The sequence below is a fragment of the Schistocerca gregaria genome, chromosome 3 (assembly GCF_023897955.1).
Source record: "Schistocerca gregaria isolate iqSchGreg1 chromosome 3, iqSchGreg1.2, whole genome shotgun sequence".
NCBI classification, from domain to species: Eukaryota; Metazoa; Arthropoda; class Insecta; order Orthoptera; family Acrididae; genus Schistocerca; species Schistocerca gregaria.
The window spans coordinates 831580270-831724448 of record NC_064922.1 but is presented as its reverse complement, the minus strand read 5'-3'; positions in this window follow the sequence as shown (position 1 = coordinate 831724448).

Genomic DNA, 144179 nt, shown 5'->3' with positions numbered 1-144179 from the left:
GACTATGGGAGGATACAAGATAACTTAGACAAAATTTCAAGTTGGTGTGATGAATGAAAACCAGCTCTAAATGTAGAAAAATGTAAGTTAATGCGGATGAATAGGGAAAACAAACTAGTAGTGTTGCAGCATTAATAGTGTCCAGCTTGACATAATCAGGTCCTTTAAATGTTTGGATGCAATGTAGCAAAGCGATAAAAAACGCAAGGAAAGGGTGAGCGTTGTAGCCGACTTCGGTTTATCGGGACAATTTTGGGAACATGTGGTTTGTCTGTAACGGAGACAAAATAATTACACGACACTAATCCGACATGTTCTTGAGTACTGCTCGAGTGTTTGAGATCTGTACCACATGGGATTAAAGGAAGACATCGAAGCTATTTAGAGGCAAGCCAGCGCATAATGACGGCCAGAGTGTGGAAGAAGATCCTGTCGGCGCAGCTGCTCATCTCAGTTGTCAGTTGAATTGTCTAATGAAAATATTGTAGTTGATTAGAAATGGATGCATTGTATTTATTTTGATAATATGTAATGGTATTATGATTCAGTATGCCTACTGATGTCTTTCTGTCAAGATCTGAGATGAACGTTTATGTAATTATTAACAATGTAATAAACTTGGCAAGAAATAAAACATTTTGTGTCCTAGTTACCATTCAAGAAGATTTCAGTGACTGATTATTTTGCAAGAGCTAGCTGAAAGCCATTTTACCAATGCCAGCTCATCTGCGGTTCAGAGAATTAAAAGTAATTTCATCTCTACGATTTTCACAAATACGACAGTTCACGCAAAGATTATTTACAGTATTGTCCATTCCAAAGACAGGTTTTATCATTGGCAATTCTTTGGCTGAGTTTATAATTTTTGCAAGAGCAGTTGAAAGTATTTTTGCTCACAATGGAGTCTCTACACTTTCGGATCTTCTAAATGTTTATCAGAAAATTTAATTGAGTGACTCGAAAATTTAGTTGTGATTTACACCCTGGTAAGCAGATATACGAACATGGTCAGGAAAAACTAAAAGTCGATTTTAGCCAATTGCAAGGCTAAAGAAGTGGAAGTTGAACTTTTGCTATAATTTGACTTCGGAACGAGGGCTGTAACGCCGAATGATACAAACTAAGATGTCCTCTTACTCCTTATTACAAATAGGAGGCTAAGCTACATATGTTACAGGTGTAGTCAAATTAATACCTGTGATACTAAGTATATTTTATTAAGAAATGAGGTACTAATGGTTGCAGAAACGTTTTTATATTTGGGCAGCAATGTTACTAACGATGGTCGAACTGAGTTGACAGAAGTCAAGGGATAGCGGTATGCACACATACAGATGGCGGTAGTATCGCATGCACAGGCAGCATAGGTCAACGCTGCTACCGGGAACTACAAGCGGTTTGTTGAGTCCACGTCACGTCGAGATGCCGCATTACACGGACAAAAGGAGGTCCGACACTATATTAAGAGGCATCCCATTACTTATATAATCTCAGTGTATACAAAAAACATTAATCAATGAAAATATGCCTACAACTTACTCGTCTTCTTACATCATACGCCAACTAACATTTATTATCGCTATTACGAAGTGATGATTGGGAATGAATATTATGTTTCACTCAGCTAGAAATTTTACATAAGCTGCAGAAAGACAGTCTTCAGACCAAAGACCACAAAAATGATGTTGACACCTAAATGGCATAGTTTTGGAATAGCTTCGAGAAGCGATGAAAATTGTTTTCGCTCGTTTTCATTTGTCATTTTACGTGAAGGATCGAAAAAGATCTTTTATTTTAAATAGCAATAGTTTGGCGTGAATTCTGTCATGATGAAAAACGAAACTATACTTTGCAATGTTATTGCTGATTTCTCCGGTCATTTGTCGCCGGTAAATTGCCGAATACCGTTCAGCTCTAATTATCCTTTTGATAATCTAAAGGCGTGATGTCCAGTGCAACGGAAGAGACAGTCGATCATCATCTTGAGAATGCTCCGAGAATGAAGTACTTCTGTCGGTTTCGGTTTGCCTTGGAACAGCTAAGTAGTTAAACTGGTGGGTAGTTTCCCACCTGTTTGTGTATATCCGTGTTTCGTTTCCTACTACAGTCTTGTCCGTGGATTCTGCAATTCCGCGACACAAAATTGTAGCGGTTTTCTCGTGCAAATTAAATCAACCCACTTTTGAGCTTCGGTGAAACTGTCGAGGATCCATATCCATGCAATGTCGAATGCCCTGCAGTCTTCGATGTCCCTGCAGACGGCTCAGTCTACGAGACGATGAAAGCCGACTCCTGGAAACGTCTTTCATAATTTTACTACTGCATGAGCTGCGAGCCACTGGCAATGTCAGAGACTTTATACTCAACGTTTTCGGTCTCTGGGGGATCTATATCTCTTGTTCCGAAGCGAAACATCTGCGTTCTGTACTTCGACAGTAGAAATCTGCCAGTCAATCATGTTGTGTAACGTTTGAGATTCCTGTTCACTAGGGCCATTATCGACGCATAGCAACATTTCTTCGTAGTTCGCTGCTTCTGACGCTAGACGTTGATGCTTGGCGAAGCCATTTTTCTTGTCGTGGTCGCGCGACTACTCCAGCTATCTTCTCCTGTTTGTGCTATATTCAGGCGTAAAGTCTAATCACACTAGCATTTATAAGCTGCCGTATTCGCGATTGATAGTGAGAGCAATGTGGACGAGCGGTTCTAGGGGCTTCAGTCCGGAACCGCGCTGCAACTGCGGTCGCAGGTTCGGATCCTGCTTCGTGCATGGATGTGTGTGATGCGCTGAGGTCAATTATATTTAAGTAGTTCTAAGTCTAGGGGATTGATTACCTCAGATGTTAAGTCCCATAGTGCTTGGAGCCATTTGAACCTTTTTTTGTGCTAGTGAGAGCGTTTTTTTTTTGCCAGTTGTGCACTGGTGTAGCTATGTTAAATAATTTTTAACTTTTGCAACTGTGTTTTCATTGCAGGAAGTCACGATGTACCTTTCGATTGAGGCTATGTCTACAGTCCAAGGATCAGTATTGGATTTTCGTCAAGTCACCAATCAATGTGGTAGGTCATGTTTCACGATACTTTCCCATTCAGTTTGTATTTTCACGGGGATTCGAGAATAGGTTTTCCTTTTCTGTTAGTTTTTAGAATATTTGGCGTTTTCATGTGGTGTGATAAGTATCACATGCATCCCTTGTTTGTGAACTTTAATGCTTACTTCTTAAATGATAACGTGAATTGTTTCCAATCCACCCTTTATTACTTTTCCTGTCGTAAACATTTGCAAACATACAGACATTTATGCTTAGTTTATAATTGCTTATTTATCCATTCCCACATTCGTAGTTAGCACGAGCATAGCTCACTTGAAACAATTTGAATTCCACAGAATTAATATAGTGATAAACCGCTTTCGGCAGATAGACCGTTTTCCTTTTTTGCGTACATCTTTCAGTTAATATAAGGGTACACCAGTATGGCACGCGTTTTATCCATAGGAGTATCCTCACCTAACCCATACTTTACATTAGAAAGGCTAAATAATTCTTTGTTATGTAAGAGTGCTTACACCTTAATATTTCAGGTCCTCTTAATTCGTGGGTCAAAATTTTGTAAAATAAGAGGATATTTTCAGTGCGTTTGTACCGGAGTTATATTAGTTAATCACTCAATATTCAGGTAAGCAGATAGTAGGCCGACGTTCAAAGGAATGATGACTATTATGAAATTCTGCAAAGATGAAAGTGAAAGTTATCAAAAACTGAACTAAACGGTTCGGAGTAATGTTGTTGAGGTAAGTCTTTACTAAAATCATAAAAATTGACCCAACGAAACCTCCAAGCGAGTTTTCCCGGATCACACAACACTGTGTCCTTAAATGCTGACTGTAAGCAAAGCACCAGACCACTTCTGGGTTGCAATAGTTATTAAAAATTACAAATGGCATATTTGGATGCAACTCTTGAAATGAAGTGAAAAGTCGACCTTTCGTAATAACACATTTTTGCTTCGCCCTCGAATAAGGATATCTGAATGTAAGAGTATTGCTTCGATCGCTTAATGTCCTACGATCACTGTCCTACAAGACAGGAATGTTTTCATCAGGTTAAATAGTATAAAAATTAAATAAAAGACTAGAATAATAGCACTAAGTGTCAGTGCTAGACACGAAAAGGACAAAGTTAGCTATGATACTTGCGCCAAATTTTCGGAAAAAGGAATGAATATTTTCGTTCATCCAGTCGCCAACGACATTAGAAACAGAACGTAAGATCTGTGGCAAAAGGATGGTGAATGGAGCCAGTCGTTCCATTTCAAAGGAACAGTCCCGGCAATCGCTTAAAGCGATTTAGGGAGCTCTCAGGAAACATAAATGTGGATGGCCAGACGGGGATCAGAATTGCAGTCCTCCCAAATGGGACTCCATTTTGATGACCACTGCGTTCCATTTCCTCTGATTTCGAGACTTGAAAATCAGACAGGAAAGAAGCAGGTAATTTAAGCTTTCAAGTCGTGTTGGCCTACAGTTCTTTCTCTTCACATCACATTCTGTACTGGAAACAAACAAATTGGCTGAGCAAAATTATGTATTTCCACTCATTAATGTCTTACTGCACAATTTTTTCTGGTAAATCATTAAATACGCAGAATTTATTTACAGAGTGATCCATTGACAGTGACTGGGCCAAATATATCACTAAAGAAGCGTCAAACGAAAAAGCTAAAAAGAACGATACTCGTCTAGCTTGAAGGACGAAACCAGATGGCGCTATTGTTGGCCCGCTACATGGCCTTGCCATAGGCCAAACGGATATCAACTGTGTTTCTTTTTAAATAGGAACCCCCATTTTTAACTACATATTCGTGTAGTACGTAAGGAAATATGAATTTTTTAGTTGAACCACTTTTTTCGCTTTGTGATTCATGGCGTAGTAATAGCCACAAACGTTTAAGTACGTAGTATCACGTAACATTCCGCCAGTGCGGACGGTATTTGCTTCGTGATACGTTACCCGTGTTTAAATGGACCGTTTACCAATTGCGGAAAAGTTTGATATCGTGTTGATGTATGGCTATTGTGATCAAAATGCCCAACGGGTGTGTGCTAAGTATGCTGCTCGGTATCCAGGACGACATCATCCAAGTGTCTCGACCGTTCACCGGATAGTTACGTTATTTAAGGAAACAGGAAGTGTTCAGCCACATATGAAACGTCAACCACGACTTGCAACAACTGATGATGTCCAAGTAGGTGTTTTAGCTGCTGTCGCGGCTAATCCTCACACCAGTAGCAGAAAAATTGCGCGAGAATCAGGAAACTCAAAAACGTCGGTGTTTAGAATGTTAAATCAACACTGATTGCACCCGTATCATATTTCTATGCACCAAGAATTGCATGGCGACGACTTTGAACGTCGTGTACAGTCCTGCCACTGGGCACAAGAGAAATTACGGGACGAGGACAGATTTTTTGCACGCGATCTATTTAGCGACGAAGCGTCATTCACCAACAGCGGTAACGTAAACCGGCATAATATGCACCATTGGGCAACGGAATATCCACGATCGCTGCGACAAGTGGAACGTCACGGACCTTGGCGGGTTAATGTATCGTACAGCATAATGGAAGGAAGGAAAATTGGCCCCCATTTTATCGATGGCAATCTAATAACTGCAATATATGCTGATTTCCTACGTAAAGTTCTACTGGTGTTACTACAAGATGTTTCACTGCATGACAGAATGGCGATGTACTTCCAACATGATGGATGTCCGGCAGATAGCTGGCGTTCAGTTGAAGCAGTATTGAATAGCATATTTCAGGACAGGTGGATTGGTCGTCGAAACACCATACCATGACCCGCACGTTCACCGGATCTGCCGTCCCCGGATTTATTTCTGTGGGGAAAGTTGAAGGATATTTGCTATCTTGATCCTCCGACAACGCCTGGCAACATGCGTCTGCGCATTGTCAATGCATGTGCGAACATAACGGATGGCGAACTCCTCGCTGTTGAGAGGAATATCGTTACACGTATTGGCAGATGCACTGAGGTTGACGGACATCGTTTTGACCATTTATTACATTAATGTGGTATTTACCAGTAATCAAGCTGTAACAGCATACGTTCTCAGAAATGATAAGTTCACAAAGGTACATGTATCACATTGGAACAACCGAAATAAAATGTTCAAACGTACCTACGTTCTATATTTTAATTTAAAAACCTACCTGTTACCAACTGTTCGTCTAAAATTGTGAGCCATATGTTTGTGACTATAACAGCGACATCCATCACAAAGCAAAAAATGTGGTCCAACTAAAACATTCATATTTCTTTACGTACTACACGAATATGTAATAAAAATCGGGGTTCCTATTTAAAAAAGAAACACACAGTTGACATCCGTTTGACCTATGGCAGAACCATTTTCTGGCCAACGGTAGCGCCATCTGGTTTCCCCCTTCAAGCTAGACAAGTTTCGTTCTTTGTAGGTTTTTCGTTTGACAATTCTTTCGTGAGACATTTAGCCCGGTCATGATCAATGACCACCCTGTATAGCGTGGAAGTTGGCAGTGAGAATATAAACGGCCGGAGCTAGAAAAAAATTATGCTCAACTCTTATCATCACACCCGGAAGGTCGTAAGTGCAGTATGAGGTAGTACGAGGTAGTCAGTCGTACCTTTTTAATCAATGAAGGTTCCCTCGAACGTTCAGAGCCCACAGTGTATTTTCCTGCGGGAAGCATTGTCTTGTGCAGTGTAGCGGCTACTAAAACAAAACCGAGCGGGGCGGGGCAGTGATTAGCGCACTGGACTCGCATTCGGGAGGACGACGGTTGAATCCCGCGTCTGACCATTCTGATTTAGGTTTTCCGTGATTTCTCTAAGTCGCTCCAGGCAAATGCCGGTATGGGACCTTTGAAAAAGAACGACCGACTTCCTTCCCCGTCCTTCCCTAATCCGATGAGACCTACGACCTCACTGTCTGGCCTCCTCCCCCACAACAACAACAACCGAAAACGAAGAGTTTGCAGATTAATTTCTTATCCAGCATGTGGAACATGATGATGCAGGATCCGCAACTGCAGTAAATACTTGGAATCAAATAACAGCACCAGTTGTATTTTTATTTTCGGATGACAGGACTAGTCTGCTTCCAGAGGCGTATGTAGGAGAGGGGCGGTGTGACCTGCGTAGCTGCCGTTTTGCATACCTGTGCTTCCTCATTTCGATAAGTTTGTCGGTCAATAAAATCCGTGTTCAGTAAGCTAATTTTGGGTTGGTAGCTCTTCGTGGCTTCGTCCCATCACCACACCGCTAAGTTAACAAATAAATATTATTTGGAAATGAATTATGTTTGCTCAAAGTAGAATCCCTTACCCAAACAGATCTATGCATGAACTATTTGTGTGTATGTGTTTCAAAAGGTAACTATGTACGAAACAAAATTACTTGTATTACTCTTCCATCGTTCAAATAGTTCAAATGTCTATGAGCACTATGGGACTTAACATCTGAGGTCATCAGCCCCTAGAACTTAGAACTCCTTAAACCTAACTAACCTAAGGACATCACACACATCCATGCCCTATGCAGGATTCGAACCTATGACCGTAGCGGCCGCGCGATTCCAAACTGAAGTGCCTAGTACCTCTCGGCCACACGGGCCGGCCCTTCCATCGTAGGGCGGTTGTATACGCTGTGCGACCTCAGATCAGGAAGACAAAATCTCTTCCGACATCTTGAGCAAATCTAAGAATAAAATTTCTGCACGTACGTGATTTCTGTCCCAGAATGACAATCGTTCCTAATATGAATTAAATATCGCGTCACACACTCTGCATCCTCCTTTCGATGTATCAATTGGTAAGTTTATGTTATTCCAGCATGTAGGCCGCTTTAAAAACAGATCAGTTGTTGTGATTTATAAAACAAAAGTTAGAGTCAAGAAACTGCCACTGGATGACTGTCACAGCTTCCTTTTAACTAATTCTACGTTTAGATAAGACGATGGCAGTAACCAAATCTTCGTAACAAATTGATTTATTTGTAAGAGATCTAGGGGGTTTCTTCGTAAAAATGCACAACCATCGCAAATTCATTTAGGGAAAATGTTTCCGTTATTATTCAGAAGTTGGCACCGAAATACGAAGGCATTAATTTCGGGCTCCTTATGCGGACTCAATAACGGGAATAGTCATACATGGGAAACGTTTTGGTGGACAGCTGAAAGCAGTGGAAGACAGTTCAATTTCCGGGACAAAGCGGGAGCGCTTGCCCTGAGGTGAAACAGGATGGGTTCCAAGAGGAAGTCGCCGCTTGCGCTGGCGTTTCTCTCACGACTGGGGAAATGGCACGCTTGTCCTCAATCTCAGAAACTAGGTGTTGAGTGTATCTGCTCAAGAAAAGTGCCGCTCTTTTACTAGCACTCCACTTGTGTCTTTACTGCCCTTGCAGCTGAACTACAAACATTCTCAGCATTTGTTCCTTTCAAACAATTTTGCCTTGCAGTGCGTTGACTCCATATCTGCATAGTGACCTGTTGAGTTCATGCCAAAGCGCTACTCCCGGCTGATGGAATCTTCAGAAGGTCTCTTTGTTTGCCACGTGTCAGTTTTTTACTACAGTGGACGGGTCCTGTAGCATCTTTCCAGAAATTCATAAGATCTAGAAGAGGTAAAAGAGGAAACGTAATTTGATGAAACGATGTAAATTTTGACATCGCTTGAACTTGGGCATTGAAATGAATTCAATAGAGACAAGCGAAAATTTGTGTCGGAGGGGACTTAACCCACATTTCCCATTTTATGCGAACGGTCGCCTTAAGGGCAGAGAATACCTTAAAAATGACAAATGTCGGTGGTTATGATGGTCTGAAGTACGCTGTGTGTGAATATAGAAGTATTTTGGCCCTGATCCTTATCTAAAAGTTCTAAATGTCAGGTTAAATTGGGTTCATACACGGACACTCGTTGCTTTGTGACTTCTCTTCTTTACGTTCATAAACCTAGGCATACTTTTTCCGTTCCTTTGAGATTTCAATTATTAGCTACTCTGTTGTCTTACATTCAGTTGTTTCCTATAGCAATAAAGCAACACTTATGTTTCTTGTTTCTGAGCACAGAAATGCCGAGATAGACCTCCAAAAGTCGTCAAGAAAAATATCTGAAGGACCTAGAAGAAATAAATGAATACAATGGAAACAGTATTCGGTTGCTATACGGCATGCATGCTATTGGAAAGAGGTTAACGACAGGGAAGGCTGATGTACCATTATGAACTTAACAAGTTCTCTACAGAAATTCATAAATACAGGGTGTTTCAAAAAGAAAAGAAGTATTACGAAGTATTAATTTGTCCAAACTATCGATCGCTGAGCTTCGGCTCGGCTATTGGGGAAACGAATACATAGTCTAGTTTCTATTAATAGCCGCTAGATATCAGTTGCCTTTTGTTTTGCTTGGTAACCGTCATATGTCTAAAATGGCTACTCCGCAGCAGAAATCATTTTGTGTTCTCGAGTTTACGAAGTGCAGTTCCGTGATTACGGTGCAAAGACGTTTCAGGTTGGGGCACCAAATTGATCCTCCAAATGGGTGGAACAAACGCAGATGGTATCGACAGTTTCTGGATACAGGATGTGTATGTAAAGGAAAGATTCCTAACCGCCCTTGTGTTCCTAAAGAAAAGGTTGCACGAATTCAAACAGCTTTCCAACGTAGTCCTGCAAAATCAACTCGTCGTGCCAGTGTGAGTTACAACTGCCTACAACAACAATTTGGCGTGTTTCGAGACGTCGTTGGTTATGAAGCTTTAGAAGTTACGGCTGTTAAAAGCTTGACGAAAGCAAAAGTGTGGTATTCTGTAACGAGATTCTTGATGATATTGACAATGATAACACTTCCGCACAACGCATCGTGTTCAGTGATAAAGTGACTTTGCGTGTTAGTGCTCAGGTAAACAAAAACAATGTTCGAATTTGGGGCCTACAGAACCCACATGCAAGCTATTGAACATGTACGACATTCGCCCAAAGTCAATGTGTTTTGAGCGATATCCCGAACATCTGTTTTCGGCCCATCTTCTTTGATGTAAACACTCACCAGTATTTCGCTATTTTACAAAACTTCTTGTTTACGAGGCTCCACGAAGACAACATTTTTCTATAAGACCGGGCACCCGCTCACTGGAGTTGCCAAGTGCGTGAGCATCTGAATGAAACTCTACGGAACCGTTGGATTGGTCGTCAAGGAGCTTGTGACTTGGCATGTCTCCACGGTCACCGGATTTGACACGCTATGACTTCTTCCTGTGGGACTTCGTTGTTTTTGTTGTGGTCTTCAGTCCTGAGACTGGTTTGATGCAGCTCTCCATGCTACTCTATCCTGTGCAAGCTTCTTCATCTCCCAGTACCTACTGCAACCTACATCCTTCTGAATCTGCTTAGTGTACTCATCTCTCGGTCTCCCTCGACGATTTTTACCCTCCACACTGCCCTCTAATGCTAAATTTGTGATCCCTTGATGCCTCAAAACATGTCCTACCAACCGATCCCTTCTTCTAGTCAAGTTGTGCCACAAACTTCTCTTCTCCCCAATCCTATTCAATACCTCCTCATTAGTTACGTGATCTATCCACCGTATCTTCAGTATTCTTCTGTAGCACCACATTTCGAAAGCTTCTATTCTCTTCTTGTCCAAACTAGTTATCGTCCATGTTTCACTTCCATACATGGCTACATTCCAAACAAATATTTTCAGAAATGACTTCCTGACACTTAAATCTATATTCGATGTTAACAAATTTCTCTTCTTCAGAAACGCTTTCCTTGCCATTGCCAGTCTACATTTCATATCCTCTCTACTTCGACCATCATCAGTTATTTTACTTCCTAAATAGCAAAACTCCTTTACTACTTTAAGTGTCTCATTTCCTAATCTAATTCCCTCAGCATCACCCGATTTAATTGGACTACATTCCATTATCCTCGTTTTGCTTTTGTTGATGTTCATCTTATATCCTCCTTTCAAGACACTGTCCATTCCGTTCAACTGCTCTTCCAAGTCCTTTGCCGTCTCTGACAGAATTACAATGTCATCGGCTAACCTCAAAGTTTTTACTTCGTCTCCATGAATTTTAATACCTACTCCAAATTTTTCTTTCGTTTCCTTTACTGCTTGCTCAATATACAGATTGAATAACATCGGGGAGAGGCTACAACCCTGTCTCACTTCTTTCCCAACCACTGCTTCCCTTTCATGCCCCTCGACTCTTATGACTGCCATCTGGTTTCTGTACAAATTGTAAATAGCCTTTCGCTCCCTGTATTTTACCCCTGCCACCTTTAGAATTTGAAAAACAGTATTCCAGTCAACATTGTCAAAAGCTTTCTCTAAGTCTACAAATGCTAGAAACGTAGGTTTGCCTTTTCTTAATCTTTCTTCTAAGATAAGTCGTAAGGTCAGTATTGCCTCAGGTGTTCCAACATTTCTACGGAATCCAAACTGATCCTCCCCGAGGTCCGCATCTACCAGTTTTTCCATTCGTCTGCAAAGAATTCGCGTTAGTATTTTGCAGCTGTGACTTATTAAACTGATAGTTCGGTAATTTTCACATCTGTCAGCACCTGCTTTCTTTGGGATTGGAATTATTATATTCTTCTTGAAGTCTGAGGGTATTTGGCCTGTCTCATACATCTTGCTCACCAGCTGGTAGAGTTTTGTCATGACTGGCTCATCCAAGGCCGTCAGTAGTTCTAATGGAATGTTGTCTACTCCGGGGGCCTTGTTCCGACTCAGGTCTTTCAGTGCTCTGTCAAACTCTTCACGCAATATCGTATCACCCATTTCGTCTTCATCTACATCCTCTTCCATTTCCATAATATTGTCCTCAAGTACATCACCCTTGTATAAACTTTCTATATACTCCTTCCACCTTTCTGCCTTCCCTTCTTTGCTTAGAACTGGGTTGCCATCTGAGCTCTTGATATTCATACACGTGGTTCTCTTCTCTCCAAAGGTCTCTTTAATTTTCCTGTAGGCAGTATCTATCTTACCCCTAGTGAGATAAGCCCCTACATCCTTACATTTATCTCTAGCCATCCCTGTTTAGCCATTTTGCACTTCCTCTCGATCTCATTTTTCAGACGTTTATATTCCTTTTTGCCTGCTTCATTTACTGCATTTTTATATTTTCTCCTTTCATCAATTAAATTCAATATTTCTTCTGTTACCCAAGGATTTCTAGCAGCCCTCGTCTTTTTACGTACTTTATCCTCTGCTGCCTTCACTACTTCATCCCTCAGAGCTACCCATTCTTCTTCTACTGTATTTATTTCCCCTATTCCTGTCAATTGTTCCCTTATGCTCTCCCTGAAACTCTGTACAACCTCTGGTTCTTTCAGTTTATCCAGGTCCCATCTCCTTAATTTCCCACATTTTTGCAGTTTCTTCAGTTTTAATCTACAGGTCATAACCAATAGATTGTGGTCAGAGTCCACATCTGCCCCTGGAAATGTCTTACAACTTAAAACCTGGTTCCTAAATCTCTGTCTTACCATTATATAATCTATCTGATACCTTTTAGTATCTCCAGGGTTCTTCCACGTATACAACCTTCTTTCATGATTCTTAAACCAAGTGTTACCTATGACTAATTTGTGCTCTGTACAAAATTCTACTAGGCGGCTTCCTCTTTCATTTCTTAGCCCCAATCCATATTCACCTACTATGTTTCCTTCTCTCCCTTTTCCTACACTCGAATTCCAGTCACCCATTACTATTAAATTTTCGTCTCCCTTCACTATCTGAATAATTTCTTTTATTTCATCATACATTTCTTCAATTTCTTCGTCATCTGCAGAGCTAGTTGGCATATAAACTTGTACTACTGTAGTAGGTGTGGGCTTCGTATCTATCTTGGCCACAATAATGCGTTCACTATGCTGTTTGTAGTAGCTTACCCGCATTCCTATTTTCCTATTCATTATTAAACCTACTCCTGCATTACCCCTATTTGATTTTGTGTTTATAACCCTGTAATCACCTGACCAGAAGTCTTGTTCCTCCTGCCACCGAACTTCACTAATTCCCACTATATCTAACTTTAACCTATCCATTTCCCTTTTTAAATTTTCTAACCTACCTGCCCGATTAAGGGATCTGACATTCCACGCTCCGATCCGTAGAACGCCAGTTTTCTTTCTCCTGACAACGACATCCTCCTGAGTAGTCCCCACCCGGAGATCCGAATGGGGGACTATTTTACCTCCGGAATATTTTACCCAAGAGGATGCCATCATCATTTAATCATACAGTAAAGCTGCATGTCCTCGGGAAAAATTACGGCTGTAGTTTCCCCTTGCTTTCAGCCGTTCGCAGTACCAGCACAGCAACGCCGTTTTGGTTAATGTTGCAAGGCCAGATCAGTCAATCATCCAGACTGTTGCCCCTGCAACTACTGAAAAGGCTGCTGCCCCTCTTCAGGAACCACACGTTTGTCTGGCCTCTCAACAGATACCCCTCCGTTGTGGTTGCACCTACGGTACGGCCATCTGTATCGCTGAGGCACGCAAGCCTCCCCACCAACGGCAAGGTCCATGGTTCATGGGGGGGGGGGGACTTCGTTAAGGACAACGTTTATGTACCACCACTCTCACAGAACCTGAAAGAGTTGAAGAACCGCCTCCGCACTGCCATAACATCAGTGACGAACGACATTCTTGCCCGAGTATGGGAGGAATTTGAGTATCGCTGTGATATTGTTCGTGTCACCGATGGAGGACATATTGAACATCTGTAGTCTGAACTTGAGAGGTTCGTAAATACGTGTGTAAAGTTTTCGAAATACATATAGTCTTTTTGAAACACCCTCTATAATTCCTTGTGGCAAGGTGCTTCAGACCAGTGCCTGAATAATTTATGACAGACGCAGTGAAAGAAGCTCTGAATTTAAATGACGATTGCATATAAGGAATGGATTTAAGACTGAGGAAGTACAACGAAACTTTAATCTCAGTTCCCAGTAACTTCTGTTTTTACTAGCCTAATGTATCTTTTCTCTGAAACCATTTATCACAGAGCAATAAAATCCTAACAGTCAATTTCCTTAGCACACCAGCATGAAGCGACATTTTTTAGCTTTCTAGCTATATTGTGAAGGAACCAATAACGTTTTTTTGTCTTAAAATTTATTCGCTAGACGGATAATTATTAAAAACATTTCCTAAATTACTTTTTCATACATTAGTCTTAAAAAATGTCAGATTGATAGCTAATAGTGCAAATGTATGTGACAAAAACTTCAGAGTTCTACTGTTAATACATCCTGGTATAAGGTACATGACATACGGCCAATTTAACGGAAGGAAATTGAAGGTCTCACTTTCAAAAGAACCATACCGGTCTTCAGCGATTCGGGGAAATGACGGGAAACTTAAATTTGTATCGATGGACGACGATCGGAGCAACCGACCTCTCCACTTCAAGTCCACTGTCTTTCCGCTTCCACACCTCTATGTAGCTCTTCATATTACTTTAGCCAGCGATTCACAACCGTATTACGTCGTATTAGCTGTAGGATGGATAGTAATGCGTATGATAAGACAAGAGATTGTATAAGACATTTCCTAGGGCAGATGTGGACTCTGACGACTCTTTAATGGTTATCAACAGTAGATTTAAACTGAAGAAATTGCAGAGAGGTAGGAAATTAAGTAGATGGAACATGGTTAAGGTAAAACAACCAGAGTTTCTTGAGGGTTTTAGAGGGGCCGTTAGGCAGCAATTGACCGAAACAGGGAAATGGAAAACAACAGAACACCAATGGGTTCCTTTAAGAAACGAAAAAGTAAATGGCAGCATAGGACTAAACAGGAAAAAAACACAAAGGCTACTATAAATCCTTGAATATCATAGGATTGATGAAAGGAGAAACTACAGAAATGCAGCAAATAAAGCAGGCGAAGGGGAATACAAACTTCTATATAACGATTAATGAAAGTGACAGGAAAGCAAAATGACCAAGCAGAATTGGCTAGGGCCAATGAAAGGCAATGCAAACATATATAATTAGAGGAAATCATAGATTCCTCCTGTACGAAAATTAAAGAGATCTTTGGAGAAAAGAGAATGAGCTCTATGTGTATCAATATCTCAGGGGAAGAATTGGCGTTAAATAAAGAAGTGATAGGTGAAAGATGGAAGGAATATATACAGGTCTATCCAAGGTAATAAAATTGAAGATATTATTGTAGACTGGGAAGAGGAAATAGACGAAGAAAACATGGAAGACTTGATACTGCAGGAAGAATTTGGAGGAGCACTAACAAGTCTAAGTCGAAACGTAGCTCTTGGACTAGAAGACTGCAGACAGACTTGGGAGAGCCAGCGATGACAAAACTGTACCACCCAGTGAGCAAGATGTATGAGAAAGGTGAAATACCCACAGAAGCGTTCAGGTGTGTGTGGATTCATAAGGGACCAAACTTCTGAGGTCATCGGTCCCTAGACTTACACGCTACTTAAACTAACTTACGCTGAGGACAACACACACACCCATACCCGAGGGAGGACTCGAACCTCCGGCAGGAGGGGAAATACCCTCAAAATTAAAAAAAATGTAAAAGCAGGTGTTGAAAAGAGTGAATATTACCAAATAAAGTTTTAATAAGGCATCATTCCAAAATACTACCACAAATTATTTGCAGAAGAATGAAAATCTGGTAAAAGTTGATCTCAGATGAGATCAGTTTGGATTCCGCATATATCTGGCAATATGCCAGGCAGACTGACTCTACGACTTAATGTTCCAAGATATGTTAATGAATGGCAAACCTACGTTTGTAGCTATTGTAGGTTTGGAGAAAGTTTTTGATAATGTCTATCTGAATACAGTCTTTGAAACTGTGAAAGTAACAGGGGTAAAATACAGGATGCGAAAGATTGTATAGAACCTGTAGAGAAACCAGAAGGCAGCTATAGGAGTCGATGGGCAAGAAAGGAAGGCAATGGTTGAAAAGGAAATGGAATATGGTTCTAGCCTATCCCAAATTTTATTCAATATGAAAATTGAGCAAGCGGTAAATGAAACCAAACAAAAATTTGGAGGAAGAATTAAATTTCAGGGAGGAGAAGAAAAAACTTTGAGGTCTGCCGATGACATTGTAAGTGTGTCAGACACAGCAACGGGCCTAGAAGAGCAAGTGAATGGAATGGACATCGTCTTTACAGAAGGATATAAGATGAACATTAACAAATCAGAAGAAAGGCAATGGAATGTAGTCGAATTAAATCAGATGATGCTGAGAGAATTTGGTTAGGAGACAAGGCTGCAAAAATAGCAGCTGAGTTTTGCTATTTGGGCAGCAAAAAGCTCCTGATGGTCAAAGTAAGGATGATATAAAATGTAGAGTGGCAACGGCAAGTAAAACGTTTCTTAAGAAGAGAAATGTGGTACCGTCGAATGTCCATATTTGTGTTAGGGAGTCTTTCCGCGAAGTATTTGTCTGGAGTGTAGCCTTGTATGGAAGTGAAACATAGACGATAAATACCGTTAACAGATGATGAGAATAGCTTTTGAAATGCAGATTAGATTAGATTAGATTGGACTAGATTAGATTAATACTCATTCCATGGATCATGAATACGATATTTCGTAATGATGTGGAACGAGTCAAATTTTCCAATACATGACATAATGAAGTTAATTTAACAACATAATTAAGTTAATATAACAACTTATTTATATCTAAAAATTATTCTATGGAGTAGAAGGAGTTGTCATTCACAAGTTCTTTTAATTTATTCTTAAATACTTGGTGGTTATCTGTCAGACTTTTGATACTATTTGGTAGGTAACCAAAGACTTTTGTCGCAGTATAATTCACCCCTTTCTGTGCCAAAGTTAGATTTAATCTTGAATAGTGAAGATCATCCTTCCTCCTACTGTTGTAGTTATGCACACTGCTATTACTTTTGAATTGTGTTTAATCGTTAATAACAAATTTCATGAGAGAGTATATATATTGAGAAGCTACTGTGAATATCCCTAGATACCTAAATAAATGTCTGCAGGATGATCTTGGGTGGACTCCAGCTATTATTCTGATTACACGCTTTTGTGCAATAAATACTTTATTCCTCAGTGATGAATTACCCCAAAATATGATGCCATATGCAAGCAATGAGTGAAAATAGGCGTAGTAAGCTAATTTACTAAGATGTTTATCACCAAAATTTGCAATGACCCTTATTGCATAAGTAGCTGATCTCAAACATTTCAGCAGATCATCAATGTGTTTCTTCCAATTTAATCTCTCATCAATGGACACACCTAAAAAATTTTAATATTCTGCCTTAGCTATATGCTTCTGATTAAGGTCTATATTTATTAATGGCGTATGTACTGTGTCTTATCAAAATTCAGTGAGAGTCTGTTTACAAGGAACCACTTAGTAATTTTCTGAAAGACATTATTGACAAATTCATAAGTTAATTCTTGTTTGTCAGGTGTGATTACTATACTTGTATCATTAGCAAAGAGAACTAATTTTGCCTCTTCATGAATATAGAATGGCAAGTCATTAATATATATTTAGAACAACAAATGACTCATGATCAACCCTTGTGGAACCCCATTCTTGATAGTTCCCTGGTTTGAGGAATGTGCTGATCTTTGCATATTATGAGAACTGCTTATTTCAACTTTCTGCACTCTTCCAGTTAGGTACGAATTAAACCATTTTTGCACTGTCCTAGTCATGCCACAATAAGTGAGGGTGTCTAGCAGAATATCATGATTTGCACATTCAAAAGCCTTTGAGAGGTCACAGAAAATCCCAATGTGTGGTGTTCGGTTATTCAGATCATTCAAAATTTGATTGGTGAAAATATATATGGCATTTTCTGTTGAAAAACCTTTCTGGAAACCAAACTGACATTTTGTTAGTTCTTCATTTTTACAGATATGTGAAACTACTCTTGAATACATTACTTTCTCAAACATTTTGGATAAAGCTGTTAGCAGGGAAATTGGGCAGTAATCGTTGACATCAGATATATCGCCTTTTTTATGCAAAGGTAAAACAATAGGATATTTCAGTCTATCAGGGAAAATGCCCTGTTCCAGAGAGCTATTACACAGGTGGCTGAGAATCTTACTTATCTGTTGAGAACAAGCTTTTAGTATTTTGCTGGAAATACCATCAATTCCATGTGAGTTTTTGCTTTTAAGCAAGTTTATTATTTGACTAATTTCAGAGGTAGATGTGGGTGAGATTTCAATTGTATCAGATTGCATAAGTATGATCTCTTCCATTAATAGCCTAGCATCTACTAATGAACACCTGGTTCCTATTATATCCAAAGTATTTAGAAAATGATTATTAAAAATATTTTCAATTTCTGACTTTTTGTTCGTAAAGTTTTCATTCTTTTTTTGGTAATACTGTCTTCCTGTGCTCTTGGTTGACCTGTTTCTCTTTTAATAATATTCAAAATTGTTTTAATTTTATTATCAGATTTATTATCAGATTTCAGACATGATACACATACTTCTGGATTTTTTAATAACGTTTCTTAATTTTAGCACAGTAGTTTTTATAATGTTTGATAGTTTCTGGGTCACTACTCTTTCTTGCTGTCAGATACATTTCCCTTTTCTGGTTACAAGATATTTTTATACCCTTAGTAAGCCATGGTTTGTTACATGGTTTCTTACGAGTATATTTAACTATTTTCTTGGGGAATCAGTTTTCAAATGCATTTACAAAAGTGTCAAGAAATAAATTATATTTTAAATTGGCATCAGGTTCATGGTAAACCTCATCCCAGTCTAACTGCTGTAGGCTTTCCCTGAAATTTGCAATTGTTAAATCGTTGACTGAATGTACTACTTTGGAGGACTGTTTAGTACTGCTGAATGGAGCTATGTCATATATTGTAACTAGCTGTGCACCATGATCAGAAAGACCATTCTCAACAGGCTGAGCATTTATCTGGTCTATAAAGAAGTTATCTATCAGTGAGCTGCTATCCTTTACCAGCCGAGTAGGAAAATCAATAATGGGTGTCAAACTGAAAGAACCGAGTAATACTTCAAGGTCATTTTTCCTATTACCCTCTTTCAGAGAATCTACATTGAACTCCCCATAAATAATAATTTGCTTCCCCCTGTCTGAGGGTAGCACAACCAGAAGTCCAAATTTTTCAGAAATAGATGAACATTTCTCGATGGGGACCTATATACAGTTACAATTATAAATGTGCCTTTATTAAATTTAAGCTCATAGGCACATGCTTCCTTATGTTTCTCTACACAAAACTTTTTTGTTTCTATACTTTTTGCCCAATGATAACTTGTGACATATATGGCAACTCCTCCTTTCTCCATATTTTCTCTAATTACATGTACAGAGAGCTTATATCCACCTACATTTACCATATCCATATCAGTAACAATGTAATGCTCAGGCAGGCATAGTATATCTATTTCATCCTCAGCTTCTAAATCTTCTAAACAAACCAGAAGCTCGTCTATTTTATTCTTTAAACTCCCAATATTTTGATGAAAAATACTTACATTATTTTTAATTATACTTTTATGAGAACCTTCCTTTATTCTAACATTTGCAGTACTCTCCTGTCTGAGTTTCTCATTGTGCTTAGGCCTAGTTTCCATACCACTGGTCACATGGTGTTCAGAGAGGCAGATTATGTCAACTTGGTTGGGTGACTTTAATTCATCGATGTAATTACCTAGGACTGACACACAACTTGGTGGAGATAAAATTTCTGGTGATAGGTGAAACTTTGTAATTGACAGTTGTGATTGGTGATCCAATGTGCTAGAATTGTGCTGTTTAATTTCTTTCCTAAACTGAAGATTTGTTTCAATTCTGAACTCTCGTAGAACTTGACATCTTTCTGTCTTACCTATCCTAAGAAAGGTGCTGCTCCAACACCTGTAACCACTGGTATTTTACCAGTTATGATAGTGCCTCTCCCCCCCCCCTCTTAAATTTCCTGCTATTACCCCAGCCAGTTTACCCTTCCCTTTCCTGTTGAGATGTAGGCCGTGTCTGGTATAGTCCCACCTACTGAGAGAATCAACAGGAACAACACCAATATGAGGCCCCGCACCCGATCCAAGCAGCTGTACCAACTCCAAATTAACTCTCGCAACAGAAGAGTTCAAATGAGGCCGACCATGGCGTCTCAGGACAGATACAAATTCAACATTGGTGTGTCTCGATGCCGACGCAATCTTTACCAGATCACACTCTATACTGTACCCAGGATCTCTGTCGACACTGTTCCCTGGCCCTCCTACAATAACCACGGTGTCTTCCCTGGTAAATCCTTTACAGAGAAAACGTAAATCATCTGTCACCTGATCCAGACTAGAACTGGGTTGGAAAACATTTGTGACCTGGTATTCTGGTCCTAATTCCTCCTGCAGAAGTTGGCCTACACCCTGGCATGAGAACTGCTTAACAACAAAACTTCCTTCTTTTTCGATAACTTTCCTATATTCTTTTTCAATTTCCTATTGAAAGTTTGTTGTGTCCTGTCTACACCTACCTCTGCTTGAGGCTCATCAGTTTCTAACTGAAGCAACAGGACAAACTTATTTTTGACATTCACAACAGAAGATTGATGAAGATCAGACTGTTGGATCACGTAATAAATGGTGAACAGAATTGGCGAGCAATGACATTTGCGGCATAACTTGACTAAAAGAAGGGATCGGTTGATAGGACACTTTCTGAGATACCGAAGGATCACCAATTTCATACTGGAGAGAAGTGTGTGTGCGTGTGGAGAGAGTTAAAAATTGTAGAGGGAGACTAAAGACGATTACAGTAAGCAGCTTTAGAAGGATGTAGCACGAAGTAATTATTCTGAGACGAAGAGGCTTGCACAGGATAGAATAGCGTGTAGGACTGCATCAAACCAATATTTGGACTGAAGGCAACAACAAAAACAACAACAACAACAACATTAATGCAAATACACATGATAGTCTATTTGCTTTCAAATTTATCTGTTTGTAAAGATTCACGAACCTGTCTCTTGCTTCGACTCCAGAGTTTGATAGCATTATATTTCTCCACCGACACCTTTGAAGTATATAATCTCACTTTCGTGTTCATAGAATCATTTCACTTCCATTGCAGGCTATTCCTTTCTATTATTATTATGTTTATTTGGTTCTTATTTTCATCTCTGATGACTTCATTAATTTCGTATCTATTCTGTTTATTATCAAGAAAAATGTCATTTTAAGCAGCCTGTCCATATCAGTCATTTCTTTTTCGTCATTCTAGCTTGCTTTCATAGAGAACGAGTATGCCATTAGCAGACATTTGTTCCTCCCTAATTTCTATTCCCGCTCCGAAATTTTTCTTCGCACGCTATATTGACCCTACAGACGTTTAACATCAGTACACTGGGCTGCAAAAATGTCTTATGAAGTTCTGACGTGATCTCATCATTTCACTTCCGTTATTCGTATCTCCAAAATAATTAGCATTGTCCTTATTTGATATTACTATTTTCGATTTATGTAATATATTTCACTTCGTGACATGTAAATATATTCAGAAATGGTATCTCATGGTTGATGGGGACCTAATACTGAATTGTCACCAGAAATGGCGTTAGAAAGATGAGTAAATAAGTGTCTCTGTGGAAAAGAAGCCCATACCACTCGCCGAACGAAAAGTTATTACGTACACCGTGTGTAAGATGGCCCCGTCCGTGATTAGTTTACCGAATAACAGGTTCAAATCTTTCTCCTCTAGGATTCAGAGGATGCAACGATTCCACACATGAATGGTGAAAGGGTCCAACACAAGCCAGAGCATAGATTCGCATAGTTGCGGCAACTAAAGGCAATTTCTGTGGTTTTCGTACTGATTATAACATGGATATTTCGATAATTCTTACTGAGTAGTCGAATGAAGATACAGCAGTCACTCAGGACTTGAATAAATTCGAAGTTCCGGAAGCCAAGGCGAAATGACTGAATGAAAATAAGAAGAAATCTAAAAAGAAATGGTCTTCGGAAGACTGACTCAGCATACATAAGAGACCAAATAAGCTCCTGTAAAATTAAGGTGATCGACATTGAGAGTGCAATGAGTATTCCACTTAAGCATTTAAGCATAGAACAGAGAGCGGATGGGTGGAAAGAGTACACTGGAGGCACCTACTTGGGGAAGGACTTACTCGATGAGGTGATTGAGGTAGATATTGTGGTCGATGTCGGAGGAATAGGGGATCCAGTATTAAAATCACAGTTTTATAGAACTCTGAAAGGCGATCAAAAGGCAGCTTGGATAGGCAACATTCCTTCGGAGTTTGGTTGGTTTGTTTGTTGATTTCGCGGAGGGGTCGAATAAGCGAGGTCATCGCTCCCATCGGTTTAAGGAAAGATGGGGGAGGACGTCGACCTTCGGAGTTTCTAAAATCATCGGGGGAAGTGGCAACCACGTGACCATTCAGGTTGGTGTGTAGAATATGTCAGTCTGCAGACATACACTATGTGATTTTTTTTTTCACTTTCCCGCCCTTATTTCACGACCCACCACCTAACTGCATGCGGTGAGTCTTTATTGACCACTTAGCCGCTGCGACCGGTGTACGGGCCCTGATGTGGCGAGTAACCTCCACACCAGTTCTCGCATCCGGTCGCACCGATGCCCGTTTCCTGCCACGTGGAGGTGAGTCTTGGTTGATCTTATTTTGTTTGTTTCTTTTATTATTTTGTCTTCATTTTTCTTTTGTTTACCTTTGTTTTCTATATTTGGAAGCTTATCCAAAAATCCTATTACAAAAATTTAACAAGGTGTTTTGAAAATTAGAAAAGAAATGCAAATAAATAGTTGTGAATGAAGAAGAGGAAAGAAGATAGGAAAGGAAGAAGTTTGAACTCTCTCCACCGTGGGGTACTGAGGATGAAAGCCTCGGAATTCATCGTCAAGCCGTTGATCCTCAAGCTCCATATCTTTTAAATTTAACCCTTAAACCAGAACTACTTCTAAACTAATTACACCATTTGCAGAATTAAAGTTCCGTGTTTGCCTATGGCAACTGCAACAGTGCGCCGACACTACTTGCGTCTATGTTCAGATTTGGATCTAATCTAGTATAATCCGTTATTATGGCAATAATTGTGTTAGATCTAGGACGCTAATTCTAGGTTAAGGATGTTTCTGTCGGTTTTTTTTGTTCTCTCTTAGTCCTCATCTCCCATACTATGGTGTCTGTTCAGGTGCTGCATATAGGTTTTCCGTCTGTACGGCCTCCCACGTCTACATTATTTATTGCATCCATCTGACATTTTATTCTGTTAGTACATTTAGTTCGTTCCATAGTTCTGGTGTTCTGATGGCGTTGTATATGTTAATTCAGCTGTATCCCAATTGTGTTCCTGTGTTGTCTGTATTTCCTGCAAAATAGGATTGTTTGTTCGGGGATTCCCATACTTACGCTTGTACATCTGGATGTGTCTTTTAGATTCACGCGGTTCAAGTGAGTGGGATAATGTCCGTGCCCAGTCAAGAAATGCACCATGCAGTCGGCAAGTTTCTTTCTTAACATTGCCGTTGTACCCGGAACAAATGTATGTCTCTCCATCCCTTATCATTTGTTCCCCATTCTTCCTGCCATGTGTCAATTTTCCATTTTCTGAGGTCCCGCTTGTTATTCAGCGGTGAACCATTTATTGTATTAACGTGATCTAATCTACCCATCTTTAAACTGTACAGAGCGGCCCGATACCTAATTGTAATATCTATCGGGAAGATTCAAAGCACAACACACAGTGCTTCGACTGATGTCGTGCCAAAAGTCGCAATAGGACGCTTCCTTGTCCTCACCTAACCGCTGTTCTGTTTGTGACGAATTTGAGCCTGTGCGCCGCTGTACTGGCCGCAAAGCATAGTACTGATTCGAAGAGTGCGCTGTGGTAGGTTCGTGTAACCGACAGAGGGAGTCTGTATTGTCCTGCATTTATCCTTGCCAGTTTGTGTAGTATTTTTTCTGCCTTGCCTGTTACGATTCTAATGTGTTCGTGGATGTTCAGTTTTTCAGATATGTGTGCACCCAAGTAGCGGATGATTTTAGATCTTTCTTTGCTGTTGTCCCCAATTTTTACTGATGGGTTACGTCTCAGTTGGCCTTTCAAGAGTGTGTATGTTGTTTTGCTACCCGCTATCTGGTTCTTATTTGTGTCGCACCACTGTGTTATTGTTTGCAGTGTACCACTTGGCTTCTCCTCTAGCCGGGCTCTTGTATTTGTTGTAATGACCACAAGTAGGTCATCTGCATATACGACAGCTCCATCTGTCCTATCGTTTCTATTCAGCAGCTGTAGGAGGGGTTCAATTGTTATGTCCCAGAAGATGGGCCCACAGATCGAACACTGCGGTCAACCCTTGGTAATTTTCCCTATCACCTTCCGGTTGTCCGCACGCCATTCCACTGTTCTATTACTGCAGTGGTCTTGTGGACTACTGTATAGGGCTGAGCGTATTTTCATCTGGCGTAACCTCAGAAACAGTGCTGGCCACCACAGGTTATAGAATTCCCCTGCGATATCAATCATAATTGCCAAGGAGTATGTGTTGTCTGTATTTTGTTTCCCGGGTTCGATTCCCGGCGGGGTCAGGGATTTTCTCGGCCTCGTGATGACTGGGTGTTGTGTGATGTCCTTAGGTTAGTTAGGTTTAAATAGTTCTAAGTTCTAGGGGACTGATGACCATAGATGTTAAGTCCCATAGCGCTCAGAGTCATTTGAACCTTTTTTTCTAGAGCTCTGGTAAATGTGTTATCAATGCTTTTGCCTTTTCTGAATCCAAATTGATGTGGACTGACTCCAAGTAGAGCTCCGTGGGCCTGCAAGCTGTCACACAGTAGTATTTCTTGGATTTTTGCCATGGTGTTTATTAGACATATGGGTCTATATGATTTGGTATCTGAAGGATCTCTGTCAGCTGACTTACGTATGATAACTGCATTTGAGCTTTTCCAGATTGTCGGCACTCGGCCTAGTCATAAGGCGTCGTTTAGTAATTCTGTTAAGTGTGGTATAATCTGTGTTGCTAGCCTCTTAAGCACTTCTGGATGGATCCTAACCTGTCCTGGTGCTTTCTTGTTTTTTAATTCTCTCATCGCTACCGCAACATCCTCGTGCGCAAATGGACGGGTGACAATATTTGTATTGTAAGCTGCGTGTAATTCATTCCTTAGTGCAGTCTGTTCCGGTGCGTCTGTGTCGATGACATCCTCCACGAGGAGTTCGCTCAGCAGATGTTGCACTGTGCTTCTCCACCCCGCTGTCATCGTACTGCCATCGTGCCGTAGCGTGCCTTGCACCAATGGGGTCATGGTTATATCTGTCAGTATCTTGTATTGTTCCCCCCATCTGTTTTGTTGTGTGTGCGTGGCCGCTTAGCTTTCCCAGTGTTATTTTCTGGTTTGTAACACGGTCTTTTTGAAAAGGAATTTGGCTTCCCTGTAAGCAGCCGGTCTTATTAGTTTATCTCCTTGTATCCAGGTTCTCTGATACTGTTTTCGTTTTCTGGCCATTTCACGTTTAAGTCTGGTTAGCTCGTCTGACTAACCTTTGTGTTTCCCGTTGTGTGCTATTTGTCATCTTTGGTACTGCTGTTTCTTGAGCTTTTTGTATTATTTCAGTTAATCTGTGTGCCCTGTAATCCAGGCTTCCCTATATGTTCTGTAAGTTTTCGTCTTGTACAATGTGTTCTAGTCTATTCCAGTTTGACCATTTAAAACTGAAATGTGTTGTGTAAGGTGTAGTTATTGTTTGATGTGAGTTTAATTTCTATCACGCTGTGATCACTCGTGGTCAGAGAGTATTATATAATATATCTTTTTACTCTTCCTAGTACTCTGTCGTTGATTAAAGTAATGTCAAATTTGCTACTGGGTCCGTCATGCTCCCTGTGAGTGAGTGTAGGTACATCATCATTTATAATATGTAGTTGTGTCTCCTGTATGGCATCATTGACTATCCTACCCTTCTCGTCTGTTTTTTCAGACTGAGATAGTGTGGATTTGGCGTTAATGTCTGCACATATAATTAGGTTCTTATGTCTAGAGTACTGCGCTATGTCTTTTATCATTTTTAGATATGGTTCTATATTATCGCTATATTGTGTGTACAGTGACGCGATTACCCATGTACCTCTACCCTCACTTAATTCTGCCGTGGCCAGGTGGCTATTGAACATCTGCGAGATCTTTACAGTGTTTAGTGTTCTGTCAAGAATCATTAATGCAGCCTTGTAATTCTGACTGTCAGATATTGCGACAGCATCCCTATGTGATCAAAAGTATCCGGAAACCTGGCTGAAAATTACTTACAATTTCGTGGCGCCCTCCATCTGTAACGCTGGAATCCAATACGGTGTTGGGCCACCCTTACCCTTGATGACAGGTTCCCCTCACGTAGGCATGCGTTCAATCAGGTACTGGCAGGTAATTCTTCACGGAGTGCTACACTGAGGAGAGGTATCGATGTCGGTCGGTGAGGCCTGGCACGAAGTCGGCGTTCCAAAACATCCCAAAGGTGTTATACAGGATTCAGGTCAGAACACTGTGCATCCTTGTCCATTACAGGGATGTTACTGTCGTGTAACCACTCCGCCACAGGGTGTGCATTATGAACAGGTGCTTGATCATCTTGAAAGATGCAGTCTCCATCCCCGAATTGCTCTTAAACAGTGAGAAGCAAGAAGGTGTTTAAACATCAGTGTAGGCCTGTGCTGTGATAGTGCCACGCTAAACAACATGGGATTCAAGCCCCCTCCATGAAAAACACGACTACACCATAACACCACGGTCTCCGAATTTTACTTTCAGCACTATACACGCTGACAAACGACGTTCACCGGGCATTCACCACACCCACACCCTGCCATCTAATCGCCACATTGTGTACCGTGATTCGTCAATCCATACACCGTTTTTACACTGTTCAATCGTCTAATGTTTTCGCTGCTTACATCAAGCGAGGCGTCGTTTAGCATTTACAGGCGTGACGTGTGGCCTATGAGCAGCCGCTCGACCATGAAATCCGTTTTCTCACCTCTCACCTAACTGTCATAGTACTTGCAGTGGATCCTGATGCAGTTTGGAATTCCTGTGTGATGGTCAGGATAGATGTTTGTCTATTACACATTACGACCCTCTTCAACTGTCGGCAGTCTCCGTCAGTCAACAGACGAGGTCGGCCTGTGCGCTTTTGTGTTGTACGTGTCCCTTCACGTTTCCACTTCACTATCACAATAGAAACAGTGAACCTAGGATGTTTAGGCGCGTGGAAATATCGTGTACAGACGTATGACACAAATGACACCCAAACACCTAACCACGTTCAAAGTCCGTGACTTCCGTGGAGCGAGCCATTCTGTTCTCTCGCGATGTATAATGACTACTAAGATTGCTGATATGGAGCACCTGGCAGTATGGGGCAGTGCAACGTATCTTATATGGAATACGTATGATTTGTGTGGTGTCTGGATTATTTAGATGACATAGTGTACCAACAGACTGTAGGCCAAAATAGCATCGACAGAGTGACTAAGGTAACTGTAAGAACCTACGCGAACTACGGTCTGTTAGACGGCGACCAATTTGGATTTCGGACAGCTAAGGACACCATTTATGACGTTATGATTGATAATAGCAGCAAGATTTAAGAAAAATTAAGACACGTTCATAGCATCTGTCAACCTGGAAAAAGCTTTCGACCATGTAAATTGGTGGATGATGTTCGAAATTCTGTGAAGAAAGCGCGTGAGCTATGGGGAAAGAAAGATAGTATGCAATGTCACTAATTATTGCCATCTACAGTAACTCCGAAAGTATGGTAGTAGCTGAAAAGTTTGTGGGACAAATAATACATGGGACATCAGGCCACAATATGAGGTTCGTTTTTTGTTTCTAGGTGGGGTCGCGTCAGAGATATGGTTAACTTTATTTTTTTAAATGGAAAGCTCTAGATCGGTAGTTATTTTCTGGCAGCTGCTATCGAGACGAATCCAATGATGTGTAACAGTAAGGTCTTTGAAGGTCAACCAAGGTCAAAAACGTGGCATGAACGTCCATTTACAGAAGGTGTTCGAAGCGACCATTGGCATAAATGCAGTGCTGCTATCTTCTTATCTTGGATTGAATGGTATTCCATAACTCTTCGGCGCTTATCGAAGCACATGCTCTGATAATTCTCTCTAGCATTTCGTGCAAATAGTAAATATTCGCCGAATACAGCGTATCCATATAACGTGACATTGACACGTAAACAACATTCGACGTTTTCGCAATACAACACTAATAGGAAAGGCAAGATTAGTATCGTCGAATCAAACGAATGTGAATGATGTATTCCTTCGAAGAAGAAGTCGATATGCTTTTCATTTACGGAGAATTCCAACGAAATTCAGGGAGAGCTAGAGACTTATATGCTGAAAGATGTCCTCAATGTACTCACCCTACACATCGTGTATTTAAATACATATGTATATGATAAATTGATAACAATTGGATCCATACAGCATCGGAAACAAATTTGTCAAAGGAAAGTTACTAACGAGAAAACGGAAATTGGTACTCTTGCCACTCTGATTCGAGATCCTTGTGTTAGTTCGCTTCAAATCGCAAGGGAATCGCCTCGCAGAGTGGCAGCTCGGTTTGAGGCGCCATGACATGGATTGCGCGGACCCTTCCGCCGGAGGTTCGCGTCCTCCCTCGGGCGTGGGTGTGTGTGTGTTGTTCTTAGCATAAGTTAGTTTAAGTAGTGTGAAAGTCTATGGACAGATGACCTCAACAGTTTGGTCCCTTAGGAATTCAGACACATTTGAACATTTGAGAAAGGGTATCTGGCATGAGCCACAGTAGTGCTGTTCGTGTTCTGCATCGTCATAAACATCATACTTACCATGTCAGTCTCCACAAAGAATTAATTGGTACGGATTGTGTGCGTCGCACTGAATTCTGCCGATGGGCTCAACTTCAGATTAAGAGTGATGGCACACTTATTTACTTGATTTTTCACTGACGAGGCTACATTCACGTACCATAGAAAAGTTGATTTGCATAACATGCATTATTGTGCAACTGAAAATCCGTGTTGGCTGAGGTAAGTTGCACACTAAAAATCGTGGTCGGTGAATCTATGCTGTGGGATTCTGAAGGACTGAATTACAGGTTCCTATTTCATCGAAGGAAATCTTAATCGTATTAAGTACACCACATTCCTGCAAGAAATATTAGGTCTGTTATTGGAAGAAATACCTTTACGAACAAGGAACAGAATGAAGTATCAACGCTATGGGTGTCCGGCACATGTTTCGCTGATGGCTAGAAATTCCCTAATCGTTGGATTGGAGGTGGAGGAGATGTGTTGTGGCTGGCTCTTTCACCAGAATTGACGGGTGTGGATTTTTTCTTGTAGGGATTCGTAAAAATCATTGCTTATATTGAAACCTTCCCGTCCCCTCTATATCTCTTTTGTTACGCAACCTTCCCTTCTACAATAACCTATGAAACCTCCCTTAGGATTTCTATCTCTTACTTAATAATAACAAATGAAATCTTCCCTTCGAAATTGATTCTGTTTCTCAATCTTCGCATACAATTTAAATGCTGCTTATTAAAATTGATTTTATGATTATTTCGACGAAACATATAATGTGTCGTCGTCGTGGCCCTCAGTCATTACCTGCAATAACCCCAAAATGTTCCTTAACTTTTTTACTGTTACTGGATGCCATCTGACAGCTACATCGACTGCGACATGAATATACTTACTCTGTTTTACTATACTCTATTAGCTGCTAGTGGGCTCTCATAATAAGTGGCTGTATTTATTACCAAAGTTGACGTTATTCTTTAATAGCAAAGCTGACGCTATTCATTACTTAATTTGACTGAAGTTACGAAATTCATAGTTAATCTTTTTCTTGACAACAATAAAATTTTTTCAAAGTTTTACTTTGATGGCCTTTGAGATGGATTATAATCAGTAACGCAATATTGTCGGCAAAAATTAAGCCTTTCAGACCCGAAATGTTCCTGGAGGAAGAAAAATTTTTCTTTCGGTGGTAGTGGTCTTAGGTGATTTTTGAATGATTTTAGGAGCAAGATTTATACAAAAATATGTACCCGTTTCCAAAACGTACTTTGTTCACTTGGCTTCACTTTAAGGACTAAAATAACTAATTACGAAATACTATGTATTGCAATAAATAGTAAAAGGCTCATTCAGTAGTTTCCATGTAAAATAACAACAGCAATATTCAATTATACACTGGAATATAGCGAATCATGTATTCTGGTGGTCACGAGTTGCTGCGCACTGCTACATTGACATGCTGATATTTATATAGTGATGCCCAACGGTTGGCAGCAGTTGCGCGTGATGAAAAGGTTGAACATTTACAAGTGTGCAGCTCAGGTTCCCTTAGGGAAGAAATACCTTTGTTGCAGCTAACAGACTGTAAAAGTTAATGTACACAATTGTAGCCAGTGGGTCTGAAAGGGTTAATTATATTCTGAATGAAATGACTTTACAAACGTTGAAATGGGACTTACTTTTTACAAGAATCTTACAACTAGCATTCTACATCTACATCTACATCCATACTCCGCAAGCCACCTGACGGTGTGTGGCAGAGGGTACCCTGAGTACCTCTATCGGTTGCGCAAACATACCTTCATTAGTCTTGAGTTTCTCAAAAAAATAATTCAATAATATTAGTTCCTCTTATGATAATAGTTATCTTATGTCTCTGTACATCCGTTTATAATCTTTTGTAAATCATAGCTGGTGGCTGGCAGGCACACCGCTCCTCTCAACCTCTCTCTTCAGACCTGCTACCGACTCGCTTCACTTATCGCTTACTACTGACTTCCTACGAACGCTTAAGTGCGGTCTATCCCACCAACAATGCTTTCTGGTGCAGGCAATCCCTGATATCTTTACAAAATGTATCAATGAGCGTCTTTCCCGCTCTTTTTTAAAAATGTACCCATACGCGGTCTCTTCCGCCCTTTTTAAAATTATATCAATGTGCGGTCTTTCCTGCCTACAGTACTTTGGTGCAGACATTCCGTGCTACAACAATTGTTTCAAACATGACAAATATTAATTATTTCTACTTAATCCTATTAATAAAATATAAACATCTTTCATAACTTGAGGTTTGACAATAGACAATAGAAATATACACGTCTTCCAACTACACCTGATGATGTGCGAGAAAGAACTGTCAGAGCATGTGCTTCGATAAGTGCTGATGTGATACGGAATACCACTCAATCCATGATAAGAAGATTGCAGCACTGCATTGAAACCAATGGAAATCACTTCGAACAGCTTCTGTAAATGGACGTTCCTGCTACCTTTGTGACATTCGTGAACATTGAAAGACATTACTCTTACACAGCATTGGGTTGATCTAGATAGCAGCTACCAGAAAATAAGTACCAAAGTATAGCATCCCATTTAAAAAACTAGAAACAAAGTTGACCTTGATGTCTCTGAAGTGACCTCACCTAGCAACAAAAAACCAACGTCATATTATGGCCACAATTGTCCAATGCAACTTTTGTCCGACAAACTTTTCAGCTCCTATCACACTTTCGGAGTTATTCTTGGTGGTAATAGTTAGCGACTAACCCTGTAGAACGTGCAGTGCAAAAAAACGGGGAGGAAAAAACCTAAAACGAAGTACTCGGAGTCTCCCCTACTGTTCGAGCTATACATAGAAGAACCAGTCGTGGAAGTAAAAGAAAGGTTCAAGAGTGGGATTAAAATTCAGGGTGAAAGGATATCAATTATCATATTTGCTGATTAAATTTCTATCCTCATTGAAAGGGAAGAAGAGTTACATGGCCTGTAGAATTTAATTAGCAAGCTAATGAGTAAAAAATATTGAGTGAGAAACCGAAGACAGACAAAAGTAATGAAGAATAGCAGAAATATGAATAGGGATGACCATCAAAACTGGGGAAGAAAATGTAGATCAAGTTAAGAAATTATTTTGGTATCTGGGTAGAATAATACCACATGCCAGACGAAGCAAGAAGGATATAAATTGCAGATCAGAGCATGAAAAGATCGAATTCTTAGATATATAAATACACTCCTGGAAATTGAAATAAGAACACCGTGAATTCATTGTCCCAGGAAGGGGAAACTTTATTGACACATTCCTGGGGTCAGATACATCACATGATCACACTGACAGAACCACAGGCACATAGACACAGGCAACAGAGCATGCACAATGTCGGCACTAGTACAGTGTATATCCACCTTTCGCAGCAATGCAGGCTGCTATTCTCCCATGGAGACGATCGTAGAGATGCTGGATGTAGTCCTGTGGAACGGCTTGCCATGCCATTTCCGCCTGGCGCCTCAGTTGGACCAGCGTTCGTGCTGGACGTGCAGACCGCGTGAGACGACGCTTCATCCAGTCCCAAACATGCTCAGTGGGGGACAGATCCGGAGATCTTGCTGGCCAGGGTAGTTGACTTACACCTTCTAGAGCACGTTGGGTGGCACGGGATACATACGGACGTGCATTGTGCTGTTGGAACAGCAAGTTCCCTTGCCGGTCTAGGAATGGTAGAACGATGGGTTCGATGACGGTTTGGATGTACCGTGCACTATTCAGTGTCCCCTCGACGATCACCAGAGGTGTACGGCCAGTGTAGGAGATCGCTCACAACACCATGATGCCGGGTGTTGGTCCTGTGTGCCTCGGTCGTTTGCAGTCCTGATTGTGGCACGGCGCGAAACACGCATACGACCATCATTGGCACCAACGCAGAAGCGACTCTCATCGCTGAAGACGACACGCCTCCATTCGTCCCTCCATTCACGCCTGTCGCGACACCACTGGAGGCGGGCTGCACGATGTTGGGGCGTGAGGGGAAGACGGCCTAACGGTGTGCGGGACCGTAGCCCAGCTTCATGGAGACGGTTGCGAATGGTCACCTCACGCCCCACGTGTTGAGCAATTCGGCGGTACGTCCACCCGGCCTCCCGCATGCCTACTATACGCCCTCGCTCAAAGTCCGTCAACTGCACATACGGTTCACGTCCACGCTGTCGCGGCATGCTACCAGTGTTAAAGACTGCGATGGAGCTCCGTATGCCACGGCAAAGTGGCTGACACTGACGGCGGCGGTGCACAAATGCTGCGCAGCTAGCGCCATTCGACGGCCAACACCGCGGTTCCTGGTGTGTCCGCTGTGCCGTGCGTGTGATCATTGCTTGTACAGCCCTCTCACAGTGTCCGGAGCAAGTATGATGGGTCTGACACACCGGTGTCAATGTGTTCTTTTTTCCATTTCCAGGAGTGTAGAATATGGCGCTGTAGTTGGCAACGCCTACATAAGACAACAAGTGTCTGGCACAGTTGTTAGGTCGGTTACTGCTGCTACAATGGCAAGTTACCAAGATCTATGTGAATTTAAACGGGGTGTAATAGTCGGCGCACGAGCGATGGTACACCGCCTCTTCGAGGTAGTGATGAAGTGAGGATTTCCCAGTACGAACATTTCACGAATGTACCGTGAATATCAGGATCTCCGACATTTCTGCGCTCTGAGAAAGATCCTGCAAGAATCGGACCAACAACGACTAAAGAGAATCGTTCGACGTGACAGAAGTGCAGCCCTTTCGCAAATTGCTGCAGATTTCAGTTCAAATGGTTCAAATGGCTCTGAGCACTATGAGACTTAACTTCTGAGGTCATCAGTCCCCTAGAACTTAGAAATACTTAAACCTAACTAACCTAAGGACATCACACACACCCATGCCCGACGCAGGAATCGAATCTGCGACCGTAGTGCAGATTTCAGTGCTGGGCCATAAACAAGTGTCAGCGTGCGAACCATTCGACGAAAAATCACCGATATGGGCTTTCAAAGACCCTTGATGACTGCACGACGCAAAGCTTTAGCTTCCCCTAAGCCAGTCAACACCGAAATTGGACTGTTGATGACTGGAAACATGTTATCTTGTCGGACGTGTCTCGTTTCAAATTGTATGGAGCGGATGGGTTTGGAGACAACCCCATGAATCCATGGACCCTGCATGTCAGCCGGGGACCGTTCAAGCTGGTGGAGGCTCTATAACACCGTAGGGCGTGTGCAGTTGGAATGATATGGGATCCCTGATACTTCTAGATACGACTCTGACACGTGACACGTACGTAAGCGTCCTGTCCGGTCATCTGCGTCCATTCATGTCTATTGTGCATTCCGACAGACTTGGGAAATTCCAGCGGGACAATGCAACACCCCACATGTTCAGAATTGCTAAGGAGTGGCTTCAGTAAGACTCTTCTGAGTTTAAACATTTCTGATAGCCACCAGACTCCGCCGACATGAACATCATCGACCATATCTGGGATGCCTTGCAACGTGTTGTTCAGAAGAGATCTCCACCTCCTCGTAATCTCACGGATTCATGGACAGTCCTGCAGGATTCACGATGTCATTTCCCTCCAGCACTACTTGAGACATTAGTGAAGTCAATACCACGTCGTGATGCGGTACTTCTGTGTGCTCGCGGGGGCCCTACATGATATTTGGCAGCTGTACCAGTTTATCTGGTTCTTCGGTGTTTAGTGTTTATATATATATATATATATATATATATATATATATATATATATATATATATATATATATATATATATATATTGATGATTCATTACGTATTATATCTAAAATAGTAATACTGAGGGTGGCAAAAAGAAAAAGAGATACAGTAAACCCTTGAAAGGATGAAAGTAAAGAATAAAGTACTGTGCAGTGGCAGAATGGAATTTATTTCCAGCTCCGGTACCTTTTTACTGGAAAGAAGCTATCTTCTGACAGAAATAACGATAGTTCATGTGGACGCTACAAAAAATAAATAGTTAACATATTTTTGTATGTTGGTCGAAATTAGAATTTCGTCGATATGTGTACGGTTGTCTGTTTCTGTTTGCCGATTATTTGAGGAAATGAAGCCAAATTTTACTATGCCAGTGCATTCATTCCCATCGTGAAATTTAGATTTTATTATAATGAAAAGAGAACACATGCATTTTAAACACGAAGACATTAGAGTGAGAACATAATCAATACCGAAAAGACTTTGTGCAAGATCAGTGAAATTATAAATGCGAATTTTAATTATTTTGGTGGTATTAATGTAACTGTTGGTGAAACTAAATGTGTCAGCACATTGAATTTACAACCTTCAGTTTGCTGTGTATCAGATTTTTTTGTGTATATCATAGTCGATCAACAAAAAACAGTCAATTAAAATGAAAATCAAGAAAATGGTTCTAATGGCTCTGAGCACTATGGGACCTATCATCTGTGGTAATCAGTCCCCTAGAACTTAGAACTACTTAAACCTAAGGACATCACACACATCCATGCTCGAGGCATGATTCGAACCTGCGACCGTAGCGGTCACGCGGTTCTAGACTCAAGCACCTAGAACCGCACGGCCACACCGGCCGGCGAAAATCAACATACAGTAGTTTCATCACGTAATCTTTCCAACGTAGTACCCTCATAGCGGCATATTTAAATGTTGTAATACGATAAAATGACCATCCTCATACAATTTACTCGTGCTGCATAGCAGATATTCTAATAGCATATCAGATGTTCTAATAGCATCACAAGTTAGAGACCGCAGACCCTTCTAATGTGACATTAACGACATTGAATTCAAGATGGACGTAGGAACTGGTTTATACGATAGCTGAATTTTTTTTGCTTCTCATTCTTCTTGAACCATGTGCGTTTGTTTTGTAATAAAATTAAGGAACTGAACACATAATACAGATTTTGCAGTCAATAATTAACTGCCACTGAGTTCATTTTAGTCCATTTATAGAAGAAAAATTTGGAAGTTCACAGTAAACGACAAATAATTTGAAAAATTACCCACATTGCCTCTTGAGAATATGGTGGTAACATGGTTCTTGAGATTAATAATGTTGTGCGAGGGCGATACTCTTAAAGCCTGTTGGTATGTTAAAAACGTGGTTGCTGTCGACCTCCTTATCACTCAAAAGTAGTTCACGCAGAGAGGAGTCCATCTCCCACTGGATCACTCACGCGTACAGACCGAATATTATACTTCTGTCTTTATTCCTCATCAACTTATCAACATTAATGTGTACCAGGTACACCTGTCGATTTCGTTCTGTAATCATGGGGTATAAACGTTCTTTTTTGCTTAACTGAAAAACCTGCACCTACATCTTCCCCAGCCGGAACAAAAGCGGGGCAGCAGAGGAGGAAATTATTTAGTGCAGCTTTTACGACGACCAGTGCGAGCGCTCTGCTGTGAAATTTTAAAATACACTCACATCCGTTCCCAGGTTTGTTCTTCTAACGCTTTTTCCGCCACCAAAGAGAGCACACTGGTTGCATACTTTTTCCCTTCGACTGTTCCTTTATTGCTTAAGTAATACTCATGCGTTTATCTCCTACTGCACAGCGCAATGCAGCAAAGATGTTGCGAGTACCTACCTGCGTTTTGGGACTTGGTAAACGACGTAATTCTCTGTTGTAATATATCTTCCAGGGCACACTAAATATATGAACAAACTAGTCATTACCAAAATGACTTTACGAAATACAGAATTTCTGGTAAACGCTTGATAATTAAAATGAGGCGAGCAAAAAGTATTTGAACAACGTTTCTTCATTATGGGACCTGTGGCACATATTATGTCACAATAGGACATTTTGCAGAGGCCTGGAAGAGAGTACGCTGCTTGATATTTTATTTTAGTATGCAATCTTATTTCGGCCTTTTGCGTTCATCGTCTATGAGTAAACAACTAGCTGTCAGACATGAATTTCTTCAATTGTCAGACAATAAAAAAACGTATTGCAATATATGCGGAACAGCAAATTATAGAAAATCTTTAAAATTTTGCTGACAAGTATTACATCAAACAACTACAGACAGCAGCAATCGTTTACTCAAAGTTTAGGTATATCCATCTACACTGTCAGGACATGCACCGATGAACGTCATACAGACGAAATAAGCTTACGTTCTAAAATAAGGTATCAAACAGCATACTGTTATCTTATCCTCTGCATATTTGACCGGAAATAATGATGACGACACAAAAAACACGTACTTCAGGACAGTTGTACTGTCGGAATGTGTATTTTGTCATCTTATTACATCTCTGTCCCAGTGCTACCACATGAAGTCGAAATTAAATGACCAATTATGACGTAATGTATTTCTGGTCACCAAAAATGCAGTATATTACTGATTACAACATTCCTTGTATCAAACAAAACAAAATAATATTGCACATTGGCAATTACTTCTTGCAAGTGAAGACGTAGCCCAGATAAAAAAAGGAATAGGACACAAATACAACGGTCTCCGTTGCAAATAACCATTCAAAACATCACATTAAATAACGTCAGGGAAACACAAAAAACATACACTACTGGCCATTAAAATTGCTACACCACGAAGATGACGTGTTACAGACGCGAAATTTAACCAACAGAAAGAAGATGCTGTGATATGCAAATGATTAGATTTTCTGAGCATTCACACAAGGTTGGCGACTAGGGCGACACCTATAACGTGCTGACATGAGGAAAGTTTCCAACCTATTTCTCATACACAAACAGCAGTTGACCGGCGTTGCCTGGTGAAACGCTGTTGTGGCGGCTCGTGTAAGGAGGAGAAATGTGTACCATCACCTTTCCGACTTAGATAAAGATCGGATTGTAGACTATCGCCTTTGCGGTTTATCATATCGCCACATTGCTGATCGCGTTGGTCGAGATCCAATGACTGTTCGCAGAATATGGAATCGGTGGGTTCAGGAGGGTAATATGGAACGCCGTGATGGATCCCAATGGCCTCGTATCACTAGCAGTCGAAATGACAGGCATCTTATCCGCATGGCTGTAGCGGATCGTGCAGGTACGTCTCGATCCCTGAGTCAACAGATGGGGACGTTTGAAAGACAACAACCATCTGCACGAAAGGTTCGACGACGTTTGCAGCAGCATGGACTATCAGGTCGGAGACCATGGCTGCGGTTACCCTTGACGCTGCATCACAGACAGGAGGGCCTGCGATTGTGTACTCAACGACGAACCTGGGTGCACGAATGGAAAAACGTCCTCTTTCGGATGAATCCATGTTCTGTTTACAGCATCATGATGGTCGCATGCACGTTTGGCGACATTGCGGTGAACACACATTGGAAGCGTGTATTCGTGATCGCCATACTGGCGTATCACCAGGCATGATTGTATTGATTATACATCTCGGTCACCTCTTGTTCGCATTGGTGGCACTTTGAACAGTGGACGTTACATTTCAGATGTGTCACGACCCGTGGCTCTACCCTTTATTCGATCCCTGCGAAACCCTACATTCAGCAAGATAATGTACTATCGCATGTTGCAGGTCCTGTACGAGCCTTTCTGGACACAGAAAATGTTCGACTGCTGCCGTGACGAGCACATTCTCCAGATCTCTCACCAATTGAAAACGGCTGGTCAATGGTGGCCGAGCAACTGGCTCGACATAATACGCCAGTCAGTACTCTTGATGAACTGTGGTATGGTGTTGAAGCTGCATGGGCAGCTGTACCTGTACACGCCATCCAAGCTCTGTTTGATTCAATGCCCAGGCGTATCAAGGCCGTTATTACGGCCAGAGATAGTTGTTCTGGGTACTGATTTCTCAGGATCTATGCACCTGAATTGCGTGAAAATGTAATCACATGTCAGTTCTAGCATATTATATTTTTACAATGAATACAAATTTATCATCTGCATTTCATCTTGGTGTAGCAATTTTAATGGCCAGTAGTGTAAATATAATATGGGGCCAGGAATATGCAACCTGGCCCTCTCTAATGCATGAACGACTGGTCACATGTCACTGACTCAAAAGGTGACAGTATCAAATTAGAACAGTTTCTAACGTAATGTTTTTGATTAATAACGTAATCAGTCACCCTAAGGAAGCAACTGAATCGCCCGACATACAAGAAAGCTATCGTTCCTATTGTATCCGCCAGGTAGTCGTTTCCTCCGCATATCAGGCAGGCTGCACGGGCAGCCGCCTCGCGAGGAGGACGTGCATAAATGGCCTTCATACACATCGAGATACATTATTTTACTTGCATGGCGCTACCTGTCTACCACCGAGTTACACGTCACATCCACAGAATATGGTGACGCGAACCTTGACAGCTGGCAGCGTGCCCTGTGCGCTGGCGGTGGGGTAGTACTTTTACTACGCCATGTCACGTGCCATCACAACGCCATGCGGATATCCATCCGCGCCCGGCTATTTAGACCACAGCCGGACAGTGCAAGGCGAGTTACGCCCTATGCCTTAGATTGGCAGTACCAATAGTACCGTCCGGCCACATCAGCTGTTCACTTCCAGCGCTATCAGTTGGCAGTACCAACAGTTTCAGCTCAGTGCTACACGTACGTAGAGTCGCTCAAGTTCGTCCTGGTTTGAGTCAGCAGCGTTTCAGCTGTCACAACCCGGCTGCACGACAATGTAACGTCCCAGGTCTTCACGCTGCCGCTCCTAACGACTCCAGTGTTCGTCGTGTAGGGACATCACGGACAACGTCAACAGAGACACATCGGTGTCGTATATACTTGTCTGAATCTTTACCGAAGGACATTATAGCTGAGTTTTGGTTTTGTTAGTAGACAGTTAGTCTCTCAAAGTGTCTTTGACCACTCCTCAGCATGTGGATACGTCGCTTACATTCCATCGAATCATGTCTAATCTGCAGAACAGTAACGCAAATACTCTATGTTAGGTGCTTTGTAGGTAGGCCAGCGGTTCGAGTCCTCCCTCGGGCATGGGTGTGTGTGTGTGTGTGTGTGTGTGTGTGTGTGTGTGTGTGTGTGTGTGTGTGTGTGTGTTTGTCCTTAGGGTAGATAGGTTAAGTAGTGTGTAGGCTTAGGGACTGACGACCTTAGCAGTTAAGTGCCATTAGATTTCACACACATTTGAACATTGTTTGAAGTAGGCCAGGACTGTGACAAATTTTGGGCATTGGTGACTACCTGCAAAAGCCCTTCTCGGATTTCGTCTTTCGGGTGACGTCTACTTGTTCATCAAGTCAGATAACTGATAACAAACAATTATTGAACCCAAAGTTATGTAATTTAAGATGTTTAGCCAATGAAAGTTTACAATCCAAAAGAATCTTTTAGTTTCATTACACAGTTGTCTAACGAAGGCAAGGTTGAGCGTAAAAGACATACCAAGGCGTAACGACTACGGTTAAATCAATATCTACATCTACATGAATACTCTGCAATTTACAGTTAAGTGGCTGGCGCTGGGTTCATCGAACCACATTCAAGCTACTTCTCTATCGTCTCACTCTCTGACAGCGCGTGGGAAAGCTAAAACTTAAATCTTTCAGTGCAAACTGTGATTGCTCTTATTTTATTATGGTGATCATTTATCCCTGTACAGGTGGGCACCAACAAAATATTTTCACACTCATAGGAGAAAGTTGGTGACTTAAATTTCTTGAGAAGTTCCTACCACAGTGAAAAGCCTCTGTTTTAATGACTGCCTCCCCATTTCGTGTATCAAATCCATTGCACTCTCTCCCTTATTTCACTATAATACAAAACGTGCTGTCCTTCTTTGAGATTTTTCGATGTCCTCCGCCAATCGTATCTGGTGTGCATCCTACACTACAGAACAATATTCCAGAAAAGGGCAGATAAGCATAGAGTAAGAAATCTGTTTAACAGACCTGTTACATTTTCTATGTGTAAGCCTTGATTTGCTTTCCCGACAACATTATTTACGTTATCGTTCCAATTTAAGTTATTCGTATTTGTAATCCCCGAGTATTTAGTTGAGTTTACAGTCTTTATATTTGTGTGATTGATCGTGTAACTGAAACTGAGCGTAGCCTTTTTAGTGTTCAAGTGGATTACTTCACACTTTTCGTGATACAGAGTCAGTTGCCACTTTTTTCACCATACACATGTCTTATCTACATCATTTTGAAATTCTTTTTGATCATCTGATGACTTTACATTACGGTAAATTGCAGAATCATCTCAGATTGTTTCCTAAATCTTTTATATAGATCAGAAACAGTGGAGGGGCTATAACAGTTTCTTGGGGAACGCCAGTTATTACTTCTGTGTTATTCGATGGTTTCCGTCAGTTATTACGAGCTGTGACGCTTCTGACAGGAAATCACGAATCCAGTCACACAACCGGGACGATACTCAATTTAATTGGACATCGCTTCTGAGGAAATCTAACAATATGGAATCAATTTGACACCCCCTGTAGGAGTAACATTTACGAAGTGAGCTACGGATACAAACTGAAGTACATCAAGGTACGAAAAGGCAGTAGCTTACAGGAAAACATTAAACACGGGAGGCAAAGTATGTTGACATAAGTCATGATCCGAGAGTATGAACGCTTGCTCCGTAAACTTCCCTACTGCCTGGTTACGTCTGCGGTCACAAAGCAACTCGTAACAGTAGCAACAATCGTGAACGGGATATAGAAGGAAACAAGGAACTTTAGGGCTTAACGTCTCGTCGAATCGCGGTCGTTAGAGACGGAGCACACGTCTTGAATGTATCAAGGATGGGCAACGAAATAAGCAGTGCCCTTTTACAGGAACCATCCCGGCAATTCGCTGCAGCGATTTGAGTAAATTACGGAAAACCTGAACATGGATGGCCGGGCGGGGATTTAAGCCGTGTCCACCCGAATGCTAGTCCATTGTGCAGACCACTGCACCACCTCAGTTGCTTTGGTCGCAGAAATGTCCCCCTAAAATTTTACTCGCACCTACATTTTCGTTAGTAATGTTACGCCTCACACGTATTAAACACTAAAATGCTATATCGAACATTAACGTAGTGTAACAGATATTTCGTAAACGTAAACCATGTTATTGTGTGATTGCTGACCAATGTAATACAAACTTTTGTGAAATTTTTTGAATGTTATATACTGCTAGGGCAAGAACATTCCTTATGGAATCGATGAAAGGTCATGCATATTGGTTCCGTAAGGATGGAAGGCAGAGCGATGGAATTTGTCTTTCATGCTGGTTCGACTTAACACCGAATTTAGGAAAAAGAGGATATTAACGACACAAGAGGTAGAAGTTACTGAAAACTGTGCATAAAAATGGTATATGAACTGTGCGATTTCAAGTGATACAAGTTCATTGAGAATTTTCAAAAGTGTTCTGAGTGTTTGTATGAGATTGAAATGGAGGGAGAAACTTGCTTCGTAGCAGCATATTTTTAGTGAATTACTAAACTATTTAGTAAGCGATACCTTTCCAAGGGAATAACAGACACATAGAAGAGAAAAATCTCAACATCCAGAAATAGTCTTGTGACATAAACGAAAGCTGGTACGCATGTCTCTACATCTGAATAACGGTGTCTATTCAAATTTCTCATCGGTAGATGTAAATCAAATTTGCATTAAATATACGCTGCAACGGTCATGAGCATTAGTTATCAACAATGTCTGTGAGCACTATGGGACTCAACAGCTGTGGTCATTAGTCCCCTAGAACTTAGAACTACTTAAACCTAACTAACCTAAGGACATCACACACATCCATGCCCGAGGCAGGATTCGAACCTGCGACCATAGCAGTAGCACGGTTCCGGACTGCGCGCCTAGAACCGCGAGACCACCGCGGCCGGCATTAGTTATCTTCGAGATGCACGTGTTGAGGTGATGTTAGTAAAGAACGCCATCAAGGCGAAAAACATGTTATTATCAACACCTCATTGCGTTGAAACGAGCTGATGTAATAGTTCTGCGAGAAGCTGGATGGTCCTTCTGCAGTACTGCAGAAAGACTTGGCAAGAATGAAGTCACTGTTCATGGTAGGTGTCATCGGTGGTCACGAGAATGTACGATCGCAGGAAGGGCAGGCTTCAGACCGGACATGGCACCATCGAGAGGGAAGACCACCGTGTTCAGCTTATGGTTATGGGGCATCGCACTGCATCTGCAGCAACGACTCGAATAGCTGCCGGCACGACAGTGACACAACAAAGTGTTTGAAATCGAGTACTTCAAAAATAGGTCCGTGCCAGACGGTCTGTAGCGTACATTTCATTGACCTCAAACCATTGCCATTTGGGTATTCAGTAGTATCAAGCGAGAGCTAATTGGAAGGTAGGGAGCAGATCTGTTGCGATTTTTTATCAAAGCTGGTCCTGCCTCGTTGTCAGTGATGACCATATGTCGGTTAGGAGGCCAGTTGAGAGCCTGCAACCAATCTGTCTGCGTGCTAGATGCATTGGACCTACACCTGGAGTAATCGCCTTCGGAGCGATTTCATATGAGAGCATGAGCGTTTTCCGGTTATCCCATGCTCCTCACTGCAAATTTGTCCGTCAGTCTGGTGATTCGACCTACTGAGCTGCTATTCGTGAACAAATGAACAGCAATCCAGGGAATGTTTTCCAACAGGATAACACTCGCCCACATGCCGCTGTTGTAACTCAACATACTCCGCAGTGCGTTGATATATTCCCTTGACCTGCTCGATCATCAGATCTGTCTCCAATCGAGCACATATGGGACACCATCTACTGGAATCTTCAGCGTCGTCCTCAAATAACATTGACTATTCACCAGCTAAGTGGAACAGGCGTGAAAGTCCGTCCCACAAACTGAAAGCCGGCACCTATACGACACAATGCACCCACGTTTGCATGTTTGAATTCAATATTCTGGCAGTTAGACCAGTTATTAATGTACCATAATTTTACATTTGCAATGGTTAATGCTGTGATCTTGTAATGGTAATTTTTAAATATGTTGCCTAGCCCAATATATTACCGAAACTTCACTACACTACATTAATTTTTTTTGTGCTGTGACTTTTGTTCCGTTACTATAAAACTAATTTGTGTCTTTTCTATTTCATGAACTATTGCCTGCTTGTATTTGTATTCTGAGCATTGGCACCAAATATGTCTGGAAAATAGACTACTATGAGTAAATTGAAAGTCTCACTCCTACTCAGTAACACTACGGACACTGTTCCGAATTTATTTTTACTTTCCAAAAAAGGTGTTGATTCATCTAATTTGTCGCCTGAGAAGACAAACAAACTAGCCATCGATTCACTAAAAGCCAAGAAAGCGACTCTGCAAATATATGCGAGCTAGAGAGAGTTACAAACATTAATTGCACGAACCTTGTCAACGAGAAGTAAAGAAGCACTTCTATCCGAAAACCTTTGAGTCAAAACACTGCGAAAAGGTAACATTCGGCTGAACGAAGTAAAAGATTATCAGTCCATACCGGAGTGGATAAAATTTTATTAATATTGAAGACGAAGATGGAATCGTAAAACATTAATAAGCACCCTTAAAAAATATGATGGAGCGTTTGTTTTGTATTGAACTGTTGCTGTTATTTTCTTCTCTGCATAGTCACTGTCCAGATTTATAAATTTTTCCCACCATTTTTTGACTTCCCGAATGCCATATGTGTACAAGTCTGCAGATTTTGTCTTAAACCACTCTTCCACTTCATTAATGACGTCACCTGTGTTGTCAAATAGGCGAGCACGTAACGGCTTCTTCATTTCTGGGAGCAAGAAAAACAATTCGGTACAAGAGCGGGGGAATAAGGTTGCTGCTGCAAGATCTCAAATCCCCATTCCCTCATTTTGTCAATTGTCTACTTGATATGAATGAGCCGATGCAGTGTCTGGAGAGCATACCACAGCGTTTCTTAGTCAGAGATACGAGTAAGTGGTCCAGAAGATTGCTGTAGAATCTGACAGCGATGGTTAGTTTGGTGAGATAATTTGTGAGGATCACGCTACGACAGTCTGTTTTTTTTACCAGGGACAAATGACCATTTTGGGAATTAAATTTCCACCTCACAATATTATCATAAAATGGACAATTATTTCCATAAATAGCCGACATCTCATCACTGCCTTCCTGAATTTTTTCATTGTTACACTGTAGTCATTTCTGCACTCCCCGTAAAACATGAAAGTAATGGGCACAATAAACTAAAATTTTCAGCATCATGCATCGAGGGAACAGTGGTAAAGCAGACAAAATTTCATCTATGTAGCAAAATATTTTCTGGCTGATAATTAGAACTCTACGACACAGCCTCGTGCATTGTATTAACAGACTGAGAAGCAAGAAAAGGGATCATTCCCGCTGATTCTCATGGCATATGTATTCTTTCGGCGTTACCACATCGACACTGACAAGCAGTTCAGGTAACAAGCACATACATTAAATTTGCATTATTGCGTTGACAGTTGATAATATTGTACCAGAAATAAATTGAAATATTTCCAGTGCCACGGTCTCGACCAAGATATTGGTGAAGTTTCCTTTGGTTACCAGTAAAATGCTGGAACTAAAGGTCTCCTCCCTAGCAGGGTCCGTTGATATTCCGTCTGATACATCTCCAGCCCGCTGGAAAATTCGTCTGTAATAAACAGAGACTCATTAATAGGCTGGATCGCAACGGCCCACTCTGTTCCTTGGAGTACAGGATAGCAGGAGAAAAAAAGAGAAACATAAACGCTGTATTATGATTTTTTCCAAATATTATTTATATACAGACGCAATAATATTTCTATGTTCATGAAAACTAGCTGGACCGAAAAGTTAATCGAATATTGAACGGTTACGAACTGATACCCTGTAAAGACTACAATTGAAAGGGTTATTCATTTCCAGACAACTTTACAGTGACGATACAACAGTTATACCAATTATAAGTTGTTATCATATGTACACTCTTATTTATCTAAGTTGGCCCTCAACTGTTCTAAATGGTTTTTGAAACCCTTCATGCTGGAACTGGGACCGAACTGACGTCCTAAATGGTCACAGACTCGTTCTGTGGAGGACAGATCTTGGAATCTTGCTAGCCACGGGAGTACCTCAACACAACGTACACAAAAAAATGGTTGAAATGGCTCTGAGCACTATGGAACTTAACATCTGAACTCATCAGTCCCCTAGAACTTAGAAGTACTTAAACCTAACTAACCTAAGGACATCACACACATCCATGCCCAAGGCGGGATTCGAACCTGCGACCGTAGCAGTCCCGCGGTTCCTCACTACAGCGCCTAGAACCGCATGGCCACCGTGGCCGGCCACAACGTACACAGTTCACAGATATCTTGCTACGTACGGGTGAACATTATCCTTTTCAAAAATAGCATCACCATACTGTAGTATGACAGGTGACACATGAGCAAGCAGGTACCGTACTGTAGTACCTTCAGAGTCCACTTAGTCACTATCACTTGTGATGTGACGTCATACCCAGTGGCTCCTCAGACCATGCGGCCAGGATTGACCGCTCTGTGCCTCTCCAAAGCACTGGGAAAATGGGACATCTCCACAGATCGCATCCACATTCGTCGACGATACTCATCCCAGGTATCAGAGAAAAGCGGTTCGTTGTTGAACACAACACGACCCCATTCATCACCATTCCATGCTTCCTATCATGCCACCTGTCCCCCCCCCCCCCCCCCCCCAAATGCAGGCGTCTGTGTTGTGGTGTTAAATGCAGCTATAATATGGGACGGTAAATACAAGGACAGGCTGCAGCCTGTCACCAGTCAATGGTGAAAATCGGAAACAAAGTTGCAGGAAGATTATTTCTTATTCTTGGATGGTACACGCAGATGTGAAAGAGTCAGGATGAGTTTGGTGAACAACGTAGTGGTCCTCCCTTTTGATACTCAGACGTGGTCGATTACAACCTTGACGGTAAGTATACATACCCTTGCTTTCCCTACAAATCTGAATTATGCCTTATTAGACCAGCTGTCCAAAGGGAGACCCACAATGAAGCAACTTTCAAGCGTATCCAGGTGCTGATAACGCAGTCTCATACGGGTACGCGTCATCTCCGCGTACTTCACAGTGATCACACAACATCCGTCTCTTTTCGCACCCGTTTGTACCCTACCTGGCCTCGTAGCAACACTAAACACGAACAAAACGTATGCACTCAAGTAGCCGTTTTATCTGTCACAGGGAATTGCCACTCCAATCATTTGCATATCCGCTGATAGTGTGTACGTGCACGACGTTACACTGACAATTGAGCGTGTCTTCTGTATGCTTCACTTTTCTTTTCAAGACTTCTGTGCTTGCTGATATCCACCATCTTAACAGTAGGTCCATATTGTTAAGCCATAAGGAAAATGTTTATTAAATCTTCAGAGTACATTTCATATACGGCTCCATAATTCAAAGAGTCCTGACTACTATACAATTTAGGCGTAAACAGTATTTAAATCGAAGCTTCTTTTATTTCTATTTATGGGTATTGGTCTAACCAATTACAAACATCATCTGACCGAAAGTAAATAAATAACTAGGCAGTGAAGCTCCAACGTGTTACCAGAGTTTTAGTTCCAGACCACTAATATAAGTTATTGTGTTTATTGTATTCCATTTGTGCAATATTCTCATCGTCGATGGGACATTCAAACCGAATTTTACTTTTCTAGGTCCTGAATCGAATAGGGGAAGAAAGGGGTTTATGACACAACACGACTGTAAGAAGACGTAGGTTCGTAGGACAGATATTGAAGCAACAATGGTCAGTTAATTTCGTAATTGAGCGAAGTTGCTATAGGTTGCTATAGGTACAAAGAGATGATAAGACATGCACGGAATAGACTATTCTGAAGAATTATACCTAACCGCTGTTTTGACTGAAGACTGCAAGAATAACTTTGCAAAGTAACTGGATAAACGGCTCCTATTATACAGAAAGGAAACAGTTTTTACAGAAAAAAGGAATAGGAGATAAGTAATGCTATTAAACATGATATGTTTTGTGCTATAAGTCTTTTTGTAAGGCGGCCTTGACTAGAATATATACATTCATCGTAGGATTTATCGGCCGCTGTTGCTGCGGGAAACGCACGACCTAGTTTGTTGAATTGACTTGTGATATCACAGGTGTCAGTTGTGCACAATCGGTTTCATGTCCATAAATTTAACACACAAAAACTCCTCAAACACTTTTCAGTAAGTAGACAAGTTATCGAAAGTATATATAAATAAAAAAACATTGTTAGATAAATCCTATAGGGTTAATGATGTTGATAAAGTCAGGTAGTTATAGTACAAACCAAATAAATGTTTACTAACAATTTTCACACGTATGTGAATGGTGGCTTCGCATGAATTGGGGCTCTATTAATGTATGTGTCGTGTGATTAGTGCATCGACTGCAGAAACACGCACAAACAAACTGCATTGAACAACACACTAATCCACGAAAACTAAAATGGAACACACAAAGTTTGACCTTGCTGTTTCCATTGATCAATAATGACATAAGGTTTGTTATCCTGAATAACCATTACAAAAACGCGTAACAAGGCTATCACACATGAATATTAGTGTCAACTGTAATAAATCATTACAGATAACTGCTCCCTTGAATACCACAATTCAACTTAAAGCTTAAAGAGTCACACAAATTTAATCACCGATATCACAGTCAAGTAATGTAAGTTCTGTGAAAATCTGAAGGCGAATCCTGTGCTAAAAAAATTTATTCGAAGTACACCGAATTGTTAATGTATTAAACAGATGCACATGTTTCGCCGCACAGGACTAGACGAGCGGTCTAGGGCGCCGAGTCATGGACTGTGCGACTGGTCCCGGCGCAGGTTCGAGTCCTCCCTCGGGCATGGGTGTGTGTTTGTCCTTTGGATAATTTAGGTTACGTAGTGTGTAAGCTTAGGGACTGATGACCTTAGTAGTTAAGTCCCATTAGATTTTACACACATTTGAACACTTTTTTTGCACTTGCTTCGCCGCACCGCTTCCTCAAAAAAGCGCTATCACCAAAACCAACCAAAGATGAAAGACACCGACAAAAGCCAACCGACAAAAGATACCCTTCAAAGATCACCCTTAATTACTTCCGTGATGTTAAACACTACAGAGTCAAAGTTAGACGTTTATATAATGACCACAATTGAAATTTGAATCTGTTTACACACATTTACATGATACCAGAAACCAGAGAAATTTATTGTAGGCATGTTCCACACTTTCATTAAAACATCGACATATTATTAAACACGCTATTAACAAAGTTCATGTAGCATGCCTACATCTGAATCTCTAAAGCGACAAATCGTAATATTAAATTGTACCTATCGAATAACAAACTGTGAATACTAACCTACTAGAAATATTAGGTAAAGAACTTAAGAACTCATAATACCTTCATATTATGTGTAACTGTGGAGGATATGTACTATTGACATTCTTGTCGATAGATATTTAATAAACCCTTTTGTAATTCCTCATACACACACATGATTTGAAATGTAGCTTGTTGTGCTGTTTAGTGCTCAAAAAATGTTCAAATGTGTGTGAAATCTTATGGGACTTAACTGCTAAGGTCATCAGTCCCTAAGCGTAAACACTACTTAATCTAAATTATCCTGAGGACAAACACACACACCCATGCCCGAGGGAGACTCGAACCTTCGCCGGGACCAGCCGTACAGTCCATGACTGCAGCGGCCTAGACCGCTCGACTAATCCCGCGCGGCATGTTTACTGTGTTATCAACTTTCTTATGGTGCATCATATGATCAGATTGCTCTAGTGGTTTACCTGTCATATTTTATAATTTGTCTCAATTAAAAACAATACTAACTTACATCATAATAATCCATTAGTCATGCATGAAGAGTCAATACGCTCTTGTCATCACCACGATTTTCCAAGTATACTTTTATCTGTAACGTAATTCATATAATATAATATTCATCTTTCATTTAGTCCATCTGAGCTGTGTTGTCCCCATCCCTTCACCCATGCACTGTCGCTACATCCTTGAGAAAATCAGCATCAAACACCTAAGCCTTCAGCTTAACCTACATTCTTCTCAAGACCAGGGCGGTCGATCCTTGTATTGTCAAAATTCCTTACCACTGTCTCTCACCCTGGATCCAGCTTCTCGTTATGTTAAAATTACTACATAAACGAATGGAAAAAAATATTAAGAAGATACTGCTTACTATTAAGAAGAGTAATCAGGCTAACACAACTAATACATTTTACATGACTTTTACGTATACACAGAAATTTGTCACTGTGCACTAAAATATTAAGAAATCTGATATGTTAGGGGTGAAGTACACAAAGGACTAACTTCCAATATTCATAGGTCAACTGGAAATAATAAGAGTGATTAATACGAGAAAGAAATTTGCGGTTTCAAAACCAGTGTTCATGTAGTAATACACTGTAGAAACCATGAATTACGTAAATGTAAAGGCCCTGCAGAAATGTAAATGAAAAAATGCTGCTCATAGTCTCTCTAATCTGACAGAAAAAGCTCTGTGAAAACCCTTTTGCAAACGGAAAAGAGAGAGGGACGTTGAGGATTGGTGAGGAATGTGCCAGGGCAACTGGGAGTAGTCACTTTGGCGATGGAGGTGCAATGGATGGAAAGGCTTCTGACGTAGACAAAGATTTGAATGTGCTACATAAATAATACAAAGCTTGCTACAGGCAGACAAAGAAGACAGTAATCATATAAGACAACAAGATGATAACGATACCAGATAAAATCTGATGACCATAAAAAGATAGCGGCTTCGGAACAGTCAATTCAAGTTGTAGTATCAGCCGGACATTACGCAGGAGGAAATTACTTTCTGGGTGCTACATATGAGACACAGTCATCAAATCATTTTAAAATCTTGTTCATCAATTGATAGCGTACGTAATTCTCTTGGTAACAATCGGGGATTCAAAAATTTATTCTGTCAGTTGAATGAAAAGTGGAAACTCCATTCCTTGTCTTTAATCTTTTCTACTTAGAATTTATATAGCGTCTCGTATTCTAGTATGTGAACATACTCTTCTATCCCGTTGTCCAGTGACTAACAGGCAAGAAGCTAACTTCTGAGAGCGTGGTTCCCGTTTAAAGGAACATTCATCACGAGCAATTCACTGAAACCACGTGGGAAACGAAGTCTTGTATAGCTCAAACAATTCGATGAGTATATAGTAAATATTTTGTAAACCTAATTACAACCGATACCTCTTCCCATTTTTTCTTCTAGGAGTACGTATCTCTTATATAAATATCTCGATGTCCACGAGCACTTATCCTCAACAAAATAAATAAATAAATGTCTCACTTTCGAATTAAAAATTACAGTGTTCTATTTATAAATCGTGATCCTAATATTCATGTTCTTGGAGATAACTAATGGTTGAAAATTCGAGACCTGCACCGCGCCACGGATGCAAGCTGTTGGGGGCAGTGGTGTTGTGCCTGGGCTTCCATTGGAAATGTAGCAATAATCGAAGTCAGCATGACAGCTGCGAAGTACGTGAACATTACTGCGGACCACGTGCATCACTTCAGGTTTCGTGCCTTTCCTGTTAGCAATGGTATATTCCAGCACGATAACTGTCCCTGCCACAAGCCAAAATCGAACTACATTCGTTTAGTGAAGATTATAGTGTACTCACGTTGATTTCTTGGCCACAGATTAACCAAATGTGAAACCGATGGAACATATTTAGAAGTTATAGAGCGTCTGCTCCGTTCCAATCAATCACTGGCCTGTAGTTTATGGCCACCCCGTCGTCTGCGCATACACAGCAGGTTGGGAAAACATATGGGAACACCAAAAACAAAACACTTACCATGCCTTATAAAGTGAAGGAAACATGTCTGCATTCAAAGCGACTGCAGTCCTGCGTGGTTTTCAGGGTAATCTTATACCATTCTTCCTGAAATATAATGGCAAGTGATGACAGAACAGAAAGCGATCGCGCACCATTATCTCCTAATATCACCGACAAGCCTCAATTATTTGATATCTGACGATTGTGGTGGCCGGGGGAGATGCGATACTTTATGCTTTCTTCACTTAACCAATCCTGGACGATTTCGTGCTGTGTGAACAGGGGGCCATGTCGTCTTAGAATACAGTATCACTACTGAGGAACGAACGTTGTTCAATGGCATGGAGCTCATCAACACAAATTGTCACATAATCCTTGGCAGAGTAATAATCACGGGGCCCTGAAGTATCACGACCTGGCTGTCCAAATCATTACTGAACCGCCACCATATTATACTCCTGGTACTTAAAGTCGGCCGGGAGTTGGAAACAAGATTCGTCTGACCAACTGACATTCACACATTGCTTCAAAGTCCTCGTTTCACGGCTAGAACACAACTTTTGCCACTTTCGTTCATTTTCATCCCTGATGAGCGGCTTTAGAATTGCAGCTCGCTCTACATTTCAATGCTTATACAGCTCTTTTCGTGTTGCTTTGCTGCTGACAGGGTTCGCGAGTGTGACATGCAGCTTTGTGGTGATTTTTGAAGCGGCCGTCATCTTTTCTTTCGTCATAATCATCTTCAATGACGGCCCATAACGATCATCTGACACACACTTTCGTCCGCTTTGTCTCTTAGAGAATTATGTCATTCCATTTCCTCTGTATGCGGGCTGTATCTTCGATATAGTGTTTCCTGAGAAACTAAACACTCCTCTTATCTCGGTAAAGGAAGCACCCACCATACAAGATCAATAATTTGCCATGTTGAAATTCACTTAGCTTCGACATAATCCACTCAATACTAAACAGAACACTGTTCTTACCAAGACCTACATGTGGATGCTGTACACGTGGGCCGGCCGGAGTAGCCGTGCGGTTCTAGGCACTACAGTCTGGAGCCGAGAGACCGCTACGATCACAAGTTTGAATCCTGCCTGGGGCATGGATGTGTGTAATGTTAGGTTAGTTAGGTTTAATTAGTTCTAAGTTCTAGGCGACTGATGACTTCACAAGTTAAGTCGCATAGTGCTCAGAGCCATTTTTGTACACGTGGCAAAAAGAACAGCGCAAGCTGCAGTCTTGGTTAGAAACTGTATTTATGTTCAAACACGCAATTCTCGCGGTTGCTTCATATTTTTGTCCACATATGGTGTCACATACCTCAGGACACCTACCAAGGACTTCGTTCCAAAGGCGGAACAACACGGTTTTAAGCAAGTGGTCATTAAGTTCCTGTCCATCAACGATTGCGCAACAAGCAGCGCTGGATGCACAGCATAGTATGTGAGTGATGTACGTGCAGTCGCTACCTCCCAGTACTCCCTACTATATAAGGAAGGAAGCTTAAGTTTCACGTCTCGTAGGCGATGAGGTTCAAATAATGAGCACGATCTCCGATTGGAAAAGTAAATCGGTGGTATCCATTTCAGAGGCACCATCCTTGCATTTGATTTAAGTGATTCTGGGAAATAACGAAAAACCCAAATTCTGATGGCCGGATAGGCATCTGAATAGCCGTATTCCCGAATACAAGTCAACTGTCGCAACCTGTACGCCAAGTCACTTAGTTCTAAGACAGGTGCTTCCGTGTTGGGTGGAAGAGAGGATTTATCTTATGTTTTCCATGGTGCTCGCGATTCTGACACAGCGTGGGTTGTGTAAAAGTAGATCCTAAGACACTTAATGTCTTCTTCTGCATTTATGTTCTTCTTCTCCAACCTGTTCTCTACGGGGCCAATTTTATATGCATTTCTAATTGTTGTTGAGGAACTGTCGTGAAGGTTCTGCTGCTCTACTGGAAGGCTCTTCTTATCGATGTGCCTGTGGCTCTGCTGCCATATTGGTGTACAAAATGCTGCGGTTTTCCGCACTGGGGAGAACCGCTGGCGTTTATGTACACGTCTGTAGTACACGGGTAAGCCTAACTCCAGAGACAAAAATTCGGAGGTTGTTCAGACACAGTATTGGTATATTGATGCAAGGGACTCAAGGTTTCCGGAGGCACGTTGCAGAGTACTTAAGTTTAGTTTCATTCGTTACCACGATTCTTCTTACTCTCTGGAACCTGTATTACAGTGAAAGTATTTGCACAACGGTATATATGTCGAAGTCGTGTACTGCGCTTCTACTTTGTCCCGATCATTCACAGTACCGATTTCTTGCTTTTTGTCAGCAGCAATGCACACTTCACCCTTCGCCTAAATCTTGTATTCGCTGCTGCTCGATTGTGTCTCAGGCTTTTGTTCTACCAGCACTGCCAGTTGCACGTCAACAGTGGTAAATAACACTATGGATCGAGAAGACCTTCCTATTTTTACTGTAGGCAAAAAATATTGTGCAGTTATTTTTTAGTAAACTGTACATCTAGACGTTTAAAAAAGTGTGACTTTGAGCCTAGACATTGTAATTGTCGATGACTAGATAGAACACTGAAGCGCCAAAGGAATTGGCATAGGTACGCATATTCATATACAGAGATGTACAAACAGGCAGAATATGGCGCTGCTGTAAGCATCGCCTGTACAATACAATTGTCCGGCGCAGCTGTTAGATCGGTTGCTGCTGCAACAATAGCAGGTAAAGAAGATTTATGTGCGTTTGAACATGGTGTTGTAGCCAGCGCACGAGCGATGGGACACAGCATCTCCGAGGTAACATTGAAGAGCGGATTTTCCGGTACTACCATTTCACGATTACACTGTGAGTATCAAGAATTCAGTAAAACATCAAATTTCCGACATCACTGCGGACGACAAATGATCCTGGAAGAACGGGACCAACGACGACTGAAGAGAATTGTTCAACGTGACAGAAGTGCAGTCCTTCCACAAATTGCTGCAGATTTCAAGGTTAGGTGGTCAACAAGTGACAGCATGCGTACCATTGAACGAAACATACTGATACGTGCTTTCGGAGCCAAAGGCCACTTATCGTACCCTTGATGACTACACGAAACAAAGTTTACTCCTCGCCTGGGCGCGTCATCACCGACATCGGACTGTTGATGACTGGAAACATGTTGCCCCTTCAAAGGAGTCTCGTTTCAAATTGTTTAGAGCGGTTGGACATCTACGGGTATGGTGAAAACCTCATGAATCCATGTTGCATGTCAGCAGGGGACTGTTCAAACTGATGGAGGCTCAGTAATGTTGTTGGGGGGGCTGTGCAGCTGGAATGATATGTGACGACTCTGACAGGTGACACGTACGTAATCAACCTGTCTGATCACCTGCATCCATTCATGTTCATAGTGCATTCCGACGGACTTAGCAAATTCCAGCAGCACAATGCGACACCCGACACGTCCAGTACATAGTGGCTCTAGGACCACGCTTTTGCGTTTAAACACTTCCGCTGACCACCAAACTCCCCAGACATGAACATTATTGAGCATACTGAGATGCCTTGCAACGTGCTGTTCTGTAGCTATCTCCACCCCTCGGATTCATGGACAGCACTCCAGGATTCATGATGTCAGTTCCCTCTAGCTCTACTTCAGACATTAGTCGAGTCCATGCCACGTAGTGCTACGGCGCTTCTGCGTGCTGCCAGCAGCCCTACATGATATTAGGCAGGTGTACCAGTTTCTTTGGCTGTTCAGTATACATCTGTCATTTATACGACGTTCGCCTAAAAGGATCGGCAATTTTTCAGACACTAAAGAGTCACAGGTGCGCGTTTGTTCAAGACGTCCTCCCCTCCCCTCTCCCCCCCCCCCCTACCCCACGACAGCGGTAGGACACCACTAGAGGACCTTTGTGCAAGGGACTTGTATCCTCCGCTGTGTTACGTGTGCGGAACTGGATTGGCAGGCATTCCTCGTCGTCTAGGCTATATAGTGAGGCGCAGGCCAACACGTGGGGCCATTCATGCACCGGCTTTTAACAGCCCATCAGTCAGAGCCTGGTCGGAAGCAGCATGTACTACGACTTTCCAGTGATATCTGGAGACATACCTGTCGGTCAACTACGCCGAACAGAGACCCTCTGTCGTTATGGATTATCGGTGGTGCAGTCTTTCCGTCCCACTGCGCTTATTGTGTTCCAGACGTATGGCCGTCAATGCCTGGGAAGTTGTATTATTTTTAATTCAGAAGAGTTTGTTCTTTGTTATTAGATCTCCCATCTGTGGTCACAATACACCCTTGTTTTTGTTTACCTCTGTCTTGTTATTGGTTATGAAGCTTCAGCCAATGGGAAGTATAGCAGCACCTACGCTGAAGGCCCAATAAATAAAGTGTTGATGCAGTGTCGGCCGATATGGATCTCAATTATGGAGGTATTGATTGTAATAAAGAGCAGCGCTGCACGACGACGCTACATTGAGCTGTTGCCATATTGATGCCAACCACTTCCCTGTGTACGTGATTCGTCTCAGGGTTGTTGCGTCACTCTGGGTTTTGTGCCGCTCGTTTCGGTTACTGCATATTACAGACTTTTTAATCGTTTTGAATGTATTTCTGATGAAGCACAGATCATAAGCCTAATGAACCATAGCCACAATACTATTCAGCAATTACACATCGGCACCATGTGTCCCTTATGCCAAAGTACTCAGAATATAGCACTTAACAACCTTTTAAATTTTGTCTATGGTATTCGGGTTCACGTTGTTTATGTTTTTCTCCGTAGTCGCCAAAAACAGTCATACAATCTGCATTCTTCACTGTAGAACGTACGGTAGAATCCTTGACCTTGCATATACGTAGTAAACTCGGTGTCCTCGTGAATCCTGCTACAGAAATGCTACCTCGTTTCTTTCTCGACTGCGCTAAACTCTTTGAGGTGTCATCCCTGTACCTACAGAACGAATATCGTTTCAAGCAAGCACTTCTGAAGACTATTTCCCGTTCAAAAAGAAAAAGACTACGATTCCCAAAGCCACAGTAGATCAGAATGCGATGCCGTCGATGGTCCATGAAACCTGTCACAGTATTAAAGAAATCAGTGGTAACTGGTAAGTGCGTGGCGAAACAGTGCTTCAGGAGATGTGGATTAACGCAGCATAAGACATCACTCTCATTCAACTGCGAAATACGGACCATATCACAACTCATGAGGACAGCGATTCATGCGAGTTGTTGTTTCTTCATCTCCCACAGACACTGGACTTCGTCTGAAGCTATTTATCTGTAAGACAATGCAGTTATTAGGCTTACAGACCAGGAAAATTTTGTCAAAGTATAGCTCTCTACGCCGAACAAGGGCCTGATCTAATAAACAAAGATATTGCAATAAGTTTCCTAACATTTGAGGATGACTTTGCCATAATTTCTGAAAGTCTGACAGATGCAGCAGTGAAAGCCAATCACCTCAGATCGATGGCCAACATGACAGGTTTAAGAATCTGTGTAGAGAACACAAACTGTACGACATTTATAAAAAAAATTCTCAAATATTTAACTACATATATTAGGCAAATAGGAAAGGTAAAAAAACTGAGATATTTGGGAGTCTTTTGATGTCGACTAAAGAGCAACTTGCTAAGGAAAGATTTGTACCTCTAGACGCAGCCACAATGAAACATAGTCGCTGTCAGAAAAAAAGACGAATGAGAGATGGTGGGCGTGAACACGCCCAGAAGAGCTTCCATATGCCACTACCGTACCAACCAGTTTATTCAAAAAAACGTATAGAAAAATCTGTTCTAGAGGGAAGGATCCACAAGATGGAACGAGCGTATGGTATAAATGAGAATATCTACAGAAGAACTACTTATCCAAACAGCTTAAAGCACTGTAACGCACTTTTTTTAAACCAGGAAGACGGTATGTCCGCAAACAACTAGTGACAAATTATAAGCTTGCTGTCCGCCACCGGTAGCTGAAAAAAAAGTGGTCAGCGCGACGGACTGTCAATCCTAAGGGCCAGGGTTCGATTTCCGGCTGGGTCGGAGATTTTCTCCGCTCAGGGACTGGGTGTTTTGTAGTCCTAATCATCATCATTTCATCCCCATCGACGCGCAAGTCCCCGAAGTGGCGTCAACTAGAAAGAAATCCAACAGGCGAGCGGTCTACCCGACGGGAGGCCCTCACCACACGCTAGTATTATAAGCTTGATAAATTGGAAAATACTACGACGAATTCTTTACAGACGAATGGAAAAACTTTTAAAAGCTGACTTAGAGTAAGATAAGTTTGGATCCCAGAGAAATGTATGAAAACGCAGGGCAATAGTAGCCCTATGACATATCACAGAAGATAGTTTGAAGAAAGGCAAACCAACGTTTACAGCATGTGCAGGTTTGGAGGAAGCTTTTGACGATGTCGACTGGAATACTCTGTTTCAAATTTTGAATATGGCAGAGGTGAAATACAGGGAGCGAAAAACTACTGACAATTTTTTCGGAAGCCAGACGGCAGTTATAAAAGTCAAGAGACAGGAAAGGGAATCAGTGGTTGAAAAGAGAGTGAGAGAGGGTTGGAGACTATTCCCGATGTTATTCAATCTGTATATTGAGAAAGCATTAAATGAAATAAAAGAAAAAATTTGAATAGAAATTAAAGTCCAGGGAGAAGAAATAAAAGCTTTGAGGTTTGCCGATGGCATTGCAGTCCTGTCAGAGGCAGCAAAAGACTTGGAAGAGCAATTGAACAGAATGAACAGTACCTTGAAACCAAGATATAAGATGAACATCAACAAAAGCAAACTGAGGATACAGGAATGTAGCCGAATTAAATCAGGTGATGCTGAAGGAATTAGTTCAGGAAAAGAAATACTTAAAGTAGTAGATGAATTGTGCTATTTGGGCAACAAAATAACTGCTAATGGTGCAAGTAGACAGGATATAAATGTATACTGGCTATGGCAAGAAAAGTGTTTCTGAAGAAAAGAAATTTGTTAACATCGACTGTAGATTAAGTGTCAGAAGGTCTTTTCTGAAAGTCTTTGTATGGAGTGTAGCCATGTATGGAAGTGAAACATCGAAGATAAAGGGTTTAGACAAGAAGAGAATAGAAGCTTTTGAAATGTTGTGTTATAGAAAAATGCTGAAGATTAGATGGGTAGATCACCTAATTAATGAGGAGTTACTAAACAGAATTTTGGAGAAGACGAATTTGTGGCACATTTCACTAGAGGAAGGGATCGGTTGGTAGGACACATTCTGAGGCACCAAGGGATCACCAATTTGGTACTGAAGGGAGGCGTGTGGGGTAAAAATCGTAAAGGGAGACAAAGAGATGAATACAGTAAGCAGATTCAGAAGGATGTAGATTGCAGTAGTTACCTGGAGATGAAGAGGTTTGCAGAAGATAGAGTAGCATGGGGAGCTGCATCAAACCAGTCTTTGGAATGAAGACCACAACAACAACAAATTGTAAATAATAGGCAGACAAATTTTGCAGCAGTTGAAAGTTCAGTAGTAACGAAGTAATTTATCAGAAAACAGAAGTACTTCAGATACAATTAGCAAGTAAGGCTGCTATTTTTTGGGCATGTTTATAGCACGAATGACAACAGACTCATTAAGTATATCTTTAGATGTCTTAGGGAAAAGTAATTAACAACCACATGGATTAAAAATGTTAGGGAAAATTAAGAAAGGAATAATATAAGAGAGAAATAATGAAAAAGAAATTTTTGACGAGAAGTTTTAACACTGGAAGGGTATGAAGGTATGTGAAGACAGTGAAAATAATAAATACTGCAACAATGAAGCAACACTGAAAGAAACGTAAAGGTCAACAAAGGACTGCGGACTAAAACTGGAACATGGTCCTTGGAAATCATTAACGTAAGAACAAGTAAAAGGAAGATCTTGGGAAATACCTTTTTACACTTCAACGAGAGACTTTGTCCAAAGGTACTCAAGTGTTTCCATCGAAAATTGGTGTTTGAGGTAAACTGTGTACACATATTTTCCTTTATCTTCTTCTACGTCAGTGATACCAGTCTGCTCTTGACTCTTGACAACGTGTTCACAACGGAATTATTAATTCGTAGCTACAATGATTACACTACTTTGCTTCCAAATAAACAGCGGTGCGAATGCTACCAGACTTCAACGTTTCCGCGCTGCCGCTATGTGGATGAGTCGACCAGCGCTTCGTACTACGGGCGCATACAAAATACAATCGACAGGACGCTGAAAAATAAAAGACGCTCCGATGTCCGAGTGGCTCGGCCCGCGCACAGCGCAGTGGGAACACGCGGCCGTCTCTGCAGTGACAACTACAACCGCAACAAGTACAAACAACGGCCTCGGACCGGACGGAGCGGCGACAACAACAACAACAACGGCAGCAACAAAATCCATCATCTCCGGCTGATGGGGCCGGATACAATGCGCGCCGACAATGGGCCGCCGTCTCCTGGACGGCCATTGTTGCCGGGGACAATGCGGGGCCAAAGAGTACCTGTCCGCTGCGAGCTGCCCGCTGCCCGCCGTGTCCCCCCGGACCGTCCGCGGCCGGATAAATGGAGCCAGCCCCGCCGCCAGCGTCTCAATTTGTGGGCAGGAGGACATGGAACTGTGATGCCATCCGTGTCCGCCCCTGACCGTCTGAGAGGCGCTCTCAGATTGTCATTTCTTTGTTTGTCGAGAACTCTGGACAGGCCTGCGAGGCGAGGCCTCCACACGCGCCGTCCGCCATCATCCCGAGTACTTCCTGCGAAGTTCACACCGCTCAAAGGAACGAGGCTGGTTCGAGAACATTTTTCCACACAAGCGACACATCATTAGCTGCCATCCGCCACCGTCCCCCTCGTTCACAAATTAGTTTCGTATCCTTCGGCTCCCAGCAATACATTTCAACATCGTAAAGTGGAAACAGGTTGCTTTTGTTTTAAAATGAGTGGCCTTAACCCATTCCTTTGTGACAGATGCAAATTTCTTAACTATGTTAACAAACTCTTCCACTGCTTCTTGGCAGAACAACATAACTGTAAATGACAAGCTATAAAATCCACGATATATGTATTTCTTTATTATGATTGGAATATGAATGTGTGGATAATATTCATTCAATTATGTAATTATTTCTTAAAATGACGATAATTACGTAAAACAGAGACACTATTTGTCTCACATTCTTTGTTAATCTATGTCATTCTTTTCTTTTCTTTTGTACCCTTTTGTCGTTTTCTTCTGATGTACATCGCCGACGCAAGACGCGAATCGATTTGAGGTCTGTTAAATGAAAAACATTTAAATTAAAATTATTGTACTTTTATGTTCATTTGCTGGCAAAAACAAATAGAGCCAAATGCATTAAAACTATTTATGATTAATTATTGAAAATTCACTTCCTGTTTTGTATTAATTGTTTTATCATAGCTGCAAAAAGCTCAGCCATCGTTAGTTGCGATTATATAGCAACTTCTTCCTTACTTCTCGTTGAAAATAGCATGGGTTTGTGTTAAACTAATCTTCAAAACAATTTAATAATTTTTCTTATTGGTGACATCAATTTAAATGATTTATTGGGAAAAGGAAAATCATAATTAAAAAAGAAATCCTCTATCTTTTGTTGGCCGCCATCTTAACTCCTTTCACAGAGGCAAATTTAAATTACTTGAAACTGCAAACTTTCGATATTCCGATGTTTAAGAAATAAATAGGCACCGGTGCTACTGAACTCCATTCATAAAAGAAAAAATTAATCGAATCAGACTGCATTATCTAAGAACAGTGTTGATAGTATTTATTGTTAAACAAGATTTAATTGCTGATGTATGAGGCCAAAATTAAACTACAGACAAATCACACAGAAAAATATTTTTTGGTAGCATACATCAATGTTGTGTGCGGATGGTATTTTGTGGTTCCTTTTCATGATCAATTTGCTAATAATACATCGAAGACAAAAAAGTTATAAAAGCTCTGACGTACGATCTGTGATTGAATGAACACAGCTTACAGTCGACATTATTACACTACGCCAGGTGGAATTTTTGTGCAATTTGAACGAAATAATTATCTGGGAGAAGTTGTAGTTTGAATAACACATTATAGGTTGATTGGTTGGTTGGTTTTTGGGGGAAGAGGCCAAACAGCGACGTCAACGGTCTCATCGGATTAGGGAAGGACAGGGAAGGGCAGGGAAGGACAGGGAAGGAAGTCGGCCGTGCCCTTTCACAAGAACCATCCCGGAATTTGCCTGGAGCGATTTAGGGAAATCACGGAAAACCTAAATCAGGATGGCCTGACGTGGGATTGAACAGTCGTCCTCCCAAATGCGAGTCCAGTGTGCTAACCACTGCGCCACCTCGCTCGGTAAATGCATTATACATTTGTATAATATTGTTAGTATCATTTACAAAATCAAATCAATGCAAATGCTTAAAAAAAGAGTGAATTCAAACCGTAGAATATCATTGAGTATCGTATCATCCATATTCATTGCACTTGTCGATGTTGATGATACACAAAAACCGCCACAATGCACAATACTGCTTATGTGCTACAAGATTAATTTGCTTAATTAACCGGTTTTTGGCTTATAATGCCACCATTAGACTTAAACTGACTATCGTCGGCCGAGGAATCTGCAAACCACATGGAAAAGATGTTACGCATCCAGACTGAGTCACGAATACACAGAAAAGTGTTCTCTGGCTGCGCTATGGCAATGGAAGGTTAAAAGTTGAATTCTAAACATGCATATAGAGAGCAAAACTGGGAAAACATTAATACTAAATTCGAAAAACAGTGCTTACATAAGAGTTTAAATTAAAAAGCTAACAAAATAAAATTAGTACTTGACAAGAGTACAAAACAAAAAGCTTGAAGTGGTGTTACATATCAAAAGAGATACAGAAACAAAGTAAACAATAGGATAGACAATAGTAACAAAGAAATATATGATGTACATAGGTATTCACTACAAAATGAATAAATACAGGAAAACAAAGGAATATGAAGGAACAGACAGTGTAGAAAACATTCAAAACTATGATGATTAAGTGAAGTTTAGAACAGGGAAAATACTGAGCTCTTTTTGGTGATTAATTCTAAACCAGGATTGTAGGCTAAATGTTTGTGGCGACCATCGACCACTAAAACACTGTCTTTCGCCACTGATGTTATGAGATTTCGCTCTGCTCTCTTTTCCTTTGTGTCTGGTCACCATTATGACTTGTTCAGTTGTATTCTACTTCCATCTATCATTAAAGTTTTTGATAACTAATCGCTTATTGGTGATTTCCATCATGTACTGTATCAGCATTGGGACCAGAATTACCACATGTTTGGGATTTCCAGATCTACCAGCAGGTTGAGTGTCTGGCCTTTGTTTGCTATGTGGAGGACATTTTACTGTGGCTGGTAGTTGTGGCTCTCACTCACTACATGCTCAGCGAACTTGGAGTCATAATTCTAGAATCACTAGCTGCATTCGTGTTTAGCCAGCATAGACCATAGTTGCTATGACTATGCTTGGTGACCAATATAAAACTTAACATTGTCAGGACATGTAAATTTGTGTACCACACTGTTCGCTAGTTACTAGGTCTTCTCTATGTTCATGAAAATGCACTGTGCTTTAGAGGAGGGGTATAATTTCCAATTTTTGTTCCCTATTCCAGATTCAGGCAATTGGAACAGTGTGGTAACCACTGGTTAAGGCAAAAACATGTTTTATGTATAACTCTCCTCTAAAATCTTCTCTGTAAATGGGACGACACTAGTCAGTTAAATTCTGGTGACAGCCTTCTAAGCCGAAAACAATTTAACTAGATAAAATAATCCCATAGAACATATACAGCATTGTACTTCTCATTTTTAAATTTCTGAATTTTATTCCAGTGTTTCATATTGAAGAAATAAACAATTCATTTCTCTTTAAGGTAATTCCTCTGATCTTTAAAAGAACTTAGTGGAAGCAGAAAGGACTAGACCTGTTGTATTACACTAGCATTTTTCAGTTTGACAATGGAACTTTTTAGTTACACAGCTTTAAAATTACTTCACATTCCATCAGGAGAAGTAGGTTGGAAGTCCAAAAATTATCATCCATACATGTGAAGAAAACAGACCAGTAAGTAGTTGAATATTATGAAATTTGTCATGAAGGTAGATGAAAATTAATTAAAAGGCTCAAAATTTTCATGCATACATCTGAAAAAGAGAAGAAATATTTGTGTGTGGTACAAAAGAGAAAAACTGTAAAGTCATGTATAAATCCTACAGCCCTTTAATAAATGTACTAAGTTTTTGCCTTGGCTAAATACATGACACAAATTTTTGTAGCCTTTATAGTTGGTAACTTTGTTCAAAGTAGAAACAGCGTATCACTTTCATTCGCTAATGCTCACAGTCCACATAATCGTTCTTCCGAATGTGTTGACCTAAGGTGTCTCCTCATGAATCTGAGTTTTGAAAAACTCATTTTATCACGAACTATGGGTAAAATCAGGGTGTTCCATAAACTTAAAAAAGAATAGGAAAAATATCAGTAAAATACTTTTTGTAATATAAGATAACGAGTTCTGAGGAGATTTTATACCAGGATGAATGGACCTAACGTGAAAGCTTATGACATGGTTCCTTCCCAATAGTGTATATTCATCTCTACCACTTAGCAAAATATCAAGTCCACAGTTTGACTAAATAAACTAGACAAGAAACCCAGAGCTACTCTGCAGAATATATGACATGGGTGATGTTATGACAACTCAAACTATAAAGATACACCTCACGTCAACACCTTCAACAGAACTGTCAACATTAGCCACTGAAAGTGATTAAAGGCGATAGGTTCACATTCCATTTTCAATGATGTTCCTAATTCAAAGACTTTAAGAGTAATGTTATTAACCAAGGAGAAAACTGCCAGCACAGTTGTTAAACAGCTCTAGGATTTATACATGACTTTAGAATATTTCTTTTTGTATGACATACAAATATATGTTTTCGTTTTCAGTTGTATGCATGAAAATTTTGAAATTTGTATCAATTTTCATGTACTTTTAACACAAATTTTTTAATACTCAGCTTTCTCCTGCTGTGTTATCTTCACACATATCGATGATAATTTTTGTACTTCCTTCACACTTTTTCCGATGGAAAGTGAAGTATTTTTTTAAAATTATGTTACTAAAACATTCCACTATTAAACTGAAAAAGCTACAGTAATACAATAGGTGTAGTCACTTCTGCTTTCACTAAAAGCTTTTTAAGATTTCAGATATTACGCTAAAGAGAAATGAGTACCATTCTAGACATGAGATGCAGAGAGACGTGTATCTCATTAAGAATAGTATGAATCTTATTATCCTGTTAGCAAAGGTAGTTTGGTCACAGTGAGTGGCAGCGTGTGAATGTGACGGGCAAAAAATCCGCGATACATGGAGCAATAAATACTCTTAGGTAAAGGTAAATAATATATGACTTGCGAATTTTACAGTATATTTGAAAATGTTTTTATTGTTTCATTCAGGATTCAGTGTCATTGTGACAGCGTCCTTAACGTGTTTCGTCCTTACTGTGGTGGGTGTAAGTGTGTGATTGAGGTTGGCCGATATTTCATTACAATGGAGAAGTGGAACATCTAGATCTCTCAGAAAACGTTATATTCTGTACGACTTTTTAACTTTATCGTATTAGTCCATATAGCCACATATACATTCCTCAATCTGTCTCATGCACAATGGCATTAACATTACGTTACGCAGACATATTTAACTGAGGCTAACACCACTGGGCCAATGATACCTTAGTAGTATTGTCTCAACATAATATGCTTAAACGAAGATGGAAAGGTGTGGAAGTTACTTTATGTCATTATACACACACTTTTCATTGCGTATACGTAAGTACAATATCTTCTTTTCACAATACTTTCTTATACTCTATATTTGCAGTTTACTTGTTCAGACTGTAAAGGAACAAATGTGTAGGATATCCAGCAGGCTACATACATCTGCATGTGAAAGAAATTTGATTCCATAAAATTAACTCCGCAGTGTTCGAGTGTTTGCCCTGGAGATTTCTTGAAGGCCATGTTGTATGCTAACGTAACTCGAAATTGCTATCGTCTTAAGATACAGGGCAACCCAGATGATAAGAAATGTGTTCGTGGAAAAAAGAATTCTTGCCCTTTTGTTTTCTTGTCATTATACTCGATCAGATAATAGTACTGTGCAGCTGTGTGATGCAGTCTCATGCCATTACACATTTTTGGCGGATTTAGATTACGTAGTAAAATGAATGACCAACCAACCTTCAATTTGATGCAGTCAACGGCGTTCCTGGTGAATTCGACGAATCTAAAAATTCACTGGTGTTTTCGTCAGTAGCTCATTCGACTGAAATGTAAGATTTCTCTGTCCCCGAGATTAATTTAGTTCTTGGACTGTGTTGCCGATTTCGTTGACAGTTTCGTTAATCGAAGCCGAAATATTCCTTTCGTGTAATCTGTCTGAATTTGTGTAATTGTCGACAATATTCGGAAATAACTGGGTTATGAGTACTTCAAATTTCTAAAAAATATTACACAGTTTATTACATACTGTCACAGTAATTAAAAAACGAAATTTTGGATCGAAATCGACAGATAAACAATACTCATCGTGATACATTAAAGCGTGTTCCATCTTCTTGTCACAGAACCAGCACCCAGCAATATGCTTTAAATAGCTACGTATCTTACAGAAAACAGTCGAAAGATGACTCTGGAAAGGTCCGCAAACCGGCTCCTTAATAAATAACGATTTCAAAAAAGTGAATAGTTGCTGTTTTATGTATTTAGAATATTACACAATTCATTATAATTATAATATGGCCGAGATTTTTATTTTTTGGATATGTGGCTTCTATTATTCTCAATATATTTTGACCAAATTTTTGCCCTTTTTAGTCGCCCGAAATTTTTTTTTCTCGTATTTGTTGTTAATCTGAGTACCTCTGTGTGAAGACATTTGAAATACTTCTTTATGTAGGCACTTATTTCGTCTACTGGTGTCGGTTTCCAATTAACTGGTATCGCAAATCACCTGATGGTATTAGTAAAACACTTACCATTAAACTGGTGTTTTCTCGTATGTATTCCACTCTTTCTGTGGACCATCGTGCATTCGTCCCCCTAGATGGCTTTGCACTGTTTCAGTTTTGGACACTGAAACGTCCCCTTTGAACAATGATTCATGACTGTGCTTAAACTGACACACAATATTTTTGGCACAACGCAATCTGACTTTCAAAAATCCCTACAAAATAATTGCCCTGACTGACATTAACCTGTACGTTTCACGAATCACTTACCTCACAAAAATCTTCGTTACTCGAACCACTGCAATACAGCGAGCGCCACTACTGCCAGCTAAATAAAAGATTCAAACTACTGAAGGCACTAAGAACTGATACGCACAGTTAGCAAAAGAAAGATTTTGATAGAGAACAAACAATGTATTTACCTTAATATTTTTCAAAAGTCATATTATATATATATATCAGTTCATGGCATCCAGTCTTACAAATGTACTGTCTCTGATGGACACACGTCCAGATCATCCACTCTAAAAAATCCGCCATCTCACTTCCCCACAACCATCACTGCTGGCGGCTCACCTCCAACTGCGCAACGCTACGCGCTTTTATCATCCAGCTGCCCAACACTACAATGGCAGACAACAATGCAAACTAGTCACAAACTGCACACAGCACAACCAGTGATTTTCATACAGAGCGCTACGTGGCGTTACCTATAAGAAAACCTTAACAGCCTACTTACAACACTTGTTGATTATTTTGTTATGCCACAAAGAATCAGTTCGTTTACAGCTACTTTTAAAGGTAATTTCAACGACGCAAGTGCCATTCGTCCGCCATCCATAAGCGTAGACGTTATTCTGGATGTTGAAAGCGCGACAGCTATTTCTTTGGTTGGGCGAACTTCTGCCAGGATTAAGCTGATTAAAAACGTTTTGCCAGTACCGCCATGTGCATCTAAAAATATTATGCCACCGTTGTGGTTATCATAATATTCAATCACTGTATCACGTGCATGTTTTTAAAAAATGGTTGAAATGGCTCTGAGCACTATGAGACTCAACTGCTTTGGTCATTAGTCCCCTAGAACTTAGAACTACTTAAACCTAACTAACCTAAGGACATCACACACATCCATGCCCGAGGCAGGATTCGAACCTGCGACCGTAGCAGTCGCACGGGCATGTTTTTACCTTTATTTAATAATGGTTTGTTATGTTGCATGTAGCACCGCTAATCGCAGATATTGTAACATTTTTCGCTCAATAGTTCACGGTTAGCTGCGTCAAATTGGCCTCCTGAATGTGACTGAACTCCAGTTTGTAGTAGCGTTGGGTTGTACATCGACGAACATTTACCCTCTAGCAAAATCGAGGCACTGCTGCAAATTTCACCGTAAAAATCGAATGCTGATTTTAGATAGTCTCATTGTAGTTGAGCGAGGACATCGTCGCTCACATTTTCTCAGTATTTCAGCCAGAATCTATTGGAACATGTAGATAGATTAATCTCAAACTGCTCCGTAATCAGGTTTGCTGTGACCATTTGTACTCCTTTGCCACTGGCGTTGGGTGGGAATGGTAGAAATGTCCGCTTTATTTAACGTCATTAGCTATTGTTATTCTTTGACTTTTCTACAGTCATCCTTTCAATTACCAGATCTTTATTTTGGTGCCTTACTGCATGACATTTGTCTGTTCTGAAAACTGAAAATTATAGAGAAGACGACTGTCAGATGAGAACATATAATACGTTGGAGAGTTCGCAGAATGCTTTGGATCAATGGACATTTACTATACTAAAGGATAGACGAAAAATTCTCGTAAAAATCTACTCCCCCATTTGAATCAGCTTAAGGAGGATGATTACAGTGTATGTAAATGTGGTGGACCGGACACTGTGCTACGGAAGAATCCTTTGAAGCGTTGTAAACTGAAAGATTAACTACATTTAATGGAAATTCTTTTGCAAAAGTTGTAAACTTGACGTTTATACAGAAAGTCCACAATAATTCGGGCAGAACAGCTGCCAACATACACCAGGGAAGGTTTGGAATGTTGTAACGGTGGTGTAATGAAGGAAATAAGTTGCAAAATTTATATTCACGGGTGCTATTGGCTATAAGAATTGCAAGAAAGAACATAACAATTTGTTAAAGGCATAGAATGGGTACTTCATACGAAACGAATTTAAATACATAACAGAATTCAGGAATATGCATGCTTTGTCAAAGTACTTATTAGAGAAAGATTTAGGTGATTCAGTGGTAGGTTTAAATTATAAGTTAACAATAAAGCCAGATATTATTAATACTACAACAAGCCAACATAAAGATATCATGGTTTTCTGTGTCAAACGTAAATGCAAAAGTTAATAGAGTAGTTGTACCCAGATATTTGCTTTGTTATTCACCACCCAGCCAAAATAATATATTCTAAAAATTCTCCTATTTACAGTGATCTACATGTTTCTTTTGGATGGCGATGTGAAACAGTAGTGGAATGTCAGCTCCTAGAGACAAGTACAGTAGTTTGTCTTATCTCTGCAAAACACGATGTTTCAGTACCACTTTCCCCCTACATGAGAAGGATAATATGTCACACCGAGAGGGAACTAAGCAATGTTTCATTAAATGGTCACCTACCGTGCTTATTTGGTCTTTGCTCTAGGGAACCAATAATCAGTCGTCCTCTATATTTTAGCCATTAAACTACCATTGTCCTCACTATGTATACAGCATGTGATTGCGTAGGCTTTCCCGGCGTAATAAGACTTGAAAGTCTCTTCGGGTTTGCTGCCGGGTCCTAAAATCAACTTGACTCGATATTTCGACGATCCAACTGTTCGCCATCTTCAGGAAAATGCTGCTTATGCTGATGAGTCCCGCTGAAAAACTGACGCCAGGTTGCAAATCGACGTCCTATATAGGCCACCGTTCAGTACACGGCGCTTGCGCCGCCCACCACAGTTTCTGCCTTCCAAAACAGGGAGGTGGCGCAGCCCTTAGTGAAACACTGCTGGCAACGATATATCGCACTCAAGGCCGCACCGAAAAACGTTCAGTTTTGATGCGAGATAATACCGGATGCCACGTTTTGCTAAGAGGAAACCCATTGTCTCTGTTGATTAAATTATCAGTCAACCTAATTTCAATCGCCTCTTTATACACACTGTTACAAAACCCGGAAATGTTGGCAACCACAACAGTTTCCTCAAATTTCATACAGCAATTTTATTTCAGTAACTTTTACAATATGACGATTGTCCAACCAATCCTTAAATGGTGGACAGTACTTGATACCTCAAAACACCAGGCAGTATGTTGGCATCCATAACATTCTACACCTACATCCATACTTCACAAACCACCGCGAAGTGGTTGGCAGAAGGTATGACCCATTACACCTGTTGTTAGGGTTTCTTCCCATGCCACACATACTCAGCGCGGGAAGAATGATTGATTGAATGCCTCTGTGCTTGCCGTAATTATCCTAATCTAATACTCACGAGCCCTACGTGAGCGGTAAGCAGGTAATTGTAGTATATTACTGATGTCATCATTTAAAGCTGGTTCTTAAAACTTTGTTAATAGACTTTCTCGGGATAGTTTGCGGCTATCTTCAAGAGTCTAGTTTAGTTCCTGCAGTATCTCTGTGATGCTTTTCCATACTCGAGCAGCTACAAAAAAATTTATGTATTAAAAGAAATTAGAAGCATTGTCGGATCTATATTAAAAGTTGCGAAGGTTAAAAAGAGGAAGACTCAAAAGGGGCGGGGGTACTGTATAAGGAGGATCGGATTGGGAAGCGGACATGGACAGATTAGCACTCCGTTATTCTTGAAGTTTTTAATGTCCACGAATATGACCCTGTAAAATTCAACTTCAAATGCATTTCGTTTGTAGCAGGACACAAACTGATGCTTTCCGGCACATTAAAGATGCGATGCTTAGTATTTGCTTAGGAGACGCCAACCTACAAATTGCGAATATGTACCTAACACCGATTTCCGATCGCTGAGATAGGGGTAGGTTCCTGGATACTTGGATCAGATAGGGTATGCCGTTTAAGAATGTGCAGTTTAGTTTTTAGTATGTATTACAGCCGATGTAAAAATGCTTACAGTACATATCCTGCTGCCGAGAAATATGTAAAGGTGATACAGTGTTAATAATGGCTTATTAATTTAAATATCCTTCAAAATTGGAGGGGCATGTAATTAAAAAAGAATGAGGGCAGTTAATACAGCCTGCATTCTGTGTCTGTGATCTGTGACGTGGGTCGTTTTAGCCTTACTGAGGTTTGCGCTGATAGAATGGCTCTCACATCTGAATACTAGCGACCGGCTGGCCTCATCACAAGTGTGTGGGACTCTTACGCTCATTGCCCACGCGAAAGAGAGCACCTGTAAGGCCACTGTCCATCTCACCCGCCTTCTCCGAAGTGGAAATGGAAATGCCGTGTGGCTAGGGCCTCCCTTAGGGTAGCTGTTGCGTCGTGCAAGTCTTCCAAGTTGACGCCACTTCGGCGACTTGCGTGTCGATGGGGATGATATGATGATGATAAGGACAACACAACACCCAGACCCTGAGCGGAGAAAATCTCAGACACAGCAGGGAATAGAATCTGGGCCATTAGGGATGACATTCCGACGCGCTGACCACTCACCTACCAGGGGCGGACTTCTCCAAAATGTTATCGGGTGTGTGGGATGTGAGACACTTATGGCCATTGCCTATGTGATAAGGAACTCCCACGAGGCCACCTCACTTGCTGTTGTCTATCAGCTGAGTGGGATGCTTCTGCGTATGTGACAGAAAACGGCCCTTCGCACTCCAGTGGCGTAGCATTGTAGTATAATGACCACGACCCAAGTAGGCCTTACGGTGCCGATGGACAATGTAGAGACTGTGCCTACTAATGGAGAAGATAACAGATGTTCATTGCTTGTTTCAAATTAAGCGGATACCTCTACCAATCCTACCCAATGACAGTGAGGCGAAAATAGTACCAAATGGAGAAATTTAGTGCAGTTTAGCTTGTCGTTCAACGTGAAATACTTTATGTAGAAGCGCTCCTACTCGGATTTCCCGCCATTACTTACAAGTCAATAATTTTACTGTGTCTGACTCATCCTGTAAGTTACGGTATTGATTTTAACCCACTAGGAAGCTATTTTGAAGCCAGTGGTGGTGGTTAGCAGCACATGTACGGTAAGAGTGATGGTTTACAGTGAAATTTAACAATGTCATGTGTGTGTGTGTGTGTGTGTGTGTGTGTGTGTGTGTGTGTGTGTGTGTGTGTACCTACTTGAATTTACCGCCATTATATGCAAGCTGCTATAATCTTATAGAGTTAGAAACCTCTGACGCAGCCATAAAGTGAACTCTATCTCTTTACTACGTTAATAACGCAGGGATAAGTCCCTTACAGTGAAACATAGGTATGGTACATAGCAAGAGCATACTTTTTGAAGACTGCTAACTGTTTAACGAGTAATACACGGCGTGTTTGTTAAAATATAACACTGTACCAATTGTTTACCCTGGGCTGTCGACGTATTTGTTAAAATATCATACTGTTCTAATTGTTTAACATTTGAAATCGTAATGTTTTATGTATCTTAGGATGACAATCTCGAAATGTGGGAGAAAAATCAGTAAAAATGTAACAAATTACCCTAAAATTGTTAATAAGAATGTGCGCTGTCCTTAGGCTGGAGTGCTTACAGAAAACGCCATTATTTTTACCACACTATTAAAGTAATTAGAGGAAGGAGGTAATAATACATTCCACTTTGCAGTTTCTTTTTATTGGGTGATCTCTCTAATGATCCTTTCACTCCAGTGCACATGGCGAAACACCTGCAAGTGGACTAGAGGGAAACCGAGGAAAAATGGCTCTGAGCACTATGGGACTCAACTGCTGTGGTCATCAGTCCCCTAAAACTTAGAACTACTTAAACCTAACTAACCTAAGGACATCACACACATACTTGCCCGAGGCAGGATTCGAACCTGCGACCGTAGCAGTCTCACGGTTCCGGACTGCGCGCCTAGAACCGCGAGACCACCGCGGCCGGCAAAACCGAGGAGGAGAGCGCGACGGTCAGGGGAGAAAACTGTTTTCCCGGCATTCTTGATTACATTATGCTGTCGACCTAGATCAATGGCAGGAGAATTACATTGATTCTGGTGCCAGAACGGGCACAATGGATGTGTGACTTTAATTTCTCTGCCATTCTTAGTCACACAATTGCCGTATAAGTGCCACTGGCAGAAGGGGAGACTTGTCTTGACATGTTATTGGTATCTGGCTACATCGTGCACTTGAATATGCCATAGAAATTTATTGAAATTTGTTGCACGTAAATGAGGGAAGAAGGCCATTGCTGTTAGCTTGCACTATTGGGGACAAATCACTGGAAAGAGTACCTACAGTGAAAGATACAGCAGTAATCTTCCAGATCGACCGGAAGTGGAATTATCACATCAGACAAACTCTAGGAAAAGCAGACGCCCGGATGATGTTCACTGGGAGAATGGTAACCCATTACGACCCACCGCCATCATTTTAGGTCTGCTGCATTTTTTTATGGCTACAGCTATTAATTTCGTGTTCTGACATGACCGATGGAGTCAGCAACAATAGAAATAAGTGCTACTAATTCACAATCCGAATATACTTCAGCTCACCAGAAGTGTCTGTTTAACTTAGTTCGTTCGTGTCCACTGTGCAGTAATCACTTAATTTCAATACTCTACTTTTATACTATTCCGTCAGTTATTATATAATTAAATAATAAACATGTACTTTGATAACAGGGTCACACTTTTTTTAATTTTCATAAACCCATACCACCAACAGTAATATCAAAGATAATAATAAAAAAGACGCTGCGACATCGTGTGAAAAATTTACGCTCATGGGAATAAATATATAACTGATAACGATTTTTAAAATTTCGGTATATGTCAAATCATATTGATCAGTAGGTAAAGGAAAATCAGATAAATGAAAACTAATGTATTAAGACTTTATATGAAACAACAGTACATCTTATGTGAGAAGAAACTGATGCTGACATTCTATCACTACTAATTGATGTTGGTAACCTAACCGCAGGGAATGGGTTTATGATGAAGAGACTGAAATACCTTGCGTTACAGGTATCGCTGGTCCTATTAAAGGACAAAGACATGTGGATGAAAATGAAAAAGGTGAGCTTGTAGAATGTGAATCAAATGAATGGCCTCCAAATGTTCCAGAATGGTTCACAGATACACTGTCGTAAAGCTGGGAATCAGCTTACGAGAATAAAATAAAATTTAGAGGCATTGAAGTCAAAAATTTCTCATTTAACAGTTGTTGAATTGTTTGAATATTTTTAACAGATGATGTTAATAAAATGATTTTTGAGAAACCTATAAGTTACGCAAGAATATCTAGAACTTTACTCAATATTCCGTCCTCAAATTCCATCTATGATCTACTGAATCATTCACACAATTCTGTCTATGACCTACTGAATCATTCACATAATTTGCCTTCAGTGTCGTCTGAATTTGTATATATGATTTTTTCATTCAAAAGAAACTTCATCACCGGGGCCTGGCTGATAAGTATAAAAAGTCACAAGCCCCATAACAAAAGAATCTATCTCAACTGAAAGTGGGCAGTTCTGGAGAATTTCAACACAGTTAGATCAGTCATTAGCAGAGTGACTGGAGCAGCCATTTCAGATGTTTGCAGTAAATAATCTGTTGGCGACACTGGCGACATCGTATTGAAGTTCAACAACAAGTTTTTATTTTGTGTTGAGTAATAGCAAAAAACATCAAGCAAAGTTTCTCTATGTTAGTTACAATTTTTGAATCACCTCAAACATTATATGAAGTCACAACTTTGAAATATGGAAAACCCTTCACCACACAGTTCTTGATTAAGCGTTACGCATGTCAATATTTAATCATCATACTGAAGCGATGGAATAAAGTGTACAAACAAATTAAAGATAGCTAACATGTACGTACTAACATAACTGCGCATGTTGGTGATCCATATAAACAATTTTCATTTAATGTCTTACTTACATTTAAGTCACACTTTAGTAAAAAGCTCACGAAAGTCAGCACATAGACATTGTAATATAGATACAGACCTCATCTCATATAGGCATTTTGACAGTTCCGTTGTCTATTCGAAGATAAACAGTGTCAAACTGACTGTACATTGTGCTATACCAGTTAAAAGTTGAAAACTTGCCTTCTGTTTTGATTATTGACTAACGACTATCTCTGTTCCGCCGTTCGCTATGTTACCCAACGACGTACATCTCATGGTACGTAAAATTTTACCTATTGATACATAAATTTCTCCTGCGTAAAAGTAGCATATGTGTATCTTCGTCAAGTGGTTCACGATGTTCCGACATTTAATTCACCGCAATGTACACTGATCAGCGAGAACAATATGACCACCTATTCAGTAGCAGCTTTGTCTACCTTTGGCACAGAAATTGGGGGGACGCTTCGTGGCATGGAAACAAAGAGCCCTTGGTAGGTCGCTTGAGGGAGGTGGCACCACGTCTCCATATACAAGTCACATAATCCCCTAAAATTCCAGGGAGGGAGGAGATGAGCTCTGACGCCACATTCAATCACATCCTAAATGTTTTCGATCAGATTCATATCTGGCGAGTAGGATGGCCAACACATCAATTGGAACTCGGCACTTTATCCCTCGCACCATCACGTCTCTGCCCTTGTGACGTGGCGCATTATCTTGTTGAAAAATGCCACTGCCTTCGGGAAACATGATCGTCATGTTTTGGTCTGCAACCTCTTACGATATTCTTTGGCCGTCATGGTGTCTCGCACGAGCTCCACCGAATCCGTGGATGCCCACGTGTATGTTCCCCAGAGCATAATGGGGCTCCGCCGCAAAAGCTGTCAAGGAACTGTTGCACTGGAAGACGACGAATTCGCGCCCTCCCAAAGGCATAATGAACAGGGTATCGGGTTTAATTAGACCATGCAACGGTCTGTCACTGCTCCAGCATCCATTGCCGGTTGTCACGTGCCCATTTCAGTCGTAGATGCTGATGCCGAGCTGTTAACACTGGCATGTGCGTCGTCAGCTGCGAAGGCCCGTCCTTACGAGCGTCCGTTGCACAGTATGTTCAGACACACTAGTACTCTGCCAAGTACTAAAGTCTGGTGTTAGTTCCGTCACAGTTCGCCACCTGTCCTGGTTTACCATTCTGCCTCACCTTTCGACGTCCGTCAGCTGTAATGAGTGGTGGTCGCCCAACCGCAAGACGTCTGGACGTAGTTTCACCTTGGTTTCGCCACGTATCGAAGACACTCCCATAGCACTCTTCGAACACCCGACAATTCGTGCAGTTTTCGAAATCATCACAATCTACCCTCGGTCAAACTCATATAGATCGCGAGTCTATTTTTGAAACGAGTAACATTTATTAATAACTGTGCGATCCTGACCTTTCTACGTTTCAAAATGGTGCCAAATCTGAATGGTCACCTGTCACTATCATGGATGCACATTTCTACACCAAGTAAGGGAAATGCATGAAGTTGTGGACCTGCAACCTTGGACAAATTAGCAATCGCAGTATACACTACCTGACAAAAAACTGAGACCTCAAGTAGACATGATCGGATGCCAATTTAAATACATACAAGTACACGCAATCAGCAAGTATATGAATGACTAGAAATGCAATTTTCTGAGACAAGTAGAACAGCCACCAGTGTGCCTTACTGTTGTTCATGTTCAGTGTTCCTGCCAGGCCTGGTAGGGTATAGACGGGTGCAAACAGCATCAGATGTTCAGAGATCTCTCTGAAGGACACGGAAATGTCGTGCGCAAATGAGGCACTGCGTTAGCAGCACCTGAGAGACTCTAAAATGGGCGGTATTGTGTGTACCCATTTCGCCAGTTGGTCGAATGATGTGCTATCCAGATTAGTGGGGCATGTGACAGTGGCAGGATGATATACGGCATTGGAACGTGTGGGAAAGCATGATAGTTACCAAGATTCTGGTCCACTATCCTGAATGACCAACGTCAGTGAATACAGTAACGACATGAGGAGAGATATCATTCTTCCAATGTTTTCGAGAGGCGGAGAAGTGTTACTGTGGTACTCCTGGCGTCGTGATATGGTGAGCCACCAGACTGACTTCAAGTCACGCCTAATAGCGGTTGATGGAACTCTGAGGACTCAATGACATGTCGCAGACATTCCGTGTCCTCAGGGGTTATATCTCACATGACCATGTTCTGATACCATTTTTCAACAGGATAATGCTTGTTGACACCTGTCAAATGTCTGTATGAGCCGTCAGCACTCACATGGCCAACAAGATCCCCACACCGGTCCCCAGTAGAAGATGTGTGCGACCAGCTCCGACGTCAGTTCTGTCCTAGTGCCAGTTCTAACACAGAAATTGCAAATAAAGTACCTTCTGAACCACCCAAATTTTCTGTCATTTAGTATCAGTGGTAGGCTAGTGGTGGCATCAGGCCACTTTTGATATGAAAATTAATTAAAGTGATCAATTAATCATCCAAACCCTCACCCTGACAACGCGCACCCCCACCCGCAGATGATTTCACATGCCTTTCTCAGCCTGCATGTGTGCCCTAGCCGCTCGCCCCTCCCCCACCACTGCAGGCACGATTCTCCCCCCCCCCCCCCCCCCCCAGGCATCCAGCAGCCCACCGTTCGCCATTGGAGAACAATTGTGTTTGACATCAATGCATCTATAATCAAGCATCTATTAAAGAAAGAAAAACTCAATTGCGACGATTATAAATGTCCTCTTTCCACAAAAATAGGAACAGTCCGTTTACTTTTAATTTTATGAACAAAATCGGTATAGCTTTTACAGTCAGCTACAGGATACAATCCATATCTCATTATTTTGCGACGTCCACCAGGTAAGCGTACTGCCGCCTATTACAGATGATCGGTAGAGACATGTCCATCGTGCGTCAAATCACGAAAAAAAACGTTGACTGTTTTGCTGCGAAAACTACCGATCACCACGGAATGTTCTCGTTATTTTGAAGCTGTCATCAAAGTAAAGAAAAAGAGATAATTTAAACTCCAAACAGAAAAAATAAAAATGTATATTAATCAATTTCTTCTAGCGTCTCGAACAAATTACACGTCCTGAGAGCATATCTTGCGTTCAGTGTCTGTAAATAAACTGTCATGCACGTGAAATAGCACTAGAGAATACAACATTTCATATCATTGGCTCACATGTTGGAAGAAACACAGTCACTTTTCATTCGACAACAACAAGCTATAATTCAAGAGAACGTAGCTGTTTTGTACACTATGACAGGTCACAATTTACCAGTGCGATGCTATACAATACTAGCGTTTGCGAAACAAAGCTTTAGAGCCTGTCTCTCCCTGTGTAGGTGGGAAATTGAAATTTCGTTGCAAGGAATCGCCGCAAAAAAAAAAAAAAAAAAAAAAAAAAAAAAAAAAAAAAAAAACGCTTGTCAAGAATCATTCCATGGCGCCCTACCCATCTCTTCCACCTGCCAGGCAGCACGTCATTGATATCAATTTGATAGGCTGATTAATTAAATTGATCATGAGAGCCACTTTGCATGGCGGGTAATCTTTTTTCAGCAATCGGATCACTTTCACCAAGTAGGACAACTGGGATACCATGGAAGGAACACGATGTTCTTTTCGAGGAATACTATTGAGAAATTACAATAGAAGATGACCACAGCGGGATTCTACAGCCCACAACATACATTTCGCGTAAGGACCGCACACTACAGGGTGGTCCATTGATAGTGACCGGGCAAATATCTCACGAAATAAGATACAAAGAATATGTAATAAAAATGGGGGTTCCTATTTAAAAAAAAACGCAGTTGATACCCATTTACCTATGGCAGCGTCGTCTAGCGGGCCAACCATGGCGCCATCTGGTTTCCCCCTTCAAGCTAGACGAGTTTAGTTCTTTCTAGTTTTTTCGTTTGAAGCTTATTTCGTGAAATCTTTGGCCCGGTCACGATCAGTGGACCACCCTGTATACAGCTACCACAACACAGGGTGGTAGCAATAAAACACAAAGGCGAAGTTTCTCGTTGACAAAAATGTGAGTGACATAGCAACGTATGCAGACTAGAAGAGTTTGCGGTATTGTAGAGCGCTTCCAACAGCTATTGGAAGGTGATTACCTGTACAGTTTATCTCATCTTCCAATCGACAGGGTAGCTGATGTCCCAGTGCTCCATTTCGGAAAGCATTGTTCCTCCAATCTGCAGTCATGTACATGATTAGTGTTCCAGTGTTGACCATGGCCAGAAGGTGCTGTTCACGACACGCGTGAGGTAGCACAAATGGAAAGAGGTACTTTATCTTATTGGTGAAAAAAAGTAAAAGAAATAAAAACATGTGTAGGGCATTACATCGTAGGGAAATAGGATCAGTCTGTAGCAATGAGGAACGGTTCCAAACAACTGTATTAAGGTGATGACCTCTACATTTAATCCCATGTTCCACAGCGACAAGTAGCAGATATCTAGTGTTCTGCCAAGGCTCCCTCCATCTCAACTGAGTGGTGTCAGTCAGTCATTATGAGGTAATCAACAGCGTACCTAGTGGACGGTCAGGATGAAAATATACCACTGATATGGAACGATGAGCTGTAATACACACTGCAGTTGGTAGTGAGATAAATTTTAGCAATTTTACCCAGAAGTTGGGAGAGGTATATCTACCACATTCAGTAACCCACGTAGAAACAGAGCAAGCTGAGTTAATGCTATAGGACCACTTGCTGGAAATGAAAACATGTTGTTGTAGCTCCACCACCCATGTACGATGTGTAAGGCCAAATGAAGCCTGCTCCTGCAACACAAAGTGATATAAAAGACAATACGAGCAGTTACGGTGGTGTTTCTTATCGGGAAAATTAGGAAGGCTCAACATCATACAGGTACCGCAGTCCAAAGTAGATCCGCGCCCCTAAGAGTCCGTTCACGTCTATCACCCAAACACTCTAAAATCGTTATTCTGTACCATCCAAAAGAGAAAAATTACGAACTCTGAAAGCTTCGCTAACTTCATCCGGTAGATTTTTACGTCATCTCTCTCTTCCGATACATCGAAAATGAATACTGTCTACGAGCCGGTATCGAGCACATGCGGCGATGCTTCTACACATACAGGTATTTGCCCATTGGAGCAGGCGGCCAGTGATCAACGTCAAGTCCACAGACCGGTGTAAAGTCCCATTGCCTGTGCCATAGCAGAAACTTCTCTCAAAGGTTATCAGTTGCAGGAAAGAGTCCCTGTTTCGTTGTGTGATACACCGCTTTTTCTGCTGTAATACACTTTGTAAACTGCAACACTTTTTTTTTTTCTTCACCTCAACTTCGACGTCTGTGTCAGATTCTAAACTGACATTAACACGTTTTGGTCCAATGGCTCCCCAGAAAACTAGACAAGGCATGGTTTAAATCATGTTGGTGCTGCTGGTACGACAACACACCCACGCACTGACTGATTTAAATAAAAGACAGTTACAACATCAAGAAACTGGAAGAGTTTTGAGGTATTGTGAAGCACACACAAACTACTCTCCCTAGGTGATTGATGACCTCTACATTTAAATTCATCATTCACAGTGATGGGATAGGTGATGGCATTGTCTTCCTTTTGACTGATTCCTCATATTTCTGCCATGCACAAGATCACTGTTTCGGTGTTAGCCATCCCTGGAAGGTGCTGCCACCTCAACCAAGAGTCTTTCTCCATCTCAAACAAGCAATGTCAGTCAATCAGTTGTGGTAATCAACAGTATACCAGTTGACTGTTGGGATGGAAAATTCATGGCCAGTGTACTGTAATAGTAAGAATCGTAGTTGATAGTCCGATCAATTTTAGCAGTTTTATCGTAATTTCAACAGTGACCAATGGCTTGGCAGCATGCTTACCAATTTCCGTATGAAACGCTTGTCAAGAATCATTCAAAATATTCAAATGTGTGTGAAATCTTATAGGACTTAACTGCTAAGGTCATCTGTCCCTAAGCTCACACACTACTTAACCTAAATTATCCTAAGGACAAACACACACACCCATGCTCGAGGGAGGACTCGAACCTCCGCCGGGACCAGCAGCACTGTACGTGAATACAGCGCCTAAGGCCGCTCGGCTAATCCCGCGCGGTCATTTCCCTATCATCGCTAAACAACCCCTCCACTACTTTCCGAGTACGATGGCAAATGTAATTAGATGACTGTGCAGTACATTCATTCATTGTTAAGTATACCAGACAGCGAACTACATATCTCTAGCACTTCGATCATAGTGCGTAACTTACGATCTTTCTCTATGTGGATGGGAGTCACAAGGCATTCTAGCCTTCTTAGGATAAAGTTAGAGACCGAAAGATCTCCTCGCATTGTCATTGACCAACGCTCCCTGCACCTGACCAGAAGTAGACTGCTACATTCCACGTTCCGTGTAGGAACAGTGCGAACCGAGGCTGTATCTGCTGTCCCGCAACCATGAAAGTGCCCAAGATTTCTCCAGATGCGCGAATGTCGAGGAGGTTAGCACTGCTTATCAGTGCACAGTAGATGTGAAACTATTGTGATGCTATGACACACGGTTAAGAACAAGAAACGGGTGGTTTTTATGCATGATGGAGCTACAGACGGACGTAGTTTCCTGCATTTTACGTAAATCAACTGTGCTATCAATTCTGAGCTATTGTTCTAGTGTCTGCGGTCATTACCAAAAAGGCACTGGTAAGAGAGATCATAAACACGTGCACTCCTAAGGTTACAATATTCTGCACTTAAAACACGCGATAATGTTAGATCGTTGCGGTTTCTGACGTTTTAGTCATATGGAATGCAACGCTGTTACTATCCCAATGTAAGAAATATATTTCCAGGGCATGAGATATATTCTCCTTTCAGGTTTCTCTACGATAAACTATAGTGATTAACTGTAAAATGATAAACTACTTCCTTAAAACATCTATCCCTTGTGATACAAGCTAAACATAGCTTTCCAGAGGTGTGTAGCTCCCCACTATTCATATCCGATTCACGGTTCAAATATTATACTAGGCTCTCATCAGTCTTATATAAAATAATAGTTAGTAACGGAGAACTCCTCTTACAAAGGAAGGATAAACGCACAGCAGTGGTGTTTGACAAGTGAAATTACACGTCACTCCACCACTAACTCCGTAAACAGGACATCTGACATGCAGATGTATACACGGGGATTGTAATACCTCACAAACACCTGTCGCTAACATAGAATCACCGTAGTTATCGACGACTCGATTTTATGCCCAAGATGCGGCAGGGAATGCAGTATGTCGCATAAATCTTCGTTCGTCTAGAGAAATGTGTCAAGACAAGATGGAAATCCTCTGATGACCGAGAGGTACACAGTGCTCTAAGTCACATGCAGAACATGCAGCTGTATGAGAGTCGAACGCAGGTAATGTTATACAACTGAGGCATCCCGACAGAACAACGGAAAAATATGATCAAGTGACCTGCAATACATTCTCTAGAATGCATCGTCTACTATTAAATCCTACCTCGCTACAACTCCATCTACTCTTTGTCAGCCTTTAACACATATGCAAGTAAGTTTAGAGCGGATGGTACGCGTTTTTTGCATGAAAGTATGAAAGACAGCAGTCAGTTCGCGTGTATCACTATTACCTCTATACAGCAGAATGTTGTCTCGACAGAAAATAAAAGACTGTTTCCCCAGTTCCCGGTGCTTCCATCTCAACTTTTACCCGTATTCCTCTTGCTGCCGTATACTCGTTCCCATGTGCAAGATTTGTTCTGCACCAACCAGAAGACATGCAAGTACACCCTCAATTCCCCGCATTTCGGCGTATTATCCCTCAATTTGTACGTGTTTTCCGTCGTTTTATCGATTTTACGTCACTTCTATCCATGCGATCATGACATTACTTCTCGTTCCCTGTCCTAAAATTGTTTGTAAATGTAGTACAGCTGCCAGCACCTAGCACAAATGCACTATTTTTGTGGTCGGGTGGCATAGTATAGCACTGTAAACGAATGTATCCAGTCACCTACTACTGCATATTCTACAGTTGCAGCACATTTGCTCTGTTTTCTGTATGTCTGTGTCTGTGCATGTGTATGCTTTAATTTCCCTTCAAGTTCAAGCGCCCCTGGTGGTATAACTGTGTTAGGGGTGTGCGGTTGGGCTTTACATCCAAGAGGACGCAGGATCTAGTTCCGGAGAGGGCACTGCCAATTTTAATTTCCCGCCAATTCCTGGGTGGGGGTGGAGTGGGCGATCAACAGAGCCCTGGGACAAAGAAAATCGCACTAAAATTCGAAATTGCCACCAAAATTCGAAATTGCCACCAAAATTCGAAATTCCCGACATTGGGGTAGGTTGGGGGATGGGGAGGGTGGAGAGGGGGTGGGGGCTGGGGCACATGTTCAGGCTGATAAAAACACGTGACATCATGTGGGGCCGTAGGTGGGCGTGGTTAGCGGCAGGGGTGGGTGGGGGAGGTGGTGTGAATGGGCAGGGCTGTTTAATTGATCAAATAATTAATTTGCATATCAATTTTATGTCAAAAGTGGAGTTACAAACCCACTACCATAGTACAAATATACGTTGATGATCTGTACTGCACTTCTAGTTCTGAGTCTATGAACCTTATTACAGAAACTATATTTAATATGTAATGGATGTAATAGTGCTTTTATTTGTGAATGTATATAATTGATTGTAACTGTAATGTAAATATTGTAAATTTCTTGGTAATAGCCAAACGAACTTTATTTAAATGTATCGACAGCAACAACGAAATGGCAGTAACTGTGCCGTTGTTTACCTTTACGTATGGATAGTCTCTGTCACGCTGTGAGCAGAGAGGAAGCAGAGCAGCTTGAGTCATGAAAGAGTGGCCGAGAAGTTGTAGGCGCTACAGTCTGGAACCGTGCGACCGCTACGGTCGCAGGTTCGATTCCTGCCTCGGGCATGGATGTGTGTGCTGTCTTTAGGTTAGTTAGGTTCTAAGTTCTAAGTTCAGCTGATACTGTTATACTGTCGACCCTGGGTCCTCCTGGATGTAAAGCCCAGCTGCACACCCCTAACACAGTTATACCACCAGGGGCGCTTGAACTTGAGGGGAAATTAAAGCATACACATGCACAGACACAGACATACAGAAAACAGTTCTAAGTTTCAGCTATAATACTATAGCCATATTCAGAAGTCCTAGAAAGTGATCAAACTAACATCTAGACCAGTAATACAATCTATACATAAACTTCTAAGTTCTAGGGGACTGATGACCTCAGAAGTTAAGTCCCATAGTGCTCAGAGCCATTTGAACCCATTGCGGAAGTGTTTGTTGGTCGCTCCCGCACACGCGGTATGCAGCTATGACGGCGCCAGTGTAGGCGCGACTAATTCATTAACCCACGAGTAGAGAGCACGGTCGGAATGAACAGGCGGACGTAGCTCCAATTCCAACTATTTCCTGTCCCCTAATTACCCGTGGCTCTGGATACGACTCGTGGTTCTCAACTGGCAACTGATCAGCATTGTTGTCTGCTACATTTTCCGTCGTCCTCACATCTACAACATCGTAAGACTGTTAACTGACAGAGTACAATTAATGTTGTATAGGCCTTACCGAGTTGCGTGTCTTTCATAAATTTGGACTAACTCTCATGAATAATAACATACAATAGCTAAAACTTTTAGAGCACCTGTGTTGTCATTGTCCTCAGACATTATTACCATGAAGAGTCCCTTTCCTTTCCCTGGACTCACCGAGTTGACTTGAAGTAAATTCAATTCAGTCTTTCAGTAATTAAAAGTAAACTTTCTGCCTTTTTCCAAATTTTGAATTGCGTTACGATGAGATTACTGAAAGTCACTTTTTTTCGTAACAAAGTTTCAGTTACAGTCAGTCATTTATTTAACCAGCAGCTTCATTTAATTTACTTTCAAATTGCCTCGAATGAAAAAAACCCCTCAGTTGCACTAATTATGTTTATTTTAAACCTTGACCATGGTTTCAGCTATAATACTATAGCCTTCTTCAGAAGTCCTAGAAACTGATCAAACTAACATCTAGACCAGTAATACAATCTATACATAAACTTCTAAAATTACGTATGTGATAACATATTCCTTACATAAGCTTTTAAAAATGAAAAATGACTTAGCGCAGCGGCTACGTCAAGATCAATAAAATAAAATAACTTTAACAGATATAAGCCTGTTTCGATCATAAGTAAAACTATATATGGCACAGTATGTCCCCCGCCAGCACATCTCTCATACTAGGCACAGGGTCAAGTGTACTACATCCTGCAGGCCATAGGTGGCGCTCCGCACATTGAGCTACATCGCAACATTTATCAGGAAAGTAATTGATATCTACGATAAAATATTAATAACAAGCCTATAAGTTCAACTGAAGGACCATATACTTATTAATAAGGCTGTCCAACAGCTAAAATGCTGTTGCATACGATCATTAAAGTGCTCAAACATTAACAAATACGTATAACGAAGTTTGCATCACTACAGTGATCACTACAGCTTATGTAAGTAATATGTCACCACACAAGTAATTTCAGAAGTTTATGTATAGATTTTATTACTGGTCTAGATGTTAGTTTGATCACTTTCTAGGACTTCTGAAGAAGGCTATAGTATTATAGCTGAAACCATGGTCAAGGTTTAGAATAAACGTAATTAATGCAACTGTGGGCTGTTTTTCATTCGAGCCAATTTCGTTGCTGGTGTTGCTGCCATGATGAAAATAAATAAAAAAATACTTTCAAAGTTTAGTATTTCAGAATAAGTAACTGCAAACTCAGAGCTTTCTGATTTATTTGTTTTCTCTTGAACTGTTGCATTGTGGAAAAGCGTGACAACTTTCCGTTGCCACACGGTGATTATTTGCTTCAGTTTATTTCCATTACTTGTCTTAAGATTCTGGATATTCATTGCTCTGGTGGACTGGCAACCGATTAATTAGCCCTTTTTCACTAGTCAGAATTTTTTGTATTATAAGTAATTTTTGCATTAAAACATTACGTGGTACCCTTCTTACTCCCTGTGTGGTTCGACAGCGATTCCATTATATTAAACCCACTTCAAAATTATTATGTTTTTAGATTAGCTTTAGAACAGATTCTTCCTTCAAAAGGGTCTGTTGTACGCTTTTCTCCTACTTACAGGTATTATTTTCCTTTGCTAAATACAGTTTTACACACTATAAAAATTCATTAGGCACACGCGATCACGGTCAGTTATATCGCAGTCCAGTAGGCCGATTAGGGAGGGGGCGGTTACGCAACAAACGGGATATCAAGGACCGGGTAAAGAGTTGTGGGGCAGCTTGCTTTAGGAGGGGATACGGTGTCACCATCCCGAACTGAATTAGTCCGTGGACCCAGGCCAGAGGAGGTACTGGTAAATGGTCTTACACTGTCAAGTTCTTTGTAAATCTGACTCGATATTGTAATCTCCGAAATAACATCAAACATCTTTTCGACCAGAGAATTTTCATTTTGTTTCCTCCTCTCATTCCGGGTTCTTCACTTATTTTGTCAGGCTGTTTGGGTAAAAGTGCAAGAGCTGTATATTTCCTAATCTGTTGATGGGGTCTCACCTTTTGTGCTAAGATAATAGACAGGTAGGTCTCACCTACCAGTTGCCACGTTCACACTTTGCTACGTTTTCGACAACGGATTCAGCATCGATCTGGGTTTCCTCATGGCACGTGGTCAGAGTCAGCGGCCTGCGTAACTTGTGTCGCGCCGCAACACAAAAGCCTCCGTAACCAACAGCGAGGCCATCGTCCTGGACAGTATGGCAGATCAGCGTCTGCAGTTATCCAGTATTGGCTTGCCGAACGTTTCGCCGCACTGTAGCCTGCCTATCGGCTGTTAAACCCAGCGATAATCGATAGGGATTGACACGCATGCACATGAAAAGCACAGCGCCGGTACGACCTCGTGGACAGAGTGTGCCATTCGCCGAGCACCACAATATGACTGCCGAAAAATCACCTTGCTTGTCCTGCACCGTATTATCTGGTCGCAGGAACAAGATCAGAGTACTTACGTGAAATAAAAAATTGACAGAGAAAAGAAAGGGACGGGTGGGAGTTCGTGACGTCCAACCGAATGTGGTTTGGTGGTAATGCAACGGTGAAAGCCGAAAATTTGTACCGGACCAGGGCACGAAGCCGAATTTACCGCTTCTCATGAGCGGTTAACCTTTTCGGCCATCTGGTCACGGTCCTGACCGACTCAAATTTCCAACTTATCGCATGCTGGAATGCAGCGTTCCTCGTCCGTTAACCCACTAGTCGCAAGTTATTGTTTCCCTTAGGATTGCAGACGATATTAGGGCACCAGCACTGAAATACACGTCAAGGAACCGTCGTGTTATTACAGAAATGTATACTTTTGAGTAGTATCTGTTCTGTCGGACAAGGGACACTGCATTGCAGAGTTCAGTAAGTTGGAAATTGGAATCGGTTTGAGACCGTGTCCGGATAGCCGAAGCGGCCTCGAATTCCGAGTGGGAAGGTTGTTAGTCTATCGCCTTATCGCAGTGTAACGCGCGCCTGGACAGTTTTTCCTCAGTCTCGTTTGTATAGTTGTGTGCGTCGCGTCATTGTTTGGTCCATAGGATTAGTTGACGTGTGTGTCCGTTGGCAGAGGCGTATTCCGCTCATAATAACCGCCATGGGTTCCAAGTGTGTTCCTAGAAAGAGTATAGTGAGCTTGAATTACGACAAATCCACGGGTCCAGATCCTTGGAAATTCATGGTTGGCTCGTTGACACAATTCATGTAACTCCTGATATGGTTCATATTGCCTATTTTGATTGTGATAACTACGCCTTTTTCGTAAAGTTTTTGGATCTACTGCCGGCTGAGGTGACCGTGCGGTTCGAGGCGCTACAGTCTGGAACCGCGCAACCGCTACGGTCGCAGGTTTGAATCCTGCCTCGGGCATGGATGTGTGTGTCGAGCTTAGACTAGTTAGGTTTAAGTAGTTCTACGTTCTGTGGGAATGACGGTATTAGAAGTTAAGTACCATAGTGCTCAGAGCCATTTGAACCATTTTTGGATCTACTACAATTAGGTAGGTTGCTTTTCCGCCATGGTTCTCAACCTCCCTTTAAGCATCGTAACGGTTCTATTAGTATAGTTCTTCTTGCTAACGTGGAACTGGATTATATTAATGGCCGAGTCTCCAGCCGGAAGTTGACGACAGTTTACACCAAAGCTGCTCCACTGAACACCGGTTGGCGACGACCGGTGTGGCCGAGCGGTTGTAGGCGCTTCAGTCTGGAACCGCGCGACCGCTACGGTCGCAGGTTCGAATGCTGTCTCGGGCATGGACGTGTGTGATGTCCTTAGGTTAGTTAGCTTTAAGTAGTTCTAAGTTCTAGGGAACTGATGACCTCAAATGTTAAGTCCCATAGTGCTCAGAGCCATTTGAACCACTTTTGAACACCGGTTGCAGTGTTATAGCAGAATCCGTTCAGTGGAGATGGTAGTCAAACGTAGCATTCCGTTGCAACTAGAAGTCTGTGGGTACCACATTCATACAACGTATGGTGAGCAAGTGGAGAAATGCTTTCCCTGCGTTGAAATTGGTTACCTAATACTTAATTGCTCGTGGTGGGTATTACTACTGCACATTTTAACAGCGTCTAACACTGACGTTAGCTGATCTCGTTTCCCCTGCTCACAATGTTGGTGTAACATCTTCCCCAGGTGCAATGGAACAACAGAGGGATGGCGGCAGGCTCCCGACTTTTCGCCTTTCCCCTCGCAGCACGATGTGAAACTGCTGCCAAACCGGCAATGTCCGCAGTACAACATAAGAGACGTGGTACGCAGGATGGTGAAGAGTGGCATACACCATATGATCATAAGTATCCGGAAACATACGTTTTTCATATTAGGTGCATTGTGCTGCTACCTTCTGCCAGGTACTCCATATCAGCGACTTCAGTAGTCATTAGTCATCGTGAGAGAGCAGAATGGGGCGCATCGCGGAACAGACGAACTTCGGACGTGGTCGTCTGATTGGATGTCACTTGTCATATGTCTGTACGCGAGATTTCCACACTCCTAAACATCCCTAGGTCCACTGTTTCCGATATAATAGTGAACTGGAAACGTGAAGGGACACGTACAGCACAAAAGTGTATAGGACGACCTTGTCTGTTGACTGATAGAGATCGCCGACAGTTGAAGAGGCCCGTAATATGTAATAGGAAGATATCTATCCAGACCATCACACAGGAATTCCAAACTCAATCAGGATCCACTGCAACTACTATGACAGTTAGGTCGGATGTGAGAAAACTTGGATTTCATGGTCGAGCGGCTGCTCAAAAGACACACATCACTCCGGTAAATGCCAATCGACACCTCGCATAGTGCAAGGAGCGTAAACATTAGACGATTGAAGAGTGGAGAAACATTGTGTGGAGTGACGAATCACGGTACCCAATGTGGCGACCCGATGGCAGGGTGTGGGTATGGCGAATGCCCGCTGAATGTCATCTGCCAGTGTGTGTAGTGCCAACAGTAAAATTTGGAGGCCGTGATGTTGTGGTAATGTCGTGTTTTTCATGGAGGAGGTTTTCTCCCTGTGTTGTTTTGCGTGGCACTATCACAGCACAGGCCTAAATTGATGTTTTAAGCACCTCCTTGCTTCCCATTGTTGAAGAGCGAATCGGAGTTGGCGACTACATTTTTCAACACGATGCAGCACCTGTTCATAATGCACGGCCTGTGGCGGAGTGGTAACACGACAGTAACATCCCCGTAACGGTCTTACCTGAATCCTTTAGAACACCTCTGGATTGTTTGGAACGCCGACTTAGTGCGAGGCCTCACCGACCGACATCGATGCCTCTCCTCAGTGCAGCACTCCTCGAAGAGTTGGCTGCCATTCCCCAAGACACATTGCATCACCTAATTGAACGTGTGCCTGCGAGAGTGGAAGTTGTCATCAGTGCTAAGGGTGGCCCAACACCTTACTGAACTCCAGCATTAGTGACGGAGGGCGCCACGACCTTGTAAGTCACTTTTGGCCAGGTTACCGGATACTTTTGATCACATAGTGCACGTCTGCTCCTCCCCCACCCCACTGCGGCTGGCATAAATGCTTCAATTTATCTATGATTCGTGTGCTGATATTGTATTCCTTCAAGAGGCTCAATTTAGTCGCATTCCTCTCCCTCGTTTTTTCACTGCGCTTAATGTGGCTTCCGAATGTTCCATAGGGACTGCCCTGTTTTCTAGGAAGGACGCATTCATTGAAGTAATTGAAGTTATTGATAATTTTAGGGGAAAGGGATGTACTTTTTTTTCGCCTGAGGTTGATTCTCCTTTATGCACGATCCAGCACCGGACGCACTTCAGACAGCACCCGATTTTATAAGCAGAGTTGGAAAAGTCTGCAAAATATGCTGATAGGTGGTGACTTTAACTGTGTTTTGCATCCTGCAGACCAATATCCCAATTTCAATTTCTGTGGAGAATTGCAGGATTTAATTCGTTCTTTAGAACTCCAAGATGTTTGGGTCTGTAAATCTCCGACTCTTGTCAAACAGACATACTGTACTACTACTTCTAGCAATAGGCTTGACAGATTTTATTCATCTGATAGGATGCGTTATACGATTTTGGCTGCTCATGTCATCCCCGCCAGCTTCTCTGATTACTGTGCGGTGACTGTTACTTTAAATCACTGGTGACAGTCGGTGAAATTTTTGCCACTGCCTTGGACACTAAATGTGGCGCACTTGGAGGAACCCTCTCTGGGTGAGATGATCCGAGAAGTGTGGGACCATAGTCTCCTCTCAACTGCGCTTTACGCCTCTACTTTGGAGTGGTGGATTCACCTGGAAAAGCCGAGGCTCATACAAAAGTTGATACATTTGTGTGCTGACAGAGCGTGGAAATTTCGGAGAACGCAAGAATTTTACTACTCTCTTGTACGTGATCTTTATGAAAGCGCTCATCAAGCTCCGCTACGGATTGCAGACGTCAGGCGAGTAAAGGGGCAATTATTACGGATGAAGCAGCATCAGATACAAGGGTTAAGAATGCGATCCAAACCACGTTCCGTAATTTAATCACTCATCTAAATTCACAAAAACATTTTGCATTTAAAATCTGTTGTAATATAATTGTGATATGCAAAGACTATTTGAGTAAGGTGATATATATGATGTTAGAGTGCTTTGCTAATGTATATTTGTAACTAATGTAAATAAATATGTGAAATGAATAATTTACTAAATAATATTTTGTCATGGATTAATGAAATGATAATGTTTGTCTGTGTAATTTTATGTATTTGTGCAACTTGTTATTTGTGCACAAGCTTAGGGACAATGTGTAGGATATGTATTGTGTAGCGAATAGAGTGCTTTTTTACTGTACTGACGTTACTGTGGGAAGCGCGTTAGGTGCTTTGGTTTTTGCTACCCGTAGAGCGATCGGGAACGAGAAGACACAGTCTGTTTGCAGCAGCGAAAGAGGCAACACTCCGACAGAGCAGGCGGTGACTTGCCTCCAAATTGTTGCACAGTAGCATCGGAAGACGACTGCTGGATTATTACGGCTTCGGCACAAGTTGTTGGCCCATGTTATGGAAGTTAAAACGACGCCAAGAAGAATTAGTTAGTCCATACTACAAGAAACTTGTACGATCTACCACAGGTAGTGTAGCTGCCATTATTATCCGCCACACCCAACGCCTAGGCCAGCAGGTTACGAACAATATAATTAGAATTGTGGAAGCGTGAACCATTAATTCAAAATTAACTTGTTTGAGTAATTGTTGTGGTAAAACAAAAAGTTTGGTTCACCCTGTTATTTATTCCTAATCATACTCCTACTTAGGGGGCTTTAATGGTCTTACAATACTTCGGAATAAACCACTTATAAACTCTGTAGAGTGCACATAGCCGAGTGAGACCAACTGATGAGCTAATCGGCCTATTATCAGTGGTTCCAAGATCAAGAAAAACAACGACTGGGAGAACGGTGAGCTGACATTGTGCCCTTCCAAACAGCATCTCATGATGCCGTTAACTGAGGATGACATGGAGGTCAGTTGAGTCCAATTCGCCCATCTAGGGTAGAATTTTCCTAAGGAATAGAGAGAGGGTGAAACCCAGTGCAGGCACATAGCCTACTCTTCCAGAAGGGCACCAAGGAGACTCCCAGGCTTACGTTCCCCACTTTACTGACAGTTCACCATCAATGGCGCCGCGTGCTCTCACTTTCTGAGATGCTGAATAAGTGTAGATCGGAATCCATGAAAATTCTAGTGATCGTCCGATATCATGTCTCCTCACTTGGCTGCCAAATATATTTAGTGCAAATTTATTCCAGCACCAAGATTCTGAAGATTTCAGTGCATAGGCTTGCTTTATGGACGTGGGCTGCAAGGCCCGGTTCATGCTTTGGAAATACACTGATGGAAAAAAAAATTTGCAACACCACAAAGACATAAATGATAATTTTTAGCTGTGTCTCTACATCTGAAAGATGATGTCTATTCCTATTTCGCCCCAATTGCATTGAAGTGGTGTTAGTAGCGCCACTATGAGGATGCAAATAAGGCTTGCTTTGAATACACGCCGTAACGGGCATGAGCTTTAGCTGCCTTGGACGTGATGACTTCTTGTTAGTCAAGAATGTTTGTAAGACGACGAGGACTCCATTATCTATACCTCATTGGGTTTGAAAAGTGTCGTGTAACGTGGCTACTAGAAATTGGGTGTCACTTCTCGACACTGCAGAAGAACGTGGCTGGAATGTAGCCACTGTACATGAATGCTGAGAGTGGTGGTCACGAGAATGTACAGTCGTAAGAAGACCAGAGCCCAGACAGCCCTATGGCACTACCGGCTGAGAAGGTCATCCGTTCGGCGTAAAGCTCCGAACCACTCTACTGCATCTGTAGCAGCAGTTTGAGCAGCACCTGGCACCACAATGACACAACGAACTGTTACAAATCGGTTACTTCAAGGACAGCTTCGAGGCCTGTAGCGTGCATTCCAATGACTCCAACTCTGCCACTTGCCACTTTAGTGACAGGAAGCGAGAGCTCAGCGGAGGGCATGGTGAAGGTCTTTTTTTCTATTGACAGCTGGTTCTGACACTGTGCCTGTAATTGCCACGTCTTGGTTACAAGGAGGCAAGCTGAACACAAGTAATCAACCTGTCTGTATTATGGACACACTGGATATATACCTGAGTTATGTTTTGGGGTGCGATTTTGAATGACAGCAGGAGCGTTATCGTCGTTATCCCTTGCAACCTGACTGCAAATTTGTACTTCTGCCTGCTGATTCGACCTACTGTGCTTCTATTCACGAATAGCTTTCCAGGAGGCGTTTTTTGTAAGCTAACATGCTCTACAGAGTGTCACCATGTTGCCTTGGCCTGCTCAATCACAAGATGTCTTTAATGGAGCACATACGGGTCATCATCGGATGACAACTCCAGAATTATCCACAGGCATGTATCTCCACCCCACAAACTGACGTCTGACACTTTTACAACACAATGCATGCATGTTTGCATGCTTATTTTCAACATTCTGCCAATTACAACGTTCATTAATGTATCAATATCTCAAATTATCAGTGGCTTATCTCGTGCTTACGCTAACCCGTGGACTTGCAGTGTTAACCACTTAGATATATTACCTAGGCAAATGTATTCCAGAACGTTCGCTACACTACATTAACGATTTTTTTCCCACTACAATTGGTGCAAAATTATTACAGCACCACAGTTTAAACTGCCTTCCTCCGAGGCGAGTTTCAGTGCTTAAGTGTGCATTATAGACCTTGGTGGCAAAGGCAGTTCCATGGTATGAAATTACCTACTCTTCCCGTCATTGCAGAAGTACAGCTGGCCGCGCTACAGCCCACTGGACTGGCTAGGGAAACGTCCCCTGCTTTGCAGCAGGGCCGGCCGCATCCCCTTTAAAGGGGCGGCCTGTGGTGCCGCGGGTGGGCGGCGGTGGTCCGCGCCAGCACCTGTAATTATTGCGGTGTGACGCCGTAAATCTGACGGCGGCGCGTTTGTTCTGCCGGGCTGCCTGCCCACTAGGCGCTGAGGTAAAAAAGCGCAGCCAGCCAACAGCCAGCCCCTCCACGCCTGCAGCCCGCGTCGCCTCACTCGCACGCACTGGTGCACCTTTTCATACGTCATCACACGTGCGCTCAGAGCGCTATCGAAAACATGTGGCTTTGTGGCGACTGAAACTGGTGCCACAAAGATGCTTACCCACCAGCGATCTCATCGTTCGTTTTTCACTGAGTACATTTTGCACAGAGGGAGTCCTGTTGAACTGCTCATTCGTCACTGTCCACAGTCATTTGAGCACCAAGCAGGCCCATTTGGCGATGTGCGTGGCGCTTTGAGTACTGGAAGATCCTGCCATGAGCCATTCAGTCGTGAAATTTATGGCGTTTTGAGCATTGAATGAGCGTAATATCACCCATTGATTCATGAAATGTTTTTGTGTTTCTAGCACTGCATACACCCATTATGGAGCAGTCATTCATAAATGACACAGTGCTTTTAGCACATGAAAAAACAGCATCCTTCACTGAAATCAATAAAATTCTAACAAAATTGCTCATATCGTGTTGATGGCATTTCAGACATAATTCTGAAAAGTTTTATTAACTTAATAAAAAATGTCTGTATGATATTTCAATGCATCAGTGCCATATCAGAGACTTTCATACAATTACTAAACTGCTTTACATGAAATGTGACACTAAATATTTTATTAATTGTTGTACAAAATATTCGAAAAAGTATTTTACTCAATAGTAGTCTCACATTTAAGTGGAAACCTTTTATTTAGCACTTCACTCTTTCCATAAGGTTTGCTCATCATTCACCCACAAAAATTACAGGTCATATGTAACAAAAGATCACCATAATTTTTTATCTTTCCAAGGCGTTTGACCGAGTAAATCACGTTACTCTTTCAGAAAAACTTAGTTTTAATGGATCTGATGGCTCTTCACACTACTTATAGGAATGATTCACAAACAGAATTCAAAAAGTTGTGCTGAGTAATTCGAACAATTTTCGTAGGAGAGGAAAATATTAATCACCAGGGAAAAATCACAAAATGGAGTCCCATAGTGTTCACTGCTCCACTTCTATTCCTTGTGTATCTGAATGACTTCAGAGTTAACATTCATTAAGCAGAGTTGGTACTTTCTACAGACGATAGTAGTGTTATAATAAATCTCATAAGAGAGAAACTAACAGAAGAGGCTTTTAATATTGTTTTTCGAAGAATTGTCTAGAATTATCAAAGAGAAATTTTGAAAAAAACACATTATATCTAGTTCTGTAGAACAAATAGAGTAATACTAACAACTGATGTAGTTCATGGAAAGACGTCAGTAATCAGGCTAGAACATTCCAAATTTTTGGGTGTACATGTCGATGAAAACTTGAAGTGGAAGAATCATATTACTGAACATCAGAAACAATTAAGTTCAGCTGTCATATACCAGGTATGTCCACAAACTAAGTTCCGTTTGGTTATATAAAACAGACATGTATAAATACAGAAAATATTTATTAGACAAAAATCTTCAACTTACTGAACATCAGAAACAATTAAGTTCAGCTGTCATATACCAGGTATGTCCACAAACTAAGTTCCGTTTGGTTATATAAAACAGACATGTATAAATACAGAAAATATTTATTGGACAAAAATCTTCAACTGTTGAACTACTTTTCTACATAGCACCCGAAATTTTGTAGGCACTTGTCATAGCGTGGCACAAGTTTTTGTGTACCTTCTTCATAGAAGTTTGCCGCCTGCGTATTCAACCATGTGGTAACATGTTCTTTCAGCTAGTCAATATCGTTGAAGTATTGACCACCAAGGATAGATTTGAGGTGTAAAGAGAGACGAAAGTTGCTAGGAGCGAGGTCTGGGCTGTGCGGAGGATGATCAAACGCGTCCCAGTGAAATTCACGTAAGAGTTGTTTGGTCACATTCGCCGTGTGAGGTCGGGCATTATTATAAAGACAAACGGCGCTTGTTCTGTATTGCGCGGCGTAATTTCTTAATGGTCTCGCAGTAACCATGTGCATTGATTGTTTGGCCTCATGGTAAGGAATCAATCAGCAAAATGCCTTTTCTGTCCCTAAAAACGGTGCTCATGACTTTTCGAGGTGTCAAGATTTGCTTAGGCTTAACCTTCGTTGCGGATGAAGTGTGCCTCCATTCCACTGATTGCCGTTTTGTTTCAGGGGTGTCGTACGATACCCAAGTTTCGTTCCCCTTTACTATCCAAGAAAGAAAACCATCGGCTTCTACATCGTTGGGTGTCAAAAACTGAAATGTACTGCCCATCCGTTGTTTTTTGTTTTTCTCAGTAACAATTTTGGGCACCCAAAAGTTTTCAAAATTGCAGTTTTTCAGTAACAATTTCATGAATCAGTGATCGTGAGATTTGCGAAACGTCCATAGCAACAAGTGTAAACTTACGGTTGTGCTTAATCTTCTCTTCAGTTGTGTGAACCAGTTCATCAGTAACCACAGATGGGCGTTCTCTTCGTTCTTCATCTTCCATTTGATCACATCCTTCATTGAGCAGTCTGAGCCATCTTCTAACCACTGAATCACTCATAGCATTTTGCCGGTGAATTTCCTTTGCATTTAGAAAACGAATCACAGATCTGATTTCACACGCAGTGGCATTTTCAATTACGGCTGACATAAAGAAGCACTACGAAGCACACGTCGGCAGCAGCGATCTGAAGATGGCGTACATGTCTTCTCCTTGAGTCAGAGTGACTGCCGCTCATGCTCGGAACTGCGATGGTAACGCTGCCGCGGATAGAAATAGGACGACTCTCGTAATTGGTAGTCTTGGAAACAAATCACTCAACCTTCTAGTATATTTTGCATATTTCCACTCAATAAGGTCTTTCACAACAAGTTTATGGGATAACTCATCACTTAGAAAGAAATTATCGTTTGCAAAAAAGCTACCAGTGAGAATAACATGTGGTGTCCATCATGTATTTACCTCTTCAAGGAGTTAGTAAATGTATTCGCTAATGAAATTCTTCATAAATAACCTACCATATTTTAGAACAACAGTGACGTCCATAGTTAACAACACTAGAGGAAAAAGACTTTTATTGCCCATTATTAAAGCTGTCAGTGGCTCGGAAAGAAGTTAAATATGCAGCAACAAAAATTGTTGTGCAATTGAACAATACTTCTGTCAGATAGGAAAAAAGGTTTTCGATCTAGCCTAAAATTATTTCTCTTGGTCAATCCCTTCCATTACACGGAAGAATTTTTATCTAAAAATTGGAGGCCTTTAAAATACTTGTATTTGCGCAAGTAGTAAAAAAAAGGATAATACTTTCATCAAAATTAGTATTAACTGTTTATTATGGCATTTCGATAAAGGATGGTTCAAATGATCTATGAAATATCTAACAGACCAGTTATGAGAAGCTAATTCATTAAAGCTTTTTTTGTTTTGAGCATTGAACAAGTCCATGAGAAACCATTCATTCATGAAATTTTGTTGTGATTTGATCACTGAAGTAGCCGATCACGAACCTCTCTACGAAAATAAAGTGTAGAGTTTAAAAAAGCACAGGACGAGCCGTTCATGAAAGTTTGTGGTGTTTTGGGCACGTACGAGCTCAGTCGTAAATAGCACATAGAGTGTTTCGACCACATAACCAGTCACTCATGAGATGCTCATTCGTTAATGACTACAGTTTTTTAAAATCATAACAAAGCACTTCTTTCTCAAAATATACCACGTTGCAGCAACTAAACAGGCTGCTCAGAAGTCAATTCGTCAGTCCGTACAGCGTTCCAAATACGGAACGAATCAGTCACAAGACACTTATTGGTGAATGTATTATTTTAGGAGCTCATGTGGTGTTTTGAGTACTATGCCAAACAAGCTTTTTATGAGAAGCTGTACTGTCATCCGCAGAGCACTCCGAACACTGAACGTCACCCACATCAGGAGCTCTTTTTGTCACAGTGAACGGTATTGATGGCAATAAACATTCCATCATGTAACCTTTGTTAATATTTAAGATGTTTTTAGTACCAGAAGTCGATCTGCTAATTTACTACTTCAAATGATTTGGTATTTTCTTTCTAAAGTGGGGACAGAGGTGGTACGTGTTAGTTGCATAAATAATACGACAGGAAGTAGCAGTGCCATAATTACCCAAAATACGCAGTATGTGTTAAACAATGTTTATTACCTTGAACAATTTAAATACAATAAAACAGATAAATTTAACAACCCCACACTATCACAATAAAATTTATTCTCAAACCCTTGTTAAAATCTGCAAAACGAATGGGTAAATAATAACAAAATTTCTATTGGTGTAAATACTTAATACAATAAAAACTTTCCAAGCTCTGAAAACACAAGAATATTCTTTATGGTGACTTCTCTTTTACAATACTAATTAGTACCAAGGTGTGACTTTAAGGCATAACATAAGGCATACAAGTAACAATAGAGTAACTTCTAAAACTAAAACGCTGGGCAATGAAGACACGGGGCTAACTAACGTCTGACTAATAAATAATCCAGTACAGGCAATATTTAAATAACAAACAGTTAATAAAAAAACAGCGCCTCAGTATCCAAACATTCATTGGTAACATACGCACATGAAACCCTCACTTATATAAAAATTATACTTCACAACCAGCGCACAAGAATCAGATATAATAGACAAATGGCTGATAGGGGAGTACAAATTAATAAGGCGGAGCCTCCAGCAATCTGATCGGGCACTAATTACAGAGTGAAACAAAGTTTTACAGGTTTAAATTCATATTTAGAACGAAAGGTGCATTCGCCAAAGCGGCAGAGGAACGAGCTACAAAGCTTAACTACCTGACTGAGCCGGCAACAAAGTGAACCGCAATATTTAACTTAAGGGCGAGATCGAGACAGAAGGCGAGTAACATGGAACCCAGTCTAACGAATCACAGTTCCACTGGCAACTGGCAAGTCATCAAGCGCCAAGGCCATGCCCCACCGTACCGGACAAAATACACTGCACTGCGCACAACTGAAACATAAACCAACTATAACAGCACACTTGCAATTGCACATTCATATTACATAAAATATAAAGGGTAACGTTATAACAAGAAAGCTCGATAACTACTTTTAAGAATTTATTTAAACACTGCAATACACGTGTAAGTGAAACTGTTCCTTGAATCGTGATAGTAACAGCTGAGTTTTACTTTAAACGGTCTAGAGCCCACCAGAATTACACTTTCATGGAATCTGATGTAGTTTTATGAGAAAGCATAGTATTTCTTCTCTCGTAAACTAATCAACAAGCTTACAACTTTAAATGTAACATCACTCAATATTGAGCAGCTCACCGGGCTTCCTCACATATAGCTGCAGATCATTCATCATGTGGTAGGAAACTCAGGTGGAATACCGAAGTCCCGTTATCATCCCACGTGTGAAATAACTTTGACATATCATGTTCGTCACCAAATTCACGCTGAAGACAACATTAGTTAACCATTAACAAATGTATAGTTTGTGATAAAAAGTATCCGGACACCCCCAAAAACATAGGTTTTTCATATTAGGTGCATTTTGCTTCAACCTATCGCCAGGTACTTCATATAAGCGACCTCAGCTGTCATTAGAAAGCGTGAGACAGCAGAATGTGGCGCTCAGCGGAACTCACGGATTTCGAATGTGTTCACGTGATTGGGTGTCATTTGTGTCATACGTCTCTCCGCTAGATTTCCACACTCCTAAAAATACGTGCTTCCACTGTTTTCGGTATGATAGTGAAGTGGAATCGTGAAGAGACACGTACAGCACAAAAGCGTTTAGGCCGAACCCGTCTGTTGACTGACAGAGACCGCCGACAGTTGAAGAGGGCCGTAATGAGTAATAGGCAGACATCTATCCAGCCCATCACACAGGAATTCCAAACTGCATCAGGATCCACAGCAACTACTATGACAGTTATGAGAAATCTTGGATGTCATTGTCGATCGGCTGCTCATAAGTCACACGTCACGCCGGTAATTCCAGACGACGCCTCTCTTGGTGTAAGGAGCATAAACATTGGACAATTGAACAGTGGAAAAACGTTGTTTGGAGTGACAAATCACGATACACAATGTGGCGATCCGATGGAAGGGTGCGGGTATGGTGAATGCCCGTTGAACGTCATCTTCCAGCGTGTGTAGTGCAAACAGTAAACTTCGGAGGAGTGGTGTTATGGTGTGGTGGTGGTTTTCATAGAGGGGGCTTGTACCCCTTATTGTGGGCCTGCTACTATCACAGCACAGGCCTAAATTGATGTTTTAAGTACCTCCTAGCTCCCCACTGTTGAAGAGCAACTGGGGTTGGCGATTGCATCTCTCCACACGATCGAGCACGTGTTGATAACGCACGGCCTGTGGCAGAGTGGTTGCACGACAATAACGTCCCTGTAATGGACTAGCCTCCACAGAGTCCTGACCTGAATCCTACAGAACACCTTTGGGATGTTTTGGAACGTCGACTTCGTGCCACTCCTCACCAACCGACATCGATGCCTCTCCTCAGCGCAGCACTAAGTGAAGAATGGGCTGCCATTACCCAAGAAACCTTCCAGCACCTGACTGAACGTATGCCTGCGAGAGTGGAAGCGGTCATCAAGGCTAAGGGTGCGTGAACACGACATTGAATTCAAGCATTACCGATGGAGGGCGCCATGAACTTGTGAGTCATTTTCAGCAAGATATCTGGATACTTTTGATCGAAAAACAGAACCACTTGTATGAATATCAAGAGCTCAGATGGAAACCCAGTTCTAATCAAAGAAGGGAAAGCAGGAAGGTGGAAGGTGTATATAGAGGGTCTATACAAGGACGATGTACGTGACGACAATATTATGGAAATGGAAGAGGATGCAGATGAAGATGAAATGGGAGATACGATACTGCGTGAAGAATTTGACAGAGCACTGAAAGACCTGAGTGGAAACAAGGCCCTTGGAGTAGACAACATTCTATTGGAACTACTGACAGCCTTGGGAGAGCCAGTCCTGACAAACCTCTACCATCTGGTGAGCAAGATGTATGAAACAAGCGAAATACCCTCACACTTCAAGAAGAATATAATACTTCCAATCCCAAAGAAATCAGGTGTTGACAGATGTGAAAATTACCTAACAATCGGTTTAATAAGCCACAGCTGCAAAATACTAACACGAATTCTTTATAGACGAATGGAAAAACTAGTAGAAGCCGACCTCGACGAAGATCAGTTTGAATTCCGCAGAAATGTTGCAACACGTGAGGCAATACTGACCCTACGACTTATCTTAGAAAATAGATTAAGGAAAGGCAGACCCACATTTCTAGAATTTGTAGACTTAGAGAAATCTTTTGACAATGTTGACTGGAATACTCTCTTTCAATTTCTATAGGTGGCAGGGGTAAAATACAGGGAGCGAAAGGCAATTTACAATTTGTACAGAAAGGAGACGGCAGTTGTTAGAGTCGAGGGGCATGAAAGGGAGGCAGTGGTTGGGAAGGGAGTGAGACACGGTTGGAGCCTATCCCCGATGTTATTCAATCTGTATATTGAGCAAGCAGTAAAGGAAACAAAAGAAAAATTCGGAGTAGGTATTAAAGTCCATGGAGAAGAAATAATAACTTTGAGGTTCACCGATGACATTGTAATTCTGTCAGAGACAGCAAAGGACTAGGAAGAGCAGTTGAACGGAATGGACAGTGTCTTGAAAGGAGGATACAAGATGAACATCAACAAAAGCAAAACGAGGATAATGGAATGTAGTCGAATTATGTCGCGTGATACTGAGGGAATTAGATTAGGAAATGAGACACTTAAAGTAGTAAAGGAGTTTTGCTATTTGGGGAGCAAAATAACTGATGACGGTCGAAGCAGAGAGGATATAAAATGTAGACTGGCAATGGCAAGGAAAGCGTTTCCGAAGAAGAGAAATTTGTTAACATCGAGTATTGATTCAAGTGTGAGGAAGTCATTTCTGAAAGTATTTGTATGGAGTGTAGCCATGTATGGAAGTGAAACATGGACGATAAATGGTTTGGACAAGAAGAGAATAGAAGCTTTCGAAATGTGGTGCTACAGAAGAATGCTGAAGATTAGAAGGGTAGATCACATAACTAATGAAGAAGTATTGAATAGAATTGGGGAGAAGAGAAGTTTGTGGCACAACTTAGAAGAGAATAGAAGCTTTCGAAATGTGGTGCTACAGAAGAATGCTGAAGATTAGAAGGGTAGATCACATAACTAATGAAGAAGTATTGAATAGAATTGGGGAGAAGAGAAGTTTGTGGCACAACTTGACTAGAAGAAGGGATCGGTTGGTAGGACATGTTCTGAGTCATCCAGGGATCACAAATTTAGCATTGGAGGGCAGCGTGGAGGGTAAAAATCGTAGAGGGAGACCCAGAGATGAATACACTCAGCAGATTCCGAAGGATGTAGGTTGCAGAAGGTACTAGGAGATGAAGAAGCTTGCACAGGATAGAGTAGCATGGAGTGCTGCATCAAACCAGTCTCAGGAGTAAAGACCACAACAACAACAACAGTGTACGTAAGCACTGAAACGTCCACTTAGAGCAATTTATACACGACTGTGCTTAAACTGACACATAATAGTTTTTAGCGCAACGTAATTTGACATTCAATAATCCCTACAAGAGAATCGCCCTGACTAACATTAATCTATATGTTTCACAAATCACTTACCTCACAAAAATCTTCGTTACTCGAACTACTGCAATACAGCGAGCACCACTACTGCCAGCTAACTAGAAGATTCAAACTACGGAAGTCACTAACTACTGATAGGCACAGTTAGCAAATGAAAGATTTTAATACAGAACAAACAATGTATTTACCTTAATAGTCATAATATATATAGCAGTTCATGACACCAATTCTTACAAATTTCAAAACTCAGCCATCTCTCTCCCCACGTCCACCACTGCTGGCGGCTCACCTCCAACTGCGCAAAGCTACGCGCTGTTAGCATCCAGCTGCCGCTGCCCGACACTACAATGGCGGACAACAATGCAAACTAGCCACAGACTGCGCACAGCACAGCCAGCGATTTTTCACACAGAGCGCTATGTGGCGTTACCAATAAGAAAACCAAAACAGCCTACTTACAGCACCCAATTGAACTTGTTTATTTCAGACACATACCATTTCCCCCGGTTGCAGAACTCCAGTAATACCACGCGAATTGAGCATGCGCACTAATTACGGGGCAACCTCCCTACCCCGTTGTAACCGCAACCGACGGACCACACCGTGAGAGCTGCTGCCTCGACGATGCAGACTTACATAGCCGAACCCGCGACGAACAACTGACTCGCAGCTGGCCAAAGCGAAATCGAAGGCACACATGACAGTACAAGGAAGAGGTACAGGAGCCAGGCCCGCGACGTATGAAGAGGTACTGTCAGTCGCAGAACTTAGAATTACTTAAACCTAACCTAACCTAAGGATATCACACACATCTATGCCCGAGGCAGGATTCGAACCTGCGACCTTAGCGGTCGCGCGGTTCCAGACTGAAGCTCCTAGATCCGCTCGGCCACAGCGGCGGGCCTTCCCCTGAGTCTGTGGATATTAAAGTGTTACTTCAAAAAGTGAGCGTGGTGGGAATATCGCGTCAGACATTTAACTATTTTTCAGACACTTCGGAAGCGCTATCATCATAGACGTTTTGCTAACTTTTGTCCATGAGTTCTACTAACAAACTGAAATAAATTAAAAACTGCCAATTTCGCTCAGTTACATGAACACCACCCCTGAAGGAGGCACTCAAGACACGAGTGTCAAAGCGTAACGAAGCAAAAATTAATACGACTTGTCATCTTGCGTTGAAAGTGCAACTTGCCACGGAGCAGGGAGGAGAACAGATATTGGTTGTCACGCTGGCGCAGCTGGCGCTGGCTGCTGGGCCGAGCGAGCCGTGTACTTGACTGAGTGCAAAACGTTACTCGTACTCTCTATGAATCTGGAGAAGTACTACCAAAAATCAGTCGATGCTTTTGCATACTTAGTATACCAAATTATATGGATGACACAACCACACTGTTAAAATTTCAAATCAAAACTTCAGTACTTTCGGAGCTATAAATTTTTACCTAAAACACATAATAACCGTGCTGACATTGAGAATCAGAGTTATGGACTGTAACATATTCACCTGTAATATTAATTGAAACTACAATCAAGAGGATAGGTTCACATAATCCAATTTTCTGGAATTTTATTTAGTTCCATTACCGCTGATTACTGGCGTAATTAAAAATACTTTGGAAAATTATTATTTCATCGTGTTTTGGTTATTTCAGTGTTTTGGAGAGGCTGAGAGAGTGAATTGACGACATACGTAAAATGAGAATGTGATATTTTATTAAAACTATTTAAATGTATCAGCGAGGAGGATGTTGTGCAAAAGGGGAATTTGTCACTTATGTCCGAGTGAGCTTGATTTTGTAAAAGGCAGCCAGGAGGGGCGTTGAGTATTAAATTTATTAGTAATTTATTTTGTGTAAAGAAATAGTATTCTGTTTTCTTTAAATTTTATTTAGTTTTGAATTACGAGATTTTTAGTCTAAATTACTTGTGGTAATGTGATTGGCTGACATTAGGAATACCGCTAGTATAGACGTTCTCGAGATGATCTGATTCGGTGCTTAACATGCTAGCCCGTAGGAATTCAGCGTTCCCCGTGCGTTTGAGCAGCGCTATGTGCCTCGGCTCTATAAGTCGCGATAGTCGTTCGGGAGCCGTCTTCGGGTGAACACCTATTTTAAAACGCACTGATCAAATTTGTACCAAAACGAAGAAATTTGCGCGTTTGATCGGTTCTCGCGTCGCTTTCAAAAAGTGACTACCGTGCTGAGTATTTTGTGAAAGTTCGAGCCTTGTGAATTGTTTATTTACGGAGGTATTCGTCGCACATAAACTCCAGGTAGCGTGTATCGTGCACATTATGAGTCATTATGGTGAACACTTCTTTACAAGAAACCTACTGAGAAAGTGTATGTGTTAAGTAGCAAGTACTCATGGGTCAGTGACTGTTCAGGAAGTTCAAAATATCGGATCGGACTAAATATCTTGTGGCAGGTTTCGGGTGAGAACTTGTAACAGAAACAGTAATATTGCAAGCTGATGTTGGGATATTAAATACGGTCATGAACGCCATTTTCCGTTTTTTAATGACAATAACGCAACTTAAACGAAATTTTAGACATTTTTTCAATCGCGTCATGCAAGAATCGCGAACGCTCGATAATTTAACTAACTTTCAGCTACTCCCTATGGACTGGAGTTATGTGGCATTTGCTTGATAGGTATTTAGTCTAGTTTTCGTCACTGCAGCTTTTGTCGACTAAACCAGCATCTACCATCGCAGAGTAAAGGTGTGCACCACCTAAAACCTATCCAGGTAGGTGGACTCATTATTTAAAGGATAGAGAGAGACCAACCCGCCACACCGCAAACGCTTTGGTTTAGGTAAATCGAGATAAGGCTTTTGCTCTCAGCGCAGATTCGTAACCAGCCTTTGAAACAGTAACAATTGAGGTAAAGTTTAAGGCCCAGGTGATAGGAGCCGCCGTTGGAGCACTAAGCTCTGAGAAGCGTCACAGGCTCCGTGACGGTAAGATTTCTGTACATGACGGATCACAATTATTGTGGGGTGTGCAGCTCAGTGGGGCGCCCGAGTGCAATATTTGTGTACAGTGCATAATGCAATTAGTAGCGAAAACTGACGTCGATGAAAGTGTACGACGGAATATGGTGAGGGAGGTGGGATGTTGAATGCCAAATGAAAAGTCCCATGTGCGAAAAAAATAGTCTCGAATAGGTCCTGTGTAGGACAGCAGTGAACGGCGGAGCGAGTTTTCTTATAATTATTTTTTGTCTGTTTTTTTATTTCAGTTTACTGACCTTCGTTTCGTACCCATGCAACTACCTCAGTACTGGAGAGACTACGCGATAGTGTGTTTGAGGCGACTTTTTTGTCATCAATGACAATACGAACGTAAGGACATCACAACGCCCAGTCCTCGAACAGAGGAAGTCTCCGACCCTCCCGGTAATCGAACCCAGCCCCTTGACCCGAGTTGTCTGCTACGTAAATAATTGGCCGAGACACTATTTGTAGCAGCGGCCGTTGCGAGATTTAAATGCCCGCCGCAGATATCCATACAGGGTGTCCCAGGAGTAATGGCCAACATTGAGCGATATGACAGGAACGGTCATTCGAAGCCAAAATCTCCAATAAACGTGGGCTCTAAGGTGCATAATGTATGAGCTATGAGCACTTGTTCATCTTCAGTATTGTGAAACACATACCTGAACAGGTTCTGATAGCATGTAACATATGCTTTTTTGTGCCCATGTTTACCAGTTGATTTTTTTTTCTTTTATCGCTCCATATTACGAGGGGTGGTCAATAAGTAATACAACACATGTTTTATCTACCAGTTTCAGTTGGAAAAAAATGCGAAATTTGTTGTGGGACGTCATGGAATATTCTCGCTTCAGCCCCTATAGTTTTATGAAGATACGACAAGTTGCGACGCTATACGCAGTCCTCAAAATGATTTCTGTAATGGAGGTACGTTTCAAGCACAGAGCTTCACTGAGTTTCTCTTCATTGAAAATCACAGCATTGCACATATTCGTACTCATTTGCGGAATGTCTACAGAGGCCTGGCACTGAACAAAAGAGCGGTGTGTCAGTATTGCAAAAATGTCGTGCAAAATTTGTAGGATCTCCCGCGTACCTGCCGGGCGCACACAACTGTGACTCCTGCAATATTTGAACGTGTGGGCACTTTGAGGTAACAGGCGAGTTGCGGCGCCATGGAAATATTCTAAGTTCAGAGTTGGCGGCCACCGCTCAGCCGCGCGGCAGGGCTTTTCGTACAGCCACAGGACGCCGTATTACGACTCAAACTGTGCGCAGTAGGCTGCATGATGAGCAAATGCACTCCCAACGTCCATGACGAGGTCCATCTTCGCAACCATGACACCATACAGCGCGGTACGGAGGGGCCAAACAACATGCAGAATAGACCGCTCAGGACGGACATCATGATCTCTTCACCGATGAGTGTTTTCATATGCCTTCAACCAGAAAATCGTCGGAGACGTGTCTGGATCCTTAGACACACTATCCAGCAAGTACAGAGAGGGCTCCTCCCTAATGTTTTGAGGTGGCATTACGTGAGGCCGACGTAAGCCGCTGGTGGTCATCGAAGGTGCCGTGATGGCTGTACGATACATATATGCCATCCAACGTGTCATCGGCAGCATATTGGCGAGGCATTCGTCTTCATGGACGAGAACTCGCGCTCAAATTGTGCACATCTTGTGAATGACTTCCTTTAGGATAACGACATCGCTCGACTATAGTGGCCAACATGTTCTCCATACATCAACCCTGTCATACATGTCTGGGACGGATTGAAAAGGGCTACTTATGGATGATGTGACCCACCAACTACTCTGAGGGTTCTACGCCGAATCGCCGTTGACGAGTTGGACAATCTGGACCAACAGTGCCTTGATGAACTTGTGGATAGTGTGTCAAGACGAATGCAGCAATGGAAGAGGAGGTACTACTGGGTATTAGAGTTAGCGGTGTGTACAGCAATCTGCACAACCAACTCTGAATGTCTCGCATTATGGTGTTACAACTTGCTATGTGTGGTTTGCATGAACAAGGGAAAGGGCAGAATTGATGTTTATGTTGATCTCTATTCCAATTTCCTGTTCAGGTGACGGATCTCTCGGAACCGAGATGCTGCAACACTTTTTTGATGTGTGTACATACAGATTTACTTAAAGTGATACATTTCATGAACGTAGGTATTTGTGGGACTTTTGTCTTTCAGTTTCTATTCTCGAACACAAGCTTGCACATTTCTTTCAAAGACTTGCCATTGCTATCTGTATTTCCTAAACTATCAGCAGGTCTGAAGAGGAGTTAAAATAAATTACCAGGGCACCGGGTATGCTGTGGCATATTTGGCCTACTTATAAACGAAACCAAGGCAGATTACGCCGCTATCATTCGTCGACAAGGTCAGGAAACTGAACAATTACAACCATTGAGGATGGGAGTCAGGTCCTACAAGACAGCCCGTGAATTTAAATATCTGGAAGCACTTTTACGGAGAACTCGTCATACGAACTTCTTCGCTCTAAGTGTCTCTCGAAACAATTGAAGATCAGGCTATACATAACACTGATCGAACCCGTGGTAGTATATGGCTAAAGCAGGACTTTTATAACCTTCGTATTTGAAAGAAACGTGCTGCGGAGAATCTTTGGTCCTGTGTTGGATGTAAACACCGGAGATTGGAGAATCTGACACAACCATGAGCTTATCTGACTGTACTGAGATGTCAATATAGCAGAAATCGTAAGACGCAAGTGACAAATGTGGGCACGATGGAAGGCGACAAATGGCCACGGAAGCTCCTGGATTTCTTTCCCACAGTTAGGAGATCCCCGGGAAGACCAGAAAAGAGGTGGAGCTGTGGCCTCCATGAACACCTGCGACAGTCAGCGATAGATGTGGATGGATTTAAGACAATGGAGAAGGAACCTATTACCAGCGTGCTGTCCGTTGTGTATGATCGTGTAAAAGTATCACGAATTGCATGAAACTCTATTCGCTCAATAGTCAAAGCTTTACGAAGCAGTTAATACCCTCCAAACACCAATAGAAAGTTGTCGCGGTTCCAACGATGGCGATTAGCATGGTAAAATTCAGAGGATATCCATATTTACGTACTAAGAACGATGAGAACATTTTTTATAGATCAATAATAAGTTCTACTGCTCTCTGGAGATGTTGAAGTCGAATAAAGTGTCTAAAGCTATAGGAGAATTGTCATAGTTTTCCAGTGAATGCGTTCAATTCCATATGCAACAACGTGTCTCACGGAACTGCACGGAATATTAATTTCTGCTCACACCGGGACGCAGACGTATTTCCAAGCTGACGCCACATTTCGAATTCAGTGTGCGATCCGTTAGTTGCCGGGCGACAGAAAATTTCCCGAAATCCGTAGCTTCGATCAATGATAGGGTAATGTCCCTATGCGCCGATTGAGGCGATTCGGCAGCGAATTTGGAACACAGGTGATTTGCTTAAGTAGTGTTTCAGGTGGTTTTCCTCTATTTGTGAATGAACAAACGCGCACCTGCTGATGTCGGTCTGATCTGGGAACACACTTTTGAGAAGTGGAGAAATTTTTGAACGCTCTATTTCACTGTATCTGTAGCTGTACAGCAATAACGTAGTAGAAAAAGGTAGTCATACAAATCTTGCAACATAAGTGGATGTTGAGAGTAAGTATACCCATATTATTATAGTATTAGTAATCATCATCATCATCATCATTTAAGACTGATTATGCCTTTCAGCGTTCAGTCTGGAGCATAGCCCCCTAATAAAATTCCTCCATGATCCCTATTCAGTGCCTCTTCTGATGTTAAACCTATTACTTCCAAATCATTCTTAACCGAATCCAGGTACCTTCTCCTTGGTCTGCCCCGACTCCTCCTACCCTCTACTGCTGAACCCATGAGTCTCTTGGGTAACCTTGCTTCTCCCATGCGTGTAACATGACCCCACCATCTAAGCCTGTTCATGCTGACTGCTACATCTATAGAGTTCATTCCCAGCTTTTCTTTGATTTCCTCATTGTGGACACCCTTCTGCCATTGCTCCCATCTACTAGTACCTGCAATCATCCTAGCTACTTTCATATCCGTAACCTCAACCTTGTTGATAAGGTTACCTGAATCCACCCAGCTTTCGCTCCCATACAACAAAGTTGGTCGAAAGATTGAACGGTGCACAGATAACTTAGTCTTGGTACTGACTTTCTTCTTGCAGAAGAGACTAGATCGTAGCTGAGCGCTCACTGCATTGGCTTTGCTACACCTTGCTTCCAGTTCTTTCACTATGTTGCCATCCTGTGAGAATACGCATCCTAAGTACTTGAAACCGTCCCCCTGTTCTAACTTTGTTCCTCCTATTTGGCACTCAATCTGTTTATATTTCTTTCCCACTGACATTACTTCCGTTTTGGAGATGCTAATCTTCATACTATAGTCCTTACATTTCTGATCTAGCTCTGAAATATTACTTTGCAAACTTTCAACCGAATCTGCCATCACAACTAAGTCATCCGCATATGCAAGACTGCTTATTTTGTGTTCACATATCTTAATCTTACCCCGCCAGTCTATTGTTTTCAACATATGATCCATATATAATATCAACAACAGTGGAGACAGGTTGCAGCCTTGTCTTATCCCTGAAACTACTCTGAACCATGAACTCAATTTACTGTCAACTCTTAACTGCTGCCTGACTATCCATGTAAAGACCTTTGATTGCTTGCAAAAGTTTGCCGCCTGTTCCATAATCTCGTAGAACAGACAATAACTTCCTCCTAGGAACCCGGTCATATGCCTTTTCTAGATGTATAACGCATAGATACAGTTCCCTGTTCCACTCATAATACTTCTCCATTATTTGCCGTAAGCTAAAGATCTGGTCCTGACAACCTATAAGAGACCTAAACCCACACTGATTTTCATCAAATTGGTCCTCAACTAATACTCGCACTTTCCTTTCAACAATACCTGAGAAGATTTTACGCACAACGCTGATTAAAAATATACCTTTGTAGTTGTTACAATCTTTTCTGTTTCCATGTTTAAAGATTGGTGTGATTACTGCTTTTGTCCAGTCTGATAGAACCTGTCCCGACTCCCAGGCCATTTCAATTACCCTGTGTAGCCATTTAAGACCTGACGTTCCACTGTATTTGATGAGTTCCGACTTCATTTCATCCACCCCTGCTGCTTTATTGCATTGCAATCTATTGACCATTTTCTCCACTTCCTCAAATGTGATCCTATTTCCATCATCATTCCTATCCCATTCTACCTCGAAATCTGAAATATTGCTGATCGTGTTTTCACTTACATTGAGCAACTCTTCAAAATATTCCCTCCGTCTGCCCAAGGCATCCACAGGATTCACCAGCAGTTTTCCTGACCTGTCCAAAATACTTGTCATTTCCTTCTTACCTCCCTTTCGAAGACTGCTAATTACACTCCCGAATGGTTTTCCAGCAGCTTGACCCATAGTCTCTAACCGGTTTCCAAAGTCTTCTCAAGATTTCTTCTTGGATGCTGCAATTATCTGTTTGGCTTTGTTTCTTTCTTCAACATAACTTTCTCTGTCTACCTAAGTTCTAGTATGTAGCCATTTTTGTTACGCCTTCTTTTACCTTTTACAGGCTGCCTTGACTGTGTCATTCCACCAAGCTGTTTGCTTCATCCTACTTTTACACACTACTGTTCCAAGACATTCTTTAGCCACTTCTAGTACTGTGTCCCTGTACCTTGTCCATTCCTTTTCCAATGACTGTAATTGACTAAATTCAACTAACTGGTACCTTTCTGAGATCGCTGTTATGTACTTGTGCCTGATTTCCTTATCCTGAAGTTTCTCCACTCTTATCCTCCTACATATGGACCTGACTTCCTGCACTTTAGGTCTCACAATGCCAATTTCACTGCAGATTAAATAATGATCAGTGTCATCAAAGAATCCCCTGAATACACGTGTGTCCCTCACAGCCTTCCTGAATTCCTGATCTGTTATTATATAGTCAATGACAGATCTGGTTCCCCGGCCTTCCCAAGTATACCGGTGAATGTTCTTAGGATTAAAAAAGGAGTTTGTAATTACTAAGCCCATACTGGCACAGAAATCCAAGAGTTGTTTCCCGTTCCTGTTGGCCTTCATGTCCTCTCCAAATTTACCCATAACCTTTTCATACCCTTCTGTTCGATTTCCAATCCTGGCATTAAAATCACCCATGAGCAGAACACTGTCCTTGTCCTTTACTCTAACAACTACATAACTGAGTGCCTCATAAAAACATCCATCTTATCTTGATCTGTCCTTTCACAATGCGAATATACTGACACAATTCTAATTTTCTTGCTAGACACTGTGAAATCTATCCACATCAGTCGTTCGTAGACATACCTTACTGCAACTACACTGGGTTCCATATCTTTCCTGATGTAAAGCCCTACACCCCATTGTGCTATTCCTGCTTCGACTCCTGACAGGTAGACCTTGTATTCTCTCACTTCCTCTTTTTTCTCACCCCTTGCCCGAATGTCACTAACAGCTAAAACGTACAGACCCATCCTACGTGCAGCCTCTGCCAGCTCTACCTTCTTCCCGGAGTAGCCCCCATTGATATTAACAGCTCCCCATCTCATTACCATTTGTTTGCCAAGTCGTATCTTAGGATTCCCTGGTTTGTCAGTTAGAGTTGGGACTCTGTCACCTCCAAAGGTCCGAGGCATTTTGCTCTGATTGTTGACAGTATTAGTCAGAACAAGAAAATCAAATGTCATATAAGCTTAGGTGTGTAAAAGACATTTAAGTGTACACTATTTTATATGCTTCGTGACTGTATAGCAATCAGTGGTGCAGCCTGTCTATGTATCTGCCCTCCTCCTCCGCCTCTCTCTATCCATCTCTTCCTACCCACTCCTTCTTGTCATCTCCGTCCCACCCCAGCTCTGCTCAAGTTCTCCTCCGCCTCTACCTGACCAACTCGTTTTTACCCCTTGTCCATCTCTTCCTACCCACTCTCAGTCTCCTCCTGCTCCTCCTCCTCCTCCTTCTTTTTCCATTCTTTCCTACACTTCCCTCTGTGTCCACCGCCTACTCCCCACTCTCTCCGTCCATCTCCTGCTACCCATATGTCTCAGTTCATCTCGTCCTCCATCTCTACCTATCCATCTTCTCCTCCCCTCTCTGAGCGAGCATCTCCTCCTTCTTCTTCTCTGTCTCACCATCTTCGTTCCCTCCCCTCTCTCGTTGTCCATTTCACACTCCCAACTCTATGTCTCCATCTTATCCTTGTAATACATTGCATACGCTATAGATATTACCCATAAGTATTTAATACCGTAAATAGATTGATCTTGAAAAGACATATCAGTTGCACCGGCTGCACTATTGTTTTATGTGTTTTAATGAGGACCTATTTGTTATAACTTTATATGTGCTGGACAATGTTTAAATCCGTCTGTATACAATACTGTGTTCGATCTCTAGAGAAGCGAGATAAAATGATTTTAATTTGTCATGTGTCTAATCTGTACTTTTATTATCATGGAAATGGTCGTCTATTTTACAGATTTTAGTAAATGATGCTATTTGGTCGGGTAGTGAATGTTTCTCAGTGGTGCGAGCGATGAGGTGTTCGGACCGTCTGATTCGTGGAGTGGATCTTGGGAGCAAGGTGGTATTTCTGGCAAATGTGATGGAGGGAACATCTTGTGTCGGGACGGAATACATGGAAGGCTGTGCGTCGAGATTGTAGTGTCTGGGGTTTCTGTGGTTCGGTCCTATGACAGAGTGCCCCTTACGTGTGTAATCTGTTGGTACCACTACACGGTAGTCCTAAACAACATTCTCCGTCACCTTGCACAACGACAGCTGCGTAATTCCACATGCTTTCAGAGCCAGTTTTGCTCCTTTGTTTCGGGATCATAGTGATACATTCAGCCCTCTTACATGGAAATTTGGCTATTAACGAAGTCATCTGAACTGCCTTCACACAGCTGCAATGTTTCGCTACTGGCACGGTTCTGCCGGCTTTTTGAGTAGATCTGACCTGTCGGGGAACCCAGCGGATGACTACTTTCGTCATGTTCAAACTGTCGTGCAAGATGTTGAAAAATTATCAGTGACTGACTTTCACTTTTTCCACTGTCTCCTCGGTTGTAACACACCGGTCTTGGAGCAATAGGGCCACGTGGAGCACTAGGGCCACCACTTCCACTGATTTGACTGATTCCTCAGTGAGAGAGGCTCTTTTGCTTCGCCCTTCGTCGTTTAGACTTTTTAACTTGTCGTTGTCTACGACAGCAACTGCCATTGTTAAGCACAGAGCCGAAACCAGAAGCAGTGAACATACAATCTAAATGCAGGAACAACTCCTTCAGGTCCCATAGAGCACAATTCCCTCCTCAGAAATGACTGTGTTGGGTGTGCGGCATTGAAGGTGCTGAACATCTGGCGGTCACGTAGAGGTGTAAAGTGACACATTTTTATTCGCCTTCTGTCAGTATGTGGTTTCCAACATGTCTTCATGCCAGGCGATACCTCAGCGTGTCTCCTCTTATTGCTGGGAACGCTGGAGGAAGGCATTTTAGCCACGAGAGTAAGGTCAACGTAGCAGCGCTCTGTCCAGCCCGACCGAACGCCATACAACCGGAAACTGTTATTTCTACTGATTTAGAAAAAGGAGAGTAACCTTTCCTTGTGACCACACAGGAAGAGACTAGCACACTTCAGATAGTTCCACCAGTCTCTGGAAATCTCTAGTGCGGGACTAGTTACTGTCCCCACCACATGGGCAGGGGGAGCATTGAGCTCCTAACCTACAAATCCCTAACGTTAGTTTGAACAGAGATTTCACTCACCGTCAGGTAAACACACGCCAAATCTGTGACAGTTCATCTCCGATGTAGACCTCCGTGTTTCCACGTCTCGCCTCTATACAATTAGCACTAGCAGCAAGTTTATCTCTCGCAGGAGTTTTTCGTGTAGTCTCTCTGCACCACATAGATACTGTTATTCAAAGACAAAAAAATACGCAACAATTGAAATTAAGTGCTGGCTCCACGAGATTTCCTTTCTGAGGAAGTTGCTTTGATATCCGAGTCCAGTACAGGTATCCCGACCATTGGACGCTTAGACCCTCAGTTTTCAGCATTAATACAACAGGAGAGAAGTGTCGTGCGCTTGCAATGTCTAAGAGTGACGCACAGATCGTCCAAAGCAACATACTACACTGGAAGCATATCCAGCATGTGATGGTTGGTTGTTGCTGCACACTTCCGCCTTCTCAGCATTGATTGTTACAGCACTGCTCCACTTCAAATGCAGAAAACGAAATGCCGCATGATACTCTAATATTTTGTTTTGGCTGCTCTGTTCGTTTGCTACAGTATTGTGCCGCTGGTATTTCACTGTGTATCAGGTCTGCATGGATGTACTTGAAAAGAAACAAAAAAATAATTTTCTACCTTAATGTTTCTGAGGTGATAATTAAATATTATGATTACCCATCATAAATTCCATGACTCACTTCAGGCAAACAACTATACTCAATACAGAGAGAAACTCAAACAATCGATCCATACATATACATATAAATTATTGTATGTATACTCCACATCTTCCAAAATCCAGATCATTGACTGCAGCAAAATTTGGTATGCATACTACTTATTGTCTGGAAAGAAGTACTATCGGGGTAAATAGCTCCTAGCTCCCATAGGGGTTGCATAACGTTGGTAACACTTGACATCTACGCTACTCCGCACGATTGGTGTGTTGTGTGGGTAGTATCAGAATGTGTTCTGGGGTTATACGTGAGGATGGCGACGCTTGAGCAGAGAGGCGAGAGCAGATGGGCAGTGTGATAGACAAAGAAAGGGGTGTGGAGGAAACGGGCATCGAGAGCAAAGTAGGAAATTGACTGAGAGAGGCTGCAGGAAAATATGGACAAGACGTCAGAGAGGGGGGAACAGGAGATGGACAGACAAATTTGGGAGGAGGAATGTACAAGGAGAGTTTCAAATGGTTCAAATGGCTCTGAGAACTAACAGCTGAGGTCATGAATCCCCTAGAACTTAGAACTACTTAAACCTAACTAACCTAAGGACAACACACACATCTATGCCCGAGGTAGGATTCGAACCTGCAGCCGTAGCAGTCGCGCGGTTCCAGACTGTAGCGCCTAGAACCGCTCGGCCACCCTGGCCGGCTGACAAGGAAAGGGGGAGAAGCAGGGAGTATGAGGTGGACAGAGAGAGGGGGAGAAAGAGATGAATGGAGGGAGAGGGAGAAAGACGAGATGGGCAGCCAGTGACGAGTAAGGAGGAGATGGACAGATAGAGTTGGGAGCATGTGACATACCAACTGATAAGGAATATTGATATTATAATCATATTTCCTTACGTGAAACGATGTTTACGAAGTACCAAAATTAAAGGACTTGTCATATATTGGTACTTGGCCTATGCACGGCTCCGTTCAGAAAATGTCACTCACTGTTCTCATAGAGTCGAGCTGTGCACGTCTGCTTTCATGCTCATTATCTAAGACAGCTGAAGTAACAGATACTGGTTATGATTCTCTTGCCAAATAGCTAAAGCAGTGGCAAGTTAAGCCAAATTCTAAAATCCGAAATGCTATTAAATGTCTAATAATAAATGACAATACAAACTTATTAGATAGTGATCATATAGTGATGTAGACGACACCACGCATCTGTACTGAATAAAGTAATAATTTATTCCATCATTCACTTGGAAGGGCATCTAGAAATAGCATTGCTATAATATATTTGGAAATTTGTGTTAAGTTCCTGCGGGACCAAACTGCAGAGGTCATCGGTCCCTGGGCTTACACACTACTTCTCTAAAAAAAAATCTTTATTCTTCATTACATATGATACATAAAAACCCACCACCTTAAGCGATTAATGGGCCCTAATTGGTACAATTCAAGTGTTATACTACAGCTTACTCTATGGTTAGTTCTTCTGTTCACACTACGGGCACTACTGTTATGTCCAGATTATGTTATCCTGTTTCTACTTATGCTAATCTATTTCTACCTGCAGCGTTACAGGCGTGCCAGCGTTATATAAACCTGCATTGTTGGCCGTGTTCACCGAGCTAATCCCGGTGAACATGCCCCTGGCACCGGGCTGGCCCGGAGTTGTTGATCGCTGCAGTACTATACTAGTGTTGCTGTCCTAGCTTATCCTACGTCTAACCTAATATTTAACCTAATGTCGAATTCGGCGAGTGTCTGAATCGGTAAGAAAGTTGCACCCTCCTCCTAATCCCAGACGTGGCGGACTCCAGCCGTGAAGCCTCTGGCCAAGTCTACTCCTCGGCGGAACGGGACAAGTGCTCGGAGTCAGATCGGTAGCAATGTGAAGTCTTAACTGTTGTTCCTTAGGAATTCCTTTATGACTTCGTGTTTTTTCAAGATTGAGAAGTGGTCCACATGACTGAGCAGGTGGTAGGTGTCATGGTTGTGGAATTGATACCGTAATTGTGCCGCTACGTCGTCGAAGAGATGGCACTCATAAACCACATGTTCTGGGGGGCCTGGTGTGGCCCCACAGTCACACGCTGGTGTAGTTGGGTACCCGAACCGGCATAGGTATGCCGGGTAAGGTCCAAGACCCGTATGAAAGTGCAGCAGTCCTCTTGTAGGTTTGAAATATTTTAATTGCAGTCGCTCCCTGATATTGGGCAGTAATTCATGTGTTCTGCGACCGGTTTCTTCATTGTCCCACTGTTCTTGCCAGAGTTCGTCCCCCCCCCCACCCCCTGCATTTGATTTCGATTTTGCTTCCCACGTGAATCCCCATTAGTTCAATTATCTTATCCCTGTTTCGCTTTTTAACCCAGTACCACGTCGCTTGTTCTCTGATCTTTATATCGAGCGGACAGAGCCCCATTAGTACTGTTAGCGCTCCCCCTGGGGTTGTTCTGTATGCCCCTGCTGATCTCAGGAGCATATTTCGCTGCACACTTCTTACAGCCATGGCAGGCATGACACTCGTGAGCCTGTGGGCCCAGACTCCTGATCCATATCCTACGATTGATGTCAAAATGCTGTACTTACAATTATTGTACATTAACTAAGTGTGCCAGCCGCTGGGCCGCTGTGGTCGAGCGGTTCTAGGCACTTCAGCCCGGAACCGCGCTGCTGCCATGGTCGCAGGTTCGAATCCTGCCTCAGGCGTGAATGTGTGTGATGTCCTTAGGTTAGTTAGGAGACTGATCACCTCAGATGCTATGTCCCATAGTGCTTAGAGCCATTTTAACTGACTGTGACACAACGTTTATAAAATTTCTTAATTAAAATATTGTTTTAATATATTAGTTTTGTGCGGAAATGTACTCAAGAAGAATCAGATAATGTCTGTAGAGCTTAAGGACGATATACTTTTGATGGGGACGGGCTTAAACCAAAGGAGAAGCAGACAGTGGAGACTGGGACTTTACATGTGACAACCTCAAGGTAGCGATTCTGGACACTTATACATTGGTTCTTCAAGAAGGAGACCCATCTGTGATGCAGTGCTTTATTCGGTCGTGTGGCCGATATATTCTTGGTGGTGAACGGCCGCTATAGGACTTCTAAGTTGTAGACACTTGGTGTCGACTGTTGGAAGAAGGCAGACTTGCCTCTGGTAACGTGCATGAATTGGCCGCGTGGGTAATTGTTTCAAGGTGGTCGACGGTCGCTACCATACTTTACTAGGGGAGAGGTCTTTGTAATTCGCGAGGTCTGAATGTGCTCCATACAACTAGTAAGAGCCTAACGTCTACCGACTGAAATGCGGAAATGAGAATAGACAGAGTATGCGTTACTATTCGTTCTATCGTGTGTGTTAATTCGTTAATCATCAAGTTGAACTCTGCACTGTTTTGAGTTGATGAATATTTCATGTCTTGGGACCACGAAATAGACTTAGTTTTCGCGTATCGTCGATGACTATTTAGTTTGGTGATTTTGCTCACTTCTAACATTCTGCGTGGGGTCTGTTTGTTCTAAGTCGTGTCTCCCTGCCACTTTCGCGCAACGACGCTCTGAGCGTGTTTTTTTAGGGAAATGACTAGTTTGAACCTGGGACCTGTCGCTGGTAAGGAGACGCCAGACCACACATGACATGTAGAGTTCAGAAGAGTTCAGTGAGACTAGCGATGATATAACCAAATACTTAATGGTTTCAGCGCCAGCTCCACTGCACTCCCTGTAAAATAATCTTAATACTAACTAAATTTAGTGGAAGGGGTTCAAGGCTTTCCTATTTTTAGTTAGCTGGTAAAATAACGTCGGAAAAGCAGTTAAGTTTAGCATTGGAAATTTTATTCTACTCACAAAACATTCTTTATAAATTGCACTATTGATTAAAGGAAATGTTTTAATACAGGATGATAAAAACCAACTGCGTTCAACAAAAATGTGAACGAAAATTCCCTGAATGCGTTTCCGAGTTTTACAATGGATCGAAGGACGACCTATGCCATATCACATCTATAATCTAGGTTTAAATTAAGTTTCACAAAAGAGAAAACTATCAAAATGGTCTACAGTGACCCTCAATTATCTTTAATTACTTTCCTAACTTGTCGTATATTACAGTGGCTGATGTGGCTTCTCAATAATTATATAACAGAAAAATCATCGCGTTTCAGATTTTTAATTCAAGTGGCAAATGCGAACACCATGAGCTTTAATTGACAGTCGACACTAGTATTACGCAAAAAGGGGGTGTAACAGATGAGACTTCTGCAATTCTGAGTGAAGCTTTATGCGCTGTTGTGCGGCATCGCGTGCGTTCATTACCTTGTCGGTGGTTAGGCAGCGTCAGGGGGCGACGGGCAGCGCAGCTCCATACAGCTCACCATCACGGAAACAACTCTCTCCTAACTTCTCCTTACTACAATTTACCGAAGTTGGTTTAAAAAAACTATCTGGCTGTGTTTTCATCTAACCAATTAGGGTCTCAATGTTAACCTTAAGTGCTGCCTACAAAAATTCTGTCCATCCAATGAGAAACGTTACACTTTTAGTGGTGGGGCAATGTTTTTAATGTCTGCAACGTAACAGAGACGCGAAAAAGTCTCACGCTCTATCTTTTAACATGGGCTGGGGGTGGTCCTGTCGGCGGGGGACGTGGGTGTCCGTCCCTTATCGTAGGGCCTTCTAGCTTAACACGGTTCTGCTCTCGGCTTCTGTTCTCGTTTCTCCCCTCGGAACTGCGTCTGTTTCACGGTGGGAAGGTATGGCATGCATTTAGGCATTCTTGTGTTAGTCCGTGGTATTCCATTTGTTCATTCGTTAATCGTATTACTGTGGTTAATTTAATGTTACGATTTATTCGGAGCTATGTGACATACTGCTGGATTTGCTTATCATGTCAGGGTTTTCATGGAAGGTGTTGGATTTGCCTGACACCTTACACACTGTCATAACGCTCTCAACGTAACTTTACAGTATTTAATAAGGCTATTTTGTATTTTAATTGAATTTCGCAGGACCACTTCCACTTCACTTCAGATGTCCCTCCTTGAATAAACATTATTCACCATTATTCTCTCTCGTCTACGTGTCGGTCTGTTACAGACTTTAGAATAGAGCCCTTTTTATTAGATTATTCATTTATATTTTAATTTATATTTTTGTCTATTTCATTAACTCGCAATTCAATCCAATGCATAGACTGACTGATTGCCGGATTACAGCTACAGACTATTATTTGCAGCGAATTACCTGCAGGCTATGGAAGCAGACGTGCGTGGCTCGACCCTATGACAACATCGAGCTACACTTTTCCAAACAGAGCCGTGTATGGCCCAAGTACGTGTAAAGACGCAACTGATTTCTTCCTATGGACTGCTGTTTAGAAGAGCGATAACTTAGCAGTAACCGTTAGCTGCCAGCGCAGATGTTAAATGTTTTCAAATACTCTGTGTCTGTATTCTGCCGAAGAAGAAGAGTATGGATCATATTTCAGCACACTACTAATAAATTCGGCAATAAACTTTTTTCTGTTTTGGTCACATAGTCAAAGTGAGACAGTTTCAGTTCCGTGTCGTTTGCTCTTTTCCTGCCCATATTCACGCACCTTTTCCCCATCTCTCTTTTACTTCTTCAGACGACATCACAACTGTTCTGTTACTGCATGCAGTCATCCAAAATCTAACACTTTCCTGCTGGAAATATGTATTTCTGCTGCTTCTCCTGCTTTCCTATTATGTATTTCTAAGCTTTTTCTAACTTCTGTTACTACATATACCTGAAGACATGTTTGCCAGTCTATTGTCGTTCATCCTGTGCAAATGTCCAAAAATTGCCAGTCTCCTTTATTATATTGTGTCGGTTACGTCTTCTATAGTTTGATAAATTTCATCACTGCATCTTAGTCTCCATGTGCATTCACTTATTATCCGATCTTAAAGCTTCTGCATGATTCCTCTCTCTCTCTAAAATGTCTAGTTTGTCTACTCTATAATGCACTGCTAAGCATTCACTTGGATATATTCGTTCAGATTTCTCTTACAAGTTATAATGCATTATTTTTATTTTTTGATATGCACTTTTTATTGTTAATATTTTTCAAATTATATCAGACATCTTTCTTTCAATTTTGTGTATACTTCCATTTATGGAGGGTATTTTCAACCCATTTTCTTTAACTACCTCTCGTAGATAGTTGAGCTTTTTGACAATTTTTCTTTTACCAATATTTTTTTGTAATTTTTTTGTTATTTTAATTTTTGATTTCAAATTGTTTTTTAAATATGCTGTTGAAGAGGACAAGAAATAAGCCACCACTTCGTCTTACACATATTTATTTTAAAGGACTTAGAAATTTCGTCTATGACCTATACTTTTGAGATTGATTCTATAAGTGTTCCACGATTTAGATTTGCCTGTTAAGTTGTAACACTCAATTCTCAAATTAATTTGTTTCCTTAGGAACAGAGTCGAATGAGTTCTTGGAATTTCCAAGTTTTATAACTGTGTACTTAGAGTTCACTAGCGTGTGTCTGATTACAGTTTTCGAATCGACTGTCTCTTCCGAGCAGGGTCTACCTTTTGTAAAGCCCAGTGACAGTCATTTAGTGATTCATCAATAATTTTTTTCTGTTCCGTTCAGTACAATTTTTGAAAATAAGGTATTTTATAGGCAGCTGGTGGGAAAGAAATTCCTCTGTAGTTATTAACATCTTTTTTGGTTTATTTATTGATAAAACTTTAATGAATTTTATTTGTGCTTTATTAAGTGTGCTGAGTCAAGAACACCAATACGTTTATCGCGTCCAGCCTCCCTTTGGCGGATGTTCATTTGGTACTCTATCGCTTTTACGTGACTCGTCAAAGCCGTTGACTCTTCCTGAATAAAACAAGCACCTGTGGACGCGCTTCCAAAGTTACAGGAAACCGTTGGCAGGCGTATGTTTTATTCAGGAACGCGAATGCGTCTCGTCGTGCTGCAAGGGAATTTTTCATTGGCTCGAATGACTTGTGTTATTCACTTGTTGATTTATATTAGAAACTGACTGGACATTTTCCACAAAGAGACTAATACGTCCTACAAAATCAATGATTTATTTTAGCTCCAACATTTTTTTTTTCAAATGTGGGTAACATGTTCTTAAATTCAGATACACTTTACAACTACGATGAAGCGACAGTAATACTTCACAGAATAGGAAGACTTCTCTTGTACTTTATTGTCATTTTGAAAGGTAGAATGTTGTACTTGTGGATCGAATACAAAAAGGAAACGAAAGCAGTATTTAGCTTATAGTTCACTGGGGTGAATCATTATATCAAAGAAGCATGGACAGTAAAATCTTCGGAGGCCTCAATGAAAGGGCGAACCCGACAATCACTGTCATTAGGTTGATTGAGAGCACCGGAAAATTAGTATTAGAGTGGTCCGGCGATTTTGCATCCTAGTCTTCCCAACAGTGATTTCAGAGCCTGAGCTATAGTCATCTACATCTACATCTACATACATACTCCGCAATCCACCATACGGTGCGTGGTGGAGCGCACCTCGTACCACAACTAGCATCTCCTCTCCCTGTTCCGCTCCCAAACAGATCGAGGGAAAAATGACTGCCTATTTGCCTCTGTACGAGCTCTAATCTCTCTTATCTTATCTTTGTGGTCTTTACGCGAAATATAAGTCGACGGCAGTAAAATTGTACTGCAGTCAGCCTCAAATGCTGGTTCTCTAAATTTCCTCAGTAGCGATTCACGAACAGAACGCTTCCTTTCCTCCAGAGACTCCCACCCGAGTTCCTGAAGCATTTCCGTAACACTCGCTTGATGATCAAACCTAGCAGTAACAAATCTAGCAACCCGCCTCTGAATTGCTTATATGTCCTCCTTCAATCCGACCTGATAGTGATTCCAACCAAACGCTCGATCATTACTCAAGAATAGGTCTTATTAGTGTTTTACAAGCAGTCTCCTTTACAAATGGACTACATCTTCCCAAAATTCTACCAATGAACTGAAGACGACTATCCGCCTTCCCCACAACTGCCATTACATGCTTGTCTCACTTCATATCGCTCTGCAGTGTTACGCCCAAATATTTAATCGACGTGACTGTGTCAATCCTACACAACTAATGGAGTATTTAAACATTACGGGATTCTTTTTCCTATTCATCTGCATTAATTTACATTTATCCATATGTAGAGTTAGCTGACATTCTTTACACCAATCACAAATCCTGTCCATGTCATCTTGTTTCCTCCTACAGTCACTCAGCGACGACACCTTCCCGTACACCGCAGCATCATCAGCAAACAGCCACACATTGCTATCCACCCTATCCAAAAGGTCATTTATGTAGATAGAAAACAACAGCGAACCTACCAGACTTCCCTGGGGCACTCCAGATGATACCATCACCTCCGATGAACACTCACCATCGAGGACAACGTACTGGGTCCTATTAGTTAAGAAGTCTTCGAGCCACTCACATATTTGGGAACCAATCCCATATGCTCGTATCTTAGTAAGGAGTCTGAAGTGGGGCACCGAGTCAAACGCTTTCCGGAAGTCAAGAAATATGGCATCCGTTTGATACCCTTCATCCATGGTTCGCAAGATATCATGTGAAAAAAGGGCGAGTTGCGTTTCGCAGGAGCGATGCTTTCTAAAGCCGTGCTGGTGCATGGACAGCAACTTCTCTGTCTCAAGGAAATTCATTATATTCGAACTCAGAATATGTTCGAGAATCCTGCAACAAACCAATGTTAAGGATATTAGTTTGTAATTTTGAGTATCTGTCCTTCCGCCCTTCTTATATACAGGCGTCACCTGCGCTTTTTACCAGTCGCTCGGGACTTCACGTTGGGCAAGAGATTCGCGATAAATGCAAGCTGAGTGAGGAGCCAATGCAGTAGAGTTCTCTGTAAAACCAAATTAGAATCCCATCAGGACCTGGCGATTTATTTATTTTCAACCCATTCAGCTGCTTCACAATCCCGAGGATGTCTATCACTATGTCCTTCATAAGGGAATCTGTACATGACTCAAACGGCGGTATGTTTGTACGATCCTCCTGCATGAAAGATTTCTCAAATGCCAAATTCAAAATTTCAGCCTTCGTTTTGCCGACTTCCGTTGCCAGGCCAGAGAGATCAGTGAGTGACTGGATGGAAGCCCTCGACCCATTTACCGATTTTACGTAAGACTAGAATTTCCTTGGGTTTTCAGCAAGATCTTTTGCTAAGGTATGACGGTTATAGTGGTTGTATGCTTCGCGCATCGCTCTTTTTACAGCAGCACGAATCTCTACTAACTTTTGCCTGTCCTCACTCTCCCGATATTTCTTGTACCGCGAGTGCAACTGTCTTTGCTTAGTGAGCATTCTCCGAATTACGCAGTTAAACCACGGTGGGTCTTTTGAGTCAGTAACCCACTTTTTCGGCACATACTTCGCCAATGCGTGATTTACAACGCGTTTAATATTTGCCCATAATTCTTCCACGTCCATCGTACTGGAAGTAAATAAAGTCGATTCATTTACTAAGTGGCGCGCTAACAACTTCTTATCTGCTCTTTCTAGTAAGAATACTCTCCTAGCCTTCTTGACCGACATTTGAACTTTCGTAACCATAGTCGTAATGACAATATCATGATCAGTAATCCCTGTCTCAGCACTGACACCGGCAATGAGGTCTGGCCTGTTCGTGGCTACCAGATCTAAAATATTTCCATTACGCGTTGGCTGTCGATTTAGCTGCTCAAGACAGTTTTCGGATAATGTGTTCAAAAGTAATTCACACGACGGCTTGTTTTTACCACCTGTAATGAATCCATAGACATCCCAGTCTATACTAGGTAGGCTAAAGTCGCTTCCGACTAATATAGCATGATCCGGGTACTTCTGCGATGCAGAGTGCAGACACCCTTTGAATGATTCTAGAACTGTCACAGTGGAACCTAGTGGCCGGTAATAACACCCAACAATTAACTTTATTTCTCCTAACCCTGTTAAACGTGTCCAGATAACTTCACAATCACACTCTACTTCGACCTTAGTAGACACAACATTTTTGTCAACTGCAATGAAGACACCACCTCCTACGGTGTCTAAAACCGATTAGCGGAGCGACTGGCGCACTGAGCGGACGCACTGCGTAGCGCGCGTGAGCCTTTGTTCTGCTGCCTTGGGTTTTCCCTTCGGCTCCCCTGCTCAAAGCACTCTTCTCGTCGAGTTGGAGTGTAGAAAGCAAGATTGTCGTTTATATGCTGCAAAATTGTCGTGTTTGCGCCTAACAGATGAGCATATCGCGGTTGTAGCGTTACCGTTTGCCGGTTTACTGGCGAGCGCGGAGGCTGCGGCCACGATTTGCACGACTGAGGAGCCGTTCTTGCCGCTTCTCTTGCCGGGTGCGTTTCTTTTCTTGCCGCCGCGGGGCATCCTCCCTGCTCCTCCATAGGGTATTAGGGAATTAGCAGGCCAGGGCCCGTTGCGCTGCACGGTTACCCACGTCTGCAGAGGCGTAGTAACTGGCTCTGGTGCGGATACCTGCCACTTAGTTGTGGAGGTGGGAACTAAACACCATCCAGTGTCCCATGGCGGCACCACATGCTGACTGACTGACTGCTAATATGGCTTCAACAAGTCGTTCGAGGGAAACCTCACAATTAGACCGCTGCGGTTCTCGTCAGAGAACCCTCAGTCAGAGTAGGGCCGCACAAACAGCTAACACTCACAAGGCTAGTCTGCAAACGGTGTACGAGGAGGAAAGCTCTGATAGTTCAGACAGTCCGGGTTCAGGTAGGCTCTGCATAGACTTAGACAGAAGAGAGTCGGAAAATGATAGGAGAGAAACGGAGAATGTTGGGGAGAGCGAGAAGCAGGAGAAAGTTATTGTAAATGTACCGACCGCGAACTCGTTTTCAGCCCTAGAGAATGAGGACACGGGCGGGGAAAGAGAAATGCAGACGGTTAGGCGCAAACGAAAAGAACGAGTACCGCCAATCATCGCCTATGTTACGAAAGGAAGCTCGATACTCCTCAAGGAGCTGCAAGCGGGGATAAAGGGGAAATTGACGGCAGTATATCGCCCTAAGACTACAAAAATACAGTTAGAAAACGTAGAGGACTATAGGAAGGTCAAATCGGAACTCGAAAAGAAAGAAATCGAGTTCCACACCTATTCTATCGACCCCAAACAGGCTCTGAGAGTAGTCCTAAAGCATCTACCCATTGATGCTGAGGAAGAGGAGGTAAAACAAAAGCTAATAGAGGAAGGATTCGTAGTACATTAGGTACACCAATTCTCAAAACCTCCCCCGACTGCAGAAGAAAACTGCGGCCGCAAGAAAGAGCCGAACTTCTTGGCGGTGATAGAGAATAACGAGGACGCTCAGCGGGTGTTCAAACTCCGATACCTGCTGAGACTCCGAATAACGGTAGAGCGGTATAATAAACCGGAAGGTCCTGGGCAGTGCCATAGGTGCCAAAGATTTAACCACTCGAGTAGCAACTGCACCTTGCAGCCGAGATGCGTAAAGTGTGCAGGGCCCCACCTTACCAAGTTGTGGAAGCAACAGAGAGTGGCAAACCCGACCTGTGCCAGTTGCAACGGTCCCCACCCAGCAAACTACCGCGGCTGTGAAGTGTACCAAAAAGTGTTGCAAAACCAGATGCAGTGGAAAGCGGCCCAAGCAACAACAGCTGCATCAAATGCACAGACTCGCCAGCAACCAAGCTTCGAAGCGCGAGCTAGAGATTTCCCGAGCATGAGACCTCGGAGGGCAGCTATGCCCGCTCCCCCCGCTCACTCTACGTCAGCGGTACCACCTGCGACAGTGCAGGAGACGACTTTGCCCCCAGCCCCATCTACACCTCCCCCACCCACGCTACAGGTTTCACCTCCACCACTGATTCGGGAACAGACAACCGAGGTTTCACCTCCACCGCTAGTTCGGGAACAGACAACCGAAACGACAAATGACACTGCAGCTCCAGCGAAGGAGCAGCCACAGGCGGGTCCAAGCGCGGACAGCGATCTCGGAGGCTTTATGAGGGAATTCAGCTTTCTGAGGGAACTCAGAGAACTGGGGAAACTGTTTGCGGGAATAAACCAAGGAGCAGTAGTCCAAAAAGTAAAAGAAACGGTAGCAGCAGTCCGAGACGTGAAAGATAGATCCGCAAAAATGTTAGTAATCGCTGAAGCAGCTATGACACTGTTCTGTAATGAACCGTAACGATACAAGAGTATTCAGAATGTTAACATGGAATGCAGACGGCATATCCTCAAGGGTCCCACAGTTGCAATCATTCCTAGACCGTCACGCCATAGACATAGCCTGCATACAGGAGACGCATCTAAAGCCGGCCGACCGATTAAAGGTGCGAAACTACTCCGTGCATAGGGTTGACAGACAAGACCGCGCAGGCGGAGGAGTCGCCGTCCTTGTGAAGCGGAGGATTTGTCACCAGACAATAGAGGTGCCAAACTTGGCCACGGTCGAGGCGGCCGGCATAGAATTAAAGGTCGGTAACAATGTAATTAAAGTAGTATCGGCGTATAAACCACCGCATAGCAACTTCGGCGCGCAGGATCTTCAACACTTGACAGAAATCGGCGATAGGGTTATAATAGCAGGGGACTTGAACTCCAAAAGTGTGGACTGGGGGTGCAACACTACAAATGCTGGAGGTTGGAGATTGAGGAGGTTTATCGAGAGCAATCCCCAAGTAGGACTAATTGCTCCCGACGGCCTACTCACATCCCCTACAACCCCGAACATGCACCAGACATCCTAGATGTCTTCCTGTGCAGGGGTCTGCCTTGGAGGGTTGCGCCAACAGTCCATTATGAGCTGGACTCAAACCATAACCCGGTTGTCCTGGAATGTGCAAAGTCGAAGACACAATCCGGAGGATGGCAAACACAATGTATCAAACTAACTGGGAACAATATACCACCCTGGTAGGACAACACCTGGAGAGCATTCCGCAAATGCGGAACGAGAGGGAGGTGGACACGGCCGTAGAGTATTTCACGAACGTCCTCCAGACCTGTGCTCGAGAGACGAGCACCAGGCTAGCCACCGAGCCTGGCGCCAGGGACCTGCCCCCTGATATCTGGGAGCTGATAGTCGCAAAGCGGCGCGCGAGGAAGGATTGGCAACGCTATCGAGATCCTGCAAATCGTCGCTTGCTTAGGCGGCTTGAAGCCCAGGTAAAGGAAAGACTGATAGAGCACAGAGGCCTCTGCTGGGAAGAGAAACTTAGGAACGTAGAACAAGACATAAACCGAGTATGGAACATCACAAAAGCGCAGAAGGCTACTCCCAGGGTAGACAGGCCACTCCGAGGTCCAAATGGGCTAGTATATGACGACGAGGGCAAAGCAGAATTACTGGCGACATCGTTAGAGTCACAATTCCGTACTCACGTCATCGAAGATGACGAGAGTGAGAGGCAGGAAGAAATAATAAACGGACGAGTGGCTCAATTGAGGCAAGAAAGGCCAGATACACAGTTTACTCCTGTTTCCGATCGACTCGGGTGTGCCTATATCAGGCGCTTAGGCAATAATAAATCCCCCGGTCCTGACAAGGTCCGTGTCCCATACCTGAAACACCTGCCTCCCAACGCAATCACCTACCTCACCACACTATACAACCAGTGCCTTTCCCTAACCTACTTCCCAAAAGCCTGGAAAACTGCTCAGGTCGTAACCCTACCAAAACCCAAAAAGAACCTTATCCTTCCACAAAACTATAGACCCATCTCACTCCTGTGCTTTCTAGGGAAAGTACTGGAGTGCCTGATCCTAAGCGCCCTATCCACATTCCTACGAGACAACAACACAATCATCCCTGAGCAGTTTGGATTCCGCCCTGAACACAGCACCATCCATCAGTCCCTACGCCTGGTGGAACACATATGCAAGGCGAGAGACCGGAAACACAGCACAGGAGCAGTCTTTCTCGATATCGAGAAAGCATTCTACAAAGTTTGGCATAATGGCTTAATATACAAGTTATCCCAGTTAGGCATTCCAGGACATATCATCAGCATGGTTGACTCGTTTCTGGCGGGGAGGCAGTATCGCGTCAGGTGTGTCAAACATATAAGCACGATCAGGGACGCTGTCGCAGGAGTTCCGCAGGGCTCAGTTCTTGGCCCCATGTTATACTCGTTGTACACAAACTATGTGCCAAAGTCGGCAGGAGGTGAGATAGCACTGTACGCCGATGACACGGCGGTTTACAGGAGTAGCAGCAATGTCAATTTCATAGTAAAAAAGCTGCAGGAGCACTTGGACCAAATCGTAAAATGGTGCAAGATTTGGAAAATAAAGATTAATCCTGAAAAGTCCGTAGCCGTTATGTTTACGAGGAAACTGACCCCCCCCCAAACAGACGGATTTTTGTAGCTGAAAAGGAATTAGAATGGAGTGGCTCAGCCACATACCTAGGCCTTGAACTAGATAAACGCCTAACCTTTGCAAAGCAGGTAAACAGATCCAGAGGTAGAGGCTACACCGCTTTCTTTCAACTGTACCCACTATTAAAAGGTGGATGACTCAGCATGGAAACAAAACTTATACTATACAGGGCAATTATTCTGCCGAGTATTTTATATGGGTCGGAAGTTTGGTCCATGGCAACAGACGTACATCTACAAAAAATTCAGAGCCTACAGAACAGATCCTCCGCGTCATCGCCGACGCAGACCGCTACACACCAAACACACACATTAAGGACCTATTAGAGGAACCATCCATCTATACTTATATTAAAACAAAATCAGAAAACCGATATGAAAAAGCACCGACTTCGACCCATCAGCTAATAAATCAGTTAGGAACCGATTATCCTGATGCTTCAGACAAGCGTCCCATTTCAACACTAAACAGAGAATTTAGGGAATAACAGTTAGAGACAAAACAAGCAGACGTGCAAACATTATTTAGATAAATAACTAAAGCTATTCCTCTAAATACCACACAGCCATATTAGAAGTCAGACGGGCAATGCCCTGTGGTGCTTCTGTGAAACATTAATATAGATAAGCAACTCACGGTGTCTAATCTGTCTTTCCGATACACGTTCCAACCCTCACTAAATATTTCAGAACTTCCTATCTCAGGGTTCAGCCAGGTCTCCGTCCCAAGAATAATTTGCGCAAAATACGTTCCTGGAGGGGAGTAAATTTAGGAACTTTATTCCGAACACTCTGAAAATTTACTACTAATACCTTGCTGGCTGAAGTGTCTTTACACTGAGCGCGTCCTGATTTCCCTGCCTGCCTGGTGGGTGTTCATCAGGACACGTCGCACTACTGCCTAGCCTAAAAAAACCCATGTGCACCCCACAAGTACTCTGCTACCGGATTAGCCGCTTCCTTTGTGTAGTGCACCCCTGACCTATCTAGGGGCGTCCAACAATTCCCCACCCAATAGCGCAAGTCTAGAAATCTGCGGCTAAGACCGTCACAGAGTCGACGAAGCCTCTGGTTGAGACCCTCCACTCGGCTCCAAGCCAAAGGACCCCGATCCACTCTGGAAACGATGCTGCAAATAGAGAACTCTGCTTGCACACCGCGTGCGAGGCCAGCGGTCTTCACCAAATCCGCCAGCCGTCCGTACGAACTGAGGATCGCCTCAGAACACAAGCGACAGGCATCATTGGTGCCGACGTGAGCAACTACTTGCAGACGACTGCACTCCGCACGCTCGATAGCCGCAGGTAAGGCCACCTCCACATCTTGGATGAAGCCCCCCAGAAGACAAATCGAGTGCACATTGGAATTCTTTCCAGCGCTGTAGACTATTTCCCTAAGGGACTCCATCACCCACCTAACATTGGAGCTCCCAATATCCAGCAAGCCCTTGCCCCCGTGTGCCGTCTCAGGCCCTGCTGGAGGAGCGGCCACCTGCCCACTGACAGGATGAACGGACGAGGCCAGAAGGCCAGCCTCCACGCTGACACTCCACCTCGAACGACGCGAACGTGTTGCAGTCTGCCACTCACCCTGAAGTGAGGGCGGCCCCAACGCGCCGGGTACACTAGAAGGCGCCCCGGCTGTACCTCAAGACAGCAGCCTGAAGACTTGTAGGGTCATGCGTAAAGGAATGACGTAGAATAGCTTAGGCGAGACACACTGATGAGACAAAACATTATGACGAGCTACCTAATACCGTGTTGGTACACCTTTGGAGCCGGCCGCTGTGGCAGAACGGTTGTAGGCGCTTCAGTCTTGAACCGCCACACAGCTACGGGAGCAGGTTCGAATCCTGCCTCACGCACGGATGTTGTGACGCCCTAAGGTTAGATAGGTTTAAGTAGTTCTAAGTTCTAGGGGAATGACGATGTTAGAAGTCCCATAATGCTCAGAGCCATTTGAACCATTCTGAACCACCTTTGGACCGCAATCCAGCAGATACACTGGCTGGCGTGAATCCGACAGGTCCGCAGTTGGTTACCGGAAGTACTAGCACCAGATATTTTTGCACAAACGTTTTGTGTCAAGTACAGATAGTGTTGAGGATCAGTGGACAAAGTTCAAAACCGTCGTACAATATGCGCTAGATGAGTATGTGCCAAGAAAGATCGTAAGAGATGGAAAAGACCCACCGTGATGCAACAACCGAGTTAGAAAACTGCTGCGGAAGCAAGGGGAACTTCACAGCAAACTTAAACATAGCCAAAGCCTTGCAGACAAACAAAAATTACGCGAAGCGAAATGTAGTGTGAGGAGGCTATGCGAGAGGCGTTCAATCAGTTCGAAAGTAAAGTTCTATGTACTGACTTGGCAGAAAATCCTAAGAAATTTTGGTCTCATGTCAAAGCGGTAGGTGCATCAAAACAAAATGTCCAGACACTCTGTGACCAAAATGGTACTGAAACAGAGGATGACAGACTAAAGGCCGAAATACCAAATATCTTTTTCCAAAGCTGTTTCACAGAGGAAGATGGCACTGTAGTTCCTTCTCTAGATTGTCGCTCAGATGACAAAATGGTAAATATCGAACCAGACGACAGAGGGATAGAGAAACAATTAAAATCGCTCAAAAGAGGAAAGGCCGCTGGACCTGATGGGATACAAGTTCGATTTTACACAGAGTACGCGAAGGAACTTGCCCCCCTTCTTGCAGCGGTGTACCGTAGGTCTCTAAAAGAGCGTAGCGTTCCAAAGGATTGGAAAAGGGCACAAGTGATCCCCGTTTTCAAGAAGGGACGTCGAACAGATGTGCAGAACTATAGATCTATATCTCTAACGTCGATCAGCTGCAGAATTTTGGAACACATATTATGTTCGAGTATAATGACTTTTCTGGACACTAGAAATATACTTTGTTGGAATCAGCATGGGTTTCGAAAAAGACGGTCGTGTGAAACCCAGCTCGCGCTATTCGTCCACGAGACTCAGAGGGCCATAGACACGGGTTCACAGGTAGATGCCGTGTTTCTTGACTTCCGCAAGGCGTTCGATACAGTTCCCCACAGTCGTTTAATGAACAAAGTAAGAGCATTTGGACTATCAGACCAATTGTGTGATTGGATTTAAGAGTTCTTAGATAACAGAACGCAGCATGTCATTCTCAATGGAGAGAAATCTTCCGAAGTAAGTGTGATTTCAGGTGTGTCGCAGGGGAGTGTCATAGGACCGTTGCTATTCGCAATATACATATATGACCTTGTGGATGACATCGGAAGTACACTGAGGCTTTTTGCAGATGATGCTGTGGTGTATCGAGAGGTTGTAACAATGGAAAATTGTACTGAAATGCAGGAGGATCTGCAGCGAATTGACGCATGGTGCACGGAATGGCAATTGAATCTCAATGTAGACAAGTGTAATGTGCTGCGAATACATAGAAATATAGTTCCCTTATCATTTAGCTACAAAATAGCATGTCAGCAACTCTAAACAGTTAATTACATAAATTATCTGGGAGTACGCATTAGGAGTGATTTAAAATGGAGTGATCATATAAAGTTGGTTGTCGGTAAAGCAGATGCCAGACTGAGATTCATTGGAAGAATCCTAAGGAAATGCAATCCGAAAACAAAGGAAGTAGGTTACAGTACGCTTGTTCGCCCACTGCTTGAATACTGCTCAGCAGTGTGGGATCCGTACTAGATAGGGTTGATAGAAGAGATAGAGAAGATCCAACGGTGAGCAGCGCGCTTCGTTACAGTATCATTCAGTAATCGCGAAAGCTTTACGGAGATGATAGATAAACTCCAGTGGAAGACTCTGCAGGAGAGACGCTCAGTAGCTCGGTACGGGCTTTTGTTAAAGTTTCGAGAACATACCTCCACCGAAGAGTCAAGCAGCATATTTCTCCCTACTACGTATATCTCGCGAAGAGACCATAAGGACAAAATCATAGAGATTAGAGCCCACACAGAAGCATACCGACAGTCCTTCTTTCCACGAACAATATGAGACTGGAATAGAAGGGAGAACCGATAGAGGTACTCAGGGTACCCTCCGCCACACACCGTCAGGTGGCTTGCGGAGTATGGATGTAGATGTGGAATATCACAAGCTGCGACATAGTCGCGAATCGAAAAGTGACCCGAATATGCAATAAATTTCTTTTACTTCACGTCTATGGTCACAACTTTTTTGTCATCAGACTACCGATTTTGGTCTATAATGACCATCTTCAGATCTCTTTTACAGAAACATGCCCTAAAATGCCACTATGTTTCCAGTATATTAGGACACGAAACCGGTAGTCTGACGACAAAAAGGTTGTGACCATAGACGTGCAGAAAAGGAAATTTATTCTCCAAGAACATGTACACAATTTTTGCAGAATTTTGGAACATTAGCGACTTTTTTTATTTTATGCTTAGTCTTCACATCCAATTTTTTTCTAGCGTAGGGAAGAAGCAAAACGCTCTGTATCTGATTGTAGCTTATATATTACACTATGTTCTTTCGATGCATCATTTGCTTTCGTTTCTGCATATTCCCAGTAGATGGCAGCATCTGCTTAAAGAAAGCTGTTTTCTCAGTGTCAGCATGTCTTCGAGAAACAAGCGTAATTCATTTGTATTCAGTGATTTTGGACTATAATATGTTTATAACATGCTGTAAATTGTCAACATATCCTACACTATCGAATAAGTGATTGTTTATTCATGACAACAATAGAGCGATATTTTATTTTAGATGTCGCACTGGGTTTACATCCGGCAGCGACCTGCACTTGTGGGACAGTTTTTATAACTGTTAGGTGTTTAGTGTTGAGTTTTCTAATTATTGAACATATTTCACTTATTTTCTAATAACACTACATTCACGTCGAACATGTCCTATTTTGTACTGAATCATCCAAATTTTTGGACTAGTATTTCTATCTAATATTGTCCCAGAACAACATAATGGCCATGGTCATTCATTAGATCTAGGCTGAGAAATGAGGAGGTTATATAAGATCTAAGAATAAGCATCTAGCTTTCAGTTTCTTGCCTTTCTACCCTGATATGCAAAATTAAATCAACAAACTGCTATGTCCCCGTCCTGTGTCCAGTTCACGAATAATCTGTTGTTTCTCGGACGAGGCGACAGTTTACAGAGAACGAAACTGTATCCTGGAGACCTGAACAGGGCCGACAACGTGCACGGCGGTACCGCTTTACTACCACACTGCAACTGGTATCCTACCTCGCAGCATCTCCTGGACGTGTTGTATCGAGGCAAACGGTGTACAGAAGGCTTCAACAGAGTGGAGTTTACTGTTGGAGATCTGGTGCCTGTTTACCTCTGGCGTGTCTTCACAGAAGATTACGTCTGGATTGGAGGCACAAATATGCCACCTGGATGGTCGAACTGTGAGCCAATGTTCCTTTCACAAGTGAGTCCCGATTTGTCTGGAGAGTGGTTCTCGACGCGTCCGCATCTAGAGAGCACGTGAATACGATTGATGGGCCCAAACATTATGGAAAGAGACTCATATCGAGGAGGGTTCCTAATGGTGTGGGCAGGGATTATGTTGACCACTCGAACATCTCTTCATGTAATTGTACGGGTGAATCAGCACGATTTAACTGCTGTCAGCTACCGTGAGATGTCGGTACCTCATTTTCAGGCGTTGCGAGCAGCTGTGGGTCCATACTTCGAATTGATGGACGATAATACTCGACCTAATAGAACACGAGTGATTTATTTTTTTTATTTTTTATTTTTTTTTTTTTTTTTTTTTAACGGAAGATATTGTCCGCATGTCGTAGGCTGCTCACTCTCCCGATCTGATCTGTAGCCGACAGAGCATGTCTGGGGTCTGGAGTGCTCTAGGGAGACGGGTTGCATCACTTCAGTATCCACCAACTACTCTCCTAGACTTGTGAGTAGCTCTGCGGGAAGAATGGGCGTCATTGCCTCAACGTGAGATTCAAATGGTTCAAATGGCTCTGAGCACTATGGGACTCAACTGCTGCGGTCATAAGTCCCCTAGAACTTAGAACTACTTAAACCTAACTAACCTAAGGACATCACACACATCCATGCCCGAGGCAGGATTCGAACCTGCGACCGTAGCAGTCGCGCGGTTCCTGACTGAGCGCCTAGAACCGCTAGACCACCGCGGCCGGCCAACGTGAGATTGATGGCGTCATTCACAGCATGTTCCACCGTTGTCAGGCCTGTATTGGTGGCAGAGGTGGTCACATCCCACACTGACCACATTAACCAGTTGTTAAAATTGTGTGTGCAAATCCTTTAACTTGAAGAAAAACGAAGAACATTTATTCATGGTTAATAAAATTCTTTTCCGGGCTATTATGCCGTGGTCTGATGGATTTCGCATTGTAAACCAACGTTTCGTCCCCATCTGCGGAGGACATCTTCAAGGGGGTTCGTGGCTTCTGTTAACCTCCGAAACACACACTGTCTCACTACTGACTGAACATTTATGTCTACCGTTATGCATGATGAAGTTGATTACATTCTGTATTCCTTACATTGTTTCTACTTTACTGTCATCTGCTGATACTGTTTTGTGGCAAAATAAACGCAACCTTACAAAATTTCCGTTTGTTGCTTTAATTTTGGACACAAGTGCATTTGTAGTAGACAGGGGCTCAGAGTACTAGCTCTCGGTGGACTACATTTGACCAGATGATGATTATTGTAAAAATGACGGGTCACCACTGATAGAGGGAAAGATCTTCGATTTGGGCTGTTGCTTTTCGTTCTTAGACAAACATTTCTCTGCTAATTAATACATTCATTGTAGTTGATGCTTCAGAAAGAAGAAAACATATTCTTATTTCCATCATATATTTTATTTTTATGAGGCATATAATTACTGAATTATACAACTACTGTATGAAATTCGAGATTGAAATTCTACTCTGAATATTGATGAAACAGTTTCCACAGCAGTTTTCTGTCACTGTTTCCGGCCCTTAATTAAAAGTCAGTCTACTCTAAAAAAATTATTATGGTTCATCTTTGTGGCACATTCATTATTATATAGACTGTCATCAATTTAAAGCCTACAATATCACAGGATCTTTGAAGATAAAATGAGCATACTTTAACAGGTAATTGTGAAATCTACTTACGTAGAACTTTCGGCTTATAAACCGAACGACGATACATTAGTTTCTCAGATTCTTGTCTTTTTGTAATCGCTTTGTCCAGAGTCGCAGCTCCTCAGCTTCATATGATGTATGAAGTGATTTGAATGCTTTCAATAACATACACAAACTTTACATAATGTTTGCTTATTATTGTTAGCAATAAGCAAAAAAAATGTAAGGTCGTCTTTGCTGCTCTTCAATATGGCCGAAATATATCATTGTTACCACCATGTTCTTACTCAGAAACAGATATACGCAATGCTATCTGATGCAGTCGAATCAGACCACCACCTGTAACATCCTTGAACCTGCTAGAACTGCCGTGATTTACTAAAAAATGGCCACCTACGTCTGAGTGTGAGGTTACCATTGCTGAGCCACTTTCGTTAGGAGATAGCCTTTGTGAGCCGATACAATGTGTGTTTAAACCTATCTGATTGCAACAACCAAACATAACTTTTCCAGAATGAATTACCACTTTGCAGCGGAGTGTGCGCTGATATGAAACTTCCTGGAAGATTACAACTGTAACAGAGATTCAGAGATTCAAACTCGGGACCTTTGCCCTTCGCGGCCAAGTGCTCGACCAGTTCAGCTACCCAAGCACGACTCACGACCCGTCCTCAGACCTTTACTTCGGCCAATACCTCGTCTCCAACCTTCTATACTTCACAGAAGTTCTAATACGAAACTTGCAAGACTAGCGATCTTGGAAGAAAGGATATTGCAGAGATATGGCTTACGAGGAACCCCTTGAGTGTCACGCAGCAAAAGGCCAATAATGTTTACGGTATTCGTCCCCCACGTATTGTCAACGATGCAGCCACCATATTGGTTGGTAACAGAAAAGAGGGCTGGACGGGAATTAGTCAGTAGTGAGCACAGCATAAGGCTACAGGGCTGAGCTGAACTGATTAGTGGACGAGTAACTTATAATCATGCTACAGTGCTAGTGGTGTTGATACAGAGCAAATCAACTGCAACGATAAACAAAACAAACATTGCTTTGTATCTACAAGACCAGTTGCCAAAGTTGACATCTCGTCAGAAAGGAATCGAACGAATTCCGCAGAGTGAGAAAGAAGTGGCAGCTGAAATATTAGCGTTTCTACAAGATGAATTATGTGTGGTGTCGTAAACGCTCGCCTGTGCGGAAAATGTACATGAGGAGTACAACGATGACGATAAGTGCTTAACAGGTTAGAGTGATACCGAAAAGGTGTCGAGCCACGCAGTTAATCATCCTTCCACACTTACATCCACATGATCACTCTGCAATTCACATTTAAGTGCTTGGCAGAGGGTTCATCGAACCACACTCATACTATCTCCCTACTACTTCACTCCCGAACAGCGCGCAAGAAAAACGAACACCTTAACCTTTCTGTTCGAGCCCTGATTTCTCTTATTTTATTATGCTGATCATTCCTACCTATGTAGGTTGGGCTCAACAAAATATTTTCGCATTCGGAAGGGAAAGTTGGTGACTTAAATTTCCTAAATAGATCTCGCCGCGACGAGAAACGTCTTTGCTTTAATGACTTCCATCCCAACTCACGTATCATATCTGCCACACTCTCTCCCCTATTACGTGGTAATACAAAACGAGCTGCCCTTTTCTGCACCCTTTCGATATCCTCCGTCAATACTACCTGGTAAGCTTCCCACACCGCGCAGCAATATTCTAACAGAGGACGAACGAGTGTAGTGTAAGCTGCCTCTTTAGTGGACTTGTTGCATCTTCTAAGTGTCCTGCCAATGAAACGCAACCTTTGGCTCGCCTTCCCCACAATATTATCTATGTGGTCTTTCCAACTGAAGTTGTCCGTAAATTTTATGCCCAGGTACTTAGTTGAATTGACAGCCTTGAGAATTGTACTATTTATCGAGTAATCGAATTCCAACGGATTTCTTTTGGAACTCATGTGGATCACCTCACAACTTTCTTTATTTAGCGTCAACTGCCACCTGACACACCATACAGCAATCTTTTCTAAATCGCTTTGCAACTGATACTGGTCTTCGGATGACCTTACTAGACGGTAAATTACAGCATCATCTGCGAACAATCTAAGAGAACTGCTCAGATTGTCACCCATGTCATTCATATAGATCAGGAACAGCAGAGGCCCCAGGACGCTTCCCTGGGGAACACCTGATATCACTTCAGTTTTACTCGATGATTTGCCGTCTATTACTACGAACTGCAACCTTCCTGTCAGGAAATCACGAATCCAGTCGCACAACTGAGACGATACCCCATAGCTCCGCAGCTTGATTAGAAGTCGCTTGTGAGGAACGGTGTCAAAAGCTTTCCGGAAATCTAGAAATACGGAATCATTTTGAGATCCCCTGTCGATAGCGGCCATTACTTCGTGCGAATAAAGAGCTAGCTGCGTTGCACAAGAACGATGTTTTCTGAAACCATGCTGATTACGTATCAATAGATCGTTCCCTTCGACGTGATACATAATATTTGAATACAGTGTATGCTCCGAGACCCTACTGCAAACCGGCGTCAATAATATAGGTCTGTAGTTCGATGGATTACTGCTACTACACTTCTTAAACACGGGTGCGACCTTCGAAATTTTCCAATCTGCAGGTATAGATCTATCGGTGAGCGAGCGGTTATATATGTGGTGTCGTACACGGAGCCACAAATCCCGTCTCCAGTGAAACGTAGTAAAGGACAATCGTTGTCCAATGAACGAGTATTAAATACAGGGTGCACATAAAGTCCGGGAACACTTTTAATTATTTATTGCACAAGAACCAAACATTGTACAAATATCATACATATGTAATTTTGAAGAGAAACCCTGAAAGTCGCAAACACGGCGAGTTCAGGTATCAACAAAAGCAAAACAAGGGAAACGGAATGTAGTCAGGCGATGATAACGGAGTTGGATTAGATTTTGAGTTACTAAATGTTGTAGATGAGTTTACATATTTGGGCAGTAAAATAACTGATAGTGGCTCTAGCAGAGGGAATACAAAATGTAGACTGCCAACGTTAAGAAAGACGATCCTAAACAAGAAAAAATTTTTAAAACCGAATTTAAATTTAAGGGTTAAAAAGTTTCTTCCGAAAGCATTTGTCGGCAGGTTACCTTTGCACGGAAGTGATACGTGGGCGATAAATACACTGCTCAAAATAATTAGGGAAACATGTCTTTGGGTATCTGCCATACTCCACTGAGTTATAGTTGAGGAATGGGTATGTTCGCAAATCATACCTTAATTTTCACAAATGAAGTACTCAACAAATCATCATTACATCCTCGATCGTGGCATAAAAGGAACTAAAATGTCCGACAAATGTCGAAAACCAAACAGGAAACTATATTTCATCCCCTCATCTTGCGTGCTATTAGACTTCAAAGAGTTTCAATAACCTATACTCCTTCCGTGAACGTCTATCAGTACCTGACGCCTACATGCATGCTCCGTGTAAGTCTGTCCGTTCCCCGTCTTCTGTGAGAGGCGATGATCCTTCCGTGAACGTATATCAGTACCTGACGCCTACATGCATGCTCCGTGTAAGTCTATCCGTTCCCCTTCTTCTGTGAGAGACGATGACAGTTCTTGGAGAGTCTGTGGTGGAACAGGACGACCACGAACACGTCTGTCAAGCACATCCCACACATGCATTATGGGGTTTCACCTCCGGCCATTCCATTACCTCAGTGTCCCGTCTTCGCAAGCCATCCCTGCTGACGCCCGCGTCACGGGCCCTGGAATTAGAAGGGATTCAGGGGAAGCGCCGTATGCAGCAACCAGAGCATGCGCCAACAGGCCCCCTTCGATGTATTTCCTGGAGGCAAGGCTACGATGGAGAACGACAAGACCCTTATGGTTCTTAAAACTGAAGCCTCCCCACAACATCACAAAACCTTGGAAATCTTCCGATTTACTGGAAAACATTTGAAAGCTGCCACTCACCGCGGATCTCTGCACTCGACCACGGCCATAACCTTACGTCAGGAGACATCTGGACTCGTCTTTGAATAACAAGTTTCGCCAGTCGCTAAGTTGCGAGTTGACATCGGAACGGGAGAACTGAAGGCGACCTGCAAGATGTTCTCATGTCAAGAGGCGTACTCAAACAGGACGCCCGTGTCGTAAAGTCCTTTCTCGAAACCTGTACTTTACAACCTGATTAGACGCAGTGGCTCCAGTGGCCCTTCTAAGATCGTCTTGCAGTGCTCTAGCGGCACCCGTAAGACGCCGCAGCGCAGAGATGGGCACGTGGGTTGTAAAATACGGCGATCCTTTGTCCAGCTCGCCTTGTGTGCTGACCTTTCTCCCTGTAGCGTGTGCACATGAATGACACATGGAGAGGCATTGGCATCTGAAGCAACAAGGCCGAAATTTCAACCTTTCTCAATAAAAAAAATCGCACTTGCAATTTGCAATATGTCGCATTGCATGTTCTTGGTTGAATATAACCTGAACAAATGACAAGTGTCATTTGTGTACGTCGCTAAAAAACTCTTGGACCCCAGTACTCACTTCCTTCTAACAGGTCAACTGAGACTCTAACGCATTACACAGGTAACAGGTAGTTTATAATTTTAATTACTATCCACATTGAAAGTGATGATGTCAAGCCAAGCGATAAGACCATAACTACCGCTTGTATGAAATCAGATTTAACGTACCAGATGTTCTGACACTGATACACGCGTTCACGTAATTTTTTTGATCAATATGGTTTAGACAGGAGCAGAATAGAAGTCATGCGCTACAAACTGGCTCATTCTTAATTGTAAAAACTTAGAGATAAGTGTTGCTATCTGTTGCCGGATATGGGAACTGTCAAAATTGACATTTGTCTCACCCTTAAATATCCTAATGTGATATTTAGGGGTGACACCAACGGCATTTTTGATAGTTCCCGTATCAAGCAAAAGATTTTAACACGTACCTGTGAGGTTTTACATTTGAGGGTTAGCCCGTTTTCCCGCTTCTCTGTTCAATTTTCCAAAATGTGGTGCTACATAATAACGCTGAAGATTTCGTGGATAGATCACGAACCTAATGAGAAGGTACTGAACACAACTGGAGCGATAAAACTTTGTGGCATAAGTTGACTAAATGATAGGATCTGTTGGTACTTGTAAATAACATTCTGAGACATCAAGGAATCGTCAATTTAGTGTTGGAGGCAGGTGGATGTGAGTGAGGAGGGGAGGGGGCAAAAGTCGTAGAGGAAATATGAATATTGTAAACAGGTCCAAATGGATGTGGCATGCAGTACTGATTCGGAGACGAAGAACCTTGCACAGGATCGAGTCATGCCAAGAGTCCTCGATGGTGAGTGTTCATTGGAGGTGAGGGTATCATCTGGAGTGCCCCAGGGAAGTGTGGTAGGTCCGCTGTTGTTTTCTATCTACATAAATGAATGGTTCAAATGGCTCTAAGCACTATTGGGCTTAACATCTGAGGTTCATCAGTCCCCTAGAACTTAGAACTACTTAAACCTAGCTAACCTAAGGACATCACACACATCCATGTCCGAGGCAGGATTCGAACCTGCGACCGTAGCGGTCGCGCAGTTCGAGACTGAAGCGCCTAGAACCGCTCGGCCACACCGGCCGGCTACATAAATGATCTTTTGGATAGGGTGGATAGCAATGTGTGGCTGTTTGCTGATGATGCTGTGGTGTACGGGGAGGTGTCGTCGTTGAGTGAGTGTAGGAGGATACAAGATGACTTGGACAGCACTTGTGATTGGTGTAAAGAATGGCAGCTAACTCTAAATTTAGATAAATGTAAATTAATGCAGATTAATAGGAAAAAGAATCCTGTAATGTTTGAATACTCCATTAGTAGTGTAGCGCTTGACACAGTCACGTGATTAAATATTTGGGCGTAACATTGCAGAGCGATATGAGGTAGGACAAGCATGTAATGGCAGTTGTGGGGATGGAGGATAGTTGTCTTCGGTTCATTCGTAGAATTTTGGGAATGTGTGGTTCATCTGTAAAGTAGACCGCTTATAGAACGCTGGTGCGACCTATTCTTGAGTACTGATCGATCGTTTAGGATCCCTATCAGGTCGGATTGAGGGAGGACATAGAAGCAATTCAGAGGCGGGCTGCTAGATTTGTTACTGGTAGGTTTGATCATCACGCGAATGCTACGAAAACGTTTCAGGAACTCGGGTGGGAGTCTCTAGAGGAAAGGAGGCGTTCTTTTCGTGAATCGCTACTGAGGAAATTTAGAGAACCAGCATTTGAAACTGACTGCACTACCATTTTAATGCCGCAAACTTACATTTCGTGGAAAGACCACAAAGATAAGATAAGAGAGATTTGGGCTCGTACAGAGGCATATAGGCAGTCACTTTTTCCTCGTTCTGTTTGGGAGTGGAACAGGGAGAGAAGATGCTAGTTGCGGTACGAGGTACCCTCCGCCACGCACCGTATTTTGGATTGCGGAGTATGTATGTAGTTGTAGATGTAAATGTAAAGCTGCTCCAGATCGTCTTAGAATAAACACTACCACATCAACAACATTCTGCAATGGCAAAGTATCTTGAAAGTTGTCGATGCATTTTATGGATATTTTGATTCATTAATATTAATTATACAATTGCCTTTTAGACGAAACAGATTAACTGTTTGGAGGTATTGTCAATCATATGAAGGCGCGCTGGAAACTAATTTCTGCGAATTTTTATGCGACAATTCAAATCTTTTTAAGTAACACAAATGTTATTAACATTCTACATCTTTGGTCTTCATTTATACACATTTGTAGCCCTCCACTGCTAGGTGACTTCGAATTGTAAAGGGCAACATGGTGCTGTGTGACGTAACTACGTCCATGAGAAACAACGTGCTCTATTCTGATTTCGAAGAGTTTGCCCACACGTGAAGCAACCTCTCCTTCTGCATGACAATGCCGAACCACACACGAACCCTGCGATATCTGCAACTATTCGATGCCTTGGGCACGCTTTTAACGATAACCTCCGTACAATCCCTGCTTCCCTCCATCCGACGTTCATATGTTTCTAAAGATGTGAAATGCTAATAAAGTTTGTTTGATTTAAAAAACTTTAAATTCTTTCTTATAAAAAAATTCGGGGACATTACTTTTCACCATGCCCTCGTAAATCATCTGAGGTATCTCATTTGCTACAGATAATTTGTAAAGAATGTGTCAAAGACTAAGTTGAACAGTATTCTCGTATCAAGTATTAAAGAAAGCCATCGCCCAATGAGAATAAGAGCTGATTCTGACTTCTAATAAATGATAATAATGGTGGGCATAACTTATGAACAAGAAATCAAATACGAAATA